This window comes from Liolophura sinensis, chromosome 1 (assembly GCF_032854445.1).
Source record: "Liolophura sinensis isolate JHLJ2023 chromosome 1, CUHK_Ljap_v2, whole genome shotgun sequence".
Taxonomy (NCBI): Eukaryota; Metazoa; Mollusca; class Polyplacophora; order Chitonida; family Chitonidae; genus Liolophura; species Liolophura sinensis.
Window position 1 is genome coordinate 22,370,422 of NC_088295.1, and position 111,390 is coordinate 22,481,811.

General features: G+C 37.8%; 7 protein-coding genes across 12 annotated transcripts; 4 read left to right on the forward strand and 3 right to left on the reverse strand.

The window, feature by feature from the left end:
• Positions 1 to 16,859: 16,859 nt before the first annotated feature.
• Positions 16,860 to 26,663, reverse strand: LOC135471302 (WD repeat domain phosphoinositide-interacting protein 2-like). The gene is made up of 11 exons (XM_064750478.1): positions 26,483 to 26,663; positions 25,986 to 26,068; positions 24,332 to 24,498; positions 23,887 to 24,081; positions 22,835 to 22,927; positions 22,383 to 22,453; positions 21,968 to 22,075; positions 21,438 to 21,605; positions 20,502 to 20,609; positions 20,039 to 20,181; positions 16,860 to 18,422 (listed from the first exon to the last, which is right to left on the reverse strand). The coding sequence occupies exons 1-11, from the start codon at positions 26,551 to 26,553 to the stop codon at positions 18,298 to 18,300; spliced, it is 1,332 nt and encodes a 443-aa protein (XP_064606548.1). The 5' UTR covers positions 26,554 to 26,663; the 3' UTR covers positions 16,860 to 18,297.
• A 1,352-nt stretch (positions 26,664 to 28,015) lies between these two features.
• On the reverse strand, positions 28,016 to 35,302 carry LOC135473067 (cytochrome b-245 chaperone 1-like). Of its 2 annotated transcripts, none has more exons than XM_064752867.1 (7): positions 35,188 to 35,302; positions 34,005 to 34,121; positions 32,454 to 32,495; positions 31,992 to 32,065; positions 31,547 to 31,640; positions 30,946 to 31,090; positions 28,016 to 30,578 (listed from the first exon to the last, which is right to left on the reverse strand). In XM_064752867.1, the coding sequence occupies exons 2-7, from the start codon at positions 34,090 to 34,092 to the stop codon at positions 30,368 to 30,370; spliced, it is 654 nt and encodes a 217-aa protein (XP_064608937.1). In that variant the 5' UTR covers positions 34,093 to 34,121; positions 35,188 to 35,302; the 3' UTR covers positions 28,016 to 30,367. The 2 variants fall into 2 exon arrangements, with proteins under 2 accessions (XP_064608937.1, XP_064608947.1); XM_064752877.1 differs by lacking the exon at positions 35,188 to 35,302 and adding an exon at positions 34,975 to 35,154.
• A 158-nt stretch (positions 35,303 to 35,460) lies between these two features.
• On the forward strand, positions 35,461 to 48,579 carry LOC135469176 (hexosaminidase D-like). Its single transcript, XM_064747720.1, has 15 exons — positions 35,461 to 35,577; positions 36,363 to 36,469; positions 36,693 to 36,747; positions 37,462 to 37,571; positions 37,972 to 38,059; positions 38,333 to 38,411; positions 39,175 to 39,260; positions 41,332 to 41,515; positions 43,402 to 43,464; positions 43,637 to 43,838; positions 45,296 to 45,378; positions 46,163 to 46,244; positions 46,575 to 46,682; positions 47,008 to 47,088; positions 47,287 to 48,579. Exons 2-15 carry the CDS (start codon positions 36,447 to 36,449, stop codon positions 47,420 to 47,422), a joined length of 1,380 nt encoding a protein of 459 aa, XP_064603790.1. The 5' UTR covers positions 35,461 to 35,577; positions 36,363 to 36,446; the 3' UTR covers positions 47,423 to 48,579.
• Positions 48,580 to 49,651: 1,072 nt separating this feature from the next.
• Positions 49,652 to 82,939, forward strand: LOC135475039 (transmembrane protein 94-like). 2 transcript variants are annotated; one of them, XM_064754779.1, is made up of 29 exons: positions 49,652 to 49,776; positions 51,165 to 51,412; positions 51,972 to 52,129; positions 52,741 to 52,934; positions 53,979 to 54,130; positions 54,311 to 54,416; positions 54,911 to 54,997; positions 55,277 to 55,390; positions 55,894 to 56,064; positions 56,457 to 56,658; positions 57,363 to 57,421; positions 65,553 to 65,618; positions 68,305 to 68,426; positions 69,345 to 69,438; positions 69,859 to 69,967; positions 70,277 to 70,379; positions 70,794 to 70,952; positions 71,390 to 71,567; positions 72,289 to 72,372; positions 72,883 to 73,398; positions 73,885 to 73,984; positions 74,596 to 74,704; positions 75,478 to 75,652; positions 76,018 to 76,266; positions 76,991 to 77,145; positions 77,645 to 77,739; positions 78,264 to 78,357; positions 80,348 to 80,512; positions 81,095 to 82,939. In XM_064754779.1, the coding sequence occupies exons 1-29, from the start codon at positions 49,774 to 49,776 to the stop codon at positions 81,165 to 81,167; spliced, it is 4,140 nt and encodes a 1,379-aa protein (XP_064610849.1). In that variant the 5' UTR covers positions 49,652 to 49,773; the 3' UTR covers positions 81,168 to 82,939. The 2 variants fall into 2 exon arrangements, with proteins under 2 accessions (XP_064610849.1, XP_064610858.1); XM_064754788.1 differs by having other exon boundaries at positions 55,900 to 56,064.
• Positions 82,940 to 83,068: 129 nt separating this feature from the next.
• LOC135475055 (small ribosomal subunit protein uS7m-like) lies at positions 83,069 to 94,810 on the reverse strand. Its single transcript, XM_064754799.1, has 6 exons — positions 94,708 to 94,810; positions 88,296 to 88,463; positions 87,521 to 87,584; positions 86,326 to 86,493; positions 85,311 to 85,448; positions 83,069 to 84,578 (listed from the first exon to the last, which is right to left on the reverse strand). Exons 1-6 carry the CDS (start codon positions 94,791 to 94,793, stop codon positions 84,501 to 84,503), a joined length of 702 nt encoding a protein of 233 aa, XP_064610869.1. The 5' UTR covers positions 94,794 to 94,810; the 3' UTR covers positions 83,069 to 84,500.
• Positions 94,811 to 94,829: 19 nt separating this feature from the next.
• Positions 94,830 to 99,962, forward strand: LOC135475063 (leucine-rich repeat-containing protein 14-like). Of its 2 annotated transcripts, none has more exons than XM_064754816.1 (5): positions 94,830 to 94,886; positions 96,257 to 96,768; positions 97,405 to 97,563; positions 98,164 to 98,339; positions 98,651 to 99,962. In XM_064754816.1, the coding sequence occupies exons 2-5, from the start codon at positions 96,312 to 96,314 to the stop codon at positions 99,398 to 99,400; spliced, it is 1,542 nt and encodes a 513-aa protein (XP_064610886.1). In that variant the 5' UTR covers positions 94,830 to 94,886; positions 96,257 to 96,311; the 3' UTR covers positions 99,401 to 99,962. The 2 variants fall into 2 exon arrangements, with proteins under 2 accessions (XP_064610886.1, XP_064610880.1); XM_064754810.1 differs by having other exon boundaries at positions 94,871 to 95,069.
• Positions 99,963 to 101,842: 1,880 nt separating this feature from the next.
• On the forward strand, positions 101,843 to 109,212 carry LOC135475080 (thymidine kinase 2, mitochondrial-like). Of its 3 annotated transcripts, none has more exons than XM_064754826.1 (10): positions 101,843 to 102,140; positions 102,653 to 102,738; positions 103,927 to 104,001; positions 104,462 to 104,515; positions 106,447 to 106,536; positions 106,809 to 106,882; positions 107,101 to 107,189; positions 107,802 to 107,881; positions 108,253 to 108,333; positions 108,848 to 109,212. In XM_064754826.1, the coding sequence occupies exons 1-10, from the start codon at positions 102,032 to 102,034 to the stop codon at positions 108,929 to 108,931; spliced, it is 822 nt and encodes a 273-aa protein (XP_064610896.1). In that variant the 5' UTR covers positions 101,843 to 102,031; the 3' UTR covers positions 108,932 to 109,212. The 3 variants fall into 3 exon arrangements, with proteins under 3 accessions (XP_064610896.1, XP_064610902.1, XP_064610909.1); XM_064754832.1 differs by having other exon boundaries at positions 101,845 to 102,134; XM_064754839.1 differs by having other exon boundaries at positions 102,026 to 102,250.
• Positions 109,213 to 111,390: the final 2,178 nt, after the last annotated feature.

Below are 111,390 nucleotides of genomic sequence, written 5' to 3' on the forward strand. Positions count from 1 at the left end.
CACTAACATCTACACTCTGTAAGATCATGGAAAAAGTGGTAAAGCCGAGGCTTGAATGGTTTCTAGATAAGAATCTTCTGTATTCCAGAGTAGGTTTAGGAAAGGTAGAACCACAACGGATCATGTGGTTTGGCTTGAAACATCCATAAAAAGATCCCTTGCAAATAAAGAATGTAACTTGGTAGCATTTCCAGATATCGAAAAGGCCTATGGTATGTTGTGGAATAGTGCACTGTTAATTAAGATGAAGGGTCTCGGGGATGGGATGCTCGAATGGGTAAGGGATTTCCTTTCCGAGCGTACAATGCAGATTTCACTCTAGAATGACCAACTAAAAGGGAGTGTGTTATCCCCAACACTGTTTATATAGCTGTTAATGATCTGCCATCGGTCCTCAACCCAAGGATAAATTGTTCCCTTTTCGTTGATGATAAAAATAAAGCTATTGGGTTCAGTGCTAAGAATATTAACATATCAGATTTATTCAATTTATTTGATTGGTGTGTTACGCCGCATTCAAGAATATTTCACTTATACAACGGCGGCCAGAATTAAGGTGGGAAGAAACCGGGCAGAGCCCGGAGGAAACGCACGACCACCCGCAGGTTGCTGACAGACCTTCTCACTTACGGCCGGAGAGGAAGCCAGCATGAGCTGGACATTCACATCGACCATATTGGTGAGAGGCTTCTGGGTCATTACGCTGCGCTAGCGCGCTAACCAACTGAGCTAACATATCAGAGATGTATGTACAACAGGCTTTGAACGAAACTGACACATGGAGTAAATTGTGGGCATTCCACTTCTCCTCAACCCAATGCGAAGCAGTTTTGTTCACCAGAAGACAAGTGGATTTACCCGTACAATTACTCATAGGAAATAGTGTGATCAAAGTATCTACATTATTCACATATCTTGGGGTTGCCTTTGGCCCAAAGAGGCTCACACGGACAAAACATATTGAAATGGTTGTTACAAAATACAAATAGCTCATAATCTTATGCGGGCTACATATGGGAAATACTGGGGCCGGATGAGCCTTCCCTTATACTACGGTACAGAGCATTAATTAGATCTTGGTTAGACTATAGTTGTGAAGCCTTTGACTCAACTTGTTGTTCTCTTAAATATAAATTGGATGATGTGCAGTGTACTGCTCTCAGCATTTGTACAGGAACACTTAAGTCCACTGCCGTTAATGTTTTACAAATAAGCTGTAATGAGTGGCTGTTGGAAATTAAATATCAACGGATCTTCGCAGTGGTAGGCTTATTAAGAAGTCTGATACTGTGAACGTCATGAAATGATACGCTTTGAGTTATATTAGCGATAATTTCAGAAAGTGTTTAAATGTCTACATTGATGCATCTGGATGTTCAAAGAGTGTCAGAAAGGGGGCAGTGGGTGTAGTTAAAACTTCGCGTTTGTCCGATCTTACGTCAGTATTTACCACGGGCTGCGGAAGCAAATTAAGAAGCAAATTAAGATTGCCCCGACTAGGCCTATCTCAGCCCAATAGGCGATGGTCCAGGGTAAGCTGGGGATCGCCAGACGGCCGCAGAGACCTACATTAAGATTTATGAAGTGCTGAATTCTTATTATCGGTGCCCAGTTGCGCAGAAAAATGCACTTGTTGGGGTGAAATATGGGCGTCAAACTTTCAGTAGGTAGCGAAAATTGGACCTCGAGTATTACATCTTTCTTCAATTTACATTATAGGGGTAGGCCTACCATATTTTTTCACCTAGTGCCAAATAAATTTTGGGAAATTCGGGGCTAAAACGATCATACATATCGGAAAATGATGCCGTCTATAGATATAGATGCCATCTGTATTTAAAGTCCCAAAGAATATACTTTTGCAGATTATTTACTCATTTTAACGAATTTGAATGTGTGGGCCGTCAGCATACTGCACAGGCGGCGCTGTTTTGTGACAGCACAGATGGCGCTGTTTTGATATAACAGTCTGTGACAGTGTATAAATACCGTCCAGTAATCGGTTGATTCCATTACAGCTGTAGGCCTGCTTGTAGAAGTACTCAGACTACAATTTGGTTAATTCACTGCTCGTTTCACTCAAACTTAATTATTTCACAGATAAAAATTCGAAATGTCGATTCAAAACTATTTCTCTCTAAAATCACGTTCAGAAATTCGTCAAAATCCGTCTCCTCCGGCAGAGGCTGTCGAAGAAAACCCTCAATGCGGTGACAACGCACCTTCGACATCTGGGTCCCAAACAACTCCACTGTGTACTCGCACGACACGTGTGTCATCTACTCCCAATCAGCCCAGATCATTTGATTTTCCGTTCCGTGAGTTTGGGGGAAAAACTATCGTTAAACTGGTTGCATTATCAAGAAAATACCGACTTAGCTTTCTGTTTTGTATGCCAAAACGCAAATTTTTCGTCAAGGTTACCCTTCTGCAGTGAGGCTGAGCCCACATACATATCTAAAGGTTTCAGCAACTGGAAAGAAGCACAGGGCGTATTTAGGGAACTCGAAGCTAGCAAGTTTCATAAAGAAGTTGTTGAACGTCTCATTACCTTACCAGCAACTACTAGAGATATTGGCGAATCCCTCAGTCAAGCGCATGCTGAAGAAAAGGCGGAAAATAGAAGGATTATATATAAAATATTTGAAAATGTACGTCACTTATGTCGACAAGGTTTACATTTCGTGGAAGCAGTGCTGCTGCAGATGAAGACGATGGAAACTTCACTCAGCTTCTCATTTTGCGTGGAAGTGACGTACCCGTCTCTTTTACAGCGGTTAAAAAAGAAATCGAAAAAATATGTATCGCATGACATTCAGAATGAAATGAATCGTGTTCTTTCGAGACAGGTCATAAATGAAATTCTGAAGCCTATCCATCGCTCCAAGTTTTACTGTATAACAGTAGATGAGTTAGCTGACTTTGAACAGGCAGTACTAGTTTTTAGGTGGGTAGGAGAGGATTTTATTGTCCACGAAGATTTCGTTGGGGTTTACAAGGTAGATGACATCACTGCTTAAACTTTAGTAAAAGTAATTTTGGACGTAGGCTTTGGACTTTGTAGAATGAATGTATCAATAGGAAAAGGCAGAGGGCAATGTTATGATGGCGCGAGCAATACAAGTGGGAGAAAATCCGGCTTGGGTGTCAGGTTACAGGAGTTGGAACCGAAAGCGTTGTTCACACACTGTTATGGCCACTCACTAAATCTTGCGAGCAACGACGTCATCAAAAGGGTAAAAGCTACTAAAGGTGCTTTGGAAGTTACGCACGAAATCTGTAAATTTATCAAATACTAACCCAGGCGTGAAGCATTGTTTGATAACCTGAAAACAAATATTCAACCCCATACACCTGGAGTCTGTGGAAGGGGCACTACAATGTGCGACAGACACTGAAGTGAAGGCTAGGATTATTGGTGTGCAATCACAAATGAGAAAATTTGATCTTTTCTTGGGAATATCACTCTCATACCTCATTCTTAAACACTCCGATAATCTTAGTAAAACATTACAAAGTCCAAATTTGTCAGCCGTAGTAGGTCAAGAAATTGCTTCTTTGACTGTTAAAATCCTTCAAAAAATAAGGCAAAAACCGAGATTTTGATCTGTTTTACGAGAAGATTCTCCAAAACGCAAAATCACTTGACGTAGAAGATCCCGTGTTACCGCGCACACGCAAGACGCCAGCACGATACGAAGTTGGCGAATGGGCAGGGCATTTCCCTCAGGCGCCGCGAGAGGTCCACAAGCAACAGTACCTTGATGTTCTTGATCGTATCATTAATGCAATTCATGACAGGTTTGATCAGCTGGGGAAGACTCGCCTGTTGATTTGAAGTCTCTGATTTCCCTTTTTTCTGATATGTCACACCATGAGAGGACGTTTTTTTCCCGAGGTTTGCATTGTACTCCGCCTGATCCGTCTGAAAGGCTTTCTCTGCTCTCCGTATGCTAAAAACATACCTGCGATTACTATGACACAGTCCAGGTTAAATGACCTCATGGCCTTACATGTCCTTAAGGATTATACAGACAACGTTGATATCAAAACTACAGTCAATCAGTTCGTTGAACTCTCAGACTAATAGGCTATCAATCTTTGCAAAATATTGATAGCTTAAATCGATTGGCAAGCAATTATACCAGCGTAATTATTTCAACTAATTGTGTGACTCACATGCGTCCAGTCAATGCAAACCCTTGTCAGAAAAGAGCCAGTTTCTGACGGGCGAATACCAGCCGTTTTTCTGACTCGTTCTGTCTTTTCAATATACTACATTACTATTATATAGTTGGTTTCATGTGTAGTAGTCTGCACGCCAAACTTCAAAATATAGTAGGATTACCACAACTTCATAGCCATAAATACGTGGTAGAAGTTATTGACTTGATACACATTTTGAGTGAATAGTCTATTTATCTATAGGTGCTGGATAATTTGTCTTCACTCTTGTTCTCTTCTGTTTCTTTTTCAATTTTTTTTTTGGGGAAATTATTGCCCCGGGGTGGTCGGGGTGGTCGGGGCGGTTCTGCCGCCCATGTTTACTCTTGAACTTATGGCTATTTTAACACCCTTCTGCTTTGTTTTGGATTTTAAACCGAAAAGGGATTTTTACAGATTCTTTCAGTGCTTTCCAAAGCCGTACGAAACTTCAGCTGGAATATATCTTTCAGCTATAGTTTTAAAGGTTTTACATATGTATACAATGTAGCACTTTAACGGAGCAAACATCAGTTTTAGTTGGATTATGGGTCATGTAGGTATTGTTGGAAATGAATCGGCAGCAACACAAGTTCTGACTCTTAGCAGTATTTCAGCAGTAAATATTAGTTCCACACCATCAGATATTATTAGCAACATGAAGTCCCATTTTGTCAGTTTGTGGCAGAGGCATTCAGAGACGTCTGAGAATGGAAGGTTCTTCTTTCAGTACAACCTATAGAATTTCCTCCCATGCACTGACATTGCCGTCTCATAGAGTGTAAGTCATCTATTACAGACTGCAGACCGGTCATATCCCACTAAATCCTTATCTATACCAGTTCAAAATACGTGATTCAAATCTTTGTGAAAGTCTGGTCGAAGAAACTGTTGAACATCTTCTGTTTAAATGTGCTATGTACAAGCCTGAAAGAGCTAAATTTTTAATGATAATAGTTGTGCATGTGTATGCAGACCTTATATAAAAGGTGTCCTGAAAAGGGAAAGAAATATGCAGAAAGTGTTACAACTTGTCCGGGATTATATTCTTTGATGCCTACATATGTTTCCCTCAGAAATGTGAGCCGTGGAAAATCTCCTTCACATTGCATAGTAATGAATGTTTTTGCATGAGGCTTTGCTTTGGTGGTTTGCTGCCTTGTATGACCTAAACCACCCCTTACACGTTCATGTGTTACTTGTTTTTTGCTTGAAATCCTTTTCCTATTGACGTTTTGCTACTCTGTATGACCTGTAACCTGGGTCTGGTTTTAAATTAAATGTTATACATGATTGTATATCTATCAACAGTTTTTTTAGCGTTCTCACCCATGTTGTTGTCTTGTTTTCGCGTGAATTATTCTACTGAATAGAACGCCAACAATTTTATATCTGTCTGTCTGTTCATTTCCTGCTTTATACGATGCCGATTTGTGGGCAAACTGGCATCGTATAGTACTCCTGTATTACAAGAGAACAGTTCAGGTGTCTGGAAAGTTGGACAAAAGACATGTCTATATGCAAAGTGTCCGACTTATTCTGATTTAAAATTTGCTTGGTATATACTCTACCCTGTTATATTTCATTCTATTTCCACCGTGTTTGAGATCTGATTTACGCGTTCGGGTTCATTGAAAACGGGTTCATTATGCCCGGTATCATTGAAAACTGATGACCGCTTCTCTCTTGTGTGTTACCGGCTTTATTTCCTATTTGTATAATTTCTTACATACGTTTGTGTTAAATGTTGTTTTGGAAATGGATTATCGACTTGGAACGCCCTTTACGGACTACGAATGGTATTCGAATGTCGGACATGACCCGTATATTCCGCACTCTTGAGGTTTGCCTAACATTTGAGGACCGAGTTCCAATAGGTCGATTCCGGCTGTCGGATCTGACTGGCTTCTTTTATCCTATGATCACTGTAAATTGAACATCGAGAATGATAATGTTCGCAAAAACGCGAAAAATGTGCAAATATATATAAATGTCCCTCTCTTCTTCAATATGTGAATGTCCCTCTGTACTGGACGCTATATGTGAATGCCCCTCTCTTCTGAACGCTATATGTGAATGTCCCTCTCTTCTGGACGCTATATGTGAATGTCCCTCTCTTCTGGACGCTATGTGTGAATATCCCTAGACACTGGGCGCCATCTGGGAATATCCCTCACAACGGGAGGCTATATGGAAATACTGTTTTTCGGAACGCTACATACAAATATTCCGTTTCAGGACTGAATGGAATTGTCCTTTGCTTACGGGTGGTCTAGTTGGGAATATGCCTCGCTTAGGGACTCTACATGGGATTGTGCTTTGCATTTGAACACTACAAGAAATTGTCCCTTAAACTGCTTTGGGACGCTAAAGTATAGCTTTGCGTTGGGGCCGTCGTGGGAATGCCCTTTACTTCAGGACGCTATGTAGAATTGTCTCTTATTTGGGGACGCTACATTTGAATGCCCCTCACCGCGGGACGTTACATGGCAATGTCCCCCACTTTGGGATGCTAAATAGTTATCATTAATTTTAGAACACTACATCGGAATCCCCATCGTTTCGAGACCCTAATTGGGGATGTCCCTCTTCAAGAGACTCTACACGGGAATATCCGCCATTCCACGCATGCTTTTCATGCTCTATACTGTTCAAAGAAAACAGTACAAGAAAAAGATTATGCATGGGCAAAAGTGAAATAAAACGCCCATGGTTGACGCCCATCAGTGATACCAAACATGAATCTTGTTTGATTGGATTAAAGTTGGGTAACATTAATACACATTGTGGTTGGTTGTTGTTTTTGTTCAGAGATGCACGTGAGCTTAACCGGGTTGCACAATCGCAGTTCATACATAATAACTGAAGTTCAATAAACATAGCGTGGTTATTTATTTTAAAGTTCACATTTTAAAATACTAATGAGCGTTTAACTAGGGTTATGGGAGTAACTGTGAGCAAATATAACAACTGTTACAGAAAAATCGAACCTGTCAGTTTATACCCGTTTATGAACCAGTCAACAAGTCTAAACAAGCCCCCAGGATATATACCGCTGGCCTATCAATAAGCAGGTTTGGATAGGGAATTAGTAGATTTCCCCACTCGGGCTGTTCGTTGGGCCTAGGTGACAACACAGACACACTATTCTACCTCCATTGTAACAATAAGCGGTCGACGACACACGTGTGTGGCCGGTCTTACTTTAGCTCATGACCATATGTTTCCCACCAATATCTGATGTGCATTTCTGTACATCACATGTGAGGAAAGTTCGCGGAAGTAACATGCCAAAGGCTAATGGTTTACGCGATGCAAACTGGTTTCCTTCACTGATAAAACTGGCCTCCATGTTGTGTAAGCGAAAAATTCCGGAGTATGACCGTAAGCAACACTTAATCAAAAGGATATATCAATAATAAATTCAGGTACGTTGTATGCACCTAACCTAGACTGAACAAAAGTCTCACCGGACATCGATGCCGACCCGACCATACGCCATGTTTTGTGAGCCATTTATTCCAGATCTGTATTATAGTTACAGCTGTACAAAATGTGCTATGTTTCACAATATAACATGTGCTTGTAGTGAAAGTAAAATCCTGAAAACAAGTTAACGTGGTATAGATCATATGACCTGTATTAAGCTCCAATGCGATAAAGATAACAGCATCGCATGCTGTTTAAAACCGTGACACAACTTAGAACTATTACTCAAGTTTTCATCTCCCCATGCAGCACATACTATGTATCAATTCATCGAACATTTTCAGGTATATAGACGGCATACATATAGATGATTCTAACTTTAAAATCTGAAAACAAGAAAATGTAATATAACGCTACCTACATCTCTTTACGCATACAAATAAAAATATGAAAACATACCCAGTAATAAAAATAAATAGAATGGGAATAACAATTGCGTATCGATGGTATATTACGACATTTCTTAGATACATACATATAACTTAAACGCTTAAAACCACAGCTGAAATTACTCAAGTAACTGATAAAGAACTGATATATAGTCAATTTCTTTTAACTTATCACCAATATTTATCTCTGTAAAATCAGTCGTATTCACTGTCAAGACTTTCTTAGTGACACGTAACGCCACAAGCTCTTTACACTGATAGGTTGAACTTCCATTTTACTGTAATGAAAATGCATTTTGGGTACTATCCATAATCCTGGTTTAGACACCAAGAACTCATTAATTCGGCAGACGTCATCATTATTCTAAAACTGTGTAGAGCTTGTGTCACTAACAAAAAGCAATTTTGACAGTAATTAGGACTAATTTTACAGAGAGCTGAAAACAGGCAACAAGTTAAAAGACAGAGATTATAATACTTTAACCTCCATGAAGTTTAATTACATAAAACTCGCAAATGTTACCTAATATTTTCGCTGAGGCAAACGGTCAAGCTATTTACTCTAAAAGGTGTTCTGTTTAGATATAACCTTATGAGCTGAACATTTTTTATGAAGTCACATAAGTACAACACAACCAGAAGCTACGTTTCCCCTTCATTTGAAAACCAATACTAGTCTTTTCAGTTCTGGCTTTAGTACATAAGGACTTGCTCTGTTTTTCCAACAGACACCAGGATGACCAGTTTAAATGGAAGTGGGATGTCGTTTACATTAGAAAATAAACAGTAATTATGGCTCATTTATCAAGTCTATGTCTATAGGCTTTGATAATTGTCCATTTGAACCACTTTGCAGGTGAACAGGGGTGACAATAAAAAATGTGGAGAAGTATCCGTGAGTTTCGACTAGCATATCACTATGTCAAAGTGCATCGGGCGGAAATTCTTACCGATGTCCAGTGGCGGTCCTGAGTACTCTAATGAGGTTAGTTATTGATTAATATGACGGTTATAGACTTTTAGGGTACGGTGCCATGCTTCGGGACGCTGCAGCCGCATGGATAAAACTATGGCCACATTGATCAATTACCCGAATTGTCTTGCGAGAATAAAGCGATAGATCACTAGGACAACGACTCTTTCTGTCCTTCCCCTCTATTATATGCAGGCATATCCTTGATTGTTAGGGTTTAAAAAAAAGTCATAGACAAATTTTAATTTCATAATTTCATGACAATTGAACATTATTTTCTTTCATACTTTTTTCGACATCTTTGTCATGGGTATAGTTATAGACGATGGAAAATATAATTGCAAGCCTGTACACTGATAGACATACAATCAAGACGTTTTTAATCAGGAAGAAGATGATGTTATAGCCAAGGACATTCAAACTCAAGACGACGTATAAGCGAATGCCCAGGAAGGGGCCATCCATGAGAAATAAGGTGACCAGTATGGACCAGACATCAGACGATAGACAACCGAGTAAGAAGCAGTTAGGCTCTGACTCGTCTGCGGAATAGCTTCTTCTTACTTTGCGGGACGTCCCATAAGCTCTGCCCCTCCGCCTAGATCTTCTCTGTGACCTGAAGGATAGTGACTGTATGGGTCTGGACTGGCGGAAATTCCTGGTCATGGTCAGTACGATGACGAACTGCAGCAGGCTCAGTGTCCAGACTCCCAAGACACAGTACGGAATGATGGGAGAACAGGTGACCCGCCGGTCCTCAAACAACTGAAACAACTCCATGATATCCGAAGCCATAGCGAAATAGACGAACAGCAGTAGGGACAACTGGTTACGGTTAATGTGTCCAAGGGGTAGCACCCAGCGGCCGAATATAACAAAACCGAGGAAACTCTGTTTGATCAACTCCAGCCATGTCTCTCGGCGTAGCGTTACCGTGACATCTACCTGTTCAGTGGAAAAGATCGTTACCAGCGAGTATGGGTTATTATGGACTTCTTGCCAATTCGCGATGCAGTGTAGTCTCTCTATGCTGTACGCTTTTAAATATAAATGATATTTATAAAGGTGTGAATATCAATCCTCGGTGTGGCCATTAGGTCTCCATACATTGTGGTCAATGAGGTCCCTCCTTGAATGAGTGAGAATTAGTACAGTGTGTTATCATGTGGAACATATTAATAGTCTGTGATCAATGATGTCCCTTCTTGATGTGTGAATATCCCTTCCCGCGTTTGTCTATGTGGCTTCCATGCATTATGATCAATGATGCCCGTTCTTGATGTGTGAATATCAGTACTGCGTGTGACCATATTGGGCATCGTTATAGTCGCCATGCATTGTGGTCAATGATCACCATTCTTGAATGTGTGAATATCAGTACTGCGTAAGACCATGTGGTCACCATGCATTATGGTTAATGAAACCCCTTCTTAAATGTGCGAATATCAGTTCTGCACATGACCATGTAGGACATCATAATAGTCGCCATGCATTCTAGTCAATAATGTCCCTTTTTGCGTGTAGTCAGTGATGTCTCTTCTTGAAAGTGTGAATATCAGTACATCATGTGGTCAGTGGCATTCCTTCTTGAAAGTGTGAATATCAGTACAGCGTGTGACAATGTAGAATATCTTAATAGTCTTCATGCATTAATATGCCGTCATCAATTTGTGAATCCAATTTCGTACATTATATACTTTCTTAGTTCTTTGGTGGTTTATGTTATACGTCGATTTTGGGAATTGGCCTTGCGATTATTGACCTGGGATGTCCTTACTGGTTGGCGGCTGGTATACGAACGTCTGGTTCGACGCATAGATTCAGCCTAACATGTGACTGTCTTGGATACCTTACCAGTTCGCCTTGCAGTGTGGTTAATGGTGTGTTATTATCAATGTGTGAATATCAGCCTGGCGTGTTAATCTACTTGTTGGAATGTATACATGTAATTATATGTTAAGCATCTTGCAATTCGCATTATAATATGACCGTTAATGTACTTTCATGAATGAATAATTTTTTGGACATCTTATCAGTTTGCCTGACGCTGTAGTCATTAATATATCTTAAAAATGTTCGACATTGTACAAGCTCACAACATAATATGACTTTTAATATGCCTCCATTAGGTCACAAGTAAAACAGTAACCACTATATAGATTATATCAGATAATAAGTGTTCGGTCTGATACTCATATATAGGTTTATTGGGAAAGGAACAGGAAAAGGAATTAATATTATTATTAATATAACTTAACATTATATTAACTATAACTACATAACTATAACGTATTGGTTAGAGTTACTTGCCCCTGGTAGCTGAATGGCCTCGTTCACAGCAGACCAGTCAGTTGTTGCGCTGATATTGGTGTATCTGTCTGTGATGTTGCCTACTTGCTGCTGAGTGAATGTGTTTAAGCGATCTAGCTCTAGAAGCCAAATACTTGGTACTGTTGCTGCCAGAAATGCAAACGTACTGGAGGAAAACCTGAAACCGAAATGTATTTCATGAAGTGTCAATATACAGGACAACTAAAGCAACATTATTACATGGTCATGAATTTGGTAACACATAATTACTCCACCATAAGGATGCCAGATCGCGGTTGCCAGTTCAAATAACTTAAATGCCACTTCGATATTCAGAATAAAACAGTTATATCAGGCTAATTTAAAACAATATCACCACCAAACTGGTACGTTTACACACACACAATAGGATAATTCATCTTTTTAGTTAGTCCATGGAGGTAGAATCTGTTCTACCTCTATGGTTAGGGAGAGTGACAGTCCTTACTCTAGCGTCTCAGCCTCTCATATTTAAGCTGAAATTCACAAAGGAGAAATAGGCCAATTACTACAGGAGATTAAGAGATGGAAACGGTACATCTCACCATGCACTTACGCCTGATCAAATATGTATGTCTATAGCACTAATTACTACATCCCATTAAAAACAAATTCATAAAAGAAGGTTGTCTACAACTTTGGCGCATATGACGACGATATGGTTTATGGGTGGACACATCCGGGGTTCTGGAAGAAAATAACAGCCAAAGTATATAGCCAGAGATGAATTCGAACAGGCGACCTCATAGGTCAATGGCCTGGTGGCCTGGTGACCCCTTCTTAAATATATGTGTCAGATCGGTAAAATTTTGACCGCTGATTTTATTTTGTGGTCGTACAATGTCAGTCAAAGTCTAAACATACAGCTTCAGAAATATTAAAGCTTTGGACTTAAGCCCAAATAGTCTTCGTGAATCGGGTACCAATATCCTTGCTGCCTGAGCTAACGAGGTTCCTTCGACGATATTAAGCACCCATGCAAATGTGTGCTGTGGTTTAATGGTAGAACCATGGTAGATGTTTTGATTATATTTAAAGTCTAGGTACGTTTAATTGTTTAAGGAATTTGTCTACTGATAGGTGGCATGAGGATAAATCACAGGATGGTTCACAACAAATCGTATCCGTCCAGGTGATTCATAGGTGTTTATAATAATATGAATAATTTGGCTTCTGAAACATGGCGAAACATGGAGTTACAATTGTTGCACGTAGACACGTTTAATTGGTGAATCTGTATGTATTAATTATTCGCATTACGCTGGGAAGCTTTATGAAAGAGAGTGACTGAACATATAGGCCCACGCCATAAAAACGTAGGGGTGACTTGGTGTGGATACATGACTGCGTTCTGGCTGGTATTACAAGAACCGGTGACCGGGTTAGATTAACATGTAGCAGTAAGCCAAACAACAAATAGTTTGGACAACAAAATAAACTGCAAGTCATGGCTAGTGAAAAATGGCAAGCTTAAACGCGGATGCAGTAGCTCAGCCGAGGCTCCACTTACTGAGGGCCAGAGTTGGCATAATTATTCTCTCATGATAAAGGTACTGCACAATTATAGATATTATTAGTTTTTTATTCACAAGCCAACAACTCATTGTTCAAGGGTTGTCATTATATTGGCCATATTCATAATTGATTTAACGCTACTATACCCATTACTAAATACGTACATTTACTCATGAATGTATAAACAGGATATGCATATCATATGGGTTGGTTTTAATAAGCTGAGATCTAAGGTCGAATTATTGGTTTCCAAATTTTTGTCTTGTCCACTATAATTTTACAAATGTTTCATGCGCCAAATCAACGCAATCAAATTCGAAGAAACTCAAGTAGCGTTCCAGTGTGCCTAAAATTTTAAACTGTATACATTCAGTGTCATCAGCCTTGTTGTCAGACCCCAAAACTTAAACAGATTTCTAGTAAATGTGAGATTCGGGAGGGATAGTTTTTAACATAATCTAAATAACGGTACTTAGACTGACATCAGGGATCGCGGATCGTCTTAAATCGTTCAACAATCAAAGCTTTCTCCTGTGCATGGATGTCTCACACTTATTACAGTTAAAATATTCTTGGTTATTTACGCTACTTTTCTATTCCAGTGTCAACAAACGAATTTTGGACGGCGATCATTTGAGTATATTAATTAAATGATTCGTTGAGCGGTCATCTAGACAGTCACCACACGTAGCCAAGATGTTTTAGGTACAAAAAGTCATCAACCGTCTGAATTGGATGTGTTTCTCTCCTGAACAGCCTGTACCTGGTGTGTTATTTGTATTCATGCATACTGACATATTTTATACAATTAGTTGACGTTTCATGCATTGCCTATTGCTTTGTTGTGTGAAATAAAACATTAATAAGGTAGAAGCCTTCTTCACTACCAACGCCTCCCCCACTTTTTCCAAATTTATGTACATGCATATAGACCTATCTGTATATCATGCAGTGATTTTGGAAACCCAGCACCCGTAAAATTCTCCTCACATTATTTTAACTTGAACGTTCTATATAGTAAGGAATGGCTGTTTGTAGTAATTAATTATGTAGAGATCAAAACCGTACCATTTGGATTCGACACCTCCCCTCCTTAAGATGGTGAATAGGGCCTCTACTATAATACCCAGCAGCGATAGGAACAGAATCCGGTATTCCGGTTCATCCAACACTGTTGTCGTGTAAAACACAGTCACCACACTATGTAGTAAATAGCAAAGGCGTGCCGAGAGCGCCTGTAACTTAACACAAGCACCCATCTGTTGTTTAAGATGTCAACAGCGAATTCTCCAGCATGTATATAAATAATCAAACATTCACATTTGGGAATCTTAACTTGATGTGCGTCAGAAACGTTGCACACCATAACACGCCAACGGATATAGTCGAAGCTTCTAGCGAGCTTGTGTAGCAATTTGGTTAAATTGCCTGCCTATTACCTGGCATTAAACCACTCTGAGGGCGCATGACACATAATCATTATCAGCGGATGTTTTAAATCATCAAATTCCAGACAGGCCCATGCGCATACAGTCATCAGCTGCTCGTGTTGCACGTCACGCGTTGCTACAGTCTGCCTGTGTGATTGTCGCAAACAAAACTTCTAGTTATATCTGTTCTGATCACAATTAATAGTTAATGTTATCGCATCGAAAAACCCCAAATTTTCCCCATCAACCAATTATAGGAGTAACCTTGAAATGCATAACGTACCATTCTAACCGAATCAACAACGTATATACATTTATATCAAGCATAAATTAAGATCTGCATTGGCTGCTTGCAGTATTAGAGTATTTAAAGATAGATATGTGTTTTTTTTATTACACAGCTTGGAACAGACAGGAAATGTTCATCAGAAATGTTTTCCCGCGAGTCATTTTAAGAGGTCAAACGTACATATACATGATGCGAAATGCACGAGAGATCCTGTACAATTCACCCTATTCATCATCCATCCAGTTTCAAAAATAATTTTAAAATGCGGAATATTGTAATTGTGAAACATGTCCACTGGATGTAAATTAAGGTGTTACGACTAACTCATCAAATTCTGCTGTGTATAATGAGTTAGATTTAGCTTGCTCGATACATCGGTGTATAACACATACGTCCATGTTACTTGCAACAGTTTCACATTAAACAGATGGTTATACTGGCGTCTGCAGTGTTGTCATGAACAACAAACCCAATCTACAAATTATTCCATTTTTAAGATGAGGAGTTTAATCTAACTGAACAGTCGGAGAGCTGCAGGGTGCCGAAAACTGTTAAGGCAGGAACTCTCTATGAAGTCTCTTGTCCAATCGTAATAATTGTTCAACACCCTTAAAGAGGAAAGCACAGCAGATAATTTCATATTGCCCAGACGCTGTTGACATCTGTAGAAAGTGGCCCAGCCACAATATGTGACCGGAATATATACTCATATTTGGCGGCATCACTTCTCTTTGGTCTGAGGGGTGGGCAGGTCGTGGCAGTGATTATGATCGTCCAAGATCACGAATTGTTGGTTCAATCCCAAAACGGACAAGAAACTTTATAGTAATAGCTTAATAATAAGCTATTACAAATTGGGTTGTTACACACCAAGAGTGGCTTTATGTAATAAATTATTACAAATTGCAGAGTGGTCCTAGGCTGGCTCTTCGACATTACTTATTCCTTTCAAAAATGTATTACAAATTGCTATTTATTACAAACTGCGTTGTTACACTTACCAAGAGAACGGTTTTTGTTAGTAAATTATTACAAATTGTCACTCCCAGAGTGGCTTTTTGAAATAATTTATTCCTTTCAAGAATGTATAAGAAAAAGCCACTCTCAGAATGAGACCCGTCACAGTTAACATACTCCTTCGCAGTATCCATCATAAAGTCTTACATCAAAGGCCTCCACAACAACCACCAGACGCCCTCAAAGTAAACACCACACACCCTTATTATAAATTATTGCAATGGTAAAATTTTAACAAATTTTGTTATTGCAAATTGCGCTAGAATAGTGCAAGTTGCAACAAATATGTTCTTAGAGGAAGTTATCGTCATTACTCTCATTCATGACATCTGTCAGGTCAGGCTTGTTCATCATTAGATGAAAATTTCCAGTGTCTTCCAGAATGAAATAAGTTGTTACAAAAAGACACTCTCGTAGTTGCAATTTGTCAGAATTTATTACAAAAAAAACCTCTCTGGAAGTTGCAAATTTTAATAATTATTACAAACTGCGGTAGCGTCTGGAACGCAATTTCTAATAATGCAATTTGTAACAACTATATTCTTAAAGGATGTCAGCGTCATTATTCTCATTCATGACATGTCAGGTTAGGCTTTGCCATCTTTAGATGAAATTTTCCAATGTCTTCTTGAAGCGAATAAGTTATCACAAACAGCCACACTGAGAGTTGCACTTTGTAACAGTTTACAAAATGCCACTCTGAAAGAAGCAACTTGTAGTGGTTATTACAAAAAGCCATTCTAGACTCGTTATTACGAATTGCGTTCTTGCACAGCCATCTGTACCCTGCTTGGTGGCAATAACTAAGCGATCCACAGCTCTCCATCCGTAAAGTTGGAATTAACCGCCTAAAATGGTTTCATGAACCGGTTTTTTGCGTATGTCTTCAGTCTGATCATCTTATTGAAATTTCTGAACCGCTGTGTTAGGAAGACTGGTAACTGTACTTTAACTTTTACTTAAGAACATGGAGTATTCCAGTGGTGTTATTAGCAGCTTCTGTCAAGTATTTCACCGTTATTCTTGAGCTAGGAGTTTCTTGTTCTTACAGTTTGTCAGCATTGGGGCTCACAACAGGCATACTCAAAACAACTTTGATTTAGTTCGGCCTTGTCGTTCTGGAGATTTACTTCGGACAATGCTAGTCTGGATGCTAGATAGCACGAAAACAATATGGAAACACATACAAATAGAAACAGATAACGTACATTGTGAATTTTTCTGTGTTTATTAATATTAAGACATCTTGCAATAATACAAGATAAAGATAATATTTAAATCCTTAAAGAACAGAAGTTTTCTTTCAGCTGATGTTAAAGTAAATTGGAACAAGTTCAATTTATCTCATCAACTGGAAATTCCTTTATCTCTTTAATACATCATTTGTACAGGTAAAAGGAGGGGCAATATTTATGTACATTTACTGTTACAAACGTTTGATCTCCACGCTAACACTATCATAACATTGCCAATATATATGTAGTGTGCTGACAAGCATTTTATCATAAGAGAATGGGCATGGTTCTTAACCTCACAATCTGAAGATGGATGGGATCCAAGGACAAAAAGTAACAAAACAAAAAAACAAACATGTAAAACGGTATCATTAAAGTTCTATTCTGGAGGAAAACATTGGGAAATATTCATCCACAAAAAAATTAACTAAGACAGTGGTCTGAAACTGCAGAGTCTTCAGATAAGGTAACGGCTGGTCACATGGCAGCTATACAGTTGTCTCAGCTGTGCTAACATTTTGGCTGAATATGCCATTCTTTACTTACTGATGGCAAGCTTATTCATGGTTTACGAGCAAACAGTTGTTTTTGGTTAAATCATTATGCAGAAATACTTTAACACTGGAACTATTTATTGCAAGCTAATTATTTGCATTAAAGAAATATCAAATATCCATCTAATAGCATCTGCCAAACGACAAAACGACATGGCATCAATCCAACAAACAGATACACTTTATCTTGTCAATCATTTGCACAAGTTTTGCAGGTAAGGTTTTACTTATATTCATGGCAGTTATAAAAGATACAATATATTTCTCACAACACATCAGGATATCCACGTAAGAGGCATCAAGCACTTCATCAGTTAGCCTATGGACACAGAGTGACTGCCGCAGTGAAATACCAAAGCCAAAGGGCAAGGACATGAATGGGTTATGATACATTTGAGTGTTTAATTTCCTCACAATATTTCACAAAGTCACCAAGTTTATACATAATCCCTGTTGTATTGATTTAGTGATGACAAACTCCTACACACAGAATTCCAAGACTGATTACAAGCTTTCTACAATGTTAAGTTAACTTTTGATCTAAGTTGTATGAAATTTCCACATCTCTGCTGTCGTACATGGCGGTCACTTATAAAAATCCACAGCACCTCCCCTTTACTGCTGTGGAATGAGTGTTTTCTAAAGCCAAATAATTTGAAGGCTGACTTCATGAAAAGATCACATTTTTATCTTAAAATAAATTCCATATAAACCAAATAAGTGTGAAATTCAAGAAAAAAAAATATATAAGCCAAAAACCTAAATAAAGCTCCTAGATGGTGTGAAATTAAATGAATGCTTGACTTTGAACAGTAAAGATGATAGTCTGTTAACATACAAGATAAAGCAGACGATCAGTCATTCTTGTGTGTCATTGGAGGAAATTCATTGTCATCATCCAATCTTAAAGCTCCAATTGCTGGGCTCTCCAAATCTCCCCCAACAGCTCCCTGTTCTAGGTCCTGGTAGGGTTGAGATTCTGTAAGAAGAGAAGTCAAATGACAGTGAGTATTTCAGCACAAAGCCAATTCACCAAATTAAAGCTTTAAGCACTCTGAACAGGAAAGACTTCCTAAATTAAGAGTATGCCACTTTGATCAAGAAAGTATATTACAATGCATTTTAATTATTTATTTAATTGTTGTTTACTGCCACACTCAAGAATTTTTCATTTATATGGATGGTGGCCAGAATTATGGCTGGAAGAAACCAGACCTTTGGCTTGCTGCTTGCAAACTTTCTGAAAGGTGACATATAGATGTGTACACCATACTGACAAACATCAGAGTGTGCAAATGGCCTCCCGAGCATTGTCAACTGCTTCTTGTCACCTAGGCTCTCCTTGAACAATGAGAACAATGTACTAATTCCCTGTCCAAGGTCAGTTTGGAACGCACATCTTATGTGTCCTGGTGATTGGCAAGCATTGCAGTACTATAAATACAATTTCAATTTGTTTCCATTCCTATTTCTATTTATTGTCAATAAATACCATCCACTAGCCTTGTTTCATGCTAAAAGAACCATTTTGCATTTCCTGTCAAATGAATTAATGTTAAATATAAACTTAACGTGTTACTTTGGTACAGTAGATGTGGTTCATCCTTAAAAAGCACTTGCCATAACTTCAACATAAATTTTAAGTTTATGAAATAAAGGAGTTTGGCAACAATTTAATGAAAGTACAGATAAATGGGTGACCACCACAAGTGTGTGTATATGCATGAAGCAGGTTAACGGTTACTGGGTAATTGTGAGCCTTAAGATATAGTATGGTGAAGGGAAATTGCAAACCTAAAATGAACTAACAAACTAAAAACAAAGCCTACACATTCAAAACAAGCAGAGAGAGAGAACATTCAAAAACCTAATAAGAGAAGGAACAACAACAACAAAAGAAACAGAACACTTCATGAGAAGTATTTCATATTGTGAACTAAATGGTTATGTACAATGCTGTGTTAGTAAACAAGAAAGCAATGCTCAAAATAAAACACCTAATAATGTAACAGTGTTTTAGATGTGATAGATAACTTAGAACAGTAGTCCCAATAGAGATGAAGGAAACAGGGCACTGAACAAACAAAACAGAATGAATCACTCTGTAAACTAATCCTTTAAAACAAAAACATGTATCTACATACATGTATTACACAAGAAACCTGTGCTGTTTTTCACTGATACTGTCGGGCAGATATGTCAAATTCTGAATATCTGCTGAATGTCATATAAGTACAGAAGCATATATCGCAGATAATATTTTACCTGGTAATGAGGTGAAGTTAGGAGAGGACTAATGCACCAAATGCTCACTGCATTCCCAACTCAATCCCACGGAAACACAGGGAAGATACCATGGCAACCAAGGGGAGCAACCCTTACCTGAGTCTGCCAAATACCTACATGAAGTCCTCTCCTTCTCCTCCTCACTACCCTCAGAAGACAGACTACTCCGCCCTGGAGACACAGGAGCTGGAGTGGTTGTTGGCTTAGCAGCACCTGGCTGACCTTCTTGTCTCCACTGTCTCTGAAGCACCTGCGCATAACTTTCGGCTCCCCATGGGGAGGGAGGAGATGACCCAGTGATGGGCTTACCTGGGGGCGTCCCCTGGAGTAGTGGGCCTTGGTCTGGGCGGCGCACTGTGGAGGCATAGCTGGCCCCAGTCTGGGACAGAGCTTTGTCAACACTGGTCTGGGAGTCGGGTGAATGTGCTCCTTCCCCAGGCCTACCATCCAACCTGGAAAACACAGAACAACACCTCAGTACAGGGGATAGCCAGCTGTTCAACTTTCACTCTGCACACAGAGTTTTTCATTCATAGTAAAAGCAGTGTATGCCATACTGGCGAAACATATTCTTAAACAGCTTATTACTCTAGTTTGGACACAATGACCAGCCTAGATTGACCATCCAGAACGGTGATGAATAGTTTCACGAAATGCCATAAGCAATAGTGCCATAGTGCACTAAATGAGAATCCCACTTTACAACAGACTTGAGATCTGCATAAAACAGTTTTATTGTGTATTCTATATTTAAAATGAATGTGGGACTCACCTATGCTGTCTCAACAACATGCAATCTCCACCTTCATTTGGATCAATGTTATATATGTACAAATAACTGTCCTGAGAGGCCACCAGCAGACGGGGTAATTTCTGAATCCTACAGCACAATAACACCTTTGTTAGAGATAATGATAAACATAGAGTCTCCTCAATACAAATGTTGCCTTACATCAATTGTATATGTAACTATATCACTATGCATGTACAAATATATATACACCAAGAAAAAAAGAAAAACCCAGAGCAAAAAATTCATTTCTAATTTATTTACTTCATTGGTGTTTTACGCCATACTCAAGAATGTTTCACTTCTATGATGGTGGTCAGCTATGTGTTGGGAAGAAACCAGGCAGAGCCTGGGGGCAACCGATGATGATCTGCAGGCTGCTGGCAGAGCTTCACTTGTAAGACTGAGGAGGAAGCCAGCATGAGCTGGATCTAAACTCACAATAATCTCACAAGTGAGAGTCTCTGAAGTCACTGTGCTGCACTAGAACATCACAAACATCAAAAGCTCATCATAGTGCTTTGATTAAATTTATATATATAAGTGCCACATTGATAACAACCACCATAATTCTACAGATTTCTGTTCACTCAGGTATAGCATTCTTCTTAAAGTTTTGATGTTTTACAATCTTTTACAAGGACACCAATCTTTTACAAGGAGACAAATGTAAAGCTTTATAATGTATATCATTATATAGATTCAAGTTACATAAAAATACAAACTCAATAACCCAGCATGGATATAGCTGTTACACTGTAAAACATTTGTGGTAAAAGCAACAAGATTACATGGATCAAAGCCTGGTAGGAAAAAAATTCATTTTGAAATAGATGAATTCATAATTTGGAAGGGTCAAATTTTGGAAATTGAAATCATTAGAGCTTGAGATACCAGGTACATGTACCTAGAACTTACGTAGCTAATGCACAGACGTTGCGCAGCCCAGAACTAGGCAGGCGAGCTGCGGCAAATGATCTCCCTTGGTTAAACATCTCAGTGACCTGTGCAGGTAAGTAGTTAGCTGAGGTTTTTAGGGCTTGACCAAAGTAACCCATCCAGCCCTGAGGCTCCTCATGAGGTCTACTGAAAGTACAATATCACATACCATGTGTGACTGAGGTTTGGTTATAATGAAAAGTTTTGCACCTTTCATAATCTTCACAATTGTTCAACAACTTTACCATTCTTCAGCAAAGTGCACTGCTAAAGTTTAAAACAAAAACTCTGTCTGTGGTTCTGGAACTTTGTAAAATAAACAGCCTTCTAGAAGTTTGAAAATGTTAACTTTTGTTTTTAATAAGAACTTCCAATTATTTCAAATTGCAGCATATGGGGGATGAGGAAACCATCCAGACAGAATTAAGACTGCACACAGCATATATTTGAATACTCAGGTAGTTATATAACCAAGACAAATACTTTGGTTAACAAGGATGCAGACTTACTGATCTTTGATCATTTCCAGTTTGAATATATGTACAGTTTCTGTGTTACTAGAGGCTGCCAGGTAAAGAGAGTCAGCACTGAAGGCCAGGGAGTTGATACTGACACATCTGTTCAACACAACATAGTTAATAAAATTTCATCAAAAATTCATCCATACCACAGACTATTACTGGAGTATACAACACAATGCTATTCTTCATAGTTCAACCAAACATTTTTTTCTTGACAAGGACTGACAGCGACAGTTAAATAAGTCAACACTTATTTCACTTTAAGCACCACAAACATATGTTATCTAACATGAGTATAACGTATTACCTAATAGTTATCTCTTTACAAAATGATAACTGTATGCTCTTAGCTTTATTGGTGATTTGTGTCGGAAATGGGTCAGAAGTCACACAAACACCTTACCGTTTCATACCTCTCCTAAACTCAAACAATTTCTGTCCATCAGGAACTGAAAATACTCTGATGACTGTACCCTGTAAAGATATTTCAACATGTTACATTTACAAGACAATAGAAATAAATCTGCAAATACTAATAGTAATGTAATGTTATAACATAGTTGATTTGCAAGATACACTGCTGATAAAGGTTTTCCATATGAATTTTCATATGGCAACTGATTAAACACACATGTATCCTGTGTTTTATCTTTAAAAATGATTTCTCTTCTGCAGGTTGAGATTTTATTTATACTAGATTCATGATCATCCGCATATGTGTATGTGAACTACAGGGAAAGTAATTCATGGTAATTCCTTGCTTTATCTTCTATACTGAATTCATCACAATCAATAAAATCAGATAAACACTTCCTGCTAAATTAACAGTTACATGTATCCATCTCTTTGTCTCACCTTTTCTGATGCTGTTGCGACTCTAGTGCCCAAAGGATTAAATGCCAAAGCTGCTAATGGGCTGTCATGTGCAGGTATCATTGTAACAGCTCTCTGTAAATACCAACATGACAATTTTTTTTCATAATATGCAAATTAATTTTCTTTTTTGAAATTTAAACTTCACCTGATAAAGCAACACTCTAAATGAGAAACTTAAAGACTTTCAAGTGGAAACATTTGCACATAAAACACAGATGGAAATGTATTTGTAAAAATATTTTCGTAAGAGTTGTGAGAAAGCTGGGAGCTCAGTGCTTCACTTTAAATAGTCAAGAAAACCCAAATTTGTTTTTTTGCCCAAATCCATATATTATTTCAGATTTAAAAGGTGTATATTTTAAATACATGATGTGAAAATTATAAGACAAGTTACTAAAACATAAAATCTAAGTATGGTCAAAATGTATAGAAATTGGTCCACGGCCTGATAATTTTAAAGAAACATAAATTTCAACTAAAATTTTAAAATTGAGACACCTTTTTCTTCAAAACTTGCTCATCAAGCCCATCAAGTTCCATGAGGTTGTACTGAAAACTGAGAGACTAGTTGATCCAAACATAAAACCTTACTCTGGAAGCTTTATGTTTAGCCTACTGAATCTAATACCAAATTTGCGACGTCAAAAATCTGGGTGAGTTTTGAGGTCTACATCGTCACAGCAAAGTCATCATGTCCATTAAGTTTACTGAAGTAAAAACTCAAACATAAAAACCCTTTCTCAGGGGCTACATGTACATGTACAGTTCAAACCCTGGAAATTAAAAAAAAAAAAAAATTCACGCATAATCTCAGAATTAAGGGACCTACATCTTCAAAGCACTGAAATGTGACTTCATATGAATGAAATAGCTGGACTATTCCACAAAGCTTACCCAAGACACTGACACTGTCGCCACTTTCCGCTCTCTCACAATGCTTTGCACATTACTCTGCAGCCAGCTAAAAATGTACTTTGTTCCATTATCTTAGTATTTTTGTCAGTTGTTTTGTTTTTTTTGTTTTAACTCACCAAGTTTACAGTATCAAATATTTGGACCTCCCCAATCTGGTTACTTCCTGGGTATGCCAGGAAAGAGTTATCATTGTTGATCGACAGTGCACATAGGCCACTTGGGTTTGGTGGAGTGTCTCGAATAGTATGTAGGACTTTCATGTCCCTTATGTTGTGAATGTAAAGGCTTTCCTCTAGGCATACTATAAGTCTCTACAAATAGAAAAAAGAAAAAATTGCACTGCATGTGTAGCATACACTAAAAATGTCTTCCCATTATATATATATATGTACACAAGAAACGGTTTGGGTCTGAACGACTACGACACACTGGAGATCAAAAACAGAAGTAATATCCCTCAATTTTAATTTTTGAACTTGTATAATTTATTGTCTTTGTAATATCAGCCCAAAACAATGATTATTTACAGTCAAAGAGTAGCCAAAGTTTATCTTAACTCACTTGTCTGTTTAGCCTGACAGCTAATATAGAGTTGGAATAACTGTAGTTGCATATTTCTGTCCCCTTCTTAAAATGGCACACTTTCAGTTTCCTAGGAGCTGACAAGCTCACTATTGCAACCAGACTGCTCGAAAACAGCCTCTCCACAATGCAGATATCCTCAGAATCTAGAAAACAAAACAAGTATAAAATGTATTATAACAAGCATCAGTAGCAACATGTAAGTTGCATAAGTTATTATGTACATCAGTGTAGATGACATAAACGTTATAGATACTGTATGTATCCTAATTCCACAATCTTTCAGTATGTACTGTAATTCTCCAATCTATTTGCATGTTTGCAAGGGGTTTATCTAAGCATATTCTGAAAGCATTATTCTGGATAGAATGGTAAAATTACACTTTTTGTGAAGCCATGAAATTGGCCAATCCAACCAACCTAGTTTTGTCTCCAAAATCAACTTAAGAATGAGTATCAATTGGACATAAAGTTGCTCTTTCATATGGTAAAAGGTCGAGGAAATAAGGTAACAAGACATTTTGCACTCATACATGTACAAGTACATGCCAATGAAGAGATTTAATTTAGTTTGAGAATAAATAAAGTGGTGAACTCAAAGTTGCAAAATGTAACCCTAAATGCAAATGTATATATTTATGAAAAATTATATCTTATCTTATATTTCAAACTTACTGGTTGCTACTATCACTAGTTGTTTCTTTCCACACTGGCTTAAACTGTTATGCCTGCTTCCTATTATTTATCCATCTTAACATATACAACAATGGGTTGCTCGGTTATTTAATTTGGCATTTAATTCCATCAGAAGATAAAATGATCTATTAAATAACCCACTACTGCTCAACTGCTCAAATTACTTTGTTGCCAAAATATTTTGCCATCTCTTTTGACAGTGCTATGGTAATACCGAACATAGTGAGGTGAAGCTGAAGCTGAAGCCTAAGCCGAGCGAAAAGAGGCCTATAGGTATCATGTAACTTTACCTGTCATATTCCTGAGACAGGGTAAAAATGCCTGCCGAACTTATGGATTTTATGATGGCTGCCATGTTGAAAGCATGATGGGAAAAGTACCGAAAAGTGTTAAAGGCTCAAGATTCTAAAATTTATCTAGGTTGAACGCTTTTGATTCTCACTACCTTATGACACACAATCAGCATTAATCTTTAAAACAACATTTTCTTTCTCTGTGACTCCTAGCTGTAGCTGGCATAAGAGTCCAATAACGAATACCAGATGAAATTCAGCCTTGAGGCGTCCTAGCAGTCATGAGCAAATCAGCTATTGGCTCATGCTGTATGCTAGCTTCAACAGACTTTTGATGTCTCACCCTTCTTGTAGGGTGTGGGACAATGGAACAGCCAATTACAAGATTTATACGCAGCCAGATAGCATTTACAGTACATATAATGGAGAAATGCACCACACGCAACAACACAAATATAAGCCTATTCTTTGTCTACTCTTTCAGCTTGTGTATAAATAGCCTAAAGTATGTAGTAGATAATAAATTACATGTAGTTAATAATTTGCTCAGTAGATGTTCAAAGTATATATAGGCTGTATATATACACTCTACATTCGGTCTTGTGCCTTGCCCATTTCATATTATCTTTACAGTTTTAACTTACCATTTTCGTAGATTTGCTCTAGCTTGTCCACTGATCCTAATGAAAAAAGCTTGTACCCTGTCTTTGTCCCTACTGCAAGTGATCTGAAAATATTGTGTACATGAACAAATTTAGTGGCCGCACCGTAAAAGACATCAGTCAATGATTAACAGTTAGATCAGGTTTATGTACATAGAAAGTCACTATTGAATTTCCGTTGTGCAATGTCACAGGACTGCCTATTGTGACTGACAGATCAATCTTGTGACTGAAACAACAACAACAGCATTCAGTTACATTTACAATAAGATGTCAGTCTACCAATACACGCTCGTAACAACGACTCCGGTCAACTCTGGGTGTGTAAATTGAAGAGATAAACTGAAATTTGGCAATTATAGTTGCAAAACGAGAATTTATTAGCCTACAAAACATTACCTGTCATGGGCCTAGTTTACAAACTGCCATTGCTCGACGTTTCACGATAAAAAGGAACGTACGGTAACAAAATCACTTACGAGCAATCCTGATTACAGTTGACAAACAGCAAGTTTGACTGTTGGTCTGCTCCTAAAGTTGCTAAGTTCATCAGGCCAGTTAAGCCCACAGGAATTCCACTGAAAACAAACTCTACGTAAATCGTGAAAGAGGTTTGTTTTGGGTTTCAGACAATCAGTCTACCTCATCCGCCTCCATTGAGTCGACAGCTGACAATAACAGACAGCCCAACGATGGGCGTAACACGCATTTTCATTGGCTTAAGTCCCACGATGAATATACGTCATTATTGTTGTCAAACATATTTCGATGTTCTACCACAGCTTATCAACCATATCCAGTGTTACAAGAAATATGAGTATCGGAGTATCACGAATATGTAATGTAAGGTGAAAAAAAATTAATAAAAATAAAATGAGAAAAGTAATAATGGTAGTAGTAGTAATCTTAATAATAATAACTGATAGTATGGTGATAGAGATGGTGTTGCATGGAGATGGTGATTATGATGATCATGATAAACAGCAAAAAAAAAAAATATATATATATATTTCACCTCCTGTTGCTTTTTTTATTTCCTTAGCAACTGTATATAGTCTGCTTATTTTTGATAAGTTCACAATTATTAAATACATTTGATACATTCATAGCTATAATAGCAGTACTTACCACTGCAGTTAGGACATTACATGCAATATGCCTACTCAAATTTGCACCTTTTGGGTGGTTACACGTATAAGCCTATCGGTATGTTTTATTTCAACACTGCTGAACTGATTGTGCAGCATAGAATGTATACATTATAGTACACACAATAGTATGGAGCCATTTGTTCGCTTTTATGCTCCTGTGAAGATATTTATTTGTTTATGGCTTTGATTGGTGTTTATGCCATGCATAGCCTTCCGGTAGTGAAGAATGTTGCACGTATAGGGCAATGGTCAGCATTATGGTGGGAAGTTCAAAAAAACTTCAGGCAAAGCCTGAGGGAAGCGTAGATCCCAGTTTATGTACAGGCCTAGCCTTAATTATGTTTATGTAACCGTGAATGTGTATTCATAGCCTACAAGGTGCATTAAATTTTTTTTTTCAGGGTTTACCAAAACAAAATTGTGGAAACTTAAGAATGCAACCAAAGAGTTCAACATTGTCCAAAAATAAGATGTCACAGTACACAAAATGTGTATTTCAAATGGACACACCCAAACTGGTGCATTGCAGTTGTCACCCAAAAGGATATACAGTGGCTAAAATTAGGCTAGGCCTCAAGTGCACGCATGTATATTTTGTTTATTGTGCTTTTTTATGTTTTGGCACTGGTTCCCAGAATCTACTGCTAAACCTCTTGGAAATCTTATTAATGGAAACATAGGCTACAGCTGGTATGTAATTTAGGTTACCGGTAAGTTATGAAAGTTCTAGATAAAACTGTTTTCAAACCCTAGTGCGCTTTTCTTGTGTCCTTGTAAGTTGTACAATGCTATGTGTTGGAACATGCCAACATTTATAATCCTGAAAAATATCATGTAACAAAGAAAGAACAAGCACGTGTGTGGCAACTAGTTCTTTTTATTTGTCTCTTAGCCTCCCTCTGACACAAGTAGAATTTCCATTTCACATCACAATATTCACCTGTGCACTTACTACAGGCAGATGGTATACATCCATCTTAATTCAGCATAACTAAATGATTGACTTGGCAAGGAACACTAATAAAGGCATCATATACATAACCATGTACTTATTTTTCCCGTGAACTGAACATACGATTAATTACAAATATGGTAAGTGTTTCCTTCCCAAAGAAAAAAGCACATGTATATGTGAACAACTGGGAATTGAACTCAAGATAACTATACTGATACCAAACAAATAAAAGAACTTTAATTTAGCTATAGGCCTACAAGTCAAATTCAACACAAATTCACTGTTATTCCTAGTTCACAGACCTACACATTGCACAGCAATTTAGGTGAAGATAATTACAGTCAAGAAGTCAAGATAAACACTCCAGTTTACAAAACAGATACATTTAGCATCCACAAAAAATTAAGGTAGCAATATACAACTTTTGCTATACCCAAAGACATCACTGCTATCTTTTAGATGAGGTCAATGCACTAATTAAAATTCCATTGGTTTGATGCAATATTAAGTTCACAGTAATTAACGGTAAAGGTAAAACCATGTAAACAGATATTAGTATTGCACAACAAACTTGTATCCACAATACATGAACACAAATAACAATCCTTACATAAAACATACACCATGTAAAACTCACACCAAACATGTTACAAAACTTGACCCAATGTTATAGAGGAAGCTCTGAAAATTTTACAAATTAAAAGTTTCTGTAAATTTACATGATATAATATGTACATGTATCAGTATACAGGAAAAGTACAATACAGTTTTCTCTACAGAACCATATTTATAAATCTGTATGGTTTTCCTCTACTTGTAATTCTCAACTTCCCGTGGAAAACAATTCACGAAAATTATGTGTAACTATTCACAAATTCATGTGTTGTCCTCATGTGTTTATCAGGCTTTTAGTAGAAATTATGGCACTGTATGGATTACAATAATTCTGTTATTGTTCATCAAAACACTCAAAGACTTTGTTTTCTTAACTGTACATGGTTCATTCTGGCAAAATGTTGTTAATCACAATATAAAGTAAAAGGTACCATAATGTATCATTAGACTTACTGTTCAGCACATCGACTCCTGTGTATAGCACTGATTGCTCCACAGATTCAACAATCTACTAATTTGGAAGTTTTGGCAAAATACCCTACCAGAAATGTAACAAAAAACATGTGGATTAACAAATAAAAAATCAAACATGACTTAAACATGTTAAAGGATTCCTCAACAACATACATTGACAAACACAGCAAATCATACTAAAAGCAAACTATTAAAACTCAGATTGATGCCAGAAATGAATTATCAATCATTAAAAACAGGCAATCAGTACATAAGGTTATATAAAAATAGGTACAGATTAATAGCAAAGCTTGGCGCTTTTTTTATCACCATAAATTAAACCCACATAACAAGACCTCAACATTTCACTCTTCATAACTGCAGTTACAGAATATGTTGATGTCTTCTAAAATCTTGAAAAAATAATGTGGCAAGAGTTAAGGTAACATTTTGAGGTCTTTGACAAATGCTTTTTAACTAGTAGTTTACATATATTTTTTCCCCAATACATGTACATATAAAAGTACTGTTAAAAGAATATATCAACTAGCAGTGACCAACAGAAAACTCAAATTACCTATACTTTCCCATGGAGTTAAATCTAAACACTAAGAGAAACACTGTGAAACAGACTTCTTTCTAATGTACTTTTTATCACTGTATACCTATATATACCAAGTATCACAAGTAATCATGCATGGCGGGGACATTTTCAATGCAAGATATGTCGAGTGCAAAACTAGATAAAAAAAGTTTACAGTACATCATAATAATTTCTTCAATAAACTTATACCCGCGGCATACTGAATTTTTCACTTTAGCACTGGATTAAGAAAAAATATATATGGAATTCCAGAGGTTGTATGGACATGTTATTTCTCAGGTTTCCGCTCTGTGTACATTCATTTGTAAAGATCAATGGGTGTGAACAATTATTTAAGAGTATACACTAGCCTATACCATAATCTACACACTAGCACATACCAGAAATGTGTGACTACATAAGGAAACATTTAAATTACATATACAAATTAATCCTGCTTCTCTGAAGTTTGAGAAGAAACCTTTGGATAAGCAAGGAGATCTTTACTTCACATGTTTGCAAAAAATGGGCGTGACAATTCAAAGAATACAAAGCCAGTACATTTGGGGATAATAAAAGATTGTCTCTTAGTGGAAATCATAGTCAATCAGTCAGTCGGCCGATCTGTTTGAATGCCTGGGTCTGCTTTTGTTAATTCTGCGTCAGCACCCGCTAATTCGTCAGAGACCTCAGCCTTGTCTATCTGCTCAAAGCTGTCCTCAGAGGACGATCCATCTCCTAGGTAATCATCTCCGTCACAAGCCTTTTTATCCAGGCTCAGAAAACTTGAGATTTTATCTGCAATTGCACTGTGTTCTCTGTAAAATACATAATTAATATGTACATATGAACAAAGGGAAAATGGCAAAATCGCATAGCAAATTGGTGTAAATTCTCAAAGAATGTGATAACTAGAAATCCCCATAATTTAATTATACATGTATCAGTGTTATCTGATACATGTATACTGCAAAACAACTTAAAATCCACAGCCAACAGAATTCTAATTTTGAGCCAATAATTTCTTATGTACAGGTGCGAAAAATACAAATTACCGAATGTACCATACATAAAGAAGCCATTAAATACTGCTATGACTCTGCTGAATGTTGAGGTTTTAAAATGATCATTGATTATCTCCCTTACTTCATCTGACAGATCCATGTCATACAGTGCTGAGCTTACCGATTATCTCCAAATGTACAGGCATCAGTGATTCCCATGGAAAGGCCGGTGTCGAAGTACAGCACTACTTGGTGGCCTTTCCCAAAATACCTCACCTTTTCCTCCTCAACTCGCACATCAACTATTCCACTCAGTTCTGTCACAACTGCAATGTCAAATACACGAGACAACTAAACTGACTGATACTCGTATCATATACATCTGTATGTAAATGATTTTGAACTCATGAAATAAAATGTTTGTACTACAGTGCTTATTAAACTGCAAAAATGAACCTAAATAAGTCCTTCCCCAACTGGAAATGTAAAGTCACCTTTTTTCTTTCTTTATTGATTAGATTTTAATGCCATACAAGTCTATTCTTTAGTGTGATGTGATAACTGACTGATTTAAGAATAAAGAAATCACTAAATACTAGCAGGAAACCAGTCCATCTAAACAACTACTTGACAAACAACAGCTGATCAGCCATTTGAAAGGGCTTTTAATGCCAACCTTTAGGCATATCAATAATGAAACTTCACGAAGATTCTTAAGACCTCAGGCTAGGAATGAGCAGGACCAACACAGTAACATTCTGGTTTTTTATCTGCTGTCCTACCAGCTGGCTGTTCCTGAGAGGGTCGTAGCAGCTTCTGCATCAGGCTGAGTTTATGGAGCTTCACCTGGCCCGAATTCATGTCAAACACACAATCCTAAAGCAGAAAAAACAATCATGCAGCAGTCCTGAATTTAACACTAAGCAGACAAACTTACAGCAGAAAAACCAATCAAGACAGCAAAAAAGAGTTAGAGGTAAATACAGTTATATCCTGTGAGGTGTTAGCCTGTATAAAAATTGCTCTTTTTTTCATTCTGTCATATGTTATGATATAATATTAAAAGGGACATAAATAACTCTTTTGATTTTATTTTCAGTTAGCATGTACACTTGAGACTCAACTTTATCATTTGCTTGAGATAGTGTTAAAGGGAACACACATAATTCTTTTCATTTTATGAAGTCCTTGATGCTCTACAGGCCTATACTAGTAAACACAACCTACCTCCCAATCTTCTAGGCAGGAGATCCCCAGAAAAATTGCACCAGCAACATAAACCACTTTCCACAGCAAACAGTCTAATACAAGAAATTGAATGAAAACACCTTTCAGATCAATACATAATGTGAAACTTTTAAATCATTACAAACAAGGACATATGCATATACACAAAATTATTAAAAGGGTGAAGTTTAAGAGGTAATAGTTTATTGGAGAATTATTCAATGGGTATCTGAGTAAATTTATATCCTTCAACAGACTGACAAATTCTCCTTGAAAGACACGAAGTGCCTGAAACTTGATACATTGTAAAAAATATACATTATTTTATTAGAAATAAGCACAATGAAACTGGTTGTATTTTACTGTATTGTACAGACCATTTGTGAATCCGGGAACATTTCTCATCCAACCTATTTTACATTTTAATTCATACAGGTAACATTTTTGTTGCCATTTACCCACCTGAGCCATAATAGGCAGCACCAAACCCAAAAGCAATCAACCCTGCGGATAAAGTTAAATGAAAAAACAAGATTTTAAAATGTAGAAACCAGATGACTGAAAAAAGAACCCAACATATGCATGTTCAGTCTTAAACTATTGGTATGTAACATAAATTAGGTGTGAAGTATTAACAACAACAAAAAGCATCATTGTTGGAGCTGTATTTATCTATTTGATGAAGTAAGTTTAATAGGTAGGGGAAACCAAAGTGCCTGAAGTATACTAAAATACCTACTTATGGCAAGTTACTTTCCCACATGTGAGATGCAGATTTGCAAACTGTATGGATGAAGGACAAGTGATGCTGTCTTCAAGCAAACAGCCCTGCAAACACAGCTGATCACATATTGTCATCTTAGTTCCAAGAACAAAGAAACCTGGGAATTCTAAAAAATGACTGTAAAGATCCATTTCAACAGTTTAATCTCAAACCAGTTCATCTTTTTCAAGGATTTGGGAAGCTCTTTGTGGGGCAAATGCATGTTTACATATAGGTACTTCACATCTACATCTTCACAACCTCGAAGTAGATGTGACAGCTGGTTTGTTGGACGCAGCAGTGGATCAATTATTTGGCAATAGTCCAAGGTAAACACACAAAAAAGAATTTCCGCACACTTCCCAAGTGACATGCAAGTAATGACTGAATGATAGAACTCCACAAGCTCCACAGAACAATGTGCATTTGTAATACTGAACACAGTCAACATATTGCAAATGACAACAACTTTATATCTGGAAAACAGAGATGTTATTCTCCATCAATTTGGTTGTTGGATATATTTGTTACAGAATACATGAAACGCTTGAATTTTATTTAATTCTTTAATTTGTAAACACAGTCAACATATTGCAAATGACAACAACTTTATATCTGGAAAACAGAGATGTTATTCTCCATCAGTTTGGTTGTTGGATATATTTGTTACAGAATACATGAAACGCTTGGTTTTTATTTCTTAATATGAGGCAGCTTTCTTCTTGAGGTGTAAAAATGGTTTTAAACCATAATTTTCCTAAGGCCCCAGCAGTCAGTACAAAAATTAAATAGCCTACTGTGGTGATGTTAATGGCAACCGCTGTCAAATTAATTTAGTTGTGGGGAGAGCTTGAATTAGCTGGTCTCGCATTACCAGTACCGTATGTTAAATCAATGACATCATTTCTCAATTGCCACAATCATTGATGGAAAATATTCATAAAATTAGACGCGTTACCAGGAAATATAACATATGCCTCAAAAATGATTTTTTTTCTTCTAATTTTAGGGGAATATCATTCTTTATTTTCCAAAAAAACATGTTCTTTGTTTTATAGCACCGTTTCATGTAGACTTTCAGTCATTTCTTTTGTTGTTCTGTAAACCTGTCAATTAAGTTATTTCTACCAGTTAATAAGTTCTTGGTATAACAGATTCTCTGGCTATTATTTTTGAAAAAAGACAAACTACTGTCCCAGACCGGAAGATGGCATAATATTAATACACTCATCTCTCCAATACAATCTTACCTACTAAAATACTGTAGGACCAAATACTTGGTTCTCTAGCCAAGTGAAGTCTCTCCTTACTCTCTTCCTTCACGGTAATGTAACCCATGGCCAGTTATAGTTTGATGCAGGAGATGGCTGAAAACATAAACAAGCAGATTACCTCATGGATTACATCACTGAATCTTTGCAAATGTAATTTACCGAACAATTAAGGGACAACTAAATGTTGGCAATAGAGCTTAAAGCAACAATAAACAAGTGGGAAAGCTGGTAACTATTATATATATATGCCAACCATATTATATGGATATGCCAACCCAACAAAATAATAACCTCAATTCTAGACCTGATCATATTACCATGTTATATTAAAAAAAAAACAAACAAAAAACAAAACCAAAAAAAAACAAATTTAACAGGCAAGTGAACATCAGCAAAACTGGAAAAATTAGCAAAATTTAAAAGCAAAAAGTTAAAAGTGTTCCTGTACACATACAAGTGAACTAGCTCATACCAACTTGAAGTAAAGCATAGAATAAAGGGAAAATCTAGTATGTGCAAATTTGTTCTGTGCAAAATTGCGAGCTGTATGTATATCCTGCATTCACAGGGTCAATGCTGTGTATGTACGGGACACAATTTGCTTTAATTTAGATGTAGTCATCTAGCTTTAAAGCAGTTACCCCTATCTACACTGATCTCTGATGAATATAAACTATATGTCATATTAGTCCCAGCACTGATTCATGCACTCAGTTGTGAAAGTTGAATATTACCCAACAAAATGTGGCAGCTATCCTCTTATTCTTGCTGTGCAGCGATGATAAATAAAATGATCATCATTTTCAATGTACTGCTTTCCACGTGGATGTTCAAGCATGTGCATAGTCATAGTTATACATTTAAAATCATCAATTGTCCGGCCAATCAACAAAAAGACGTCAGACAACGATCTCAACTATGTAAAGAAATTCTGCAATATACTTACCCTAAAGACCAGTGACGATTTTAATGCCGAAACTACCCAAATGCACTGATGCGCATTAACTTTATCAACAAATTTCGAAAGGAATGAGCGCGTAATCTGTTGTGTGAACGTTGCTTTGTCATGACATAAAAACAAGTGAAATGCAAGCAAATCACAATGATCATAACATGACCCAGATACAACATGAAAAATTTCCAACAAAAGGCTACGTACAAAAGACCTTTGATATCGAAAACAACAAACCCCAACGGGAACACCCTTCTCTCCTTTCGTAACAAACGTCAAAATCGAAGGTGCACTTTGTTTACCCTTGCTGAGCGGATGTTTGTATATTCAATATGGTTGCATGTGCTCGATGCTTCCGACATCACCTGCACATGCACAGAAGAGTATGCGAGTAATCGGAAACCTTATTTATTTACCCCACACAAAAGCAATGGACTGGTCCAGTATACCATTTTTACCTCCTTTCTCTGAAAATTTCTACTGTGACGGATTTGGTCGAGATGTATTTGCATTAAACAAGCGCGACAGCTGTGACTATATCTTAGCCACTTATTTATTGCTGCGTCCGATTGGTTTTGTCATTTTGGACTGCCTTCTGTATGTTTTCACACATTCAACTACCTTTTCATTTTGTTTATTTCGTTAAGTGACGGTCTGTCGGTTAAAATCTGAAGGTTTTGTAGGGAAACGTGTCATTCCAAGTGGACACGTGTTGGCCCAAGCACAATTTGGATGAATCATACGCATGAATAAAATTGAGCACAGTAACTTTTAGAACGAGCAAAAATACATGTGTACCATTTCGCCCCAAACCAATCATATACCAGTTATGCTTAAAAACCACTGGGACCCCAAAACAACAGGAAACTTTAGTTTGAGATACAGAACTAAAATAAGAATGAAATGACTGCGTTATCTTGTGACATATTGAAAATATAGAAATATGTATTCAAGATATGGCTGAAATTGTTATGAATTTCGCTCAGTGTTGTTCATGTTATAAATTGTAATTGTAATAAATTATGGCTCTATATATTATATATATACTGTAATATAAAAAACAGTGTGTACCAGTATTGTCTTTAATTAACATGACGATATCATGGAGACACAGTTAAATCTTTAACCTTCACCTACTTAAGAAATGATCAGTCATTGTGGCTGTCACAATAAGAAATCTCCTATTCTCTTCTGGTGAGTGAATCACTATGGTTTTGTGTATCTTACTCTGGAAGTTAATTGAAGATGAATCAACAATTTTTTGATTATCAGTCAGTTTATCGCACACACCCAAACAGGTTACAATTATACAAGTTACTCAAGCTGTTCCTATAATTCCCTGTTTTGTTTCAGACTTGATGTTTTGATCTTTTATGTTGCAGTTCCTGGTCCAGTTTCATTGGGATGTAAAGATAACATGAACAGGTTCTTGGCTGTTAGCCTATAAGGCAGTCCTGTCCATAATTATGGCTAGGGAAGAGGGTTACCGGTAAATTGTTTATTCCAAAAAGTCATTTGTTATGACATGTACTGTGCTATAAGGCTTAAATAATATGTAAAAATTATTACCTGCTGGTAGATCAATTTTTTTAATAAATATTCTTGTTAAATCCTTGGTAAAACATCTATATCAGATCATAGTTGACCCTGTCTTTATGTGTAACAATGGTAATTATGGTGTACTGTATACTTGCTTTGAATTTTTATTGCAGACTAGTCCATCTTGATTTGAAGGGAGCTCCCCCAAAACTATCCTACCTGCAGCAAGTAAGTTAACAACTGGAGGCGCATATCACCCTGGCTTTATACACCAGGAGAGGGCCTCCGTGGCTGAGGTGGTGAGTGTGACAGTATGGCACACTGACCCAATAGCCTCTCACAAATGCGGTCACAGTGAGCTCAAGTCCAGCTCGTACTGACTTCCTCTTCGGATGTACATGAGAATGTCTGTCAACAACATGCAGATGGTAATGGGTTCCGCCCCCCCCACTTCCAGCATAATGCTGGCCACCGTCGTATAAGTGAAATATTCATTATTACGACAAAAAACAATGAAATAAATAAATAAATGAATAAATTACACACCAGGACAGTTTACATCAGAATTGTCAGTGTCTCCTCACTCTTTATAAAGTGAGTATGTTTGCACATCTAATCAGAAAATGAGTTAATAGCCTGTGTGGCATGTTTGGTGTCCATACATGCACTTTCACATCGTATTACGTGGTAAAAATATTATTATCAAAATGTGTTGGTTTAGGCCTGTTAGTGATGAAGGACTGAACTGTTAAAATGACAGTTTATTCACATAATTTTCTGTTGTTCGTCACATGAGCTACCTGTATGGTGTAGAATGTACAGCTATGTACTCTAGCTACTATGTAGTTATACCATGTATTAAAAGATTAAACCTGATAATATAAGATAAAAAGTTGAGTATAAAAGTTTCTTTTGCTTGGACTTTTGATACTCATGTTTTAGATATTCCCCCTGCTGAAGAAGTGGAATGCTAATGGTCTGCTGATAGAATATGAGGATATGTTTCCTTATGAGGGCAATCTCAAGCCACTAGCTAGCCCAAGTGCCTACAGGTGAGAACAGGTCTTATGCTCTGTGTTATGGTAAAACTTCCATGGTGTTCCATTGCTGTCATGAAAAAGACGAAGACTTGACACATAACATACCGACATCAAGTTTAAAGCTGATATAGATTTTCTCTCTGGGATATTAGGTTACTACTAGTTCAGTTAAATTTACCATGCACATTTAGATAGGTTTTAGTTTCCCGACTTCAGTTTTATAGATTCCTTTTTATGCTTGTCTGAATCATCCAAAGAGGAAACATGTTAAAATCATCATCAATAAACCATCTTATAACAGTAATCCAGCCATTCAAACTTTTGAATGGAGGAAATGTTTTGAATTTGAATTTCCTCAAGTTTAGTCAGACTCTTATTGTGAGTAAGTTATACATTTGATGCTTTCTTATAGTAAAGATGATGTGCGAGCTATAGGAGAAATGGCAAAGGATAATGATTTACTGGTTATCCCCCTTGTGCAGACATTTGGCCATTTAGAGGTACCAGTATCAGCCTTATTGCAACATTCTTGTATAATCTGACGCATTTTCTTTTGGTGTGCAAGATTATTGTAATGCTTTGTAAAAGAAGGAACTAAATGTTTTTTAAAAGCTGCATGACGAGAAAGAAATATGTCCTTGAATGATTGTTCATAGTTTGTAAGGAAAGATCTCCTTTAATTTCAGTATCACATAAGTGATGCTCCCCTGTTATAATTTCCTATAATAGTTGTCATGTAACTAACTCTTTGATGTCAGTACGATATCTTTTAGTTTGTGCTGAAGCATCCAGAGTTCTTCATACTGAGGGAAGATCCTGGTCATACTCGTTCTCTGTGCCCATCAAAACCAGGTGGGTTATCTCGTCTAGTGTGCATTGCATAATCAGCTCGAGAGTGGGTTATAGGGTTCTCAGTAAGTCTGCCTAAAGGCCCAGTCACACCAGAGCTACGACTACCCATGAGATCTGTGATTTGTCGTGATGCTTTGATCGTGACCGATTTACCCTGGTTGAAACCCAATAAGTTATCTGCAGCCAGACCTAAACATACCCAGCATCACCCAGCAAATTTCACTTATATAGCCATGGTAGTATGTAATTACATGAAGACAAAGGCACTCTGTGATAAAAAATGTGCATTCGATGAATGAAAATAGTTTCCGATGCTCGAATGATAAAGTCTGACAAATTAAGATTAGTGCGATATTTATCTTCAGATTAATCCACATTCATCAGGAACCCCCATGATATATTGTGCAATCAGTCCAAGATTTAAGACGATTACCTGTGATTTTTTGCATTAACTGACCAAAAGCTGGGGATTTACTCTGGACAATCTGTTTTCCACCCACATAACTGACCACGATGACATAAGTGAAAATTCTTTAGTATTGTGCTAAGCAACAGTCAAACAAATAAACAAATTGGATGGAATGGTTAAAATGCTGACGCGCCGCGACTATCAGGCTGTTGACTAATGAGGTCACATGGTCAAATCCAGCTCTTGTCTGTTCTGCTGCGGCATTAAATTGCGAGAAATAATAAGTTTTCTAATTATTGAAAAGATGATTGTAAACATTGTGATTTTTTCCATCTGTCATGTCCTTGTTGTCAGACAGCCTGAGACTGGTTGTTGAGATGATAGATCAGGTGATGTCACTTCACCCCCACTTGCGCTGGTTCCATATTGGGGCGGATGAGGTAAGCCATACAGTGTTACGCTCAACTTTACATAGGGCACAGAAATTTGTATCTTTGCAGAGAGTATTTATATGAATTCTTGTGTGAAAATTACTTTTAGTTGTGCGGCTTATCTCCAAACATGTCTTGCATGTGGTTATTATTTCCGCTAAATTATGTTTATATGTATCTTGTTTATCTTTTTGTCACATGTTACCGTAAAATACATTTTACTCGCACGGTCATCAAGTCTAGCCTCCTTTTTCAAGAAGAATTCCGTTGTTGCATTCAGAGGTCAGCATTGTTGAAAAAGTATTTAGTTTACTTCTTTTTAACCTTGAGGCTATCTCAGACATAAATTAATTAATTAAAATTAATTAAATTAAATTAATTAATCAGTTAACTGCTAAGATTACTTGTGGAGTGATATTCGACTAATATTTCCAGTGTGCACCATCATATTGATTCTAATTCTCATCTTTGGTGGTTCAGATTGCATGAAAAGATTTCTTTGTATTCATCTTGATGACCCTATACACACAATCATATTGATCCTGGACCTATCACCATGATCATATTGATTCTGGATCCATAACCATAGTCATATTGATTTTGGACCTATAACCATAATCATGTTGATCCCGGACCTATAACCATAATCATATTGATTCTGGACCCATAACCATAATCATATTGATTCTGGACCTATAACCATAATCATATTGATTGTGGACGTATAACCATAATCATGTTGATTCTGGACCTATAACCATAATCATGTTGATTCTGGACCCATGACCATAACCATAATCATATTGATTCTGGACCTATAACCATAATCATATTGATCCCGGACCTATAACCATAATCATATTGATTCTGGACCCATAACCATAGTCATATTGATTGTGGACCTATAACCATAATCATGTTGATCCCGGACCTATAACCATAATCATATTGATTGTGGACCCACAACCATAGTCATATTGATTGTGGACCTATAATCATGATCATATTGATTCTGGACCCATAACCATAATCATATTGATTGTGGACCTATAACCATAATCATATTGATCCCGGACCTATAACCATAATCATATTGATTGTGGACCCACAACCATAGTCATATTGATTGTGGACCTATAACCATAATCATATTGATTCTGGACCTATAACCATAATCATATTGATTGTGGACCTATAACCATAATCATATTGGTTCTGGGCCCACAACCATATCATATTGATTGTGGACCTATAATCATAATCATATTGATTCTGAACCCCTAACCATAATCATATTGATTGTGGACCCATGACCATAATCATGTTGATTCTGGGCCTATAACTATGATCAAATTGATTCTGGACCTATAACCATAATCAAATTGATTCTGGACCTATAACCATAATCATATTGATTGTGGACCTATAACCATAATCATATTGATTCTGGACCTATAACCATAATCATATTCATCCCGGACTTAAAACCATAATCATGCTGATTCTGAACCCCTAACCATAATCATATTGATTCTGGACCCATAACCATAATCATGTTGATTCTGGGCCTATAACTATGATCAAATTGATTCTGGACCTATAACCATAATCAAATTGATTCTGGACCTATAACCATAATCATATTGATTGTGGACCTATAACCATAATCATATTGATTGTGGACCTATAACCATAATCATATTGATCCTGGACCTAAAGCCATAATCATATTGATTCTGGACCCATAACCATAATCATATTGATTGTGGACCTATAACCATAATCATATTGATTGTGGACCCATGATCATAACCATAATCATAATCATATTGATTTTGGACCCATAACCATAATCATATTGATTGTGGACCCATAACCATAATCATATTGATTGTGGACCCATAATCATAATCATATTGATTCTGGACCTATAACCATAATCATATTGATTGTGGACCTTTTCAACTGTGTTGTGGTCATTTGGCTTGAAGATAAGCTTTTTTTGGTATGAAAATATATTTTATATGTCATATATTACATTAATGACCTGCAGTTGACCATCATGTTTTTTGTTTAACAGGTGTATCACCTGGGCGAGTGTGATTTGTGTAAGGCAAGGATGCTAGACGAGGGCCTGACCAAAGAGATGCTGTTCCTGTCACACGTACGGTCAGTGGCTCACCAGGTCATGACCAAATTTCCAACCACACAGCTTATTATGTGGGATGATATGTTCAGGCTATCTGATGCACAGGTCATTAAAGGTACAAACTTTAGAAATAACACCATTACAGATGGTAGCATTCTTGATCAGTTATACTTAATGTACTGCACTGGATGGATCCAGAAGTTCTAAATCATAGCAGCGTTTGGTAATTAAAGGATTAGGGTCCAGATTTAGCTACATGTCCTCAGTGTAAAGATTATAACCTGTTCAACAGCGTGTTACCAGGAAGGCCTTTGAGAAATGTAATTATCGCTTCAAATCGACCAAAGATTTACTGCCCTAGCTGATCTTCGTCCGGCCACCCTGTAAGGCTCAGCGGGAGACGTCACAGATGGTCAACCCAAGTCTGACTGGCCTGTGTAACCTGGGAATTCGTATCAAAACAATATCATTTTAAAGATGAAATCTAGCTACACAGAAGCAAATATACTGCTGTATCATTTTGAACACATAGTATATGATGTTGAAGTTCCGATTTAACACACTGACAGCTCTGGTCAGACTGCATATTCCGAGTTTACAGATGTTGAATTTGATCTTGTCCTGACATTTCCAACTGCACTGGCAACACGGACTGGTAAGCTGTGGCTTTATCCTGTGTTACGCTGTAGGTCTGCATTTTGTGCGTATATCAAATTCAATATTTGCTATTCTTTCCTTCTGTCAACTTCACAATAAATATCATTCTATTCCTCAAGTGGATTTACTTAAAAAATGGGTTTGCGGGAATTCATTTTTGTGCATTTAATCAAAGCAATACCGAAATGAAATTCTTACAAGTGTTTAATTTTCCTAGTTATATTATGGCCGGAATTACTCAAGCATGTCAAACAGGTATTAGAAATGGTGGCTTTAATCCACTTTTGTTTCCTGTGGTGTCGTTAATCCTTGTAATCTGGAGCCGACAGAGATTGAAACAATGGGGGATGAATTATTACTGTGTTAGATTGCTTTCGCACCTACCCTAAGCAGTGTTCAAAGAGATGTCACTTGTTTTCACACCTTTGACAAGTAATTTTAACCAACACCAGTCATTAATTCTTGAATTATTCAGTCAAGCAACTCGATTAGTTTTGGTTTATTTTCAGTTTTAATCATCCTCTGTAGCTGGTCACAAACGGCTATCATTGCCGTAGCTGTCAAAGGGTGTACACAGTTCACAATTTGTTAGAAGTGGTCTCATTAGTCCACAGGGGGGAAACAGCCAATGGGATAGTGTGTATCAAAGCGACATTCATTGGAAGCCATCACGTGGCTGTATCTACTTTTCTTTCACTTAACTAGCATATCATAGATTGATCAAAATAATGACAAATGAACTCCCGCTTTTTTTTTACACCAACCAACAAGCCCTGTCACCGGAGTTAATATACACATATCCTGTCAGCCTGGCAAAGATTTGGCCGTGTTTGGTGGCTTTGTGCCGTGAATCCACACATTCCTGAGGGCCAAATCATCCGGAAACTTGACAAAAATAACTCTAGGGTTCTTCAAGGACCTGTTTCACAACAATATGCAGCAGCAACAAACCATTTTGTGGAGAAATTTGATATGCTTGTTGTCACTTGTGTGGCTTTTGAACACTGAACTAATCGTGAAACTGACAGCTGCGTAAAGGTTGGACTTGTATGATGCCAATCGGGAGAGACTTTCGACTTTGGTGGAAAAAATGCACAAACCCAGCCTCATTATCTGGTGATTTTAATGCCATGTTACTCAAACTTCTGCACTTTCTTCCAATATTTGTTTATAAAATTTAACAGTATATACAGGACTAGCTAATTATGAATAAATAAACAATCTGAACTCTAATTCTTTAACATTAATCCAATTGAAAATGTATTTTTCTTTTACAAGGACAAGCCTGTTATTAACATTTATGTTTTGTTCTTGATTGTTTTTTTTTAATCTCTTAATTTTCAGAAAGTGGAATTGGATCTCTTGTTGAGCCAATGGTATGGTACTACCAGCCGTGTGATATACCAGGTAGGCTAAAAGACTGTGTGCTCCAGGATAACTCTAATTTTAGTTTAAACAGTCATTTTCATATTGTAGTTGTTGTTCTTGCATTGCTAGCCATATAACTAAATTGTTTTAACTGGAGTTGTGGTGTTGCTCATCAATTACATTCAGTCACTATTCTTAACACCTGTTTCAGTGATAGACATATGGAAGAAATACTCACAGGTGTTTTCCAACATCTGGCTGGGGAGTGCCTTTAAGGGTGCCACAGGAATCCAGCAGTATGCCACAGACATCACTTATCACCTTGGAAACCACGTAATGTGGCTCACTGTGATGATGAAAGAAGCTGGGAAGTTTGATCATATCCGTGGCATTGCTTTGACAGGCTGGCAGAGGTGAGACTTCATAGGACAGATCAATATAGGATAACACTATTCTTTTCAAGGATTTAGGGAGATGGCCTTGGCCAAGTAAGGAGCCTCTCATCAATGTGGTTGCTGTGAGTTCAAGTCCAGCTCATGCCGGCCTTCTCCTGGGTTGTATGTGGGAAGGTCTGCCAGTAACTTGTAGATGATCATCGGCTCTACCTGGTTTCCTCCCACCATGATGCTGGCGGCTATCGTACAAGGGACATATTCTTGAGTACAGCATAAAACACCAATAAGTAAATAAAAAAAGTAAAGGATTTATGACAAACTAAATAGTAGTTTAGACAACTGTGGCAGTCTGTTTGCTACTTAGTTTCAGGACTGAGGACTGGAGCTTTAGAAAGACTGTAGATAAAGGCAATATTGTGTGCTGTTATATGTTAGGACATGCCCTAAAATGCATATTAAGAAATTAAAGTCAAGTATCTTTTATGTTTGTTAGGCAAACGTGAGTCTATTTTGTCTTGTCAGCAGTTGAACAATGGTGAGACATGAGCATGTATTTCATTTGTTGGCAATAATAATTATAGAAACAGTAGTCCATTTTCCTTCTTCAGAGGAGTTGGTAAACATGTGAATTAATTCAAATCGTTGTTATTTTTAAACAAAACTGTAAATAGGGGAGAGGTGGTTGTCAAATTTTCCTGTAATTAAATTAATATACTTAGGTTCTTTTATTGAAGTAGTGCCAGAAATATTGAAATGGAGAAAAGCATGTCAAATGTGAATCACAGCTTCCTGCAGTGGAGCTTTTGGAATTTATTAACAGTGTAACAGTGCAGCAACATACTGGTGGTGTAGTAACGTATTATGGAGTTTCTTGTTATGTAAGTAACACTTTTGTTATATGGTACTTAGAATGTAGCAACAAACAGGGGGTGAAGCAACATACTTGTAGTATAGCAACATTTGTGATGTGGCAACATTCTTGGACTTGTAGTGTAACAACACTTGTGATGTGGCAACATTCTTGTAGTGTGGCAACTTATGTGATGTGGCAACATTCTTGTACTTGTGTTGCAACTCATTCCTTACAGACATGAGGTGTACATCTCAGTGTGAGGTATAGATGAGGTGTATATGGGGTGTACACCTCATGTACACCTTAGTGTGAGATATGTATGAGGTGTACACCCCATCTATATTATCTGAGGTGTACTGTACCTCAAGTGCACCCCGGCCATATGCCTATACCTCAGATGTTCCTCAGGAACTTAGACAAAAATCAGCACTTAGAAGATGCACATCAGTTACATCTTAGAAACTTTGAAAATTTAAAAAAAAATGAATGATATACCTTGGGTACACATTAGAAACTTTGTAGGTACAAACCAGCAATTCTGCCAGTACTTCTGACAGTATATCTTCTTGCCATTACTTTGAGTGTTTATGTTTCTCGCTAATTGTTTAGTTTCTGTTCACAGATATGATCATTTCACAGTTCTGTGTGAGCTCTTGCCTGCTGCCATACCATCACTGGGCCTATGTTTACAAACCATTCACACAGGTAACCTACAGCTGATCATTGTGTCGCTCATATATTAGCATTATTTGGCTTCTCTCAGCCCCTTTTCCCATCTGTTTCATCTTCTTGGACTTCCCTGTCCACTGTTCATGGCTTTGTTTTTTCCTTGTAAAGCCTTTTCTTGAGCCAGATCCTCTTTTTTTTTCTAAACTGTTTTATCTTCAGGATTTTTTCTGTGAACTTCTCTGGGCGTTTTCTTTACAATGCCATTTCTAGGGTCGTATCCTGCATCCTTTGGCTGTGACATTTCTGACTGAATGGTGTAATTCCTACCTTCATCAATCTGGGTGATATATATGTATTCATGTGATTGTTCGTTTATTCTGTACTCAAGAATTGTCCACTTACTTGATGGTAGTTAAATATGTGTGCGGAGGAAACTGGCATGGCTGGGGTAAACCACCGACTTTTGGGCAGGACACTTACAAAGTTTTGCATGTGTGAGGCCGGTATACACGCCTTAATGGTGAAAGACAAGTGATCAAGTGATGCAGATATCATCAGCCACTTATTGTCACCAAGGTCCCACAGTTCCAGTGAGGAAATCCACAAATTCCTTGTCCAGTGCTGGGTTTGAACCCACACATCGGGTGTTTTAGCGATTGAAAAACAAGCATGTTAACCACTCTCTCCCCCATTCTGGGTGATAAAGTTTGCAGGTATTGTACTGTGCTAGTTTCCCTTAGAGTCATTACATTTACACCAATACTTTAATTGTTCATTAATATCTTGTGTATATTTTGATTGTCATGATTGTTGATTACAGGCTCATTCACCTCCAAAGTCCATGAAACAGTGTCCCAAGATCTTCAGTGTACTGGCTTATTACCCCTGAACCCTTTTCAGCTGTAAGTTGCTCCAGGCATTGTTTTACCATAACTCCCTCGTTGTTGTATCTCTTCAAATCCACTTGGTAAATGGTAACTATGCTTTTCAATGGTTAATAATTGAGGACACATAAGTTTGTTGTTGGGTAACTCTCACTGGAGATAAATAACTTGAGGACAGTTTGAAAGACGAATTCAGTATATTGTAATAGTATATAATTTATCCAGGGCCTAGTTCCAGAGTGTATGGGTAGTTAAGCCTTATCTGGATTAACGTCTCATTAGTATGGAACATAGCTTGTATTGTCATATATGAAGACTACCTTTTTCTACATATTTTCCGACCACCAGCCCAGCTGCACCTGAATGTAGCTTCCCAGGTTGTGACATTTACATCCTCGGTATTCAGTTGGTTCACTTGGATGCACAGTTTGAGTGGAAAATCCTGAGCCACTTCAGGTGAGTTATTGTAATTACCATAGTTAATGAATTACTTTTCATACACATGCTTTGAGAATGATAATTACATGTAGAATTTAAGATGCTGGGATATTATGTGATAGTACTTGTATAACCTCATCTCAGGTGGTAAAATCAGAATTCCTTTATAACAGCAGTGTCTTAAAAATAACATTCATTTGTTTTCAGTTGAATGTATTGAAGTTGTTGAGTCTAGCTAAGAGTGATACTTACACCATTGGTAGTGATGGTGCAGGGTGAATCACAGTGCCAAATCACTTAATCCATGAGGAACACAGGAAGAATTTTGATCCTCTTGTTACAGGTCTGAACAAGGTGATCTATGTAAGATGAATCTTCCCCCAGAGAGTGAGAAAATGTCTGCTGTATTATCGGAATGTGAAAGGTAAGGCAATTTATGGCACATTCAGCTGGCATCAAATTCATAATTTTTAATGTAACACCTTTGACAATAGTAAAAACTGCACAAAGGAAAACAGATAGTTTCATGACAAAGTTTACTCATTTCAAACTTCACTCACATTGGCTGTTTCAGAATATTCAAAGTGAATTTGTTCGAATGTTTGAATGTTTTTCTTTCCAGATTGTTAAGTGCATATGAGGAAATCCGGCAGAAGTTTGTGAAGTCCCTGGCTGATGTCTTCTTCCCTCATACCGTGGAGGAATGGATAAATGTCCACGTTATTGTCAAAATTTTAAAGTTAAAAGACTTTCTGTAATTATACTACATGAAAATTGGCTGATTGTGAATAGAATTGATTTTACCGGTATTTTACATGTTGCATTGAGCAATTACTCATTAGGCTACATGTACATTCATAGTTGCCATTTATTGTGGTGGGTAGTTAAAATTTAAAAGATCCCAACTACATGTAGCTTAGGTGATTGTAGGACAGTGCAGTGGTTTTCATATGTGTGTAAACATATTGTAGGGGTTCTTGAGCACCTGTATGTCAGATTCATGTGTATATTTTTTCATGGAAATGTCTCATTGTCCCAATATTAAAACAAATATTTCTGTAAGTTATAATGATATTTGTGATACAGTAACCAGACACTTGATTCCTAGTCACTTAAAAAAAGTAAAAACAGTCATTCTGTAGTTGACGTTCCAGAGAGAAACAACCACTTTATAACTTAGCCTAATGTTATCCTCTGTGATGCTGCTTGGTGCTAATCACTGAGAGGTTAGAGCAAGGAAACAGGACTACTTGGCCGAGTGTCAGTGTAATGTGCATAAGGGTGTCATGTCTGGTGTTTTCAGAATGATACTTCAGTGGCGGCAGCACTTCAGCAGCATGAACTTGCCCCGCCACAAGAAGACACAGTATATGTATGCAGACACCTAATGACTCTTCCTCGTCATGTGACTCTCGTTAATTGTTAAGTATGATGTAAAACTCCAAGCGCACATACACAATGTACATGTACATACATTAATTTTTGATATAATGATATTTGTTAGTCAGTTGTTGCTGTGATGTGTTGCCAGGCTGATAATGTAATGGTTTATATAGTATGTTACTGGTTCTTACTGTTCTATCAGCAGTATTTAATTCGCAGATAACTGAAAGTTATGACAGTGGTAATAACTTATTGAAAATGCTTTCTGTAAGTTTCTATGTCTCTTACGTTTAGACATATGCAGTATCATGGGCACTGTTTATGTGGTTGTCCATGTGCCTTAGTATGTAAAAATGGTGCGGCCAAATAGAATTTTCAGGAAGAACTACCTTTTTGCTGAAGAAATGAACTTGAAAGTAACCAGTTAGACTTGACATAAAGTACAACAGTTTGTATAATTTACATTTATAATTATTTTTTTGTGTCAAATTGGAATTCAAATATGACAGGCTTTAATTTGTGTGTAATAAACAGTGTCATCATTGTTATTATCAAAGCTTATGATGTTAATAAACAATTTGTCATTAAAATCCTGTTTTAGGTTTATGGAAATGAGATTTGTTGTCCCTTTTTTTCGTTGGTTTGTAGGGCTTTGTAATTCTACCCAGAACAAACAATTTTTTTCATTTCCAATCACTGACTGTATAGACTTCTAACTTTCCTAATACCCTGATTTGTAGGCCTAAATTGAAGGGAGTCATGGTGTGTTGGTTGTTGTTCCATCCATCATGTTATCTGTAACGCTAGTGGTGAAATCTCACCGACCTGCAAAGCAATAAATGAACACCGTTCATATTGGCCATATGTCAGCTATATTGTGGAGGTGCAATTAAATGAATACATTTCCAGAAAATTTTGTAAAGTGTAGAGAAATAAATGCCATAATGGTAATATTTCAGCCATATAGTGGCAATATTATGATTAAGCCATACCACACTGTAAATGTACTTGAATTTTTCGTGAGTCACCAAGACAACCCAAGTACAGTGCTGGTATTTGGAGTTTTCATTATGGCCATGAGCACAAATAAAACTGAAGTGTTCCTTATGAAACCCGAATAGCCTGGTGGGATAGGCTACCTGTTCAAAGTGCAGACTATGGTCTCAACAATTAGTTCCAGTTCTAACTCTAGTTCAGTTTAATTAAATGTTATGTCTATTTTCAAGTATTACACAAACCTGAACTAGTTGTGGACCAGGCTAAGCATCAACCCCTCCAAGGGAGCTTACCTTCGTGTCGGGGTGCCATGAGTTACGCCCCTTGGATTAGAGTTAGTAAGGTCGCATTTTGCATATTATTTCTTGTAAATTTTTCTACTTTCCTTTATCCGAAATGAACGGACAGTGTTGTGTTTTATTTTATAGTAAACATTTACTTGTTACGTAGTCGGTAACTTATACTGACAAGCCAACATGATCAGATGGGCTCTGTCGTCGGCTTTAAAACATAGTCAAACACTTAAAGTACGCCTTTTTTGATTGGCTGTGTATCCTTTTGGTCCAATGAAAATTTTCGAAACAACATTACTAAGAATATATGTCTATCGAGACAGGTGTTTTGGGAAACGATGAACATGTTTACATTCGGTTTTGCAACATGTGATGTAAAATGTTTTTTCCTCCAACAACGGCGTTGGATGTTATGATGTGACCGCCTCTGCTGTGACATGGTCAGTTTGCATATGGTCACCGCTGTTATACGGCAATGAGTTTTGTTGATGTTGATGTTGAACAACATGAGCTGAGCCATAAGTTTAGGCCCACTGTAGTGGTAGCCCTGCATGACTACGCCACGCTATTTTATATTTGTACTGAGGCTCGCGTCAGAGGCTAATGTAGTGTGGTGTAGGCTTACAATAAGACCCCCTTGACAGGCATTGGATTTCAGTCGTCTTTTGGGTATCGATCCACATCTGATGTCAGTATTTTTATGTGAAGTTGACATATTCCTGAAGAGTAAAGGTACATGTAGCAGGCTCTTTATAAAGATCAGTACAGAGGCTGCAACACCGAAATGAAACCTCCTCATAAAATTGATCACAAATGTATGGACTGAGTATGACTTGTCAGCATTAGTGTCATTACTGTTAGCACTGGTCCTCTGTAGGGCTGTGGTTATGTATATTGTCACAGTCGTGTCCATAAGCATACATTGAAGGCTTGATCTGTACTTCCAACAAGTGCTGTCCCCAAAAGATCGATGCATTGGCCTTTAAAAAAGTGTCTGGCCTGTGGCCCCATGTGTCATCACTGGTAATTCCACGCAAGCCAAAACTGGTAGAAATTAGAAAATTTGCAACTCCACCATGTTTGAATGCAAACTCCTCACACCACGGGGAGCTATACAGATGAGATAACCAAGGGGCAAGTTTCTGGTCTAGTTTTACATGACTTAAACCATTAATGTGTTTTGATTGTTGATGAATGTGGATTAAAGGGCAGCACAAGGTCATTACTGGTGAGATCCTTCCTAAGCAAAGCCCACATGATTTTTGCTTGGGGTCAGAAGGTGAAGTAGTGGCAGTGATATCCTTTATATGCATCCATAGTTCGATCCCCTCATTAAAACATGGCAACTGAAGTTGGAATTTGTCTAATTTTCAACCATTGTTAGGCTCCTATCAGTGTGGATTTACCACTGATGACACATGAGGACTACCTGCATCTGACTATCTTGGGGCCAGTTGTTCAAAACTTAATTTAATGTCACCCGAGGCTTAAAGGTTAATGCCAGTCTCATTGTAATACAAAGTAAATTTCCCTAGTCTAATTAAGAGAAGGGTTAAATCCTAATATACTTTGAACAACTTACTCCTGGGTACTAAGTCATTGGAATGTGTTAGCATTATATAATAGTGAATGAATGTCATAACTTTAAGAAAGAACAAGAACATTAGCTTTCTATATGAATTTATTTACAACAGGTAGAGTACTGAAAGTTGTTTCACTTTTCATTGGATGACTGGTTAAGATTCTTTTCATTACATAAGTGAAAATTTCTTGAGCATGGTATTAAAACACTTATCAATCAAATCACAATATTAAAATTGTTTTACAGGCATCCGTCAACCTACAGATGGAGTTGGAAGGGCTGTCGACACGACAAGCCTTAATGATGCTCTATGAGGAGATAGAAGCAGAGCTAAAGGTTTTCAAATCTGCATTCAAGAGTGCTAGATGGAAGCTTCCATTTCAAGTTTTCCGAATGAGTAACACAAAGTCTTCCTTCCACTGGTCCAGCATTATACTACTTGTGTTGTGTGCAGGTTTCTTACTTGTAGCATATGGAGTGCCTATCTCTGTTGGGTATGTTAATAGTCATACATTACCTTAGCTTACATGATTATGTTCAGTTATATGGTAAAAATAAACACACACGTGCTAGCAGGCTAAATCTGCGTTAAATGTGGAAAATTGAAGCAGTATGATGTGGTCAACTGAAACATGCCAGTCTCCATGTACATACATTTACAGGTCTCTTGTATACATACATGTGGGCTTATCAGTTCAGAAACTGATTTTGACTTTATTACTGTTAATTTAAGGAGAATGTATATTTTTAATAATGCAGAGACGAAACCCTTGAGTTGTCGTTTTTGCATTTGTGTTAAAGGTCACTATTGTTGTCAGAGAACAACTTATTTAATAACATGCTATCACAAAATGAATGCTCATAATTACCCCTTAATGCTGTCATCAATTGGTGTAGATTTACTTGCTTCTTGAGATGAAAGATGTTTCATATTATTCAACATATTGGTAAAAGTTCAAGTGCAGATTAAGTACTTTTAGGTAAATGCATGAAGTACCTGTACCCTTATACTTTGTGTACAGAGATAATGGTGGAAACTTTTTTGTTGGACAGAGGCGAGGAGAAGTTTTACAAAGACCCCTGGTGGACAGTGGAGGCATTGGTGTTGCTGGTGATCCTGGCTCTCAGCTGCTACCTGACAGGCTGGGATTACTCTGTGGAGAAGGAGGAAGTAGCCAGGTTACTGGAGCAGGCACTTGACAAGGTCAAAGGTCAGCAGTTTATGGTATCATGGGATACAGTAGCACTTTGTCTGAGGTTAAATTATGATTCGTGAAGTGAATAGTGGAGACTCAGAGGGTATAAGGAAGAGTGTTTTCTGGCCAGTTGTCTCCCTTGTTCATCATCTAAGTGTCAGATGTTGGAAGGTCACAATGTTATGCTTGCTATAATACGGTGGCTGTAAGACTCAAAGTTGCACTGACATGATAACTAAGCAACTTTTGTTAAGCATCATTTCTCCCTCATCAGCAGTTCGTATATGCACCTGTTAACTCTGAAATTCAGCTGTTTAGTTATTAATGTCTTTGGTGCTATACACCATACCTAGTAATACTTTCAGTAGGGTGGGAGGAAACTAGGTAGAGCCTGGGCTAGACCCACAACCATCTGCAGATTGTTGACAGATCTTCCTACAGAATGACTGGAGAGGAAGCCAGCATGACTTTCAACATCCAGCGACTGCATTATGGAGAGGCTTGTGATGAAATTCAATTATTCAAATATATTGTATTGTGTAACTTTCACCACTATATAATCTTCTGAGCCTTTCGGGAAATAAGCTTTACAATGGCATTGATCACACCTTATTGTCTTTGATCAGATTGTTACAAAAGCTGCACCTGGAATGGAAGAAACTACCCTGACATCCATTCCCCACTTTCTCCATCTGTATCCCTTCAGTGGACCTTACGGGAAGGAGAAGTGGTCAATATGCCAAAGTGTTTGCTGGTCAAAGGGGACATTGTACTGCTGAGACCAGGTCAGCTTGTGCCTGCAATGTGTCGCAGCCTTGAGGTTTGTGGTGTTGAACTCACGTAATACAAGTGTATGATGTGCTTGAAAGGCTGACAGTATTGAAATTTGAGCTTGCAACAACCCTTAGGTCAGTAGTGTTAAGCCAAAAAAATTTCTTCTTTGATCTGATAGTAGCCCAAAGCATTCTGTATCAGAATCCCGTCGTGATGGATTCAAGGAAGTCAAGATATGTACATTTAAAGTTAAAAGAATGCTAAAGTATGAAGTAAGGTTCATCATAAAGACAACTGAAAACTATGCTTCAGAATACTTCCATTTATTTTTTCAGATTTTTTGGAGAGTGTTGAAAGGCATTCAAATATTTGAAAACAATGGTGGGCTTTATGAGCTATACTGACGGTATCTAGAAACCCTGATGTTACATCACCTTTTTTCCTGATGTTCACCAGAGGAAACAAATTTTTGGCAACATTATTTCAGTAATCTTTCACGCATGGGTGAAAAGAGTTATTCCAACATTCAGTGTAGCGATTAGAGTTCGATACCTGGTTTCCTCCCACCATAATGCTGGCACCCGTCATATAAATGAAATATTCTTGGGTATGGTGTAAAACATCAATCAAATGAATAAATAAATAAATACAGTGGGATAATCTTCCTGTTCCTAACCTCTGATAGTATGGTCCTTAAAGTCCACCTTAAAAGTTAATTGTCTAAGCGCCTTTAGCTCTTTTCATAAAAAGCTAAAAAAATAAATGAAAGTATATTTATGCATAGTTTTAAGTGGTCTACTTAGTGATGCCTACTTTGATTTTTAGAGGTCGTCCCCTTTAATTTTTCAGAGCTGAAATTCTTCATAGTGTAATTCCAATAGAGACCATTATCTGAAAAGTGTTTTTTGAATATGACGCTATTTGAGATGGGTTGGCTATTGAACTTCAGAATTTCAGTATGTATTGATTTTATTTATTTATTTATTTATTTAATTAGTGTCGTGGGTGAAAAACATGACCATCCAAAGCATTGGTTTCATGATATAAATCCTAATACATATATGCTGTTTTTCTGTTTGTTTTTGTACAGGACTACCCTTCTGAGGTCACTCTAAGTGGAGGTGAAGTGTTTGCTCCTGGGGAACAGAAAAGCTCGGAAAGCTTTAGTTTACCCCAAGGGCGTACTCCTCTCAAGGCTCAGAAATTCCTCTTGTTAGAAACACCCTATATCTACAATTTGAGGTAAGATATCTTAGAGGTTACTTCTGGCACTCTTTGATTTATGAAACTCAAGGTGAATTTCATGGAATTGTTGCAAGCTTAAGGATTATATGAAACAAATTTTCAGGTATCTTAACACGCCTTCTACATAACATATTGTCAGATTCACCAGTCCTTTGTTTGATGGATTTTCTCCAACAGGCAGATGCTACGCCGAGACCGTGAGAGGCCTGTCAGTGTAGTGGACAATGAGCGGTACTATGTGTGCACAGTCTGGTTAGAGCGCAGGGTGCTTCCAATAGTGTTTGTAAGTACTGGATATGAATATGCCTGTTCATCATACCTGTCAAAAAATATTTTACATGATGGTCTTTGTGGCATAAGCTGGTTATAATCTTGCTGTTCCATACCAGCAGACCTGGATACATGAGGTCATATGTTGAATTTAGCCTTTGGTGGTTCAGTTGCAATTTTATGACAAGTACATGTAGGAATAATGTGAGATGTTGAGGTGTCTTCCCCAAGGCCTGTCACTGGTTTCCTCCTCAAGACCTCTTAACCTTTTTATTCCTGAAGACCTCAAACTGGTTTCTTCCCAAAGGCCAGCATTTAATAAAATTACTCAAGTATACCAGAATACATTTCAATACACCAGTGATATGAAAATAAATGAGTCACTGCAATTCTAAATTTGAGCACAATGTGATGCTTGCGGCACTTTCCTTTTGTGTTGACCCCAGAAGCATAACGCTTTAACATAAAGTGTGAATAAAGGTATGATTTTAATTTGATTTTTTACAGGTTATTATGATCATTGTCAGTGTGGTCAGGTTTGTGTATTTGAGGGGCAGTGTGGGAGACTGGACAGAAATGATCCTTGTACTGCCAGTAAGTACATCTATTCTTCTGTCATATTGACCATAATTGCATTGAAACTGTTTTCTTTTTCAACTTTTACATACTGATGAGAAATCAAATCTCTTACAACCTTGTTCCAACTTTTGAAAGTCTTATAAACTGCTGGTATGCTGTGTTACATCAAAAATTATGTGTTAGCCCTCAATGAAACAATCTGGTCTGCATTATTTCATGTTCATTATAATGTGTTATGTGCTGTCTTTTTATACATTAAAATGTACTACTGATAACCTTTTCTTCCCATTTCAGATCCATGCTCTGCTTCCTTTGTTACCAATCATGTTCCCAGTATTGTGGAAAGTGTTGAACTATTTTGGTCAGGCCAGACTGCTTACAGCTTTTGAGATATGTAAAGAGCAGAAGGTAACTACTGTAACTAAGAAATTGATGCTTTACGCTGCGAAAGGAGAAAATTGTTTTGACAGAGATCATACGACATTTTACCATCTGAAATTTGGAGTTGTGTTTGTTTGTTGTTGTGGGAATGTGGTTGATGATTCCACAAGTAGTTTTTGTAGCATCTGTGTGTACATGTTTATTTATCCTTGTACCGGGTTTAGCTGTGCTTTTTGGATTCACACTTGTAGAAATGTTTCTATGTTTCCTGATTTGTCAAGCACATTATGTAACATTTACATTCGTGAATAGCCAGATAGGCCCTTTGATGTTTATTTAATGTCATTTCTGACAGGTTTGATGTATCATTGCCTCTCTTCGTGTGTTGGGTTTGTTCCCTCCAATATAGTGATTTTTTTATTGTTTGCATGGAAATATTGCATTGTATGTACCTGTATTCTCTAGCTGCAGGTTGCCCGGCTGAAATATTGCTGAGGTGGTGTTAAGCCATAATCATTCATTCATTCTAGCTGCAGGTGTCTGAGGGAAGCTTTGACAGTAACAGCGTGATCTCTGTGGAGGAGGCTCGTGTTAACATGGACTGGAAACAGGTACTGCATACGATGTGGCTCATTGTCATAGGCCGTTCACCCCTGCTCACCAGACAGGCCAACATCATGCACGTCATGGGATCTGTCACTGTAAGTCAGATGTTCTCCTAAAATTTGTAGCACTAGAGATTTCTTTACTGAGCCAGTGTCAGTATAACATGAGGACGAGTAGAGGGACTATAAATATGATGTTATTGGGACTATAATGGCATTGTTAGGAAACTGTCTGGATATAACCAAGATATTCTTGATATTAGTCCTATCCTGTTCATAAAGATATCTGTGGTTAAGAAGTCATGTGTTACTGAAACTATTTTTTTTGTGGGAATGTTTATATATTTCTGAGAGAAATATATACCGTGTGTTGCCTAGTAACCAGTTAATTCATTCACATTAAAATAATGTGAACATTCAGTAACAAGTTTTGTTTTTGTATGAAGATGAAAGAAAATTGCATTTTATGTTCCCTTGTGTCTTTTCAGTCTTTTTGTTGTGTGGATAAGAAGGGAGTGTTGTCCTGGGCCAATCCAACTGCAGAGAAGGTTTTTTTCATGACCAAGCAGCCGTCAGATAAACAAGATTCTCAGATCTCAACTAGCCGTTTTGTGGATGAAATAATCATGGAAAGTTCTGCTGAATCCAAGAAAGGACACAAAAAGAAGAGAAACCTGTCAAGCATGAATGGTAAATACAGATAGCCTGTTTTCTGTATCTGAAGAGTGTAGCACTTTTGTAATGCAAAAAGTAGTGTTTTCACTGTCAGTACATAAACTATGTATCAGTATCACTATTTTGTATAATCATAAATAGGGGTCTCTGTGGCCGAGATGACCCAGGAGCCTCTCACCAATGTAGTCACTGTGAGTTCAAGTCCAGCCACCTCATGCTTCGTCTCCAGCCGTATGTGGGAAGGTCAGATAAATAAATAATCATAAATAAATCTGAAAGTAAGAAATTTGAAATGTCAGGTGTGTAAAGGGATGGAGTATATATCATTCCAGGGTAACATTGGGTAAGATTAACATTTGCTCATCATTGTTAAAAATAGTGTGAGTTTATTTCTTGAGGGTGAGGCAATAAGTCATAGAGCTTTTCTTACTTTAAGCCATAGAAAAAAAGTAGATATTTCAGACTAGTTTTACCACTGTAACAGTCCCAAACAGCCGATGAGACAGGCTTGTTGGAAATCAACCAATCATCGACCCTTTCCTAGCCACATGTTGTTTGGAACCCACTCCACACATTCACAGGGCACAAATCAAGTGAGTGGGTGGTGGCCCTTTTCCATCCCCTGTTTGATGCATTCAATGCACATTTGTACATGAGTGTTACAGGGTAATCAGTTCCTTTCAAAGCTGTTTTCTATGCAGATATTTTGTCAATTTCAGGAATTTCTCTTGAGCAAGAGTGTCATTTTGAAGTTCTGGACCTGACACATGATGCCAAGGTAGGGATAATAATCTAAAGTTAGCTGGCTTTCTGGTTGACTGCCCATTGCTTGTTGTAGAGAATAGGGTTTTTAATAGTATAACAGTTAAAAAGAATCATATTTGTGGTCAGAAGTGGATAATGTTGAAATAAAGTAGTATGACATGTGACAAGGCTCTTTGGATTTATGACCAGGCATTTTATTCTTTATTGTGGTTATAATTTTGATTACTTGTATTCTCTGTGGTGTGCTGTGGAAACCTCTTGACGTTAGCTCAGATCGCTCCGGCTAGCTTAGCTGTGGTCTAATGTGAGGAGATTTTGTCAGGGTTTTAGACTGTCGTCACAAATGTGACCAGTTTTTCAATAATAAAGACATCAATCCAACAAGTTGTGAACATTCTTCATGTTGCAATATTTACGAACAGTACTTGACTTTTTAAATTGCATACATCAATGAAAAAAATCTTCAGTGCAGGGTATATGTAAAGATTGTATCTTGGCCTCATGATATTAATGACAACGGTTATTTTGTGGTAATGAGATAATTCTTTTATTTTGTGGTTATCAGTAACCAAACACTCTTCGGTTTGGAGTCATAGTAATATTTGCAGGCATTTGCAATTGGAAATGAATTGTTTTCTTATCATTCTAGTCATTGTTTGTCCTGTTGGCATAAGCAGCCTTTAGCTAATGTTAATTAGTTGTAGCCAACTAACGTTATAGGAGAACCCCAACGCTTTTATTTTCTTAGTAAATAATCCCTAGACACAATATTTTTGCTATGTTAGTATGTAAACTGCATTTAAAAATGTATTATTTTAACCAGTTCCACCTATAAAAAAAAAAAACCATTAAAGCTAGATTACCTTGTCGACCACGGAACCCTGGCCGGGTGACATCATGCCGTGAAGACCAGCCAGGATTATGTATTGAAAAGCGCTGAGAAGCATTGACAAATCTGTGCATTAGGCCTACCCAGTGTGTACGTTTCCTGAAGCTATCGTATGACTGAATCTATAGTTACCCCTATGCGTACACTTCTTAATTAGCATGCTGAAAATGATATAAGTAAAGCAGTTTTTCAGTAAGTATGTTGAAAGATACCAAAGTTTTATTAGATCCTGAAAAAGCGTGTACAGCATAGCGACTGGGCGATACGATGACCGATTTTCGCTCAAGTATCGTCCACTGTAGATGATGCAAATGCGTTCCTGTGTGGTTTTTCTGACACAAATTGGACATCCATGGAACTATGGTAATACCCTTGTAGAATGTGGTGCAGTTTCGCAGTCCACTGATTATAATTTTTTATAGCCAAGTTGAGCGATAGGCCTACTGGCTTGCGACACGAGGATCCATGCAGTCAGGCCAGCTGATTGTGATTTGCTGTGATGAGAGCAGCCTGTCACTCAACACCGCTGAAAGTAACAATAAAGCTATATTTATCGAGTTTTCCGTTATGAAACAGTGTTATCGATGAAATACAGTCCACATTCTCTCAATCTGTGGCATTTTTAGACCATGTATATGTAACTTCAGAGTACCCTATGTTGTGTTACTGCAGTTGCAAAGCCACACTTGGGCGTGGAATAATCTCAAAACTAGTTGTAAAAGTATAGCGATTGTCTCCTGTGGTCTTTGTTGTACACGTAGAGAAGCCTCGCATGGCGGCAGGGAATGTACCGCCATGACGTCACAAGGCCAACGGCAGCTTGATCGTAGTAGAGTAGAATTTCTGATGTTTGATCACCAAAGTTTACCATTTTTCTTCCGTTTTCGATGTTTTAAACGATCGGAATGGATATGGGAACATAAAAGGATTTATATGCAGTTTGGAAAGTTCAGCGTTGGGGTTCTTCTTTAAGTAAAGATTTCAGCTGATATTTCTTGTGCACTGTACACATGTCCATGCATTGAGCATAAAATTTTGACCCACATCTGTAGAATTTATCCAGGCATTTTGTTTCGGCACCAAATTTACTATCCACTCACCAGGTATCAAAATTAGAGCATGTGTGCCTTCACAATTTTTGTGTATTTGTGTTACTTTTATGTTTGAATGCAAAAATGTGTACATCTGAGTTATATTTAAAGTGTCCCGTTAGTTGTCTTTCTAGAAATCTTATCTCGTATGTTATAGATTGCTTTGTAAATGTCTTATGGATTGTTATATCTTGTGATAAATACATGTATATGTTTATATTATGATAATGTGTCTATTAAATTTGTTGCTTTAACAGAACTCTCAGGTGAAGTATAATGTAAAGTCAATACAGCTTGCTCAGTAAAAGGATTTGGTTTATTAACAATATAAATCACCATTAGGACGTATATTGAACTAATATAAGTAGTGATTCTAGTCCTGATTAGGATTGTACATTACACTCTCCACTATTTTGCATGTTTTCCTCATAAAAGTTACGGTATCCTTTTCTGAGATAACCATGTTGTTGAGATAAACTATGTAATGTGTTTGAAATTCTTCATAACTTCTTTAATCAAGAATTGAATCAATATGTGTCATTTTTCATGCAAAATGTGTGTAAAATAAATCCATCTTAAGTGAGCCAGTGTTTGGTGGTAGGGGCATGGTTTGTGTTAGTTGCTTTGTGTCAGTTATGGTTGACTGTTTGCATGATTTTATTTGATGACTGGTATTCATGAATGTCTGCTTCACTAGTTTATACACAGAATTTATATTTATAACTCATTTCCACACTCATATCACACAAAGTGTATTTCTTTCTCTGGTCCTTTCCATGAAATTGATAGGAAACATAAAAAGTTTAATATCAGTAGAAAGACTATTAAAAAATGTACCTGAAAACATCAGCTCTTATTTTCTAGGCTTCATTTACAAATACAGGTAAATGTTTGGATTGTAAAGTGAACTTTTTATAGCTCTAAAATCAGTATTAAATGTCAAGAGTCACTTTTATGTGCACAGGCATACTTTACATGAGTTAAGTTGACAGGAATTTTTATTCTGACCTGAAAATAAACTAAAAGGTGTGGGGAAGGTTGTGTGATGACTCGGGCAACATACGTTATCAATATGGCCCATAAACTCCATTGTACAGTCCACACGTTTGAAATTATTTGGATAAAAAATATGTACCTAGATATTTTCAGGCTCATAATGGTCTTCCTACTGATACTTACTTCATTTGTATGCTTTCTTTCCCTTTAAAAATTCTTATCTGTGGTATCGGAGCTCGTTCTACAGGTTAAAGTCTGTGTTATATATTGGAAATTTTAAAAATTAACTGTCAAAGGTAGGTCATCAGTGTGATCAGAAATATTTATTTATTTATTTATTTGATTGATGATTACACTCTACTCAATAACATTTAACTCATACGACGGCAACCAGCAATATGGTGGGAGGAAACCGGGCATAGCCCAGGGGGAAACCCACGACCATCCGCAGGCTGCTGTCCGACCTTCCCATGTATGGCTAGAGTGGAAGTCAGCATGAGCTGGACTTGAACTCACAGTGGCCACATTTGTGCAATATCTGCTGCAAGTTTTAGTCAGAATATTCAGACTGGGAGAGACCCCTTGATCAGAAACAAACAGCTCGTGAAAACTGTGGGGACAAGTACATGTAATCTGTAATTTGTTTAAAATGCCAGGGCTTGTTTTCCTTGCTTCCCGGAATACCACAAAACATTTTATGAAATTTGAGTGAAAAATGTACTACATGTACAACATTCTGAAATAAGGAGAGCTAAACAAAGTTTGTTTTATAAACAAGGTCATCTAACTGCCACATCCTGCCATTGTCAAAGCAGAAGAATCCTGTAAAGAGCAGTTTTGTAATGGTTCGAAGCTTTGCATGTCATCTTTAAACATGTTACAAGTATAAATTTATTTTGTAGATCAATTAACGTTTAGCAACTTAGAGACATGGGTAACATATTGACCTATATTATTATACATCATGTCCATGTATTGGTACATACCTTTGTTGCTGCGCTCAACCAATCAGTGTACAGCACTTCTCCCCACAGTACCCATAGTTTTCGCAGAACCACTTGTTGTTTTAGATATGATGATTTGTGCTAAATAGGGTAGCCCATGACTGACTCAAACAACCTTGACATTGTGCATGTACTTCAGCTTTGCCTAAAGCAATGTTGTGTCCTCTTCAGTCATGATCTAACCTCTAATTAGTACATTATTAATACATTGTGCTGTAACCTGTTTTGCCTCAACACAAAACTGGGCCATATTGTGTTCTACATTCTCACACATGTAACACAGGTTTGAGGTCACCTCCACTCTCTCATTGTAAAAGTGCATGTCCTCATTCATTTACTTATTTATGTTATCTGATTGTCATTTTACACTGCACTCGAGAGTATTTGACTAAATACAAGATTGGCGAGCATTATGGTGGGAGGATTCTGGGCAAACCCACGACCATCCACAGCCTGGTTGCTGGCAGACCTTGCCATGTTGCCATTCATGGTGGCAGAAATAATAATACAGTATGTTGTAATGTGATTGAGGGAATACCACTAGTCTAGTGGGGTTTAACCTTATTTGTGTGGGAGAGAATTTATTATAGAAAAAGGTAGCAGGTCTACTGTTTTACATTATTGGTTGTTTGGTGGCAAAGCTAAAAATTTCTCTTCCATCTGTGTATTGTACTAATATTTTCCCATATTGTATATTCTGTATCGTTGTTATATGACTTAAAAGTTACTAAGTACTAGGTAAAACCCCAAGCATACATTTTATGTGTGAAATCATGAACATGCACCAGATTATGTTGGTTGGGAAAATGTTTGATCTACCGATCTCCATCTTATTGGGATGGATAAATGGACTCAGTGAATATCTTCATTTGATAGTTAAGGCTTAGTTGGGAGCATTTTTATTCTGAAGAAAACTGAAAAAGAGCTGAAAACTATACAGTGTGCACACGATTGCCAACACAATACACGTAGAGCACCCGTTAACGCCCAGAGATCTGATTTAAGCTTAGGACGTATGCATGTTAAACTGTACACTTTCTTGCCTCATGAAGTGCTACATCCTGTTTTTTTGTCTTTTTTTTTTTGTTTTCCACCAAGTTGTCATGTGTGATGCATTTGAGGACCTCAGTAATGTGACAGTGTACACTGTAACATGCACACACCAGGTGAATGGGTCATAGTTTAGTCATTGGTTGAGTTATTTTAGGTTATTTTTCATGAAGCCAGTTTTCAAGGTTCCCCTGACCCGGTTGTGTCTGCCATCAGTACAGCTCACCCTGTACTGTTATAGGGCAGGCAGACTTTCGCAACAGCAGACAGTACAAGCCACTCTAATTTAACCTCCATGCACTGATAGCAACCCAGTTTTTCCTAAGCCTTTTGTTTAGCTGACCAAGCTTCTATCCCCATTATGGAAAAATGAGACTGACCTTATTGGAGCTCTGTCTCCTTACACCCCTCTCTGTGTAACATGGACTAACTGGAAGGACATACTGGAATTCATCTTGGGTGGTACCAAGTGAATAAATAGTAGTGCTGTACATGTAGGATATTGTGTCTTTTGTTTATTTTCTTTTTTTTTCAGTATTCACCACTGGTGCAAAATCCAAATCTGAATAAATCAAAAAATAACCTGTTTTCCCAAATTTCCCAAAGCCAGACAAAGTGCAAATGTTTGTTAATGTTTTCTTGAATAGACTTAACTTGTATGTCCCCTGTCTGAACCAGTGGACTCACCTATGTGTCACATCTGAGTGACCCAGACAGGAAGAGGAGATATATATAATACCCCTATTAAAAGTCACAGTAATACATAGCTCATAGTGAAAAAGAGGATACCATCTGTGTTTTGAGATAATTCAGGTTATTTAAAGCAGAAGTTCCACACTCTCATACAGACTGTCCACATGTGACCAGTGCTGGGGTTGAGATGTGATTTTTTTTTTTTTTTTTTTTTTTTGATTGGTGTTTTACGCCGTACTCAAGAATATTTCACTTATACGACGGCGGCCAGCATTATGGTGGGTGGAAACCGGGCACAGCCCGGGGGAAACCCACGACCATCCGCAGGTTGCTGACAGACCTTCCCACTTACGGCCGGAGAGGAAGCCAGCATGAGCTGGACTTGAGCTCACAGCGACCGCATTGGTGAGAGGCTCCTGGGTCATTACGCTGCGCTAGCGCGCTAACCGACTGAGCCACGGAGGCCCCCGGGTTGAGATGTGAATTCATCTTCATGTACACATACTTGGTAATGGGGGACTCATTAACCTGATATTTCCTACTTGCACAAATGTCACAACAGCCTTGCAGGGTGTTGTGTTGACAAATATTGACTATGGATTTAAGCTGTTTTTATTTGGGAATGTGAAATGTAGAAAACTCCAATAAAGTGTGTTTCAACGGTCTGGTAGTGAGACTAACACTGTCCTAGGAACCAGTTTTAATAGAGGAACGGATGTTGGCAGTGGGAAGTTTCAGGTGGAGAGAACAGTGATTCTAGGAGGATGAATTTTTCCATGAAGTGATTACAGTAATAAGTCAGGGTCACCTGTTGTTGGTGTGATGTGTTAGTTACTATGTAATTGTTTAAATAAATAAATCTGCCAGCAACATGCGGATGGTTGTGGGATTCCCACGGGCTTTGCCAGGCTTCCTCCCACCAGAATACTGGCTGCTATCGTATGTGTGAAATATTGTTGAGTACGACGTGAAGCACCAATCAAATAAATAAATAAATAAAAGTGTGCGGCACAATGACCCTGGAGCCTCCCACCAATGCGATGACTGCGAGCTCAGTCCAGTTTATTTGTTGGCTTCCTCTCTAGCCAGACGTGGAAAGGTCAGGCAAAAACATGCGGATGGTCATCGGCTCCCTCCAGGCTCTGCATGGTTTCTGACCACCATAATGCTGGCTGTCATCGTATAAGTGAAATTTTCTTGAGTATGGCATAAAACATCAGTCGAATGAATAAATAAATAAATAAATTGATATTAAGTTTAATTTAAGGTGTGCTACTTTCTTCTCTTGATAATTACATTTATAATTTATAAGAAAAAATGAATATCACCCTGTGTAAGAACTTAATTTGTTTAAATTATCACACATGCAACAAATATCTTGCCATGATGAAAGAGTGTTTCTACCATATAACAACAAAATAAACAAAACATGAATACAAACATTTTTCTAGAAGAAGAATGTTTTTGTTTATGCAGAATCTGCTGAAGACCTCAACCTGTTTAATTTCACCTTCTTTTAGTTAGTTCTTTTCTTCTTTTGGTTCTTTTCTGGTATGGATTAGCTTTATCAGAAATCCATTTTGCTTGAAATTCCATGTTTTCAATAACTACTTATTAATTAATTCTGAAGGTCTGTCAACAACCTGTGGATGGTTGGGGGTTTCCCCTGTGCTCTGCCCGGTTTCCTCCCACCATAATGCTGGCCGCCGTCGTATAAGTGTTATAGGGCAGGCAGACTTTCACAACAGCAGACAGTACAAGCCACTCTAATTCAACCTCCATGCACTGATAGCAACCCAGTTTTTCCTAAGCCTTTTAGGAAGTTCTAAGTCAGATAAAAACAGCGAAAGCATTCCATATTAACTTTCTGACAATTTTTACCATTTACCCATGCTGTTGATCAGAATCATTCCTAACTTGCTCATGGCAGACCAACTTATTTAAATACAAAATCAATAATTTTAAGGGGCCTCCATGGCTCAGTCGGTTAGCGCGCTAACGCAGTGTAATGACCCAGGAGCCTCTCACCAATGCAGTCACTGTGAGTTCAAATCCAGCTTATGCTGGCTTCCTCTCCGGCCCTAAGTGGAAAGGTCTTCCAGCAACCTGCGGAAGGTTGTGGGTTTCCCCCGGGCTGTGCCCGGTTTCCACCCACCATAATGCTGGCCACCGTCGTACAAGTGAAATATTCTTGAGTACGGCGTAAAACACCAATCAAATAAATAAATAAAATAATTTTAATATTCAGGTATTTCATTTTTGTTTCATTGAGTATTAATGTAAAAAATCAATTATGTCAACAGGTTTACTCATTCTTTCATCAGTTATGGCTAATGCCAAGTGGTGATATGCCAGACTATGTTGTTTAAAAGTTCTAGATGGTTTGTTTTATACTTTTTTTTTTTCTCGGAATGTTTTCAGAGTACATTTGGGCTACAGTTTGATGATCCAACATGGCAGAAAAACATCACCTCTTTGAAACCACTCGTAAGTTTATAACCTTTGATGTGATAAATATATTATATATACTGTAATAACTTTGCATTTCAAGAGAATGTATTTGTACATGTATATGTATCTGATTTATTTAGTTATTTTTTTAACTAGTGCTTTATGCTGTGCTCAAGAATATTTCACTTATAAAATGGGAGGTGGGAGGAAGCAGACAGAGCCACGGCCATCTGCAGGTTGGCTGCACTACAGAACTGTGTGTACAGTAAATGACATAAAGTTTCGCCCATCGATTACTGTCGTTTACTTTCGCAGGGGCTGAGTCAGCGGCAAAATGACAGAAGAGGGGGATTAGCCCTCATCTGTTTCATTACTCTGCATGGCAACTATGGTATATAATACATGCCATGTGGGGTCAAGTCACTGGCAGGGAGGTGTGCAGATCTCTCCAGTAGTGCATGTACATTTTTGATTATACCCATGTATTGAACCAAAGAAAGTATCAAGTCAGGTGATGACTATTACAAACTTGCAAATTTCAAACACTGTCTCGATCCATGGCCATGCCAAAAAAGCTATGTACAAGTGCTCTAATGTACACTGCATACCTCGAAACGGCAAACGTATGATTGTTTGAGTAATGTGGAAGTCATATCGCAGCATTATTTTGTGAACGGTTGTCTATTCAGAGCCCTGATTATACAAAAAGTATTTGTACACTTGTTTTCAGGTACAAATGGATTTCACTGAGAAATATCTGTCACCAACCTCCCGTATAATTTGAATGAAGTATGTCACTGAAAGTGCACATTTTGTTTCGTTATAATCGGAGCTGTCCTCCTAGTGCAGAAGAGTTACCTTTCATTTCACACGTGTTGAAATCAGGAACCTCTCATTGAACACAGAAAACATGGTCATAGCAAGGTTTCCGAAAACTGCCACTACCACCTTTGACCCCTTTTCGGTGGCACTGTGTGTGAGTCTGGCATATCAGGAGTCAGACAGGATTTGCCCGTGTTATTGACACATTATGAGTTTGCACAACACTGACTGACTACATGTCAAAGTGAAGTGCATGTTGTAGGATTACCAGTGTGCAAATTTGTCCAGGCATGAATTATGCGTCGCCTTTTCAACAGAAAAAAAAAAAACGCCATTGAAGGGTATAATAGACACGTGGGGATTTTGAGCCCTGTTGATTGTAAGTTGTCACTTTTAAAGGCAGTTTTATATCACGTTCTTGTAGTTTGAAGGTAAAAATTCACGGGGTGCTAAGTTCTGTTATAGCTTTGTACATGAAGAGCTCTGCATTTTAACAGATATTAGACATGCCACATGTGTAAAGGTACCGGATGATCATGCTCAGTCTTCAGGAGTTTTCTCCCAAATTCCCCTTCGTCATAAAATGGTGATCATAAACAGGTGCAACTGTTGTTAAGTAAGCCTATATTTACTAAATTCATCATGATTAAAACAGAAGAAAACATGAACTTTTGATAGTAGGACCATAGACTGACTGCCGAGTGAAGCGTGAGCTTCCAGGTTTATTACATTCGGAACTGTCCATATAATCCCCTGACCACCCCAATGCTGTTTTGCGGTACCCAGTCAGTAAGAGCCACAATCAACGCAATGAGTGACAGGATACACTTTCCAAGTCTTAGGGCAAAACTTAAGTCCTTCCCATGTACCGCCTGAGAGAAAGCCAACAAGAGCTGACCACACAGTGATTACATTGGTGAGAGGCTCCTGGGTCATTGTGCTGGGTCATTGCACTGTGCTAAACACCTAAGCCATGGAGGTCCCGCAATAAAAATATGTATCCCCTAATTGTTGTGTGGTACCAGGCCATACCACCACAGGCAGTTTGCACTTTGCTCTGCAACATGTGAAAAAATGAACCTAGCATGACCACCATTTTTTTTGAGCTGTGGAAGTGAAGTCATACTATTTTGTTACCTTGGTAACCTCCAGAGGGTGGGTTATATCACTGGGCAAAAAGGTTTCAGTTCAATCCAAAGCAAACAAAATTCTGGTATATTTTATCTAGACATGAAGTAGCAGTGTATCAACAACCTATAAAAATGTCTGTGTGGCAGTATTATCCAATCAGTGCTCCTTCACACTTCAGTTCGGAGACAAATCTTGAACTCGGTTGCACAAATTGTACATGTGTAACCTACAGCGATTACCCTATACATGCACCTCCTGATCACCTTTATTTATTTACCTGCTGTAGGGATTAATTTTCCTCATGAATACCTGGAAGCCAATAATCACATTTAGGTTAATGCAGGGATTAAGCATCCTGCTGGACATGTGTGTTTGTGGTACTACAAAGATTAAGCATCCTGCTGAACATGTGTATTTGTGAGAATGCAAAGATTTAGCATCCTGCTGAACATGTGTATTTGTGGTCATACAAGGATTAAGGATTCTGCTAAAGATATTTATTTGTGTTAATGCAAGGATTAAGCATCTTGCTGAACATGTGTATTTGTGAGAATGCAAGGATTGAACATCCTGCTGAACATGTGTATTTGTGTTAATGCAGGGATTAAGCAGCCTCATGACCACGTGCATTTGTGTGCAGGGATTATGCATCATTCTGAACACCTGTATTTGTGTTAATGCAGGGATTAAACATCCTTCTGAACACCTGTATTTGTGTTAATGCTGTGATTAAGCATCCTCCTGAACACCTGTATTTGTGTTAATGCAGGGATTAAGCATCCTCCTGAACACCTGTAACTCAGCTGCCAAGGCCTGGTACTCCCAGTTCACTGACCATGTGGCCTCCTCAGCTGTCAAGAACAAAGAGACTGTGGCTGTGGTCAACCGACGGTAATTTACTCGTTCTTACTGGATTAATTTAACAAAACTGTCTTTCAGCAATGAAAATACACCGTCACGGCCTGATCTAGACTGATTTTAAACGACCGTATATATTACTAAGATTTTGGCATCAGCAGTAGTTTAATAACTAGTTCACAAGGAAATTTAATAAAAATTCTAAGAAAAAGATGTTGGAACAGAAAGTGATGTTTTATATTATATTGCCTACATCAGGCACAAGTAACTCCCTTGTGAAACCAGTCTTTTATGGGTGGCAAAGCTTTTTCCCTAGATCAGGTTTTGACGTAGCTCTGAGATCAGTTAGCTGTGTTCCCTGCCTAGCTTCCACATCAGCCGCTCTGAATCGTTACATTCACTAACCTGGAACTCACTCCTGTCGCCTGCGCTGACCTCGAAGTCCCAACAGTGTGCGTCTCAAAAAGGTGTGTCCCATGATCTTAAAGTAATTCGGAATTCATATCACCTCATTATGCAGGAATAATAAAGTCTGTGACATTGCAAATAACACAAGTGTAACCAACACATCCACTCGGCCAGGATCAGAATTTCCTAAACTGCCATTTTTGAATCATGTGACTCAGCTTCTATGGTGGACTCTTACTGAAGGATTACAGGAATCATGTTTTTGTAGCATACAGCTTCAACATGTTGAGGACAGCACACACAATACAGCCGAGTTCCAGGTTAGTAAATGGAAGAGCATTGATCTGTATTTCTGAAAGCTAAGCTGGGAAAAATGAAACAGATCTCAGTCGAGGTCCTGACTGTATTATAATACTTCCCTAATTTACAGTATAATTATGTCAGTTTTGTTCTGAAAATCTTTGTCATTTTTTTGTTATGAAGTTGCATTTAAGAGATTTTCATGGCTCTCCCACTTCACATGCATCTCTCTTCCATGTACAGGTGTCTATGTGAGTTGGCTCGACAGATGGGCTTTTCAGAGAAGGCAACCATCCTCTTTGATCTGGAACAGTGTTTTGGCATGTACAAACAAGTGGTAGGCTATCTAGGTGTTAGAAAATTTCCTGACATCTTCAACTACCTGAACCTGCATTTCATATGTTAATTATACTAGGAACTGCAGTGCTAGGGTGGGTGTTGATCTGTGTTATTGAGTTATTGATTCTAGGAATAGTGATGGAGTTATACAGTAGCCTACCTTCTTTATCACTGAAATATCACTATGAAGCAGTATCATTAAATCATTCCATCATTATTGAATTTGTTTTTTTTTTCCATTTGAAAATTTAATGTCTGTTTTTATGACGTGCAAGTGTAACACTACTAGTGCCAAGCTTTGCCAAAATTATGCAAAATATCTGTTTATATCTGAAACTTTGGCTTAGGTTCTGAATAACTCATTCATATACACGTGCATTTTGAGTGAGTATGTGTATACATGCATGTATGTTTACAGCCAGCTGAAGAAGCTGCTAAGGAGAAGATGCACCGTGCACACTCCACAGTTCAACACAAAATTCCCATGCCAAATATGGTGTCTGTGGTCGTGAAAGAACACATATCTGGTGAGTCTTTGTTAAAGGTTTTTCAATGTTAGAATTTGAAAATTATGAATTTTAACATGAAGAAATTCATTTCAAGGAAATGTGTGCTAGATATGATATATGCGCTATGTGAATGTATGTGCGTTTTTGTTTGTGATGCAGTCTTTCTCAGAAACTGATTACCAGTCCAAGCTGTTACACACTCTCTTATCACTGTTGTCATGTCATGATCAGATTATTTTTTGGAATAAAATAACTTTTGATTTTGTTTTTGCCACATTTTACGGAATTAGAATCAGTGGCGATGTGGGTTTACTGTGTTGTCTTCAGGAATGCGTCAACTGATGTCACAAGGGACAGCAGACATGGTCCTCGACAGCTGCTCAGATTACTGGGATGGGACAGACCTCCAAATGATCACAGAGTCAGACAGGTAAAATACATCATCACATTTTGGTTAAAACAAACGAAATGGCTCAGTGATCTGTGGTGTACTCACCGAGGACTTCATCCAAGTCAGAGAACACAAATTCATATCCATCTCCTGCTGCTTCATCACCATATAGTATATTTATTTATTTATTTATTTGATTGGTGTTTTACACCGTACTCAAGAATATTTCACTTATATGACGGCGGCCAGCATTATGGTGGGTGGAAACCGGGCAGAGCCTGGGGAAACCCACAACCATCTGCAGGTTGCTGACAATCCTTCCCACATACGGCCATATAGTATAGGGTAGCTTTCGGGTTTAAAGAAATTAAATATGCAGATTTCTTCCAACATTGGTGTATGTTCAGCCTACAGCTATAGACGTTGGGTTCCTTTTTTTTTTTGGCAATATAGGAAGAAGATCCTGGACTTTTACCACAGGACTAGTATGGTGTCCTACTGTACAGCATTCTCCTATCGTCCTATGCCCCAGAATGTAGCTAATCATTTACGTAACTTCTTCATTGAACTTCCAGAGGACAGCTCCAGCATTTACCCACACATGCATGCTGGGTGAGTCTGTAGGACTAAAGTGGTCAGAAAAAGTGCCATGGATATTTTATGTCTCAGAAATAAATGGCTTTTGTCAGTTAGGTACCCAAGTAAAGTTTGACCCTAGGAAACTAAAACTGAGTAGGCTAATTTAGATTGATTTACAGCTATTGAATTCATATAAAATAAAAAATAGGCTTTATAAAGGTTGTGGAATAACAGTTCAAACATGTGTCAATCAGTTTGAGATTCACATTCCAGTCTTGTATTTTGACAAATGAGAGGAAAACCATTTTGGTAAGGCATATTTTGTGTTTAGATCTTTTTTCAGAACCTACTTTATATGCATACACCTACATGTACATATTTATTATATTATCCAGACTGTTAGAATAAAACTACACAATACAGCACTGGCAATAAGGTATGCAGTTTATAAGACATTGTTTTCTATTTAGTGAGAGTTCTTTGAGTGTGACCCCAGAGAATTCCCAGTCTGACCTCCCGAGGTCTCTGAGTGCAGACACCCTTGTGGGAGATCACTCCCAGCCTGTGGAGGACATTTTTGGTTGTTTCTCTGCTCAGTGTAATCAGGTCTTCATCGGGATGGTTACCATGCAATATCAGGCAAGGCAGGTGAGTTGTGTTTCAAGTTAAATACACCAAATGCTTTTCATATCAATTTCTTACGTTTTCAGGATTACTATAAGCTCGAAAATTTTCAAGGTACATGTTTGCTCTTGATATTGTACAGAAGTCCATTCCCGAGAAGTATACAGCTTCCTTATAGCTAATCTCCATGGGAATTTACAGTTTTCTTCCATCTGTAACATTATGTGACGTATCTGTGCAGTCATGTATTTTTTCTCTCTGAAGCCTGAATATGTGGACCAGACATGGATGGTGGAAGTGGGTGGTTTTGGAAGCGGCCTTTACTTGTACCTCTCCATTCTGTAATGCAAATTTATCACCTTTTCAAGATATAATCTAGATTTAAGAAATGCTTGTGATTGCAACTCCTTCTACAGTTTTCAAGGTGATTTTCATAAAACCTGGCACATATTTTGGGACTGTATATAGATTTATACGTCAGAGGTTTTTGGGTTCAATTCCATGAATTACTTGCCAAGTTGTGACTGTTGAAATGAAATAAGGCCTTGTTTATTGTAGACAATGGTGGATGAAAGCCCCACACTCAGAAAAGCACTTGATTTTCTGGTGCAGAACCATTGTGCTTTGCTGTAAGCTGATGGTTCTTCTTTCTTTTCTGAAGAATTGTTGAAAAATTACATAGTGACAGTAAAAGCAACATGAGAAGATTGCTGTAAAGAATGTTTTCTTTCTGACGTGTTCTCAGGATATTGTTCAGCTTATAGACCAGTTGGAAACAGCATGTATCCGATTTGTCCATTTTAGTGAGGAAAATGAGCTTCGCAGTCGGGTATGTTTTGTGTGCATCTTGTGTAATTAGGCTTCATGACAAGCAATACCTGTACTGCCATCTAGAGTACCTGTGTATATATAATATATGTAAAGATGAGATTGGAACCTCTTGTTTTACCACACCCATATGAACTACTAGTCAAATAGTGTGTCATATATCACATATCTCCTGTCTTTTCCAGCATGTGATAAAAGTACAAAAAACACCTTGGCTTTACATAAACTCTTTCATAAAGTTGATTTTCACTTCATTTGAATAGTTTCCTTCTGCCATGCTGGTCGTTGTCGGATAAGTTAAATTTACTTCAGTATGGATTAAACCTCCATCAAGTGAATAAATCAAAAAAATTGTTGAACTTGTGGGGTACAGTTGTGGTCATTAATGTTTCATGTAGTGTAATTAAGAGTCAAATTTAAAATTTTTGTTTTAAAGAAGCAAGTATTTTGTTCTTTTATATAGAGAGAGAGATTACAAGATTGTAATGAACTGTGTTTGATTATATATAAGGTGTTTTCAGAGAAGATGGGCCTGGAGGCTGGGTGGAACTGTCACATCTCATTGCTCCCCTCAGATGGAGAAGTGTACCAGTCCAGCTCCCCTCTGATATCCCCGGGAGACATGTCACACCTTACCTCCAAATACTCAAGCAGACACTCCACAGACACACTCAACAAGGACACACACCCTATGGTCAAGTTAAAAGAGGACTCTGTCCACTCTATAGCCAAGAGCTACAGTGCTCCCAGTCTGATTAACATGGAAACTACCCAGGTGAAGTTCTGTGTGGTGGATCAGATCACCACCAATGGGGAGGCAGAAGACAAATGGCAGGAAGTTGGAGAGGACCACCCACACCATGATGAAACCTTGTCTTTGATTAGCTCGCATGAGCGTGTTGTGAAGACCCCACAGGAAGTCTCTATATCAGATGATGATCAGGACCACCAGTCAGACAGTCACCATACCTCCAGCTTTGTCACGGTCAATACGGAGGACAGTCTGACAGCCATGCTAGACAACAGGGTGAGCAGTTATCAGTATCTCTTTGTAATGTGATCACTGAGTGACTGTGCATATGTAACTGTTGGTAAATTATTGATTGATTGATTAATTCATGGGTGATGGATACGAATATTACTCAAGAGTCTTCCACATTTCCAAGTTTATAGATGGACGAAATAGGAATGCCCACTGGTAGCTGACCTTCGTCATCAGTTGGTGAATGTGGAAATGTCTTGTTCTTACCGTGGTGTAATGGAGGAGTGTCTTAATAAAATCCCATCTTGAGAAGAACATACGGAAACTTCATATTTTAGTTCACAGAAAACACTCCCATAACTTCATTCGGCGGAATGAGCCCCTTTTGGTAGATGGATTGGATTATGTGTTTATTGTCATGTTGAGCCCATGCCTATTTTATGAAGATTTGCCAAAGTTATAAACATGTAAAAGTATTGTGAAAGGTCACTGTACTCCACCATGTAAGTTAGTTTCTTTCACTGATTGCAGGCTAAACTTCCACGAGGTATCGATGATATCCGGCCTCACCTTGAGAACGTAGACAATGTCCCTCTGTTGGTCAGTCTCTTCACAGACTGTACTCAAGCAAGTAAGCCATACTGAAGTAACAGTCACACACTGGAATATAACTGCTAATGTTTATGTGAGATTATCAGGTGGTTTTGGATTTACAGACGGTGACTGCTAGAGCTCAGTGCGCCCTAACTGTCAGCATTTCCTGTTTCCCAAAGAACTTAAATTGACCAGCTTTTCCTTTTCTTAATTACCTGTGCTAAGAAACTTATATCCTTGCCTGTGTTTATTTATCTGTCAGCAAAGTTATGGACGAGCTTGTATAAAATTTTGGCACAGTATAACCTTGGACCAAGCATCAGTCCATTACATTTTTGGTGGTCATCTTGATCTGGACTCAGATCAAGCAATTCTTTAAGAAATCACACACTTCACAGAATTGTCCTTCTGTCTGTAATGGTAGATTTGTACATTTAGCTGTGACAGAGATTTGCACTCTCCTTTGTACTAGTTCTTCTCGTCTTACCTTAGGCTGTCTATAATGTACCAGTAAGTATTATTCCTGTCCCTCTCTTACACAATAAGATATGCATCAGTATAAACTAAATGTTGTTGAATGTATTCCTGATATAATATATGCATTACTTTATGTCTGTAGGTTGATATTGTTCCACCTGTATGTTTCAGCCACCTGTGAGATGGTGAAGATCATGCAGGAGTATGGGGAGGTGGTGCTCTGTCTGGGTAGCTCAGTCAACATCAACAACACAGGCATATTCCTTCAGGCTGATGCCAGGTCAGAAAATGTAGAAGAAGTCTAATAAAACATGTAACGATAAGTTGATCGTAAGTCATTTGTTACAACTTCCATATTTAATGTTTGTCATTTGCTGCTGATAAAAACGAAATGGTCATTAGCCCCAACTGATGCTAAAGGAGACTGTAGGTATACATCTTGTACACGGTTTCATTATGACAAGTTACGTATTAAATTTTGAGCTGTTGTCAATTTTTTTTTACAAAATTGTGTCCTTTTTTCCTGTTTTTGGTCTTTTGCAGTTTTCCTGACTTTTTTTCAAAATGGTTTGTCATATTGAATTGAAACTTGGCACGTGGCTTTGACATGACAAGTAACAAAGTTCAAGTTTTGGGCTGTTTCATCCACTTTCAACAAAATAGTGTCTGTTTTTGCTTTGTAATGGGCTTTAAGTTACATGTACTTGTAAGCTACAGTGTATTTTGTTGACGGCTCAAACGAATAGAGACATGAAGTTCTTATGATAGCGATAGAGAAACTGATACATGAATACCTCTAGTGTGCTTGTCAAAATGTAATCAGTCACAACCAATATATTAGCTAAAAATGGAAGTTAGAATTTCTTATTATACTCAGTTCACAGGTTGAATTTGTTGTCCATGTTTGATGTTACAAAGGTAAAAGGCTGAAAGAAGTCGTTAATCAGGTGGAAAAAATGGTTCAGATTTAACTGTAACTTACTGTTGCTGCCTTAGCGCCATGAGTCCAAGAGAGCAGCTGTCATCATCAGTTTGTGTTTATGACTGTTTTAGTGTATCTGTGCAGCCGTTGTTGCCTCAGATCTGTGCTCGTCAGGAGGTGATGATTGAGCCGTGGGAGGAGGACAAACTCTCCCCTGTACAGCTCGCCAGTACCTTACTCACCCTGCCCTGCTCACTCTTCTTCAAGAGGGAGGATAACATTCACTTTGTTCAGCTCATTGCAGAAGTGAGTCTCCTGGCTGCATCATAACTATTCAGTAATCAAAATTACCACAGTGCCCCACATGGGAGATAAAATTTATTGAAAAATAAAGTTTTGTTGGGTTTTGGTAAATCTGGTTAAAAAATCAATTTAAAAAGTATAGAATGCTTAAAGTTTTTTAGCGGTACGCGTTTGTGCTCTTCATTTCTTGACCTTGGTGTTTGGGTTGCCGCTTGTAGTCAAGAGATTTGTCAGGTACCTGGGGAGGTGGATACTTCACTCCAGCCGCTACAGTGTCTTACACCCATAAAGCAGACTGCCGTCACACAAGTAAAAAATTGTTGAACACAGGACTTAACACCAGTCATTGAATCGATCTTGTCTTTTAGGCTCGCCATTACCTAATGATGATGAGGAACTGTTTCCAGTTCATGTTGTGTTGTCAGCTAAGCCTGAGCCTGATCCAAGTGTTGTCTAGCCTCACTCTCCACCTGCCACCTGTCTTGTCCAGTCGTCACATACTCTGGCTGCTCTGTGTGGTCATCCCTTCCCTCAGCCTCACCATGATGGGCAACCAGGTGGACACCCGCATCATGATGGAGGCCACGGGCAAAAACAACAGACACATCAATAAAGAGGTGAGCAACACACAGCCAGGTAAACACCCACATTATGATGGAGGCCACGGGCAAAAACAACAAACACCTCAGCGAAGAGGTGAGTACCACAGAACCAGATGGACACCCGCATTATGATGGAGGCCACGGGCAAAAACATGTATGTGCTCACTATGGTTGAGGCCATGGGAGTGGGGGGGTGGGGAGCACGTCAATAAAGAGGTGAGTATCACACAACCACGTTGACACTCACTGTGACGGACGCCACGGTCAACAACAAGAAACACATCAGTGAAGAGGTGAGTATCACACAACCACGTTGACACTCACTGTGATGGGCGCCACGGTCAGCAACAAGAAACACATCAGTGAAGAGGAGGCCACAGGCAAATGTAACAAATACATAAGCAATAACCTATCGCACAACCAGATGCACACTCGAATTACGATGAGACATGAGGCCACAGGCATAAATAACAGGCTTATCAGTAGTGCATGTATTCATCTCATCATCCTGTTACAATGACAAAATGGGCGTGTGACAAAAGTAACACAAGCAGCAATCCACTTCTGCCATCATTACATGGTGCAGTTCTGTAATAATTTCTTTGCCTCTGTACATTTCGGGAGTCTGCTTTCACATGTTTTTATAGACCAAGGTTCATTATTCAGTATTGCTCACAATTAACTGAATACAAACTTTCACTTTTCACGTGTTATTTTGGAATTCTTTTCCTTTTACCAGGTAATTTTACAGTTTTTGTTGTACTACGGCCTGCGCTTCGTTCCCTCGGTTGCCATCTGTCTTGTTTGTTGTGGGCTCAACTCTGTAGCTGCGTGTGCCTCAGGAAGCAGTGATTTGGCTAATCGAACAGCTTGTCTCTACTTCCAAAGTGATAGGTACCTATTGCATGTTCTGTCCTAACTTCCAAAATATTATTATGATAATAATAGTCTTTGAGGCTGAAATTTTTTTCAGTTGAAGTGCTGTATGCATTTACTTTCTAAATACCGGTGAGATATTATGGCACACCTCCTGCTCAACAAGGAATTCAGCATCAGTTTACCTTAGCATTTGTGTATTATACTTCCTTTAAAACTAGTCAGAACAGATTTGAATCTGGTTAAAACAATACCTACAAATAGCTCCCCATTTGACATGTCTTATGTAAATCTGTGAGCATCTGTATCTTAGGCCTGCTTAGTGGATTGGCTTATTGGAAGGCTGTTTCCATGGACACTCGATATGCAACAAGATGAGTGGGACTTATGTGTAGATATAGTTTTTTTACAAGATTAAAAAAACTCAAATCTGCAGCTGCATCAGAATTTTAGTGCTATTCATGTACACTTTAAACCATTGCAGTTAAAGACAAGTATTTTTACCTTTACTTTTCAGTGAGATGGATGTATGGAATAGCTGGGAGATTTCTTACAGAGAGGAAATATCCCTTATCCAGAACTTTGTATTATTTCAACTTGTTTTATATTTTGGTAAGTGTTTGTGGCATACAAGGAAGGGAGTGATGTTGCATGTAGGGGGTTTGATTTGGTCTTTTACTTTAATTCCTCAACCTTTTTGCATATGAAAAATCCACTTTCAGTGCAATTTATGCACGTTTTTCATTTCATTTTGAAGGAAAAACTATATTGGTTGGATGGGCCGATTTGAGGGCTTCATAAAAGTGTAATTTTATCTGTCTACACAGGCAAATGTCCTCCGAGCATGCTTAACTAAACACCTTGTAAACATGGGAAAAGGTTGAAGACTTACAATATGTACATATCACATATTACATATAAGTATGATGCGTAACAACAAGTGGGAAGTACTGCAGGGAGCACTACTGTCACAATGGAACATGTACATTGTATAGATGGTTAACAGGGCAATAACTATTGTATGTGAAATTATCTAGAGTTTTGTTCTGTTCTCTTTTTTTTTGTTGTTTGCAAGGTGTTTAGTATATTTAAAGAGGATTACTTTCATACCTTGAAGCCTGTTCTCTCTGTTGCAGTGCTGATCTCCATGTCTTACGTGCACAAATATAACCATGTATGGCAGAGCCCACCTTTTACAAACAGGGGCTGGTTGGCTGTATGTATTACTCTGTAAGTACAACCAATGTTTTCCACAAGAAATGTCAGGACAGTGGTTTTAACTACTACTTTGCCTTCTGTTGCTTGAGAACAGAATTCTGTTATTGTAAATTTCATTGTAAATGATGCCACCATACAGACCTCCAAGCCAAAGGATGCATCAGAATTGACAGAGCAAATCCTACTAGATTTCTACCTTGTTGATGGGTGAAGAAATGACACTAATTATGAGCTATTACTTCGTGTTAGCTTCAGTACATTCTAACAGTTTAAGTATAGGACAGCACCTGGTTCATGTCTCCGTTTACTGAAAGACTGCTACTCAAAGGATCTTTTTATTTTTTTGAACCCAGTTAAAATTTAATGAATTTTGATCTTGAAAAAGCTTCAGCATATCTCCATTATAGAGAGCAATATGACACCACATTTACTCTAGCTCTCTAACTTGGAAGGTATTTTCCATGTAATAGGCTAAGATGTAGCCTTTGACCGAAAAAAGTTGCGTATATTGGGGATGAAAGCTCAAGTGAGTAATCAATTATAATTGCTTTCCTGCAAATTAAACTTGTTGGATTCATAGGCCTGTTTTCCTTCCACCGATCGAACTGTTCACACAGTAGGCCTACCACAATTTACAAGGAACACCATCTCCATATCTGCGGATTTGCCACAGGCGTTCCTCGATTGCAGTATACGGCCACAGCGATCGGCTTCCCAAGTAGCCCATTTCAAATCACCTATAGAAGTACAGAGAACTCCTGGTTCATGTCGAATTCCTGCATGGTGACTGTGCGTCTCCTAGGTGTTGTTCACAATGTCCATGACCTGCGTATTCCATTGTTGCCAGTTCATTGTCGACAACGTTACTGTTTTACGCATTAAATATATTTTATTGCCTGGTTGATTCTGGGACAGTATATATTTACTTCTGTGTTGTTCGTCCCATTCAAATACAATTATAAGCCTTGCGTTAATTCACATGTAGATCTAATGACAGGATATATGTGGTAGCTTCTAGGATCAGCTTTTAGCTCACCTGATTATCGCGGACGTCAGGAAAGCACTGTGGCTCTAACACCGCGATTGAATAATTTTTACTTTATTTTGTAAAAACAAAATAGAGACAAAAACATCCCTGGTCTACAAAAAAAAAAAAAAAGACAAATGAGCCAAATTAAAATTCCTCATATTTACTTCCAAACTTTATATGATGAGGTGTCTATACAAACTGCTTACCGAACACTAAAGTGAAAAATAATATATGTATTAGTATCTCATAAGTCATCAGTTTCACATCTGTGGTGGTCAGAAAATGGCACAACCCTGTACCACAGAGAACTGAGAAATGGCACTTCCACTACACTTAATTCTTGTAAAGGATCTCAAAATGATTTCTTATATATTAGTCCTGTGTTATCATGTGTCACTTCATGGAATGAATGCAATCTGATAGCAATGCATTTGATTGGATAAAATTATGAAGATGTCTCCCTTGATTCACCCCAGCCATTTACTCAGTATTGTCATTTGTCTTACATTTTATTCAGTGAAATCTCATCGAAAAATAAAATATTTCTTGGAAAGCTTGAACATCCTGCTTTTGGTTGAAATCTGTTTTAGCCAGGTGCTGCCTTATCCTTTAAATGATGATTGGATAATGTTAGTATGTGACATGAACAGAACATGACATGATTTGTCCCAAGAATTAATGGTGATATTTGGTAGATATGGAAAAATACTCTTTCAATAACCATTCTGAGGTTCTGTCATATAATGTATGGAGTGTTCTGAGAGAGTGCCTCTTACTTTACACTGGAAATTTGTATATTTACTGGAGAGTTGAAAAATGACATTACAAATACAGTGATAATTTCGTACATCACCCTAGGAATGAGTAAGGTATAACTTTCTGACAATGTAGAGTTTATCAGACACTGTCCGTGTTTGTCTACTGTGGCTATGATGTGGCATGAAACGTTCACAAGTTGTGATGTCTTTGCAGGCTATTGTGTCAACTTGTCTACTTTGTCTGTGATGTGGCAGCAAATTCTCACCAGGAAATGCCAGCCTTACTCGGCTTTATTCCTGTAATCTCATGGGGACTTGCTTTAGGCTGGCCACTTATACTGGTAGCATACACAGAACTGGTCAAAATGCAGGAAATCAAGTAAGTTCTTCACATTTTTATTTATCGTGCAAATATTTGCTTGCAGATAGTTTGTTGTTTTACTGTGGTAATAAGAACCCAGGAGTGGAGAGAGGGTTGCACATTTCTTTGCTACAAACTTCACTCTGTCCTCAGTTTTCCCTCAGCTGAATTCTTAATTTTGGTGGAAAATAGTAGAATATGGTGGGGAAGAGTGTGTCTTAATTTGCTATGCAAAGATGATTCCTCTCTGGTTATATGTGGAAAGGTCTTATGACAACCTGCGGATGGTCGTGGATTTCTATGTGTATCTAAACCTAATTTTTGTTGGTCAAATGAGCATAATTGGATGGAAAAATGTGGTCACTTTTTTGCCAGTTCCACTTGGAGCCTGAGGTTTTCATGCTAGAAATGTCAATCATGCATTACTGATATTTAGACTCTCAAATGCTATTCCAGCCAAGATTGAACAATTAGACATCAGCGCACGATGCATGTCATGTAAAACAAACTGTACAAAAGCTGTCAAATATTTCATTCATTACATGAGAGTTATACAAATATGAAAACTTCTATATGAAAACTTCTTGTTTCTGTTTACAGATTATGGGTGAGATATCAAAAGAGAGCAAGGTTGAACTTTGGTACAAAACTGGGAATGAACTCGCCATTTTAATCCCTCTACACTTTGAAGATGTAATTTGAGCTGAGATTGAATCATCTAATAAGAACTTTGTTAGGATTTGATGTTAAAACTTATCAATGTAGACATAATGACACATTTACCTCTCCTTCAAGTGTCTATCTGCTGGCAGATAGAATATCTCGAGGCAATAGTCTTTGACCCTATCACTTGTATTTATTTTTATCAGGCATCTTACAAAGCAAATAGAGTAGTTTATGCATTATTGTGAAGTATGTGTACATCTTTAAGAATTTAAAAATGAATGAAATGTGGAATGGTGGATTATTTTTTTTTTAAAAATTGTGATCATGGTATTTCCAGTGTTGCAATATTAATTGTAGTTGTTCAAGAGCCATTTTAGCCAATATTCTTCTATGGATGAATGGAAGAATATAGGATCCTGTCCAGCACAATGTGCATTCATTCATACACCATGCATGAATTTTCTCAGATCTTCAAATAATCCTAAATCTGACTGCTTACAGAAACAAAATTTTCAGCCATTCCCATACAAATTCCTAGAGTGACATCAGTTTCCTGGAGAGGCGTCATTTTTCCAAGAGTGACATCATTTTTCCCAGAGTGACATAATCTGTGACATCTTAATCACACTAAAGCTCATTCATGGATGACGTAGTCTTCTGAGCAGGAGACGTCAACTGGAGCCTTGTGAAGGCATAGTAGCATCAAATGAGGTAATATGACGTCACACCAGGAATTTGTACCAGAATGACTGAACATTTGGTTTGTTGCACAGAATTGCACTAGAGGGTCTTTAATTTGCCCAAGAAGCTCAACATATCTTCACGTGACAACCATTTGTGCACACATGTACCCATGTCGCATACTAGCAATTTTAGCCTGAAATGTGTGTGCACCCGAATGGCTCGTTAACTGTCTGTTCTTGGTAAATTTCCAGATTCTGGTTATCAGCATATCATCAGGTTTTATTGATATGTTAGTATTGTAAATTTTCAGGTTTGCCTAACTTCACGTATTTGTCTGTAAATTGAAGATATTTCCATTTTCTTGTCAAATGTTAAAACAGTCAAGTTTTAAAAAATAAGAATATTATGGGAAGGTCATAATGAGTTTAGCTTTTTTTACTGCAACTCCCTCTTACACTGTATATCATTGATATATCCATCCTCCATGTTTCAGTTTGCTTAATATCCATAGTGCTACCAACTAACTTGTGTTGTTTTAGAGATTTCATTGTATTCTGCTTGGCTAGCTAGAACATTGTGATAATCTTAATTAGAACTGAGATTGTTGATGCATCATATCTTTACCTGTTGTACGTGTTACCTGTGACAATAAGTGTTTATCATAAATTGATAAAGAAAGTAAGGTTTTTTGGTTTGATGCTCTGCATTCAAGGAGATGAAAAAGAATGGTCAGCTCAATTATCTGCATACTGTGGGTGACAGGCTGTGATGTCAGATGTGTCTGCATCCAGTAAGTGACTGACATATCTACATATGCTGAGTGACTCGGCGGGATGTCCGACGTGTCAGCATCCAGTAAGTGACTAGCTGGGATGTCAGATGTGTCAGTATACAGTAAGTAACTAGGTGGGATGTCTGACGTGTCAGCATACAGTGAGTGACTAGGTAAGATGTCAGATGTGTCTACTTACAGTGAGTGACTAGTTGGGATGTCACATGTGTCAGCATACTGTGAGTGACTGAGTGGGATGTCAGACATGTCAGCATACAGTAAGTGACTAGGTGGGATGTCTGACATGTCAGCATATTGTGAGTGACTGGGTGGGATGTCTGATGTGTCAGCATAGAGTAAGTGACTAGATGGGATGCCTGACGTGCCAGTATACAGTAAGTGACTGGGTGAGATGTCAGACGTGTCAGCATACAGTGAGTGACTGGGTGGGATGTCTGACGTGCCAGTATACAGTAAGTGACTGTGTGGGATGTCAGACGTGCCAGTATACAGTAAGTGACTTGGTGAGAGTTTTGACACGTCTGCTTACAGCAAGTGATTGGATGGGATGGCCGACGTGTCTGCATAGCATGCAGTAGTAGGTCTGGTTTGCAGGTTTTCTAGGCTGACATCAGAGACTCACCCCAGAACTACTTCTCTTGTCATGACCCCTGTCTTTCTTGTGCATACATTATATATATTGTTTTCTGAAAGCAAACTTTGTACTTTATGTGGATAAATTATTTTAGTCTACCTCGGCAGGAAGTAACATTTCTGGCAAATGAGAGCAATCATACTTATGCAATCTGTGGTTTTTGTGGCTACTAATCTAATAGAGCCTATCTTACATTTTTTTTGTGTGTGCAGGGTTGATGAAGGACTAAGATCTTTATATCCTTTAGTCACAAAAATGTATTTCTGAAATTAAAGATGCAATAAAGTTTTGATACTCTATAAGACATTGGTTAGCACAAGATAAGACATAGCACAGTTATGCTGAGCATTTATTTACACCTATAAATCTGACTTCAAATAAGTGAAATATCAGCTAAATAAATGAATACTGAGAACAATTCCTCTGAATGAAGTTGTGGGTCTACATACATGTATCTTCCTCTAGTGAAAATTTTGGTCTTTTTGTACGCCTGTCTTTACTGAAGACTTTATACTTTTCTACTGCTGTCTTTACTGATACTTCGTACTTTTTGTATTCCTGCGTAGACTGCGTTGATTATCCACTTACTGGTTCCTGATCAGGCTGTGTAATCAAGTCTGATGCCACAAACCTCGACAACACATACCTGTGTATGTATATTACAAGAGTTTCAAGTAGATGTCAAATGTTATACTACTTGTACATAGAAATGACATGTTGTTGAATTCCTTGCTAACCCATTTTTATTAGCATTGGGGAACCATTTCGATTAAATTATATCAGTAATCAGTCATTGTTTGCATTTTTTTATAGATACACTTTACATAGCTAATGCAAGAAAAACAAGATGTGTGAATCTGTACATGAACAGATGAACATGCGCACTGTACAGGGGAAAGTCTGAGGCAGTTCAAATGACAAGATGTGACAAAGGGAGACAACTGTTTTCGGTCTTCTCACACTGCACGTATAATGCTGTCAATATTCTAGATGAACATGAGGGTAATATCTAATCTGCATACTGCACTGCATTAGTCTGTCAGCAAGGACAAGAACTGGGCGTATTGTTCAGTCTTGAACACCCAACTGTCAGGACTTGGTTGATCCATCTGCAAGCAGGATTTTCTCTGGCCTATGATCCTGCATGGGTATTGCTGCAGTTTTCTCATCCACTTGTGCTAGCTTCCCTGTTTTGTTGTCATGTGGCTTCCTCCAAAACTTGACAATTTTCACCACCGGAAATGAGCATATGCTTTGTTAGCTTCACACTGCCTATGAAGATCTTGCTTCTTTCGTATACTTTTTCCCTGTTCAAACACAAAAGGAAATAGTCTTCAATAAGACATAAAAATATCCATCGATTCATGGTTACACAAATGATTCCCGCAAGGGCTATACTCAACTGATTAACTGAATAACGATGTCCTCACCCGCTAGCTCTGTATTACGGCATTAAAATAAAGTCATTTTTGTTTACAAAATGTGGGAAGGTGTAGTATTATGCTGCCCACCCACTCAGCGTACATATGTGACATATATCAAAGCATCATGAGGCATGTCTATATTTAAATGGTAATAACTTCAGACATAATTGATGCGGCACAACCCAATTAGCACACACACACCCTCGCACAGTCTTTGTCATGCCTACCAAGTTTCATGAAAAACAAATGATAACTACAGAAGATGTGTTGAACATTTGTTTCCCAGCTCATAATGACGTCACATTCAAGACAGAATGACTTTGCAGTAGAAACAAATACAGTAACTTTTGTGGACTTTGCGCAACAATAATTTTTGACGTAATGACAGATTGAGGTCCTGCTTCCCACAAACTTCACCTCATGGGATTAAAAATTATTCTGTCTTCCCAATGATTGGGTGCAAACCAAACAGCACATGCACTGGGTTGCAAACAGACAACCTAGTGGATTCATCTCCCTGCATCATATGCTGAGGAGATAAAAACAAAAACAGACAAGGTGTTTTTATTTTAATATTTGGAAAGTTTTTTTAGTTTTTGAAATGAATTATCTCACCTGGTTATTGTAAGCATCAAGAAGTTCCAAACTTAACTTCACCTCCATGGGAAGCTTTCTCTCCTTATCTCTGCAACTTTCTATAATCCATTTCATTGCTCTAAACTTTTGCTGGTTGGGTACACAGGGAATTGGCACCTTAAGAATGGCAAATACATATTTTGTTGAATACTCTGACATTTTAATTGGATCATATCTTGCACATTCATGTGTAAAAAAAAAAACAGGCACTCAGGCGTAGAGACATTTGATTTGATCGGATTTTATGCCCCAGAATTTTTAGCTCACATGTACTTGTACAGGTAAAGCTTATGTTAAACATAATATCAGGGGTGTTATAATGTACCGCATGTATTGAGCACAGGTTTTCCATACATGTAGAGCACATCAGCAAAACAGGTATATTCCATCATGGATTTGCTGTGTGCATACTAAATACAGTACTGTAAATAACAAAATTCATGACTTACTGTATTACGTATTAGAATCAATGTTTAGCAAAAATTTAGGGTGGTATTTTATAAAGTACTGCATGTAATGAGCTGAAGTTTTACATTCATATAAAGCACAATGACATAAGGGTGAAGTTCCCTCGCTGATGCTGTGTGTGCATTTTCATTAGCATAGATTACCATTACTTTATGTATTGAGTTGAAGTTTTGCATTCATGTCTCTCCTACGGAGCTCCTTGGTAGCCTTGCTACCAAATCTAAGTTCGCTTGTGCAATGTGTAAGGGTGGAGAAAATTGGAGTACTCAGGGTAAACCACCAACCTTTGCCAAGTTAGAGACCAACTTTCCCACGTACAAACCATAATGGTCAAAGACAAGTAGTCTTCAATGAACGCTACACTGTGCAAGTGGCCATGCCTTTAACTACTGCAATACACAGAGTGCATGAGATTGGTCAAATTGCTGGCAACTTCTTCATAAAAGCAGCCATGATTGGACAAAAGCTGCTGTCATCAAGTGAGCGGGCACTTTGAATTTGATTTGATTCCCTTGGCATCACTCACCCTGTACATAACACCTCCTTTAGGTATCTTTGTCAGTATTAATACTGGCTTACAGTTTTCAACAGCCTGGTGAAATATGACAGCCGGGTTACACTCAATGGCCTCTCTCTCCTCTGGGGAAGCCTTATGGTATTTCTCAACTTGGATTTTCTTAATGTTTTCAAAAGTCTACAAAAGCATTCCAAAGAACAAAAAAGCAGTCAGAAATGCCAGACTCCAAAGCCATGATAACTTCTAGCAAGACATTGTAGAATATCAAATATTAATATTAATATTAATTTATACAATGCAAATAAAATAACCATTTGTTCACATGCAAACCATGGAGATCATCCAGAACCCTGGAAGCAATTCTTCAGTTTTTAAAAGCTTGTTATGACTCTATTCACAAACCGTAATTTCTCCCTCAGAAAAGTACAACTGCCGTAGACCTGAATTGTCTAACCAACCATATTCTGGCCGTGTCGCCATACATAATGAATCAAAACTAAAACACTACCCCAGTGCTATCTGTGCGCTTCCTATCCCCACTCCCTTCAACCGCTAAACACAGAAATCGTTCATTATGTAACACTAATGCAACAGTTTAAGTGAGAGAAAGACCTCATAATTGTACATTTCTGAGTAATAAAGCCCTCGGCGCTTCGCAGTTACTCGGCCTTTCTCCACACCGGAAGGCTTAATTAGTGAAATAGTTATCAACATACCTTCAAAACAAACTGGATACTGGTTTAAAGCATTTAACAAAGTCATCAGCCATGAAAACAAAAATGACAGTGGAATCCTGAAACAATCCTTACAATGTACACTGTGCAAGGCCAAGGTTAAATCCACTCTGTGAACTTAAAATCTTTCAAAAAGATGTGAGTGGGTTAACACCACATTTGCAGCATTGTGGCAAGAAAACTTTGAAGGAAACAGTAATGCCATGTCCATGATCACAAACAGCAGATGACTTGAGTCAGCTGTTAGACACACTACACTACCTGACCCGCATAGTTTAAAGGCTAAGAAGGGATTTCTATTAAATGAAACAGCAACTTAGGCTCATATTACCTATGTATGTATACACAAAATAGCCGGTCAATGTTGCTAATTCATGATTTAAGTCTCTTATAAATTGCACGGAGGAAAATGGTACATGTATGCTAAGTTGTACAGATCTCCCGTAACTAAACATAAATACTAAACTTACTTTTTCCATTATATCCGTCACCAGCTGTTTGTTTCCTCCCTTCATCATGGTAGACACAAATTTGCTGTGAACATTACCAATTTTTATGAATGGATCACAGGAATGAAATTTGAGTTTCCACACTCTGGGGCATTCGTGTTAAATACTTTTGTCAACCACCTTTATTTAATGCGTTACAATTCGTCACAGCATGAATATAACCATTCAGTGACTATTTGCTCCTAGGTAGTGAATTTTATTGCAATCTCATTTACACTTTAATTATGAACTTCCAAAAATCTCAATTTGATTTTGGCACATTTTTTTTTACAATTTGACTGAAATTTTCATAATATGTCACATGATTTTGTTGTCACAAGCACTGTGAACCCTGTTATAGTCAAAATAGGCTTTATAGGCACAATATTTAATTTCACTGTTGTTACCAGTTACTGGTCTGATTATTAAGTTTATATTTCAGAATTCTACCACTAAATCCATAACCTCAAACACTGGCACAGTTTTCACAAATTTCAGATGTGGGTTTATCTTTGTGGATTATGGAATATGATTAAATATAAATACTGTCCTATACTTTGCTTTGTGAGTGGAGCTGAACATGTATGTGATACCAGGTAATAATCAAAACAGGCCAAAAATTAAACATCTGATTGGGCTCAAAACAAAAATGAATAGAAGGACTTACTTCACATCAGGATCATGAAAGACTGATGTTGTCTGGCCAAAAATTAAACACCTGATTGGGCTCAAAACAAAAATGAATAGAAGGACTTACTTCACATCAGGATCATAAAAGACTGATGTTGTCTCATCAACTTTCGCAGCTTTGATTGGTCGAAATCTCCTCTCGTCTAGTTCAGGCAATGGCTTGGCTAACTCTTCTCTGTTGATTGTTGGATCCATATAGGATTTGGGATACACCTTCCATCGGACCTGAGTGAACCTGATTACAAACAGATGGCGTCTTTAAACACAACTTTCCACATTCCAACACCCATAAATGTGAAACAATCTATAGTATGGAATTATCAACATAAATGAAATAAATCAGTTGACAAAGATGATTATTAAAAACAGGTGCTATTATTGGCACACTAATTCTTAAGTGGTCCTTAAGGTTTACAGAATTTGTTTCAGAGAAGTACTGTAAAGAGTTTCAATATATGTATACATGTAGGTAGTTTAGACCAGCAATCCAAGCCTGGAAGTTCCACATACATTGATACCAGGCTGGGTCACCCTTAATTTTCCATATCTATATTAGCCAATAAAAGAATTTAATTTAACAAAAGTTTTAAGTGAATGGTTACACTACCTACCTTGGAAGTATCATTTGCAACTGAGACACATTTGCAACAAAAGTTTTCTGAAAATTCCTCACATAATATGCACTGATGCATATATTGCACAAATCTGTTTATGAGAGATGTCATACTCGCATCTCATGTTTTATGGATCAACATACTTCTTTTAAATCCTTTCAGCATGTGTGGCACACAGTAGGTAGAGAGCGCCAAACTGGAATTGTATCAATGTATCATTTCTCCTAGACTGATACACCACACCTGTTTATTTACTTATGTGCAATCAAAAAAATTGTGGAATGGTGTAAGTCTCATTTAACGACAATTACGGAGAGAAACACACCCAAAAGTGTCCGAATTACCGTACGGAACATTTACTGCTGTTCACATGCACATTAAAACTTCCCTAACACATTTATAAGTCAACCCACTATTTCTAAATATTTATTAATTAGCCTGTTCTTAGGTTGTCCACCGCAATCACACAAACTGACAAGAAACAGACATTTTTGAGGGTCTACCCTGAGTGATGAAAAGGTGATTTTCTTCTCAATAACAATCCTCACTTTTGTATATTGATCTACCGTACTAGAAAGACTTCACGCCATTCTATAGTCTAGCACAGTAATACACCAGAGAAAGACAAGACAACACGTCTTCATCGTTGAAGGCCCCAAGCCGCACTGCTTTATTCAGAGAAGACCGCGTGGCATGTACATCAGTATGCAAAGTGATACCTCACTGATACGTCACAAGACGTGATATATTACACTCCTCCCTTTTTAGATGCGAAGTAACCTTGAGAACATTAACAAAGTTTCAATTAACTTTTAACTTCTTTAAACCTTGTAACATTTTGTTTCTTACAACAATGTTTCATTTTACTTAGATACATTTTATGACACCAACATTAAAACAATGTCACAAGTTTGCTCTAAAAAAACAGTCAACAACCAAGACATAAAATCTGAGTACATATGTATCTAGAACTTTAGAACAGCTGCAGCACTGAATACATATTACAAATCAAGTCTTCGTGGAGGTCTACTTACTTTACCAGACCTTCGAGGAATAAACACAGGAGAATCACATGACACAGTGTCATCAGGTTTACAATCTTGATCAAAAACTTTCGGTGTACATTTAGTAGATTCAGGTAAAGCTACTGCTTCCTTTATTGGACTTGGCACATTAGTTTGTACACTCGGATCATTTACATGTGGATTTCTGACAATGCTTGGATTATTTGGTGCAACACATGTATCCTTCCCTAGTAATACGTCATTTGGATTTTGATCAGATTTAACATTTACAGAGTCATCACAAATAAGATGATCAGCATGAACATAGCGTTTGTTATTACCTGGAACTCGCACAATATAAGTGTGAGGACCTTTAATTGCAACAATGGTACCGGGGATCCATTTTACCTTTCCTCCCCTGATATTTCTTACCCGTACATGCTGATACAAATCAAATTTACGTACAGTGGGATTCAAACCATCGTGATGAAATTTGCTAGCTGTCTGTTTTCTTTCTACCTTTCTTTGTAAGTTAGGCTTTAACAAAGACAACCTAGTTCGCGGCATTCGCTTCAGAAACAACTCAGCTGGCGTAATACCAGTCGTAGTGTGAGGAGTATTTCTGTAACATGACAGAACATGGGCTATTCTACTTTGAATACTTCTCTTAAAGCTCTGAACATTTTTCTCAGCTAACCCATTACTTGCAGGATGGTAAGGGGGACACAAAGTATGATCAATATCATTACATTTCAAAAAATCAGAAAACAAATCAGCAATGAACTGGGGTCCATTGTCTGAAACAATTTGTTGCGGTAAACCATACCTTGCGAACAAAGACCGAAGAACAGTAATAGTAGCACTTGCTGTGGTACTTGACATTGGAAAACATTCTAACCACTTAGAATAACTGTCGACTACAATAAAAAATTGCTGACCATCGATTTCAGCAAAATCAACATGAATTCTCTGCCATGGCTCTGTAGCCCAAGGCCACAATAACAAAGGTACAGACTTAGGCACTTTTTGTGATTCTACACAACTCGGACATGTTCTGACTAAGTCTTCTATATCTTGATCTAATCCAGGCCACCAGACGAAAGATCTAGCCAAAGCTTTCATCCTACACATGCCGGGATGACCATCATGTAATTCAGTTAACAACATTTCTTGAAGTTTAGTTGGTACAACTACTCTCCTACCCCATAATATACAACCATCATCAATTGACAATTCATCTCGTTTTGACCAATAGGGTTGCAAAGTCATATCAGTACAATAATTTGGCCAACCTGAAGATGTAAAATCTAACACTTTACATAATGTAGCATCTTTACATGAAAAATCAGCTATCTGTTTAGCTGTCACAGGTAGATCGCTTAATACTGTACTACAAATATACATTTCATCAGGATCTGCAGTGTGAGAATCATCCACTGGTAATCTACTTAACATATCTGCATTTGCATTATTTTCTGAAGATCTGTATACAATATCATACGAATATCCACTAAGCAACAATGCCCAGCGCTGCATCCTAGCTGCTGCTAATGCAGGAATACCAGATTTGGAACCAAAAATTCTTGTTAGGGGTTGATGATCAGTTACAAGAGTAAATTTCCTACCAAACAAGTACAAATGAAATTTCTTAATTCCATACACAATTGCCAATGCTTCTTTCTCTATTTGTGCATAGTTCTTCTCTGCACAACTTAATGTACGTGATGCATAAGCTACAGGTCTTTCTGAACCATCATTCAACTTATGGCTTAACACAGCTCCTAATCCATAAGGACTTGCATCTACACTTAATACTAAACGCATCTTAGGATTATAGTGCATAAGCACGCTATCACCTGTTAAAACAGTCTTAGCATATTGAAAAGAAGTTTCACACTCTTTAGTCCATTTCCACATTACTGACTTGTTAAGTAACGAATACAAAGCATGTAAATTTGATGACAGATTTGGTACAAATTTACCATAGTAATTCAACACTCCAAGAAATGACTTAAGTTCTGACACATTCTGTGGTCTAGGTGCATTTCTAATTGCATCTGTCTTGCTTTGCAATGGTTTTATACCCTCAGCACACAGCTTATGACCCAAAAATGTCACACTTTCTTTGAAAAATTCACATTTTTCTCCATTTAACTTGACATTGTGTTTCCTCAATCTAGAAAATACTTTCTCTAACACAACAAAATGCTCTTTCTCAGTTTCAGTTGCTACAAATATATCATCCATGTAACATAGCACGTGATCAATATTTGACAATATTTTATCCATAGTAGCCTGAAAAATGGAAGGCGCTGTTTTGACACCAAAACATAACCGTTTAGTTGCTAACAATCCTTTGTGAGTATTTAACACAAGCAACTTAGCAGATTCATCATCTAAATAAAGCTGATTAAATGCACTAGTCAAATCTAGTTTTGAAAACACTTTTGGCTGTGAACCATACTGGGATATCTTAGCAAACAGATCTTGAGTATTTGGTAATTTATATCCATCATCTTTAATCAATTCATTAACTGCTTTATAATCACCACACACTCTAATAGACTTATTAGGTTTCACAACATGGACTGTCGGGGAAGCCCATTCACAACTGTCAACTGGATACAAAATCTCTGATTCAATCAATCGGTCATATTCTTTTTCAACATCTCCAAGCAAAGAATATGGTACAGGTCTAGCCTTCTGATATACTGGTTTAACATTATCTTTCAATGCCAATGATGCTTTAAAACCTTTAATACCATTACCTTCATACGTAAACAGTACACTGTTCTGTCGTAACAGCTCATTGAAACAATCAGAAAAATCATCAGACTGCGGTACATGTTTAGGTAACTTCTTTGTTAGACCAACTTCATTTACAGTGAAAATACTTTGCCAATCCAATTTGATATGTTTTAACCAATCTCTACCCAATAAACATGGTTTCTGACCTTTTACAACAATCAAGTCAAGTTCTACAAGTGGGTTTTCCTCGTACTTTACAGGGACTCTAATTTCTCCCAAAATAGGTACAGGTTCATTTGTATAACTACGCAATGTGATGTTTACATTTCTGAGCGGGAACATTGTTAAACAACTTTTATACAATGTTTCAGATACAGTCGAGCGAGAGGCTCCTGTATCAAGCTCCATTTGTATGTTAGAATGTCCTACAGTAATATCTACTTTAATAGGTTTTATGCTTTGAGTTTGATTTACATTATAATTACCGTAGAGTCCAAATTCATCATGATCAAATTCAGAATTACTGTCTCTTGACTCTTCAGCATCATTTGAAATGTCCACGTATTTCGCTGAATTTCTTGATTTGAACTTACTTTGCGAATGTCCACGACCGCCTCTTGTACCTCTGCTGCCGGTATTTCCACCACTGTTAGAATTTGTGTTATCACTTTTCGGACACATGGTCTTGATATGTCCTCGCTGTCTACACCCATAACACTCAGCATCTCTCAGTCGACATTCTCCAGTACTATGGTTTCTCCCACCACAGCATTTGCAGCCATCGCCGGATGTACTACGGTGTGCTTGGTCACGACCGCGTCCTCTGCCTCGACGTCCGCCTCTCCTCCCGGGGAACAGTCGGTTCATCTCCGCCGTGCCGTCGTTCATGCTCTCTCGATTAGCGGCATTCGCTAATTCGTCCGCTAGGCATTTCCTTCTTGCTTCGTCAAATGTAAGATTTCGCACAGATAGTAGATGTGTCTGAGTACGTGACATCTTCTGATTCAGTCCCGAAACTAGCTTGTCTCGTAAGGCATCGCCTAGAAAATTGCCGTAATCACAAGTAGAAGCCAATTTCTTCAGACGGACAATAAAGTCTGCCACTGATTCCTTGTCACCTTGTTTCGACACTCTGTCAAACCGAAATCTTTCTGCCATTACATTTGGAGTGGGCGCATAATGTTCTTTCAAGAGGTCCTTCAGTTCCTGATACGTTTTCGTTCTAGGGGCGTCTGGACTACACAAGTTTTTGAGAAGTTTGTATGCTTCTGGACCGATGAGCGATAGGAATAAATTTACCTTCCTCTCGTTTTCGATGGCGTTCGCTGCCATAAAAGCGTCGCATCTGTCCGTGTAATCTTCAAAAAGTTCAACACTCTCATCAAAAACTCCTAGATTCCCGAAAACTGCCATTTTCCCTTATACGTAGGTACGTTTCGTCTCGTCGCCAGTTTTGTATATTGATCTACCGTACTAGAAAGACTTCACGCCATTCTATAGTCTAGCACAGTAATACACCAGAGAAAGACAAGACAACACGTCTTCATCGTTGAAGGCCCCAAGCCGCACTGCTTTATTCAGAGAAGACCGCGTGGCATGTACATCAGTATGCAAAGTGATACCTCACTGATACGTCACAAGACGTGATATATTACACTCACGAGCAATCGTTTGCCCAGAAATGAAGCCGTTTTAGTGTGGAATGAAAGGCCAGACTCTTTCTACAAAACACTGCCGGGATTCAATGATTTCAATTCAATGAGTTCAACAGTTCAATGATTAGGCAGGTAAATTAAAACATTGTTGGAAACAGTCCTCAAGGTTTAGCTTAGCCTAACTGAACAAGAGTTACCCGTCTCCTCAACAATCAAATCAAACTCTTTTGCCAATGTGTCATTTTCTGGAATTTTCGAGGTTACGTAAGAATATTTTTATAGTAGTGTGAGAAAACTTTTAATCGTGTTTTAAAAGTTAACTACGTAAACAAAGTTAACTGTTGTTGTTGTTGTGAGATATACCATCTATGATATTCGGATGTTTTCAAATACAAAAAGAGCACTGTCATGATCAGTCACCTTTAATACTAGATAAATAAACAAACACTTCAACTTACTCTGCTGCTGGCGCGTGTTTTTTGACAAGGACATTTTTCGAGAATGATGATGTCAATCGCGACATGTTTCTCATGTGCGACGACATTCTCGCTCATACAACCTTCCAGCACATCGCGCGTCGACAGCACAACTTTTGGCGTTTTATTTCTGCCGTGGAAAGAAACATGTATCAGCAAATGTAATGGCAATTTCTGGGTTCCATTATCTAAAGAATGTAGAATTTAAGTGTCTCAAGTCCTCAAAGATGTTAGACGATACCAATTTGCAACCTGTAACCTTCATTTATTTTCTAGAACGATTCTTGGTTTCTATCAACAGTGCGCTCAACATCGTGTGGGTGTTCAACAGTCCACTCTTGAGAGTGAGTTCGGCACTGTTGACCCACTCCCGTCCGGTCAAGTTACACGTATTTAAATCAGTGATTAACACAAATGTATTGTTGGTAGCTAAGGATCTTTTCTTTCCGAATCAGTCCATTGGATAATTCATATTAATCAGAATTTACAATATATTAACATTGGTACCTCTGTTATCTAGCCCTCATAAATTGGCTGTATGTCCCAGGTACAGCCATAAAGATGTCCTAACCTGCACCATCAAACCCTCATGGAATTGTAATCCAGCTTTTGAAAGCTTGAATCAGGAATGAAACGTGACAACCGTCATTTTTCACACTCAAACCTCAGGCAGGGTACATGCCGAGCTGGTTGCGTGAAAGATAACATATTGAAATGGAAATCTAATGAATAGTTATCATTATATGTGAAGACATAGAAAAAAGCAAAAAACATATCACATTCTCAATGAAAAGTCCCGGGATAATATTCAAATGACTTGGCCATACATATTAAGTATTGTCTGGCTCGCTGGGCTACTGTAATCCAAACAATCAGCATGAGAGAAGTGACTGATCACTTTGCCTCACTCACTTAATAATGTATCGCTAGCTTGTTTTATGGAATTTTTTTACATGTATTTATTTATTTGATTGATGTTAAATACTGTATACGGAGAAAGTTGTCAGTTTAAATAGTTGGAGGAACCCAGCCTGGGAAGTAACTTAGGAACTTTGCCAGATGTGATGCGGACATTATTTTACGTGCAAAGCTGCATGTCTATGTCGTATTGGTTAATGACATCACCATGTGTTTTCTGGAAGTTCCAAGTGACCATACTAGTATTGTCACCACTATTAGAATCCTGATGATTCCCTGTCTACGGCTGGTATTCAACCCAGACCTCATGTGTCCAGCTATTAAAAGACAAGCCTCTTACTACTGTGCCACAATGTACATGTATTTATGAAATGACAAATTCATGAGCGCTGTTAAAAATGTAAGTTAAAGATTTAATAAATTACTCCTCATTTTAAATGAACAGAACAACATTAATGAGATAAATATTCAACTAGTTTCAGATGTTGATGATAGTGTTATAGAGCTGATATAAATACTAGTTACTGTTACATCAGACTTACACAGTCTCTCATTTCTCAGACAAGTGGTTTAACTAATATCAGTTTCTTTGTTCTCTGTTTCTATTTTACAGATGGAATGAAAAGCTGAAGCTGTCATTTTATGACATGTAGCAGTACTAAGGGAAAATGTCTGACTTGTCTGTGAGCAGTTACAGGGGAGCTGTCTACCCACTGGACTTGACAGCAGAGCCATACAGATCTGATCATACGAAGACAGTTAAAACATTATTAGACACATGTGCACATTACATTGTCAGAGATGCACAGGCGACACTGAATGCTGTGAAAGTCATTCCTGGTGATTTGTGCTTCAGTTTAATGAAGGCAGCTTTGTTGGAGAACCGGGACAGAAGTGTCCATGTCCTCATCTCCTCCTGGCCTTTTCATATGCTATCACTGAAGAGTTTGGCACCAAATCTCTATGCTTCAGCACTATCACTGTACAACAACACCCACCAGAAGAAAATGTCTCTGCTTGGAATTCGCTTTGCAGCATTAGTTGCCCATGCTTTCAGCCGTTGCTTGATGAGGTCACAAGGGAACATGAAACTACGGTATCTGGACTTGACCGGATTTGTTTCAAGTATGTTCTGAATTGAAAATTTAAGTTTTAAGAAAGGAAAGGTCTTGATGGTATGCTCCAACCAGTGAACTCCAGTTTTAAAGGGAGAGAACTCTTCTGCTTAGTTAGCGACATTAGGAGCAAATGAAGACTATAAGATAAAGTTTGTAATTTGTTCACAGCAGGATAGCTGATTATTTGCCAGCATTTTAATGATGACCGACATATCCTCCAATTTCAGCAACATAGAACTTTTGTCTGAAAATTTGGTTATGTTGAAAATCTATAAAATATTACATTTGACATTACACAAATTATATCTGCTGCACCTTTATGGCCAAATGGTTAGAGCATCTGTCTTATCTCTGGGAGCTCAGCATAAGAGAAATTAATTTAGAGCTGATTGAGTTGACGGTCAGTGGCAGTTCAGAACTTGGTATGGTAACATTTCTTCTGGGTGTTCAACTTAGCAGTATAGTGAGGAAACGTGTACCTGCTAAAGTGCCAGCATTGAGAACTGCTAGCCTTGGGACATGACCATTAATAAATTTTATTTTGAAACCCATCAGATTTTTGGTAATTGATATTTAGTAAATGCAATACTTAATTTTTGTGTTCTCTGGCATTAATTTTTTTATTTGTTTGTTTACTTTGCAGTGGAAGTTGTCACAAAGTTTATGTCATCTCAGTGCCAGCTGGCTCACAATGAGACTCGACAAAAGGTGGTTATTTCCATGTATGAAGAAGTGACCAAAGACATGCCTGAATCTGCCAAAGTCAACTATAAAGTTGGTGAATTAATACCAGACGGATGTTGTGAGTAAAACTAAAACTATGTCAAAACGTAACATACCAGATACACATCCTTTCACTAGTTTTGTATCAGTAAGCTGGTGACTTTTCTCCTTTCAATTAAACAGGCTAACATAAGAGGATAGTTGTTTACCATACTCATACAAAAACAGAACTTCTTCTGTATAATTGTTTTTTTATTTTTCTGTTCAATACATTGAGAATTGAATAGGAATGATGATAAACACTTACACTGGCAAGATACCAATAGTTCAATAGGGGGCCGCTGTGGCTGACGGGGGTAGCACGCTAGGGTGGTGCAATGACTCAGGAGCCTCCCACCAATGGGTCGCTGTGAGTTCAAGTCCAGCTCATGCTGGCTTCCTCTCTGGCTGTACATGGGAGGGTCTGCAGCCTGTGGATGGTTGTGGGTTTCTCTCACACTCGGCCCTGTTTCCGCCCACCATAATGCTGGCCACCTTCGTATAATTGAATTATTCTTGAGTACAGCATAAAATACCAATCAAATAAATAAATAAATAGTTCAGTAATCTGTAAGATATGATGTGCCCTCTAAACTTAAGTACATCCAATCTTATTGTTTTGCCTGTTTACATTTTGCAGATGGAGTAAAGCTTGATGTGTGTATCGACTCAGTCAATGCTCATGCTGAGATATGCAAAGCCTTAGTCATATCAAGGTTTAGGAACTGTACATTTAAACTGTACTTAAATAAGATAGATGCCACATTTCTGGGGGAAGTAAAGTTAAAGGTTCTACTGGATCTTGTGGACCCAGCTGTAAGTATTCTGAGATTTTAAACATGACGGCCTATCTCTCATATTTCTTGTTTACAGAATTCATGGCTTGTACAATAATACATGAAATATTAGAAAAAGTTAGTAATTGTTTTCAGTTCATGTTTAAATATCCAACTACATATAGAATTCTCTGATATTAAAGGAAAAGAATTCATAAGTACATGGGGGAAGAGGGCGCTAGGCAACAAAAAATATTAAAGAAAATGGCAGTGTGCTGAAGTCTCTGAGCAAAATTTGAAGTCATGATATGGAGGACAGTTGTTTACAATCTGATATACACTGTGTTTCAGCATCTGACTGGCCTTCGCCTCCAGTTCAACTCTTTAGGGGAACATGGTATTCTTCACCTTGTGGACAGTATATCTCGTCTGACCAACTTAACAGCTCTAGACCTCTCCTGCAATGGTATTCACTTCTTCCACCACCAGGATTCCTGTGATAAAGTGGCAGAAATGTTGGCCAGCTTGCCTAACCTGACCCGCCTGGATCTGAGTAACAATCGCGTTAAGACTCGCCTGCGCCAGCTGGTGGCAAATCTGTCCCAGTCACTAGAGTACCTGGCTGTAGCAGGCTGCTGTCTGACAGTGTCGGATGTGACATACCTGTCTGTGTCACACCACACATCTGGGCTGAGGGAGCTGGACCTCAGTGATAACTGGTGTGTGGGTGAGAACTGCAGAGTCCTGATCAATCTTCTCAGTAAGCTGGCTGATAAGATTATGGTGCTGGAGCTACAGAACTGCAACCTGGCTGATTCTCAGGTCACCGAACTCCTCATAGTGCTACCATCATTGAGTAAACTCTGCTTTCTGAACCTCAGCTGTAACACTCTGAGCTGGAGTACAAGCCAACAATTCATTGAGTCAGCTACTTCTCTGTCCAGTTTGAAGGCTTTGCAAATGTCATATCCTTCTGAATGTTACTCCCCACAGGCGTTTGACCACTTTTCTAGGGAAGCATTTCACAAACATATGACCAAGATAATAGAGGAGCACAAAACCAAGACTGGCTCTGGATTTGACCTGTCATTGACTGAATAACAGTGACACAGTGTGATATTTTCCACCGGACATTCCTCACGCATTTAATTTGAACAAGTGCACTGTGGTAAAGTCCTCTGTGACTCCACCAGCCAAAACAATAGTGCAATATAAAATCAGAGTTCACTAAATTCCAAATGTTGAAACAGAATTGATTTCTTGCTTTCAGACTTATATGTTCAGAAATTAACATTTCGTAACGTAACATGAGTGATACATACGACTGAAAGGTACACATCAACAAGTCATTTTTCTTTACATCCTTACATCAAACTTTGTAGGATATAAACCAGAAATAGGTTGTGTGGCTACACATATTTAGAGTGCACTAGTGTGTTTGATGCACCATGGCACTGGTGTGTTTGATGCACCCTGAACATGTAACTTGAGTAATAACTATAAGTATTTCTGTTTTTCTCTTTTATTTAAAGGATGGATATTTACAATACTTGAAAACCCCATCAGTGATAATGGTTCATACTGTATGTGTATGTAGTACCTTAAAAGATAAAAAAATAAATAATTGCTTCAGGAGAATAATTTTACACCATGATATTACTTCTTGTATTAATTCTGTACATTTGAATGAATTGTGAAGTAAAGAAGTTATTGAATTTAGTGTATTTATTATCCTGCCAGTAGTTTTGTGACTTTATTATGTACACTGAGTCAGGGTTAGGACTATGTATTATGTCCTATAGCAGCCAGTGTCAGTCCTGTCTGTGTATAGTTGCTTATGAACTTGATATCTCTTGATGTCCTCATACATGTTTACCAGACAAACAAAGACCACCCATTGACTAAGTCAGGAGGAAGGACCATATTAATTGTTCAGTGACCTTGACCTACTTTTTCAAAGTCATTGGGGGTTATTAGGTGAAAACAATAAGTGTTAAACAGCACTTATGGGGTTGTTTGTGGAGTCTTAACTTGTTCAGACCACATATCTTCTATGTATATGGCATTTAAGTCTTACATTACACATAAGACAGTAACTTGCCAAAGGTACATATACCTTGGTGGTTTACTTAGGGCACTTTTGTTTCCTCCAACTGTAAAAACTAACAGCCCTAATTTATGGAAAGAATTCTTGAGTCCATTAAACAGTGTTATAAAGAGAAAGAGTACTGCTGATGTACACAATAATAATATCGCAAAAATCTACATAGATCATACCGGTAAATGAAAAAGCGTTGGTGTAGTAAAAGCCGAGCATGCAGCCCTTATGTGACAAGGACATAATGGACCTTTGCAGACTATTTGCAATGTACCAAAGCCCTCAATGAATTCAACCACACACATGTACATGTATGCATGTTTTGGAATGTTAAAGGAATGTTATGTAGTCTTATTGGCCTTATTCTGTGAAGGTTTGTGTGTGCCCCATATAAATATAAATTCCATGAATTATATTTTAAACTTACTTCCCTATAGTTACTATAATCTACTGGTTGAATTTGTTGACGATTTAGTCTCTTTTTTTCTCTCTCTTCTTTTCTGTATGTTAGCTGGGCCCTGGGCCCAAACAAATGGGCATTTATTTACTGTGCATTAAAAACATTGAAAACTAATGCGAAGCAGCATATATTTTAATCCGGTGAGGTGGGGCTAGTATGCAGCAAGACCTCGAGCCATTGCTACATCCAGTCAAAAAATGATTGTGGTGCGACATCTTCTGCAGTGTATTAGTTTCTACAGGAACATTGTTCTGTCTTTATTGTGACACGATGTGCGTTATTGTCATGATGAGCTAAGAAATGAAATGAATAACAGGTCCCTATTATTGGTGGATTGAAATCAGTTCTATTCAGTTTGAATGTCATGTTAATTTTCACTAAGCATCTTTAAGTTCATCTAGTATTCCTGGACATCTGCTTTACTGCAGATGTGAATAGATGTAAGAACTGTTATATTAAAAATCTGAATAGACATAAGATGAGTAAAAGTGATTTGTACTGGAAACTTGGCAAGTGCAATGGAAATTGTGGATGTTTTAATCAGCACATAGTAAAGGTGATACGGGAATCAAAATTTGCAAAGCCTTCAGTTTAAGGTTTTTAAAATTCTATCACCTTGGAAGATTAGGAGAACGAAATTTGTGAATACTTAATCATGTATATCTAAATTTTTATATAACACTTCTGCAGTGTTGTAACACTGTCACAGCATTTGGGAAATAATTTAGACTTGAAATTGATAAACTGGAAATGCACTTCCCAGGTAAACCTGGGATACAATATGATATCATCTCATAGTGTGTTCCAGGATATACTAAATCTTGTTCTTTCTCTTTCTCTGCTCCACCGTTGTTTAAGTGAAATATTATTTAAAACCCCAAGTTAATTAATGAATCAAACCCTTTCTATGCTGAAGAAAGAGTTGTCGTTTGTGAGTTAGCTCCCTTCCAATCGCTCTTCAACGAACTTGCACAAGCAAATGTCACGATCAGTCAGAAAGAAAAATAGATGTGTATGCCGAGTCGAGTGAGACGACTATTCTTGTATTTGTTATGTCGACGTCAGAATAATTAAATATGATGGAAGATATCGATGGGAACTTTTTATCGCTGTTGTGTCGCTGTCAAGACCACATATAATGTGTACCTTCTCAAGCTAGGCCAAGTACATATAGATGGCATTACGGCGGGTGAAGCTGACCAATCAAACTCGGGTTCTCTTTTATATTCGTGGTCTGTTGGCGGGGATTCCGATCAGCGCCAAAACCCCCAAACAAGGTGCATGTAGGTTTTGACACGCTGTAGTTTACCTGTTTTTAGTGACAAATAACTAGTTAACTAGTTAAAAATGCTTGGGTACAGAATCCCTAGATCCAGTAGACCTGTCAACTCGGGTACGTAAAGGAATGGACGAGTGAAACCCAGGACACAATCGTTTAGCGCGATACATCAACACGAACTCGGGTCGCTTCACAAACCATGTGGAGAGGCCAGACTAGAGACAATTGCTCCCGTGGAATTAGAGAAACTTGATAGGCCTAGTCGAGAAATATGACGTGAAATCTTGGGTGACTACTTCTGGACTAAAATGAAACAAGCCTTTGTTAGAAAAATTTCGGAAATGTGCCACAATACAAATGATGACATACGCGAAAGTTTAAAGAAAAACTAACAAACAAAACAAAAAAAAAAAAAAAACCCTAATCTGAATTGAAACGTAACATGTAAATGTTGGATGACTTTCTGTATGAATGGTGTTTGCTCCAATTGAGTGTTCCATGCATTTTCATCTTCAGCATTGATGGAACTGAAGACTGCACCAAACATTGTCAAGAAAGGTTTGAAAATTGCCAGACTAGAAGAAGGGAAGAAGTCCTTCACGGTAAGATTTTTTTGTGTAATTTGACAGTAAAATCTGTTCTATGAAACCAAAACTATTTAACTGTTGCAGATAAGAAAGATGTTTAATTATGTTCGAGGTAGCAGTGAAAGTGGCTTATTAAATTTCAAAGAGCAGGCATTGGAGAATTTCCGTGATTCAGTGGTAGGTCAGATTTTACAAGTTAATTTGACCGTTTTTTCAGTAAATGGTGTCGTTTCTTAACTGAAAGTAAGACTAATGAACTCTTTTGACTTGTACTGTACCAGAAGTCCAGTAGGTAATGGATTTCTGACTGTACATAAATACCATGTCCACAGGATGTACTTCTGTCCGTACATAAATACCTTTTTCCACAGGATATTAGCCTACACATTTTCAGCAAAATACACAAGCGGTGAACATCTGCTCTTCTGTCAGGCATTTTTATATGGCACATATGTCTTTAAGTCGCTCACTTGTTTTGGGGAAAGCAGGACGATGACCTTGTCCACTGGTCTGAGAACACTGACTTGTAGGTTGAGAAGTGTTCGCACGGATACACCATACTTATGGCTGCTCACTTGAGGGATGAAGAACAGAATGTAGCACGAATAAATCCTTCACATACCTCTATACTTCTCTCAACCTACTAGTTCGTGTTCTTGGACAACTTACGAACATATCTTAGCATGGGTGAAGTGCTAACCCAGCAGGGAATGTTACCTTGTCTGTGTGGCAAGAATCATTCTTCATTGGTGCCCTGGTATGGCAGAAAATTAATGGCATTGCGAATACAAGGAGCAAAAGATAATGTCGGTGAAAAGATAACAGGCATTTACAGCATCGCACTTTCTGCTCTGCTTTACTTTTGCTATGTGTTGTTAGGACAAATCATGGGATGCTAACATGGGGTGTAAATATATATTTTATACATGTATTGACATTTAGTATGTCACAACATATTACTGCAGGGGGCCATTAGAAGGTGGCTACCAGCTACATGTATCCTAATGCTGTGGTAGCATGATGACAAGGGAAAGGAATTTTTGATGTTAATAAAATTATGTCAAGGTCCTGTTGCTAGGCGTTTGACAGGTCCCCATCATGGTAGCATTGATTTTACTACACAAGCTTTCAGTTTTTGGAGACTTATTCCCTAATACTGTGTATGCAGCAACTGAAAGTAATGGATTTATTATGTGTCCTCAGATTGCAGTGGAAGGAAACATTGGCAGTGGGAAAACTACATTGCTGGAGTACTTCAAATCTTCCCCAAATGTTGAGGTAATTAATACCCAGACTTTTGTATGAAATCTTATTCCCAACATATATCATTGTAAGCACACCATCTATGTTGCACTCACTACTGTCCTCCAATACTTCCAGGTAATGTCTCACAATAATGTATGTGCATGCTTGGTTAACTGCCTCCGTGGTGTTACAACATTAGCAACGGTTTTCTCTCCTGAACTATGTTCTCAACTGTTAATATATACTCATAAACTAACACAATCATTTGTTTATATGAAACTCACAGTCAGGGCTTTGTTGCAGAGTAAGTTAATAAATGGATTTGTGTGATATTTATTTTTTCTTTTTAACAACATTTCAGCTTAGACTATCAGAAAGTGTCATGGGGTTTGTTAATGGTTCCGCTGAAAGTCCGAATGGTGCCACGAAAGAAATATTCCTAAGCATAGAAAACCCCAGTCATAATAAACGATATATTTTATTATAATTTCAGGCCATAAGAGAGCCATTGGAGCAATGGACCAATGTCCAGGGACACAATGCTTTGGTAAATATGAATGACAGCTGTTAACTCCATAGAATTTACCTGTTATGAAATGAAAAGCTCTAAGCTGTTTTCTGATTTTATTATTATACAATTGATGCTCACAGCCTTGCCCTTTGCTTTGACACCATGAAACATTTTAAGACTCACCATCACAAGACTTCAGGAGTAACATTTTTTATCATATACCTATGCGTGTTGCCCGCCTGATACAGAACCCCCTGATATTTGATATCACCATCCTCTGAACATTTTGCACGCGTGGAACTACTTTCTCACCGAGTGACCTTTCCCAGGGAAAGCCCTGCGGTCCCTGATGGGGATTTCTATGCAGTGCTGACCTACTTACACGAACACGGGATTTATTCTCCCTAAAATTAAGACCCAGAAAAACTAATTAAATTTTTTCTACACTGTCTACATGCCAACATTGTGGGCAAAAAAGTTATATTCAAATATTTTCATCATTTTTTTGTGTCGTCTGCTTCGTGATTTTTGGTGTCAAATTACATTCCGCAACACTGATAGCTGTCGATGTCGATTTAGGCCAGATTTCTAGCTCGTACCGTTTGCAAGTCATCTGCACATTAAGTTTTCTCCTGTAAACATTTAAATTCACCTTTTCCTGTTCGTTCTCCTTTCAAAAGTTTGTTGTTGCTACTCAATTATTTCTGGATTTCCGAACTGTTAAACTGTTTACCTTTGGAACTGTGCTATACTGTTAGTGTTACCAGTGCAAACCACGCCATTATGGAAGCTGAGAATAGCAGTGACTCAGACATGCCAAATTTTGACCTCGGATTTTGGTCGGGCAGGGACATTGAGCAGCTATTCGACTATGACGGTGATTTTCTGGCTAGAGTAAATGCTTTCGAGCAGGAAATTTTGGTCACTGACGCCCATGACAACCACCTAAAATGGGCATCATTTCCGAACAGGAAGCCAACTTTCGTTGAATGCGGTGAGAGGGAGAAATCAGAGTTTGTCATGTCAATGAGGAACAAAAGCACTGTCCAGAAGATGGAAAGCATAGTCAGAATATTTTTTGGATTCCTGCGAACCTTTCCTCATGAAGATGATCGGGAAATTGAGGACGTACCACCCATTCAGTTGAGAAAACACGACGGTAGCGAGTATGAACCAGACACTCTGACCAGTTACCACAGGGCCATAGAATGCTATCTACGCAAGCACAATTATGCATATAGCTTGGTTTTTGATAAAGAATTTCAAACTTCGCGTGACATCCATGCCTCAAAGTGCAAGGAGCTCAAACAGAAGCGCAAAGGGAACAGACCAAAAAAAGCTGAGCCGCTGACAGAAAATGAGCAATGTATACTGAAGGAAAATAAGGTAATAGGGAACCATAGTCCGCGTGCACTTGTCAACAAAATATGTTTGACAAATACCCTCAATTTTGGCCTTCGTGGAGGGGAAGAAAATCGTAAACTCAGATGGGGAGATGTGACCTTAAAATGTGATGAACAGGGGACAGAATACTAAACACTAAAACTAGGAGTGGTGAAAACCCAAACATGCATGCCTGCCCCTTCCAGCCGAAACAGCCGTTGCGCTCAGTAACAAGGATGACTGCCTGGTAGAGGCGTACAAAGTCTACAAGGACCACAGGCTACCAAAAATGTGTACAGCCCACAGTCCATTTTACCTCGGCATCAATGATAGAAGAAAAGCTTGCAGTAATGTATGTTACAAATGCCAACCAATGGGACAGCACACCCTAAAATCAGTTATGAAAACCATGGTAAAACCGCAAAAAACTCGAGCAGATACGACAATGCAGATCAGCACAGTATGATGATAATCTCTATATACTTTATACTAAGGTATCTTTTATCTATATTTTATTACCATTTGGTAGTGTTTTTCACTTTTTGCCAAGCTGTATGTAGACTGTGTAAGTGTGTTTGTTCCAGGGGTTGCTGTACCAGGATCCATCACGATGGAGCTTTTCATTCAATATGTATGCAACTTTGACAAGGGTACAAATGCATACAAAACAGTCCGTGAGTACAAATTTTTGGGAGATACATACATAGAAAGAAAAAAGTTCTAAATTGATCTGAGATTTTATCAGCAAAAGATTTTAGTCATGCATCTTCCCAAATTCACTTTTAACAGTTGCTCATTTGCTTCAAAGCTGGTTGTGTATCTTTATTGAAATAGTGTATGGTGTGACAAAGCAATATAATAAATATTTATATAATGTTCAACTTTATGATGCAGTTGATGCATCGAAAAAAAATTCTAAAATTGTATTTTTATTTCTTTTATTCAGGAAAAACCCATTAAAATGTTGGAAAGAACTTTACACAGCACACGGTACTGTTTTGTGGAGAATGATTTCAGGAAGTAAGTACATGGAACACCTTAAAGTTTAGCTGTATGTTTGGCTAGGCAAACAAACATGCTTGGATATGTTATAAAAGAGTCAGAGAATTTTCAGGGTGTGCATGTCACAAAATCATTACTAACCATGTGGACAGATGACAGTACATTTGCTACAGTGTATATCCACATTTCTGTCTCCTGTGTAAAAATTTTACCTGTCTGTTTTCCCTCTCTTTTAGCAAAACAATTAATGGGTTGGAGTATGCTGTTGTCACAGAATGGTTCAACTGGCTTACAGCAAGCCAAAAAATTAACATTGATCTCATAGGTAAGTTTCTAAAGGACATAACAAAATGCGCTATATGTAAAAGACGCTTTTATGATCTGATGGCTTAAAGATGATAATGTATTATCGCGGTTAGAAGATTCCTTACCATGGCTTATTCCAGTACTATGTTTGTTGCTTGTATAGTAAGTACTGTTAATAAATTTCTTTGTTCACAAGACAGACTTGTTACTTTGCAAATGAATAGTTTGAGTCTTAATCACATTTAAAGATGTTTACACTAGGTTAGATTCTGGGTGTACTAAAAGATTAGTTTTTAGTTGACTGTTTCACCTCCATTTTTCTTCCAACAGATTGTTACATACCATGTCAGGCTTTTAGTACCACAAGCAGTCCAGTAAATAATTTTCAAGTTGACATATGGCTTTATTGGTAATTTTTTGCAACTGCCCACATTTATATAAAAAACTGACATTGTTTACATGGCAATTTTGTCTGTACCAAACAGTTTACCTCTGTCAAAATACTAAAGTCTGCAGGATATATTCTCCCATAGCTTATTTTCATACTTCAACATGCAAGAATGATAAAATCCAAAGAACCTTAACTGGTATTTATGCATAAATATCCTTTAAAGATAATTTCCTGCCTCAGTTTACCTACAGTGCAATCCAGAAGTCTGTTTTAAGAGGATAAAGAAGCGAGACAGACGGGAGGAAGATGGGGTTCCAAAGGTGAGCAAACTAACTTTCTGCCAGTATCCTGTGTATAAAGGGAACTGGGAAACAAAGGCTTTCAAACCTCAGTCCTGGTAATTCAGAAACCATAAGTTGTTGTTCAGTAAATTTATATAACATGTAAGTGTACAGGTCAAGATGTTCAGATTTCTCATTGCAGAAAATCAACAGGCCATTGCCTTCCAGAATATGCACAGATGAGTGCCTAACATTGCATTAAGTTGTAAGCTTTTTATGTTGAATAAGTACATGGAATAAACACTTGTATGCTAATATTTATCTCTCATGAACAGAATTATTGAATTACCACATATTTGGCGGTTTTGTTTGGAAATTTGTAAGTGCACACAGCTATGTTTGATTTCCAGAAGTTAATTGAAGATCTACATAATCTACATGAAGAGTGGTTGGTTGAACAGAAATACTTCAAGGCTCCCGCACCAGTGTTGGTGAGTGTTTGTTATATTTCATGTTGTGCAGGCTTCAGTATGTGCCGTAACGCATACCATGTCAAAATGTATAAAATAGGCTAAGATAGCTAGATGAAATTTTTATAAACTGCCACATAAAAGAGTTTTTTGTAAAGTTTAATTAAAAAGGTTAATTTCTTATCTGAAAAATGTTTTAATAAATTCATAAAAAGAACCGTTCTAAGGCATTTATGGGCTTCTGAACATGCATTTGTACATACTAAACTTCAGTATGAAATACAGTAGTCCAAATAAAACAATAACAATAATACAAAACAATTCATGCAGATACCACTTGAATGAATTTTGAGCAGTGGTATTGTAAATATTGACAAATCAGAAACGACTCCACTTTAAGTAACCAGGCCTGTGTGTATGTTTTACAGAACTATAGATTGTTTAAGTGAAAATTGTAAAACTTATGCTAAGATTCATTTACGTTTAGGTATGAATTCTGTGTCTGTGTATTGAGCATATAAATTATTTTTGACAGATATTAGACGCTAACCAAGATTATGAAGATCTGGTGAAGGATTATGACCTAAAAAGACAGAAGATATTGTGTGGTTACTCCTGATGTGGCTTTCCTGCCTCGATCGAGTTTGTAGAGAAAGCTCACTTGTAACATGTGACTTTTGAGCCTCACAATAAGAGATGTGGAAACTTGGGTGACTCTTGAATCTCTTGATGAGAGATGTGGACTTATGTTGGAACCATGATATGGACAGGTGTGTGGTCTGATGTATTGACCATGTGGTCACTGTCTGCCTCTTCAAGTCGTCTTCTGCATGCTGACTAAGCATTGTGTTTTGAGAAACATTGTGCACTCACAACAAGGCTATAACAACAGTGTGATGGCTTGATGCAGTTGATAAACTGACAAATGTGACTCTAATTTTGAAAGTAAATACTGTATTTCACCTAAAGTTTTGCATTTTGCAGGGAACACATTTTGCTTGATCCTGATTGATTCATTCACCTTATAGGACAACTTTTTTGTGAAATTTGATTAATTTCGTATCAGGAAAACTGGTGTGTTGATATCAGAAATATCGCTATAACATCTTACTGTTCTGCTGAAAGTGAATTATTAAAGGCCAGACTTTTGGTGAAATACAGTAGTAGCATTCAACAGTTGCTTTATCTGAACATGGCTTATGAAATAGACTTGTCCATTACATTTACAACAATATTGATACAAGAAATAACATTGTATTAACACAGCTTAAGAGTACATGTTCAGGCTTCAAGTTTACAACATGACATCAACGTCAGATGTAAATTTTGCAATATCTACAGGAATATCTGGCCACCTTTGCTTACATCATGTTGTCACCTTGTGGAAAGAGGACTACAAATAGAAGTTGTGATTTTGTCAACTGCAATTACTTACAACTATTTAACCACTTTATTCCAATGACTTGCCATAGAAGGTGTGCGAGGGGTTATTTACATGTACTTGTTTTTAAGCATCATGAGACTTTCAAACCCTGAAGTATGTGGAACGTGTTTAGGTCTGTAGTTGGCATGGTGAATGTAAGTGTTTTTTCAGGAAGATTAACCAAATATATATATCCACTAGACCTCACATCTCAGCATTTCATTTTGTCTATCATGTGTACAAGTTGATATTGGAATCTGTTCCCAATTGCCGTTTTTAATAGTGAACATTTGTATATTATATTTTTATATACAGGTAGATAGGCAAGTGAATACCTTAAATCTGTTTTTTACATACTCAGTGTACGGTCTAATAGAGCCAAAACTTCTACCATGAAGAACTTTTTAGGGTAATATACTATGTCATAGTCCTTTATTATATCTGTTTTGTCTTGGCAATCTCGAACCATTACATTGTACAGTACATGTATATTTCATCATCTGCAGTTCTTTTTACTTTCAGCATGTTGATTAGAATACACACGACATAAAAGAAAAACTAAGTTTTCTGGGTATTGAATTTACCACCAAAAATATGATAGAAGTAAAAGGTAGGGGCCTGTGAAAGTGCTTTACGAGTCTGTAATGTAAGCAACTGCCAGAAAAACGAGGGCCTAAGTCCTAGTGTTACGTGCTTGTAACTACAAAGTACTATGGCAGTATATGGTGTTATTTTACCTTTAAAGCTCTTGTGTGCTTGTGAGATGTCACAGATTAACATAACCCTCAAAAAGGTATACATGTACTTTGCTTCAAGATAACTGTAACCAACTTCGTTCATATATCAGCCTATTTCTGAAGGCTGGGAAGGATGCAGCAGACCTAGGCTGTTGTCTGTGGAGGCCAGGTCAGTCTAGAGCGCTCCATGAAGCGGAAATCAGACTCCACTAAGGGTAAAAGCACCAGGGCTGACAACATCAAGACAGTGGTGTGACTGTCTTGGGTAGTAGTGTAACCAGCCCTATCAGTAGAGATTTGAGGTCTGCCAGCAACCTGATGGTTATGGGTTTCCTCGGGCTCTGCCCTGTTTCCTCCCACCATACTGCTGTCTGCCGTTGTATAAGTGAAATACTCTTGAGTACGGCATAAAATATCAATCAGATAAATTGTTAAGGAACTTGCTTACCATGAAGTTCACATTTGGACAACTGCAAAGAGGTATATTTTGGACTGAGACGCAGTTAATTTATCCTAAATACTCCAATGGTTTTTGAAATTTGAAGCCTCAGCTCTATTTCACATTATGTAAAAACAAAAAAAGTCTGCGCGACACCACAAGGATATTGCATTTGTTGAAACGGGAAGAATCACCTAAAATATACCTTGTTGCACAGTAAATTTTCTCTGGGCATCTCCATTAAGAGATGCTCCTATTAGAGATATCATTGATAGGTCAAAAGATCAGGTGTTCAAGATATGAACATCAGTTTTGGTTTTGACAGAACCTACAAATAGGTGGTTTTTGTGCGTTTTTATCTTTTACTGCAACCGTATTATAAAAATGCACTCCGACAATGGTGGTGTGGTTAAGGTGCCCGTCTTTCAACAGTGGAGACATTCAAGTTGAGGATAAACAAGTAATTTGTTGATTCCCTC

Excerpts from the sequence above, each read along its gene's own strand:
- LOC135471302 (XM_064750478.1), bottom strand. The coding sequence starts at position 26,553 with ATGAACTTAGCAACTTTAGGAGCAGACCAACAGTCAAACTTGCTGTTT. Across the intron at positions 24,499-25,985 it reads AGAGCAAATCTACGAAAATG|ATTCTGAGGATATCTGCATT; the intron begins GTAAGTTAAAAC and ends TTTGTTTTCTAG. Across the intron at positions 24,082-24,331 it reads CTGTCAGGCTAAACAGACAA|AGACTTATAGTATGCCTAGA; the intron begins GTGAGTTAAGAT and ends TTCTATTTGTAG.
- LOC135473067 (XM_064752867.1), bottom strand. The coding sequence starts at position 34,092 with ATGGGTTACATTACCGTGAAGGAAGAGAGTAAGGAGAGACTTCACTTG. Across the intron at positions 32,066-32,453 it reads TGCTGCCTATTATGGCTCAG|ACTGTTTGCTGTGGAAAGTG; the intron begins GTGGGTAAATGG and ends TTCTTGTATTAG. Across the intron at positions 31,091-31,546 it reads CTCTCAGGAACAGCCAGCTG|TTGTGACAGAACTGAGTGGA; the intron begins GTAGGACAGCAG and ends TTGACATTGCAG.
- LOC135469176 (XM_064747720.1), top strand. The coding sequence starts at position 36,447 with ATGGCTAGGGAAGAGGGTTACCG. Across the intron at positions 43,839-45,295 it reads GCTTTGACAGGCTGGCAGAG|ATATGATCATTTCACAGTTC; the intron begins GTGAGACTTCAT and ends TTCTGTTCACAG. Across the intron at positions 46,245-46,574 it reads CCCCTGAACCCTTTTCAGCT|CCCAGCTGCACCTGAATGTA; the intron begins GTAAGTTGCTCC and ends TCCGACCACCAG.
- LOC135475039 (XM_064754779.1), top strand. Across the intron at positions 69,968-70,276 it reads CGTGAAAGAACACATATCTG|GAATGCGTCAACTGATGTCA; the intron begins GTGAGTCTTTGT and ends TGTTGTCTTCAG. Across the intron at positions 77,740-78,263 it reads TCAACTTGTTTTATATTTTG|TGCTGATCTCCATGTCTTAC; the intron begins GTAAGTGTTTGT and ends TCTCTGTTGCAG.
- LOC135475055 (XM_064754799.1), bottom strand. The coding sequence starts at position 94,793 with ATGTCGTCGCACATGAGAAACATGTCGCGATTGACATCATCATTCTCG. Across the intron at positions 88,464-94,707 it reads AAACACGCGCCAGCAGCAGA|GTTCACTCAGGTCCGATGGA; the intron begins GTAAGTTGAAGT and ends GTTTGTAATCAG. Across the intron at positions 84,579-85,310 it reads TTGATGCTTACAATAACCAG|GGAAAAAGTATACGAAAGAA; the intron begins GTGAGATAATTC and ends GTGTTTGAACAG.
- LOC135475063 (XM_064754816.1), top strand. The coding sequence starts at position 96,312 with ATGTCTGACTTGTCTGTGAGCAGTTACAGGGGAGCTGTCTACCCACTG. Across the intron at positions 96,769-97,404 it reads CTTGACCGGATTTGTTTCAA|TGGAAGTTGTCACAAAGTTT; the intron begins GTATGTTCTGAA and ends TTTACTTTGCAG. Across the intron at positions 98,340-98,650 it reads TGGATCTTGTGGACCCAGCT|CATCTGACTGGCCTTCGCCT; the intron begins GTAAGTATTCTG and ends ACTGTGTTTCAG.
- LOC135475080 (XM_064754826.1), top strand. The coding sequence starts at position 102,032 with ATGGCATTACGGCGGGTGAAGCTGACCAATCAAACTCGGGTTCTCTTT. Across the intron at positions 106,883-107,100 it reads GTGGAGAATGATTTCAGGAA|CAAAACAATTAATGGGTTGG; the intron begins GTAAGTACATGG and ends CCTCTCTTTTAG. Across the intron at positions 107,190-107,801 it reads AATTAACATTGATCTCATAG|TTTACCTACAGTGCAATCCA; the intron begins GTAAGTTTCTAA and ends TTCCTGCCTCAG.